General features: G+C 50.5%; 4 protein-coding genes across 5 annotated transcripts; all 4 read right to left on the minus strand.

Annotated features, from left to right (window-relative positions):
• Positions 1–3,612: 3,612 nt before the first annotated feature.
• Positions 3,613–4,353, minus strand: SFN (stratifin). Its single transcript, XM_050909904.1, has one exon. It carries the CDS (start codon positions 4,351–4,353, stop codon positions 3,613–3,615), a length of 741 nt encoding a protein of 246 aa, XP_050765861.1.
• A 7,435-nt stretch (positions 4,354–11,788) lies between these two features.
• On the minus strand, positions 11,789–22,127 carry ZDHHC18 (zinc finger DHHC-type palmitoyltransferase 18). Its single transcript, XM_050909896.1, has 8 exons — positions 21,871–22,127; positions 19,159–19,319; positions 17,094–17,243; positions 16,030–16,167; positions 15,487–15,535; positions 14,926–15,028; positions 13,317–13,426; positions 11,789–12,043 (listed from the first exon to the last, which is right to left on the minus strand). Exons 1-8 carry the CDS (start codon positions 22,125–22,127, stop codon positions 11,926–11,928), a joined length of 1,086 nt encoding a protein of 361 aa, XP_050765853.1. The 3' UTR covers positions 11,789–11,925.
• Positions 22,128–22,789: 662 nt separating this feature from the next.
• On the minus strand, positions 22,790–28,679 carry PIGV (phosphatidylinositol glycan anchor biosynthesis class V). Its single transcript, XM_050909891.1, has 4 exons — positions 28,571–28,679; positions 26,740–26,898; positions 24,149–25,306; positions 22,790–23,302 (listed from the first exon to the last, which is right to left on the minus strand). The coding sequence occupies exons 2-4, from the start codon at positions 26,824–26,826 to the stop codon at positions 22,994–22,996; spliced, it is 1,554 nt and encodes a 517-aa protein (XP_050765848.1). The 5' UTR covers positions 26,827–26,898; positions 28,571–28,679; the 3' UTR covers positions 22,790–22,993.
• A 4,618-nt stretch (positions 28,680–33,297) lies between these two features.
• On the minus strand, positions 33,298–94,660 carry ARID1A (AT-rich interaction domain 1A). 2 transcript variants are annotated; one of them, XM_050909884.1, is made up of 20 exons: positions 93,500–94,660; positions 70,709–70,921; positions 69,531–69,992; positions 68,416–68,529; positions 52,626–52,866; positions 52,164–52,253; positions 51,293–51,460; positions 50,355–50,670; positions 48,922–49,067; positions 48,725–48,834; positions 46,021–46,230; positions 45,254–45,461; positions 41,256–41,388; positions 40,712–40,884; positions 40,382–40,532; positions 40,092–40,223; positions 39,885–39,981; positions 37,523–37,763; positions 37,091–37,221; positions 33,298–36,245 (listed from the first exon to the last, which is right to left on the minus strand). In XM_050909884.1, exons 1-20 carry the CDS (start codon positions 94,658–94,660, stop codon positions 34,521–34,523), a joined length of 6,222 nt encoding a protein of 2,073 aa, XP_050765841.1. In that variant the 3' UTR covers positions 33,298–34,520. The 2 variants fall into 2 exon arrangements, with proteins under 2 accessions (XP_050765841.1, XP_050765840.1); XM_050909883.1 differs by having other exon boundaries at positions 37,523–38,396.
• Between the last annotated feature and the right edge of the window lie 7,695 nt (positions 94,661–102,355).

Raw genomic sequence — 102,355 nt, forward strand, 5'->3', positions numbered from 1 at the left:
GCGGCTGGGCCACCACACCGGAGCCCTGGTTGTACATCCCACCCGGCAAAGTGGCACCGCAGCTGCCTGCTGGGGAGGCAGCAGTGCCCCAGAGCCGGGTCCCCCCCTCCAGGGAGCTGTAAGATCCCTCTCCGTAGCCCAAAACACAGAGCCTGGATCAGGCCGAGTCAGCTAGCCAGCCTGGCGCAAGCGTGGGTCCCAGGATGAAACGCTGAGCGGTTTCGGCAGCCCCCAGCCATCGCAATGTGGGTCAGGGCTCGGCACCATGCTGGGATTGTCACCAGGGCTGCGGGACGGATGAAATGGTGGGCTGAAATCCAGAGGATGGGGCCAGCGTGACCCCAGGAGCATCTGCCCCAGGGAAGGTTGGGGGGCTGCCGGCTTCGTCACAGGGCTCCCGCTCGAAGGCTGCGAGTTTCCCCATCGAGTGGTGCTCTCTGAGGAGGGGATGAAAAAACCTCTCCAAAAACTAAAAAGCCCCCCAGACCAGGCACCCAGGGGAAGCCTGGCACACCCCGGTGCCTGCCTGGCGGGAGGCTGCCCATCACCGCCCCGGGGCTAGCGGTGACAGCCACCCAGCGCCATCTCCCTTGGGTGCCGCGACACCGGGGAGGTGCTGTTGGTGGCTCAGCCTCAGCCGGCCTCACCGAGCAGCCAGGAGCTGGCCAGCCCTGGCCCCGGGCACAAAGTCCCCGCGGGGAGGTTGTGAGAGCCGGGGACAAGGAACAAGCCTGGCTGTGGGTCCTGCAGCCCTCCAGCCCCACTCAGGACTAGCAGAGCCTTTTGCAGGCAGCATGGCGGGGGACAGCATCTCCTGCTTGCCCTCAGAGACCTCTTTCAGTAGCCTTAACCCTGTGGCTACTAGCCACGGTGGGGGCAGCCCCTGTGCACAGGGCTATGCCGGGACCCTGCTCCCAGCGCTTGGCTGGGAGGGTGGCTCTGGGGCGGGGGACACTCCCTGGCCCCAGGGTGCCCACGTCCCTTCGCTCTACTGATGTTAGAGACACTAAAACACCCATATTTGAGAGCTTTGCTGTGCTCTCCTTCCTGCACGGTGTCAGGGATGCTGAGAGCATCCTCCAGCGTGCCCCAGCCACGGGACAAGGACGGGAATCGGGGTCCCAATGTCTCCCTGGTCCCCTCCGTCTGGGTCCCACTACCCTACGTGAAACGGGGGGGGGCAGGAGGACCGTGGGGAACACCCCGTCCTCCCCAGCAGCACAAAACCCTCTCACAGGAGGTGTCGCAGGGGCCCGGGGCCTCCCTCCCAGCCCCAAAAAGCTGCCGGACCGGCTGGGAGGCCGGGGAGCATCGTCCTCCTACACGGCGCAGCCACACTGCAATTTCGGGTGCTGTCGAAATCGGTTAACTCCTGGGAGGCCGGCGGGAGCCCCGTTGTCCTCCCGCCACCCACGGGCCCCAAGAAGCATCAGGGGCGGACAGTCACCCCCGGTTAACCCCCTTCCCGGGCGTCAGCACCCCCAGCTCCCACTTTGCCACCCCCAGTTTAACCAGTCTGGGCTGCTCGTGTCCCCAGACCGCCGGGTCAAGGGCCAGCGAGAGCCCTCGGCTCGTTTTTCACGTCGGCCGGCCCCAGTTTGGCTAATTACAGGTCTGGGGCTGGTTCCCAGGCTGGGAGCGCTCGGGGCCGGGCGGAGGCCAAGCGTTGGGGCCCCTCGCTGGCCTCCCCCCCGGGAACCGGCTGGGCTCCCCAACACCGCCGGGGGCCCCCCCCAGCTCAGCCAGGACCTGCCGAGCAAATTACAACCTGCCGAGGCCGCTGACCCGGTCCTCGGCGGGGCCAAGGCGGCACCCACGTTGGCTTCTGCAAGAGGCCACGATGGGGATGGGGAGGGGACTAGGGGGTGAGCGAGGGGTTGGCGGGGGGGGGGGGGGGCTCGCAGGGGTTAATCCCCTCGGCTGGGCTCTGCTCCCAGCTCCCGGTGACGCGTCCCATCCAGGGCGAACAGGTTCTGGTTTGCGCAGCTCAGCCTCCCACAGCAGCCAGCGCTTTCCCACGGCAGAGCCCTGGCAAACCTCTTTACATCCCAGGCCGGTCCCTGCATCGGGAGCAGCAGCCCCGTGGGCTTTGCACTGGGTGCCCCGCAATCCCTGCACACAACGGGGCGGGGGGGGGGGGGGGGGGGGGGGGGGGGGGGGGGGGGTCGCTTCCCTGGCCGTGCCTCAGTTTCCCCAAAGCCCAGGAGCTCCTGGCACCCCAGGAGCTGGGTTTTGGCCATGCCGGGGCTCGAGGCTGGCATGTCCCCCACGTCCTCAGTTGGGGACCCCGCTGAACCGGGGTGGCATGTCCTGAGTCACGGCACGTTTCCTCCCGGCATCCTGGCGTTTCCCATCAAAGGCCGGCTCCTGCCCAGCCCTGCTGTGCTTGATCTGATGAGCTCATAGCCCAGGGTGCCATGACTATTTTATTGTAATTATTTTTCATGTTGAAACTCGTGCTGGCGGCGGAGCGGGGGGGGGCTGCACTCGGCGAGCTGCACCCTTCGCCGTGGCCGGGCGCCAGGGCCAGAAGTGCTGAGCTTTCGCCTGCTCCGGCACGTCCAGACCTCGATGGGGATGTCCCCACCCCGATGACACCCCAGGGCTGTCCCCGTGTCGCTGCTGATGCTCCTTTAAGGGGAACACCACCACCCCCCCACTTTGAACGTAGAGGAGAGCTGGTGGGGGGACCTCGGGACCTGCACAAGGGCTTCGGTGACAGGTTTTGGGGCACCGTAGGTTTGCACCAAGGGGGTGGGACACCCCACTGTGGACTCGGGGACCTCGGTGCACCCCGCGGAGCAGCCAGTGCTGGAAATCTGTGTGGGGCTGCCTGCCCGTGGAGGCAGAGCCCACCCTGTGAGCCCTTCCACCGGCTGTGGGTTAGCAGCCGCCGAGGAACAGAGCTCTCTGGGCACCCCGAGACCCCGTCTTGGGGCTGGGGGGATTGGGAGCAGCTGAACCGGTGCTGCAGATCCCAGGGGACCCAACCGCTCCCCTGTCCTGGCAGGGTGGGAGGCGAAGTGGGTGCCCGGCGGCGGTGGGAGCTGCCCAGACACGTGCGCGGGGGAGAGACGAGGCAGACCAGAGGCAGGCGTGCAGGAGACGGTTTATTGGAGACGCACAGAGGCTTTGGCAATATGCGACACCCCCCCGGGATGGGGGGGGGGCTGCCCGGACCCCCCCCCCCCCTCGCCCCATCCTGGCCCCTCACCTCCTCCCGTCGTGGCTCCAGCCCTCTGGGACAGGGGGTTTGGAGCCAGCACATGCTGGGCTGGGTGCCCCCCCCCCAAAAATGTCAAATAGTGGGGGGCTGGCAGCCTTCCGGGATGGAGGCACCCCCTCTCCCTCCTTTCCCCCTCCCCAGAGCAGAGGATGGGGGAGAGGGAAGGGGGGGGAGGGCATGCCAAAGCCACCCCACTCCCGGCATCCAGGCTGGGGTGGCTGGGGGGGAGCTGAGATGCCTTCCCCCCCCCCCAAAAAAAAAACCAAACCAAACCAAACCAAAAAAAAAAAAACCAAAAACAAAACAAAACAAAAACCCCGAAGAGGTGCCGAAGGGACTGGAGGGGGGGGCAGGTGGGGGCCGGTCCCCGGCTCCGCGGGGGCTGTTCAGTTCTTGGGCTCTTCGCCAGCCTCGCCGCCGTCTTCTCCGGCGCACTCGGCTGTCCATAGCGTGAGGTTGTCCCTGAGCAGCTGCATGATGAGGGTGCTGTCCTTGTAGGAGTCTTCGCTGAGCGTGTGCAGGTCCCCCATGGCCTCGTCGAAGGTGGTCTTGGCCAGGGAGATGGCCTGGTCGGGGGCGTTGGCGATCTCGTAGTGGAAGACGGAGAAGTTGAGCGCCAGCCCCAGGCGGATGGGGTTCGTGGGCTGCATCTCCTTTTTGCTGATGTCCATGGCCTCTTGGTAGGCTTCCTGGGCGTTGTCTATCGTCTTCTTGCGGTCGTCCCCGGTGGCCACCTCGGCCAGGTATCGGAAGTAGTCGCCCTTCATCTTCAGGTAGAAGACCTTGCTCTCAGCATCGCTCGCCTTCTTGATGAGATACTTGTCCAGCAAGGCCAGGACGTTCTTGCAGACGCAATTCAGCTCCCTTTCCACCTTCTCCCGATACTCGTTCACCAGCTGCGCTTTGTCGTCCCCCTCTTCGGTTTTGTGCTCGATGCTGGAGATGACCCTCCACGCCGAGCGCTGGCACCCCACCACGTTCTTGTAGGCGACGGAGAGGAGGTTGCGTTCCTCGTTGGACAACTCGTCCCCATGTTCCACCACCGCCTTCATGAAGTCCGCCATGTCCTCATAGCGCTCAGCCTGCTCGGCCAGCTTGGCCTTCTGCACTTGGTGGTTTCTTGCCATGGCTGGGACGCGGGCGCAGGGCAGACGCTTGGGCGAGGAGCGGGGCCGGGAGCCGTCGGAGCCTCTGCCGAGCCCCGCCGCCGGGATTCGTTTTTGGCTGAGCGTCGGAGCCTCGAGCGAGAGCGGGAGGAGCCAGCAAGGGCGAAGGAGTGTCCTCCTCCTCCTCCTCCTCTGCTTCCTCCCCGCCGAGCCCGGCCTTAAAAGGAAAATTGCCGTGAATCATCACCCGCGGGCGGCGGGTGCTGGGGAAGGGGTGAAGGGGGGGGGGCAACGCCCTGCCCTCCCTATGGGTCCCCGGAGAGGGCTCAGCAGTGGGTGCAGCACCCATGGGTGCCCTGGGGGTCTTCCCCCAGCCAACGCCCACCCCGGGACTGAGGGAACGCCCGTCCCGCTGCTAAAAGTGCTTGGAAGGGGGACAGCCGGTGGGTTATCCTTTTGGAGCGGGGGGGGTACGCAGAGCGTTCAGCTCTTCCCACCCCCCCCCCCCCGGAGAAATGGGCCACGGGGTGTGTCCGGTCGTAAAAATGGGTTCCTCCCCCCCCCCCCCCCCCCCCCGAAAATCATATCACTGTCGTTTTTATATGGTGATTAACTCGCTAGTAATTGCGAGGGCTTGACAGGCAGGTATTTATTCCCACAGGTGGGGAAACTGAGGCAGAGAGGCTCAGCAACTCGCCCCAGTGCCGCGGGAGGGACCGCCCCAAAGCAGGGTGCAATCGCCCCAAAGCAGGGTGCAATCACCCCAAAGCAGGGCGCAATCGCCCCGTGCCTTTGAGCCGCCGCGCAGCGGGACCGGCCTGACCCCCCCCCAAAAACCTTTTGTAGTGGGGCAGCTGCCGGCGGCGTGAGCCCCGGGAGACCCCCAGCCCCGCTGAACTCAGGGCTCCTCCACCGCTCACCTCCAGCCCAAGGGCTGCATTTCCCCATCCCAGCATCTCGCCGGGGCCTTTTCTCATCTCTCAAGCTGGAATTGAAGAGTTCTGGGTTTGGGGGTTTGGTTGTTTTTTGTTTTTTTTTTCCCAAAGTTTTAAATTTTTTTGGACACAAACTCGCTGTAGGTGCTGGGCCGCCGGTGGAAAACGCGCCGCCCCGATTAGGATCTCTGCTTCACGTTGCGCCGCAGTTTCACTCTCAGCCTGCTTCAGCTTGTTGCCACACGCCGGGCGCTGGCGGCTCCCGGCCGTGCTGGCGAAGCCCTGGCCTCGCAGCCTGTGCCAATCCTTATCTGCCATGCGGGAGCCGTGCGGGAAGGGCAGGGTGGGGCGGGCGCCCGGCGGCATCGGGCCAAGGCAAAAAGGGGTTTGGTGGTTGGTTTTGGTTTTTTGTTTTTTTTTTTTTTTTTGTTAATCAGCCGTGACTCGCTGCTTTACTCATCCCTGCACACAGCCCCCGGTGCCACCCTGGCCGGGAGCACCCTGTCCCCGTCATCCCCCACCACCACCACCTCGCTCAGCTCCCGCAGAGACGGGGCGATGGAGGATGCTGGGGACGGAGGACGCGAGAAAGATCCGTGGATGCTTTTCCCAACCATGTGCAGCCCAGGAAAACACCCCCAGCCTCCAGACCTCTCTCTCCCCACCCTGGCAAGGGGGATTCGGGGCTGCTTACCCCTTCCCGGCCAAGCCTCCGGGCACGTGGTGGGTCTGGGGTACCCCTGCCCATCGAGGGGCTCACATGTGGTAGCAGCATGAGGGTGTCCAGCTCCGCCAGCCTCCCCACAGCCCCTCCGTGTCCCCCCGCCCCGGAGCTGCACCACGTGCAGCACCTTGCCAGCAGTTAGAGCTCCTTCCCCGGATGAGCGTGATCCACCGTGGGAGCAGGTTACGCCCCGCTGAGTCAGGAAAAGGCACTTTCCGAAGGAACGGCCACGTAGGAGACCACTGCCCGTCTCCCACCCTCTGCCCGGCGGACGAGGCCTGGCAGGGGGGGAGGCAGACCCGTAGAGACCCTCTAAGAGCTTCAACCAAGCACAAAAGACCCCGTAGAGGGGCTGGGGGCCAAACGGGCAGCCCGATGTACCCAGCCCCTCTAAAACCCATCTCCTTCCCTTGCGAAAATGCAAGGCAGGAACCCCCGGGTGGGAGTTAGCCTGAGCTCGCGCCCCTTCGAGCAGCAAAGCTGTACGTGGTGGGGGTCCGCAGCCCCCAGCCCTAGCGAAGCACTCGCCGCCAGACCCAGCTTCAAAACCTCGGGCTGATCCTGCACCAGCCCGGCTGCATTTGGGCTCTTTGATCCCGTGTCGGCTCTGCTCCGAGAGGGCCCCGTGGGGAGACCCCCGGCCCCCGGCAGGACCCCCCCCCAGCAGGATGGGAAGCTCAGATGGGGTGTGCGATGGCTTGGCCTCGGCTCAGGCGCCTGCCGGCAGCCCCTGCCAAAGGGGCTGAGCTGCTGCCAAATTTTGGTTGCAATGGGCTGAGAGGAGGCTGCAAAAACATTCTGCTCTACCGGTTTCGTGAAAATCAGCGGGTGGGTGAAGGGAAGAGCCCCAGATCGCTGTGCAGAGGCTGCGGGTGAGCTCGGCTGCAGCATCACCCTGTGGAGCACCCGTGGGTGCCCCGAATACCGAAGAGCAGCACCAGAAGGTGCATCGCCCTGGAGAGAGGGATACCCAGTTAAGCCCCAGCCCTGGGGGACGCTGCCCAGGCCAGCGCGCGTCTCCAGTCCCATGAGCCGAGCTGGCGATGCTGCAGGCAGGCGTGGGCTGGGCGCTCGAGCAGCTCCGCGATGGCAGGCAGGAGGCAGAGGATGCTCATGGCCATTCCCATCGGCACTGGAAGGATGCTCACAGCCCGCCCAGCCACTCCGTCCTCAGCCGTCCAGCCCTGCGGCTCCCCAGGCTGTGGGGACGCTGCCGGCTCCGGACACTTCAGTGGGGGGATGAATTTTGCCAAGGGGTGCTCACCGCGCCCCGGGTCCCACAGGCGCTGCCCAGCGCTCCTTCCCCGCCCCAGCAGCAAGGCTTGCGCCCTCCCCGCTGTACAGGAGGGTGCAGAGCCACGGAAGGCTGAGACTTGCCTCAAGGCCACGGCTAGTGTCACAGCCGAGTTTAGGGAGCTCCTGGCTCCCGGCCCCGTGGCCGGCATGGCCGATGGCAGCGGGGTGCCAGCCCTTCGTGGCTCCGCTCGGCTCCCCCGCCCCGCGCAGCACCGGCATGCCCAGGCACGAGCTGCAGGGAGCAGTTCCCCTCCGCCGGCAGAGCAGCAGCCAGACGCTGGCGTACAGTAAATAGGAGAAACTTTTATTTTGTTACAAAAGTAAAAGGCATAAATAGATGGTGAATCCTACGGGGCTCTACGCCGGGCTGGGGGGCAGGCCTGGCTGCACAGCTCCGCGGCGCAGCTCCCAGCCCGGCCTGTGCTGCAGCCTCCGGCAATGCCGGCTGCAGAGGCGGCTGGTCAAGGTGCTGCGGGGCTTGAACCCCTTCCCCTAAAACTAGAGCCGCGTTAAGACAAAACAGGAAGGGGGGAGCTGGCCGGGGGGGTTTTGCAAGGGTAAACTCTGACCACGTACTAACTCCCGTCCGGAGAGGAGAGTCCTCCGGCACATGGACACGGCTCAGAGAGGGGCTGGTGGGGTTGGGTGTGTAATGCCACCGGCTCGGCTGTAAACGCTCTGGTGTGAAGCCTGCTCGTTTCGAAAGCCCGCTGGAATGCTAACCGCTATCTTCCAGCATCTACGGGAGGGGAGACACCTTCACTGTGGGTAAAGCTGGTGGTTACGGGGAGCAACCGGCGGCCTCGGGGTCGGTTGCGTGAGTCCATCCAGTGGCAGGAGACAGCAGGAACTCCAGTTATTGCACTCGGGTGGGACGGCTGTATGGCTTTGAGCTTTGAACCCGCGGGACGGCCATCCCGGCTCCCGGAGCGGGGTTGGAAAAGCTTTTCCTTGTGCACGGCCGCTTTCCCCCCTCTCTCGCGGTGGGAGGGAGGAAGGCGCAGCCGTGTAGCCCTGGCGAGCGGAGGCACTCGTGGTGGTCATGGCTGTAGTCTCGGGCGCTGCCCGCGGCGTCTTGGCTCCCCACGGGCGCTCCACGAGAGGCAGAGGGCTGCAGGCCGCCAGGGCTCTTGATACTGGATCGACCCGGTGTGAGGGAGAGGAGAGGGGAGGAAGAGAAAGAGAGGGTTAGTGCCAGAAATACACGAGCAAGGAGCAGCAGGGAGCAGAGCGGAGCACCCAGGCTCGGTGGCAGAAAGGAGAGAGAGCGCGGGATGGAGGAGAGCACTGGCAGCCACAGGCAGGGAGGAAAGGGCAGCCTCCCTCCATCGCTGCCGCCGAGGCTCGAGCAGGCCGGAGCTCGTGGGGGGCTGCAGGGACGGAGAGGGGCAGCTCCGCAGCCCACAAGTGAAGCAGGGCTTCGTCGCCACGTGCTTTGGAAGGAACTTACCGTGGCCACGGGCACGTCGGAGGAGGAACCTGGTGTTACAGAGAGGAAAACAGGCAGAGGGGGAGGGAGGGGAGGGATTGCCTGAACCACAGAGCGGGTCAGAGCTGGGATTAGAAATCTGTTCCAGGCTCCCACTCACAGCTCGCTCCAAACGCTAAATCTCTGCATCAGCTGGGGGCTTCTTCCAGTCCCATCACGGCAGCTCCACCGAGCACAAACCACCACGGCGTGCCATCCCGCAAGCCCTGGCCTTCATGAACCCTCTGCCCGGAGCCTGAGCCAACCCTCAGCCACGCGGTTTTCCAAGCACCACCACGCACGCACCACGCAGACCGGGCGGCTCCATCTCGTACCAAGCCCCAGCACAAAGCTGGGGGAAACCATCCCTCTCTTCTCGCCAAGGCTTTGGGTGACCCCTCCGCCACGCAGCCCCGCACCGAGACGGCACAGCCCAGGGCTCACCACCCCTCACGCCGGTGGGATGCCAGTGGGATACTGGTGGAATGGATGGGGCACACAGATGTCTACACAACTGGAGGGTGATGGGCTCCGTGGACAGAGCTGGTCATGCAGTGGAGATGAGATGGGTGGCTCGAGTGGACGACAGGGAGAAGAAAGCGCCTTCTTACCAGCTAACCCTCAGAAAGCAGGGCTAACGTCCAAGGAGGGGGCACATCCCGTCAGGCTGTGCAGGAAATGGCAAAGTCCTGGCAGGCATCCTCCTGGGGAAGACACCAGAGATTATGCACCTCGACGCCTGCCGGCAGGGCCGGAGAGGGCTGGGTTAGACAGAGGGACCACAGACCCTGGCACAGCCCTGGGCCGAGCGAGGTGGGGGGGGAGGATGCTGAGGTGACGGCTTCTGCAGGAAGGGGACCGGCGAGTGGATGAGACCCTGCCCAGCCTGGAGATGTGGGACGGAAAAATCCCTTTGCTCCAGCAAGAGCCACGGCAGCACCAGGCGCTGCTAAGCATCCCTCGTAGCCCCATCCTGCAGGAGGTTATAAGAGCTTCCAGGCAAGGCCTGGGCCTAATAAAAGAGTCCAACTGCTACCTGACGGATGTTAAACACTGAGACACCTGCCCTCTCCTGTCTTAAAGGAATAAAATAATAATCCAAGCAATTAACTCTTTAAAAATATAATTTTATTACGTTGAGTAACAAAGAAAACCGGTTTAAATAAAAACAGGAAGGAGTTTGGCCCCTGACAACACCCCCGACACTGCTCCTCGCTCCCCAGCACCAGACCCTCTCCGCACAGCTCGGCTCGCCCCGGCCCCACGCCTGCCCCTACAAGGTACGGTCAAGGCTGCTCGAAGGCAGGGACAAGCCCCGCCGGAGACATCCCTGCAGGAGAAGCAGGAAGGGAAGGGCAAGGTGGCCTCTCTGGATGCAACATGGCCAACGCACTAAAGCGCCTGGCCCGTGAGACGGCACGAAGCTGCGGCTGGCAGAGCAGCACCGGGAGCCTCCCCGGGTGGCGAGGGCCATCTGCCGGGATCCGGTAGAAATTCAGGAGCTGCCGCCGTGCTCTCACCTCGGCTCTTGGCAGAGGGGAAGGTAGAGCTGGCGGCCACAGCAAACAAGCACCGAGATGTCTGTGGAGCCAGCCAGAAACGTAAGGCCAAGGGAACGTCGTGCCTCTGCCGTCGCCCAGCGTGCCCCGAAGCTGCGCGTGGGCTGGCGGGGTCACTCACGGTGTGCAAAGCACGACGCTGGTGAATTCGGTGGGGACAGGCTGCCCCCCGAAACGTGCTGCCTCTGCCTGAGGTTGAAGTACATGCGTCTGACCCACGGAAACCTAACCGGGCAGCTTGACACAAAACGCCGCAAGCCTCTGCCCTGGTGCTAACAAGCACAACACTACCTGCACCGAATATAAAACGTTCTACATAGAAAAAAAAATAATCTACAAATTGTGCAAAAATATCCAGCAGCTTTTAATAACACGATTCAAGTATTGCTAACAAGGTTTGTGACTCTCCCAGTGTCAGTGACGCAGAGCTGGCTGCCCAGCGTGGCTCTCCCGTGCCTCTGCAGGCACAGAGCGATGCTCACGGATGAGCCCAGGCACATGGGAATCGCCCCTGAGGTGCTGGGGACAGCCCTGCTCTCATCTGCCAGCCAGAAACCCAAACCAAGAGCACAACATGAGGTTATCAGAGAGCAGCACCCACTCACTGCTTCCTCTGTGAGAATCCACCTGGGAAGGCTGCGACTCTCAGGAATTCACACACTTTTCTGTTGCTTTTTGGTCTCCTACAGCCAGGACACAACCAGGCTTTCCTGGCAAGCTAAGGTTCCCAAATCTTACAACTGTAGCCTTGCCAACCAGCATCTCATGATGAGAGCCACAGAACGCTGCGTGTTTCTTCTTCCCTGTTAAAAGGAGGATCATCCTAACTTGTGTCCTTGCTGGAAAACGTTGTCTTACTGACTGGCAGGGCCAAAACACAAAGAGTTCTTCAGCACCGCCTCAGTGACCAGCCAGAAAATAGGACCAACAACGGCTGGGACATCTAGTTAGCTTCCATGTCTGCTGGGAGCCAGAGTCCTCCCAGCTGAACAGCCCCAACTTACCAAGGCACAGCAGCTTCTGGAAAAGAAAAGCCGCTCCGGCAGGAGCCGAGGTGAGAACCTGGCCATTAAGAGACAGAACAGCCCTTCCACCTCAGCACAGGGGAGCAGGACGTGTTCATGGAGGTAAGAGGGATACCAGACCAGCCCAGAAGACGAGGCGTGACAGCCCAGCTCAGAGTGGGAACCCTTTGCTAGTCCCCACCTCCCACCCTTGGCCCACCTCATTACTCCCGGCAGGAAACACAGCGACCCCCTGGAGCAGACGCTCCGGGCTCAGAGGTCTGGTGGCCCCCCAGACCTATTTGCTTCCCAGGTGCAGCAGGGACCCCCCGCCTGCTTTCTGCACGACTCTGAGGGTCTTGCATGCTGTTGGGCTCTATCCGTCGAAAAGTCCAGACAGGCCACATCACAGTGAAACAAAGAAACAAAAAATAATAAATAAATTATAAAAAAAAAAAAAAAAAAGGCAACACATGGCTCAACTGAGTCTTCGGCAGCTCTGCATCACAGGGCTGTCCCGCCTGAGGCCGGGGAGATGGTAAGAGGGGAAGGTACTGGCTGGAGCGAGGTGCAGGCACAGCAGGCACTGGGCTACATCACAGCACTGCTAGGGAATGCCTCCTACCATGCTGGTGTCAGTTTTGGCTCCAAAGGAAGGGATTTCGCTCTTAGGACTGGACGGGGTCCCGACATCTGGCTGGATAAATCCTCTTCTGTCTATCAAACTGGAAAACAGAAAGGGAAAGGGTGCAAGGGGAGCGGAGTTAAGGAAACGAAGACGGGCGCTCACAAGCCACAGAGAGGGCTCTCCTCGTGGGAGCTGCTAACCAAAGCGTCGGCAGGAGCGCGCCGGATAACACAGCTTCCTGCCCATTAGACAAGCCACAAACTTATCACACAAGCCACCAAACAGCCTTTAGGCTTTGGGTCACCACAAACCCAAACGGGAACTGGCGAAAGGTCTTCACAACAGGAAAACAACATGAATAAGGAAAGAATTGGAGTAAAACACTATTCTCCCCAGAACCTCCCAGCAAACAGCTCGGCTCCCTGACCCTGCAGGCTTACCATCTCTGAATGGCAGCACTGGCATTTTGGCACCTCTGAATCCAACAAAAAGCTGGGGGCACTTCAGAGAGCAGGGCCAGATATAAGCGTAAACCACACTTTGACTCCAGCTGCGCAGCCTCAGACACCCTCCCCTGCTGTTGTGTTACACTGAGTTAGCACCTCCGAGACGCTCCACATAAATCCAAAGTGGATCCCCTGAATAAACGTGTCTCAAGGATCCCCACGTGCCCTAGGACAGGCTGAGAGCTCCAAGTCAGCGTCCAGGTCCTCGCCCAGCGCAAGGGGACGCCGGCCTGACTCTGCCCAATTGCACCCTCTTGTGACAAAGCAGCGATAATCCTGTGCTACACGCACCCGCGCTTCAGGCCCAAAGCTTCCTTACATCTGCAGCCAACCGCCCACCTTTGCCCTTGTTTTAACGTCGGTTCTGGATAACTCACAGGTAAGAGCATTTGGTAGGATGCTTTTCAGGTAATCTAAGTGTTGGGAAAACCCAGGGTCTCCACGCTGCCTGGTGCAGATCTCTGCTGGCTGCCTGCTCGACCCTCAGAGCACAGGGGGAATAACACGTGCTAAGAAGTACTGCCACTGCTGGTATTTACCGTCTGCTGCCGAGCCCTTTGGTGCCGTTCCTCTCCCCCTATTGAATCACAGGATGTGCCTTATCCGCAAGCTCCATGAAACCATTACAAGTGACCCAAACTCATCAAGCTCAAACACAGGAGACGCAACAGTTGTTATCTCCTACTTATACATGTCTCCAGCCTTTCCCTGCAAAGACTGGGAAACTGTTTCCTCGTCATCACTGAAGTAGATGTGTTTGTGCTGGCACAATCTCCCCTGAATTGTGATAAATCTGTCCTTTCCAAGGCCCCTCTCACAGAGCAGGATGCAATTCCCAAATCTGTGGGTGTCAAAGGCTCTTACCTGGGATGGAATGGTCCACACAGCACCGCACAGCAGTTTGTGAGGATACTTTTATGGCTGTAGGGATTGGCAAACTCTGAGCCCCTCTTACTTGACCAGGACCCTTTGATCTGAAAGGGAAAGGATACAGGCAGATTAAGATAGGAAGGAGAGCAGATAATTCCATGATAATGGACTCAAATCCTTACTCAAGAGGTGGAAGGCTTGTCTTACTGCAAACATCCTCCCTCTCTTCGCTTTAACAAGCGGGACAGCTGCAGAAAGGCAGCCAGAGGAGACAGCAATATGCTGCTCCCGCCTCTGCCAAGGTTCAGCCTTGCAGCTCCAAAGCTGTGCCCTCCCCGTGCTGCATGGCAACTCGTCAGTGTCACCGTCTTCAACGCCAGCCTCCTCCTCCTCCCCTCGTTCTCTCCTAGCCTGAAAGCTCATCAGAGCAGGGCTTTAGCTCATGGTCCCTTCTGGGCTCCTGAGGCTGAACAAACAGCAAGGGGATTCCCAGGCCATGCTGCAACGGGAGGAAACAATCTCATCTGTCCCCACCCTGAGCAGCTGTCACTGGGACTCTGATTTCGAAACCCCGGTCACATCAAATGTAGGCACACACGAGTGGGCAGATGCTATACCTGGCCTCAGGCCCCTGGCTGCAGCGAACCATTTACCACTACATTTCCTCCTTTTGTTTTTACTTCCTCTCCCCAGTTGCAGCATAAGGCTGGCAACGTGGGCAATGCAACCAGAGAGGCAACGGGCCACGTGCTTCGGACCTGGTGCGCTCAGTATTGGGGTGCGACCTCCATTAGCTTCACTGATGTGGCCTTGCACAGTCCTGCCAACACCTCTGAATGGAACAGAAAGGTGGAGAGGAAAGGGGAGGCAAAAAAGTAAAAAATAAAAGGGATGCAAACACGCCTTCTGCAGCGCTAGAAGCTTCCAGCAAGGATTACAGGTACTTCTGGCCAGAAGGGTGAATTTTGATTCCGAGGATCAGACAGATCCTGCTTTTCCGTACAATCTGCTCTGCTCAGGGTACTCATTTGGCCCTTGGAGTCTGCATGCACTGCAGACTTGGAGGTAAATCTCACCAGGAGGTGTCTGTACATTATTTGCCTATTAGACATGAGGAACTGATAGAGACAAAGGGACTTGCCCAGGGTCTCAGAGGAAACCTGTGGTTATGCGGGATGCTGAATTAAGATCACCCGTGTCCCAGGCTAACACCCAAATAAATCTCTGGGGCCAGCCTTCCTTTTTTAATCTCGGAACTCCTAATTTTAAGCAAGGGCACATACAGACTGGAAAAAACACACACGTGACCTTTCTAACATTTCAGCGCGTGACCCCCATAGCCTGCCACTGCCAAGCAACACGTGTTGCACAGTCCCCTGCTGCTGCGTGCTGCTTTCCTCCCACTCGGCTACCTGAAACTACAGCCTAAATGCCCTGGGCACGGGCCGTTTGCTTTGCAGTGGATTATCACAGGCAATGCAGGCAGCATGCCTTACCAAGATACTGCACGGAGGCAGGCAGCCAAGGATCCCCTGAAAACCTCACCTCTACTTCGGAAGGACCAGGGCCAGCCCTGCAGAAGGACAAGTGGCCGGGTACTTACATCTTCATTCGTCGTCAGGTTGGAGGCGACTAAGTAAGTGTGAAAACCTGAGAGGCCCAAAATAGACCAGACTGAGAAAAAACAAATCACCAGCTCCAGCACAGTGAAACAAAAGTCAAGGAAGTCTCAGGGAACAAAATCATCTTGCAAGGAGAGGCAGAGGACGGTTTTGGGAGGTGCGTGCCGTGACCACACACACTGGGCCGCGAAAACATCCCAGCAAGCTTCCCATCCCCTGTGCCATTCTGCAGGCATCCACCAAGGCAGAGCCTGCTCCAGCCGCTTCCCTTTCCATGTAAACTTGCAAACTGGGAAACAAGTTTGTCACCCACCCTTAGTCCCTGGTGGTGAACTAAAGGTCTTCCCAATTTGGTGACGTTATCAGTCTACAGATGAAGAGATGCCTGCCTGCCCCAACCAGGTAGCTAGGGGACTAAATGAAGTTGTGGAAAGTACACCAGGGCGACCCTACAAAGAGCTCATTGCACCTCTCTGTTACATGGTTAGCGTTGCTGCACCAGTGCTCGACAGCCTGAGCAGCCGATGGCATCAGAAGGATATCTTGCAGGTGTTGTCTTCAGAGTGGCGAGGAATCCATCCCTCTGAGAGCCTGCAAAGCAAAATGGGACAAGGAACGACATCCCATCAGGCAGCCTTGCATCTCCAGCCAACGCTTCACTCCCGAGCAGGCAGCCACCCCGCTGTGGGCCATATGGATCTGCCTGGCTGCCTGAGAAACATCTGCAGTCTGTAACTTTGCAGAAATGCCAGCGTGCAGACACAGCTCCAGGGGATTTGGGGCTGATAGGCAAGTCGCCTTCCCCACCAGGTTAAGAGCAGATGCACCCACCAGCTCATTTGCTCTGGAGGGGATAACCCAGTCACCAGCTCTCAAGGTCTCTCTGCAGTGAGGTGCAGGGTGGATCTGTGGCTCCCTGCAGGCTGAGACCCCGTTTATTCAGGCCACCGGCACTGAAAAGCCTGGTGTAAACCAACCAGACCCTTCCCACGCTCCGTCCAACAGGAACAGTGACCCAGCGCTGCCGCAAGTTGTTTGTGGCCAGGAGGACGGCAGACATCGCTGCTACTACCCGCAGTACTTACGCAGAGTGAGGTGGGTGACGACGCAAGCGAAGATGAAGGCTGTCAGGAAGGAGAGGGAGAGGATGAAGGCATAGAAGTAGCGGTAGTTGCGCTTCCCCACGCAGTTGCCCACCCAGGGGCAGTGGTGGTCGAACCTCTCTGAAACAAAGGGACACGGTGAGGACTCCTGCCACCTCGCACCCCGTAACAGAGCGAACTCTGCTGAGCCTCCGAAAACCAAAGGCTACAAATCGAGCTTCCACCCACCACCCTGAGACCAGAACCCCTCTGCAGCAGGACGTTAGCAAGAAGTTTCAACAGAGCTCTGCCGCCTGCTCACATGCCCTTTTTTATCATCAAAGGCCAAACCATTCCTCTCACCAAACCCTGCATAAATACCAGCCTTGTGACTGGTAACATCTACCATTACTAAAACTGAAAGAGAGCAGGGAAAGTGCGGCAGTTTTTCCAGTACCTAGCAGCACTGGGTGTGTGCACGCAGCATCGCTGCTCCCTTTCTGCGTGTCAGCTCCCCCCGCCTTCTTCAGGGCAGAAAATAATTTTCAAAGTTATAAAGATACGCCTCTAAAACCACAGAAACTGCCTGGGAACCCAGGGCAGGTGCAATATGTCTGGAAACACTCCCGACTGCCTTCTAATGAAAGGGCTACGTTTCAGACTAACAGGACTGCGGTAACCGTTCTGCAGGGGACACCAGTGCAAACAAAACCCCCTGCACACAAAGCAGGCGCATGCCCGCTCCCCCAGACGGCTCCTCTTCAAACACTGCCCCAGCCACGGCCGCTTTCCAGCGAGCTGTTCCAGCGTAAGGAGTCGTCACAGGCCTTAACTGCATTTCACAGTACCGTCCTCCCAGAACCAGGGAAAGCAGAGACACGGAGTCTTGGACCTGAGCCACTGCACTGGTGTTGCTTTCATTTGAAATGGGAAGAAGAAAGACCACTCAGGATCTCGCTTTATAATCCTTTACGAGAAGCAAAAGCAATCTGTCCAGGAACATAAAACACGCCCCCCCCCCCCCCCCCCCCATGAGATTTCAGCACCTTTCCACTTTCTGGGCTTACCGACACAGTTGTCACAGACACTGCAGTGCGAGGTGCGTGGAGGGCGGAACATTTTGCAGGTGTAGCAGTACTTGAGTTTCACCACGTACTTGTTGATGACCACTTCCATCGTGCGGGCCGGTGGGCGATAGGTAGAGGTACCCATGCTGTCTGCAAGGGCAAGGAGGGACGGTCAGACTGGTGCAGGTGAAACCCAAGCCCCCGTGCACCCCGAGCTGCTTCGTGGCAGGGTCAGGGATTAGCACATGCTCTCTCCTGATCTTAAGCAAAAGCTAAGAGGCAGCTCAGCCTACAGGATTTGTTGCAGGGTGGGCAGCCAGGAACTCCAGTCAGCTCCTCGCAGCATTATTTATGTCCTTTCCTTGTCTGTTCAATGGCAATGCTGCTAGGATGCCAAGAGGAAGTACTATCTGCCCAATGCTTTGAGAACATAAAGCAATTTATAAATAGCGAGCGTAAAAGCAGCAGTGTTAACACGCCCAGTAACACCACCACCAACTCATCTCTGCCCATCTAATGGATCGCAACACAAGGAGGCAACATAATCTGTCAACGCACGTGCCGTTCCTCCTCTGCTGTAAGCATCCAAGTTACAGAAATCGGGGGAACCTCAGCAGAAGCATCCCCCACCAGCACACAACTTGCCAACCCGCAGCTGGAGCCAGCGGCACCGCTGGGCTCAAGGGATTCCTTTCCATCACAGTGGGGAGGACAGCAAGTCTCAAGTGCTCCAGGCAGGTCTCATTGAGATTTGACACGTGTATGTTAGTAGCACGAGAAGATTCCTCCTCCTCGAGGTCGAAATTGAGGATTTTTAGGGGCACTGCAAGTTACATCTGTGTGTGCTGGCACTTCACTGTTCATTGGGGACCGGCTGTTTCTCCGCTCAGCAAAAGCATGAGCTGGAAAACCTCTGTATCACGTGTGCAATTTTGGGGGTTATTCCTTTATTTTAGCCACTCTTAAAAGAGCACCTTTCCGACTCTGAGGAAGTTTTTGAAAATAGAGATGTAACAGTGAGCGTGTTAAGAGGATAATAAGTGGATTATATTAACAGCAACAGCTGGCACATCAGGCAGCATCTGCAGCCAGATTACTGCTTTAGGGACTTATAAATAGAAACATTGATAACCACTCTGAGGATATTTTAAAACCATTTTTTTAGTCAGATGTAGAATTACTGCCTTGCAACTGTCTTCAGTGGGGCAGATTCAAGCTGTCTCACATTAGCTTTGCTAACGCATTTGTTACTACGGGTCACGTCAACAAGGTCCACAGATCCTGGATGCATACACCTTCTTGGCCACCACCAAAACAGCGTGACATAGCAGTTTTTAGAGGGGGACAAACATCAGCATTCTGTTAGAAACCATTACAATAAAGAAAACCTTGCAGCACAGCAGGCTCAATGGCAAATCACAGTCTTAAAAAGCATTCATGCCTAAATTAATTACCCCGTATTTTGCAGGAGAACGTACAGGGTCAGATTCCTCCGAGTTTGGACAACATTTAAAGTAACTAACGCACCGTTACAGAGCAGCACAGGCACTCTTGCTCTGTCTTCAAGAGCCTGGCAACACGATTCTGAAGGGGGACTTTGTGCTCCCCCGACCGCTGGTACACAGTCCCTAACGGTACTCATGTTTAGGACACCGATGCCGCAAGCTCTCCCTCCCCTGAGCTCTGCACAGGGCTGCTGCCCACTCATATGTCGTCCTGAGGGCAGGAATAGGTACAGCCACGACCCCACCGTACAGGGCTTTGCCTTGGGAAAGCGATGGGACTGAACAGAAACGAAAACCACCTCTGCTTCTCTGCAGATCCTCTCTCTGAAGGACTGCCTGCTGTGCTAGAAGAGCTTGTTGCACCTCTCTTACCGGGACTCGTAAGACACCGTCAAGCCTCACAATCTGATACTCTAACCTCTTCTCCTCCCTGGACAACTGGTAAGGAGTAAAGATCGAAAGGAGACTCGCTGAGCCTGAAACGCATGTGTGCACGCATGCATGCACGCACACAGAGGCGTGCACTGGACCAAACACAGGAGAGGGAATAGAAGTCTCACCGATCCGCTTTTCCAGGTCTGCAGCCTCACTTGGGGTGGCTCTGGGCAGGATACCTGGGTCTCTGAAGCTTGTCTGGAGCAGGCAGCTGATGACAAAGAAGAAGAGGACGGCTGCAATGATGGGGATGGCCAAGGTGAGGTGACTGGCAAGGAAGGGGCAGCTGTTAAAAGAAAAAAAAAAAAATGCATTGTTACCAACCATCGCTCCAGAACTGGCTATCAGCTGTGACGTTACATGCTATGAATTTATCACACGGCCGAAGCACATTTGCTTTGCAGAGATCTCTGGAACAGCAAGAGCCAGCCCACAAAACACTGGAGTGGCACTGGGAAGACAGGGTCTTCGGCACAAAGACGGCAGTACAAGCCCCTATACACAACCCCTTTGCCCTTCCGAAGTCCCAGAGTCGCGTTTCAAAAAATCTTGTCAGCTGCCCCAAAGCTCGGTCACCTTCTACAACAGCAGCATCACGAACACATGGAGAAACAGCCCAAGCTAGGCAGGGATCAAAATCAGCGTGAACGCGATCCCATTTGGTCCAACACATGAAGCCGAGAGGGAACTTGGCTTCGATTCAAGACAGCTTTGCTGTCTCTGGATGATTCGTGTGCCCTTCATGGTGTGCCAGATGTTTGGATGAGGACGCCTTCCAGCACTGACACTGCTGTGACAAGCCACCAGGCATCTAAGCAGACAATGCCCGCTCCTGGGCTTGTCGTACTATGACCCGGGGCTGTTTTTCCACAGATGGGGACCAGCACGATCGCAGTCCACATCAGGGCGGCTCCGTTACTCGCAGCACGACAGGTGAAGACGGCCGAGGAACACAGCTCTTTGCACGGCGCGGTGCCGGAGAGCCCTCCCGTCCCTCGCTCTGCAGAGGGATTTGCTATTATAAGCACTGATAAGTACCCAGAGCCGAGCGCAGACAGACAAGCTGCTTGAGCCCCGATGTCTGCGGGCAGCACTAAGTCTCAGTAACGCTGCGAGGCCATTTGAGAGGATTAAGCAACTTTTGTTTCAACTCCCAAGCTCAGCTGTCCAGAACAAAGAAGCCACCGAGCAACAAAACCCCTTCGGCCCGAGACCAACGCTGCTGTCGAGCCCCTCGGTCGTCTCCCTGACGGAGGGACAGAAAGGTCTCTGAAATGAGAGACGTGAGCTTGTTGCCACCCCTTTTCCAGGAGAATCTCTGGACCCCGCTTTCCCCTGTCAGGCAACAAGAAATGGCATTAAAAAAAGTGAACTGTAGACACAGGCAAGATGTATTTGCTCTATATCTAGCAAACCGTAACCCGTGCAACAGAAGCACACTGCTAAAATAACAACTTGGAAAGCCCCAGGGCATCTTCAACCAAGAAAGAGTGACTAGGCAAGAAGGGAGGGGAGAGCAGATGTCCTCTGCTTGGCCCCGCACAAAGCAGTTACTGTGCTAGTGCTGCCCATTAGTTTCAGATACAGCAGAGAAAGCTGTCAAAGAGGCACAGATATTAAGAAAGGAGTTTTCGCGTCGGGATGCCGTTACTGCCTCCCACAGCTGCCTGCCCCTTTCAGCTCATCTGACTTCTCAGAACCTCTAATCCGATCAAATACCTTCATCTCCCTGCCAGCAGGCTTGGGCAGCTTTACTCTGAGACTCGCAGAGATAACGCCGTGATCCCAAGGCAGGCATAACCCCCCCCGCTTCATACAGGAAAAACAAGCTCCCTTCCCTCCCGACACAGAAACGCAGAGGCAGGATAGCAGGAGCCCTCAGAGGCGTCAATAACCAACGGCGCTCCTTCCCCGGCTCCTCCGGGCAGCGCAGGACGTAACGGGGTGCTCTTGGCTCTCCCCTCCCTTGGGGTGCAGGAGTAGGGAGCTTCCCCGGGCCAACCTAGGGCCAGCTTTCCAAAAGGAAAGGGGACTGGGATAGATGGAGCTCCCTCGTCCCTGGACACCGCTGCACAATGGGGACAGAGCTCCAGCGCAGACCCTCAAGGTGGGACCCCAAAGGATTTCACCATTTATCAAGCACCTTTAACAGAAACACGATTCCTTGCCGCCTCTACGGACCAAGTCCGCCAGTCTCGAGGGTTTCCTGGCTGCGATTCTGGACCAGATCTCTCCTCTGTAGCAGGAGGGGAGATTGGGGGGGGGGGGGGGTATTCAGAGACCAGGGGGGCATCCTGGGAGGATGTTAAACCCCTTCCCGGGGCCAGACTGAGCAAACAAAGTCCAGGGCCGCCCCTGCCCACCCCTCCTGCCCCCCACATAAACACAGCTGGGGACAGGCAAGGGGGAAGCAGTGACTGCCCGCAAAGTGGGTCTGGGGGCTGTGCAGCAGGGGAATGGCTTTGGGGGGGGTGGGGCAGTGGGGAGAAGGGAGGGATATCGGGGCTCCCATGGGGTGGGGAGAGAGGTGCCCCCCCAGCCCACCTCCCTCCCACCACAAGGGCGTGGGTGGGATGCCAGCTAACCCACGGCTCCCCCCAAAAAGAAGGGGGCTTAAAGGACGGGGACAAGAGCTGCTCAGAGACCCCAGGGAGGAACGATCCGAGGGACAGACACACACACACACACACCCCCGGCTTTACCCCAGCAGGGAAGGGGGCCTGATCCCGAGTGGGGGGGTCCCAGACCCCCAGCAGAGGAGGGGGGGACACACACCCCAGAGCCCCGCAGACCCCAGGGCGGTGCCCGGAGCCCCCGGCCCGGCAGCGCGGACTCACTCGAAGGCGAAGAAGAGGCCGCTGGTGGCCAGGATGAGGCCGAGGGTGAGGGCGAAGACGCCGCTGTGCCGCGCCAGCATGAGGCGGCCGCCGCAGTAGAAACGGTTGCGGCCCGGGAACACCTCCCACTTCCGCCGAGGACGACGGGCCGTACCGGGCCGCTCCGAGCCGACGGGTGGTGGAAGTGGCGAATTGATTGTACCCGGTGCCGGTACCGCTACCCCGGGCGGGATCTGCCGGTACTCGCAGTCCTTCATGGCGCCGCAGCGCCCGGCCCGGCCCGGCCCCGCCGCTCGCCCGGCGGACGTGTCCGCCCCGCCCCGCCCCGCCCCGCCGCCTCAGCGCAGCGCCCCCTGCCGGCCGCGCCGGGCACCGCCCCCCGCCGAAGGGGAGCGGCTTCGTCCCGGGAACCCCGGCCCCCCGGGGGGAGCGGGGGTGAACCCCCCCCCCCCCCCCGTCCGGCAAAGTCTGGAGGTTTATTGGGGACGTGCGTGTGCTGAGACACCGACTGCCGCGCTCCCCCCACCGCCAAGCGCCGAGTCGCAGCACCGGGATCCCCGGAGGAGCAGCCCCAGCCGTCCCCTTCGTGTCCCCAGCCCTGCCCCACCGTCCCCCCCCCCGCTGCAGGCCTGCCCGAGACGTGGCTAAGCGGTTTGGAAGAGAAGGAAGCGGAGAGGTCCGAGCAGCTCATGCAAGGCAGCAGGATCCTCCCTGCAAGAGATGCCGGCTGTGCCGTCAAGGACACTTCCCGGAGGTTTTCCGATGGATGAGAATCTGACAAGACACGGATCCTTGCCATAAATAATTGCTCGGTGGCAGTACTTCCCCCAGAAGACATAGGAACCAAGATGCATTCCCTGTCCCAGGCAGCTTACAGGAATTTTGGCTGTCGGTAATGACAGCAGACAGAGGGGCAGGATGCTGTAGCAAAGAAGAGAACATGCCCGTTTCGGACACGGCCACACAGTGACAGCTCTGTACAGAAGTAGTAACTGAGGAGTAACGCCTTTGTAACCAAGACAACAGCATCATTACATACACATCAGGCTTTTTAGAAAAAGTGCGTTTCAATTCTGACCAGTGCTCCTGCCCCGCGACCCCTCTGCACCAATACACACCCTCGCTACGTCCACGGCAAGAAGTTGCAGTGCAGAATCAGTCCCAGCAGCCAGTAGGACAGGAAAAATCCAAGAACGCATTTGCTGAGGGGGGTAATTAATCTACAGTTCATCAGCAGCCTCACAACGGGGTTTTCAGAAGTCCCTTTCCCACAGGAACCAGGAGATTTACCTAGAAGAGACTTCTCGGAGCGAGGTGCCGCGGTTTGATTATCAGTCCCTTCGCTCCAGAGTAAAGGTTCGTATTCTCGAAGCAGGTGAGCGGAGAACCAGTACAGGATGGGAGAGGAGGAGCCAAGGAACCGGGTCAGCACCTGAAGACGACAGGCAGAGCAAAAATCACAGAAACTGCAGGTTTCTGACTGCGACCAACCCTGACCCCGAGGCACGGAAGGAGCCATCTATCTGCCTCAGGCTCCTGATAAAAGGGACTGAAATACGGCCCCAATTCACAGTCCCAGGACTTACTACCTTGAAATGAAACACCTCTCAGCTCAGCCTGCTTTATTTATTATGACATTTGTGTAAGCAGTCAAGTGGTCCCCAGGTTTTGGACAAGCACGGTAACTAACTGTCACCATCTTGCTGAAATCCTTGTCACTGTCCAGCTCAGGAACTGGGCAGGGGCAGCAGCTTCAGGGGAGATTTGAATCTCGCTCTTCAATTATTTTTTCACTGGAATCCCCAACCTTTAGCGCCACTAGCTGTGTCCTAAAAAGATCTTCAAACACCTTCTAGAGACTGGCGACAGGCTCTGGATCATTTCATTGCCATCCATTAAGCTCAGCCCAACATGATAATGACCTGGTATCCTTGTCCTCCAACAGCCGATTAGCAGGGCTCGCCAAGCCTGGCCTTAAGCACACGTCAAACGCCACCCAACACCAGCCAGACCCTTTGATCCCCGTCCCGGTGTCCTCATCACACTGAGCACCTGGCAAGCTCTCTTCGGGAACTCTCCAGCAGAGCAGAGGAACTAATTGGCTTTGGAAACTCTCTGTGGAAGTAGCTCCGAAAGAGGAAAGGCAAAGCTTTTGGTTTGCATTGCCCTGTGCTGCCGGGCAGCTGGGACAGCTTCAGGCCGTGACTGTCACTGCCTCAGCCACCACGCTGCATTCCCCTTAAGAAATCACTCCCGTGTGTTGCTACGAACGTCCTACCTGCACGTGCATGCAGAAGAATCCAAACGCCAGCAGGACCGTGGCATGGACCACATACACGAAGACAGCGGGGCAGCAAAATCCAGCTCTTGGTTTACCCTCTTCTTCACTCTTTCTTCTCTCTAGACCAAGAGTTAGGCAGTGCCGGGGGTTTGCAAGGATGTAGGTCCAGGCAGCCCACGAGCCCAGAAGGGTGACAGGCAAAGCAAGCAAGAAATTTGGTATCTGTCTGAGCTCAAAATACCTCAGAAAGCCCACATTCCAGTAAGTGTCTTGAATATAGGAATAGACCACAGGGAACCGCTGGGAGCACCAAGAGGGTTTAACCCCGTTGATGGCCGCCAGACGATAGCCCTTGTCCAGAGCCAGCTGCAGCAGCGGCTCGGGAACAGCCTGCTCCAGGCCGGTGCCAGGACCACAGAACCTCACGTAGGCATAATACTGAAATAAAGCGAAAGGCAGAAAAATCCCGGCACACATCAGAACCGCTGAAGACGCCACGCTAAGGAGTTGCTTCCACAATGGAGGGAGCTTCCTTACCGATCCTGAACCCACCTGGAGCTGGAGGGCCAAGCATTTACCGCGGGAGTAGAGAAAGAAGCCAGCATTAATAAGCCCGTTGGCACGCACCCCAGAAGCAAGGGAGAAGAGCAGTCCACTGAGCCAGCTCTGCCCCTTCTCCAGTTGCCACATGGCACTGAATGCCAGGAAGGCAAACATGCTCTCTGAGTAAGCAGCTGCCATAAATACGTTGGCAGGGCTGACAGAAAAGAGAACGGCGGCAAGAAAAGCCACCCTGTAACACCGCAGCACGACGCAGCCCAGCTTATAGAGGGCAGCGGCTGCCAGGACAGAAAAGAGAGAATTAAGAAGTACGGCTGATAGCAGGAGGCGGCTCCGCAAACGCAGCAGCCGCTGCAAGGGCCACAGAGCACCCTCGGCCACGGCACGCAGGCTCAGGGGGTACAGCGGGAAGAAGGCGCAGTTGTGCTCGTACAGGTAACCACGCTCGGCGATGAAGAGGAAGTGTTCGGCATCCCAGTGCGAGAGGCCTCCCAGCAGCCGCTCCACGAGCAGGTCCCACAGGCCAGGCTCGGACAGGCTCGGGGGAGAGAAGGCGTCTGCAGCGTGATCTGGGATCAGGAGGTTAAACAGAGCCTGGAAAAAGAAGAGAGGGTTGAAGTCCAGCAGGCATCCTCTTGTACCCTACCAAAAGCACCAAGCAGGAGGAAGACTCCTGGGTTTCAAAGGGGACAAGAGCAGCACGGAAGCCAGGCTGAGCGGCTTTGCAGTAAGGATACCGGCAAGACTGTGAAAAGGTGCAAACACAATCTTTTGGGGCATTTACATCTGAATAAAGCTCTGGAACATATCCAGCACGAAACCCCACGGAACTGGACAGGGAAAGCTGCTCAGCCCCACGCTCAGGCACATCTAACTGCACACGCTCGCTCCGGGTACCTCTGCAGCACTGGTAAGCCTCCTGTTCTACTGAATTTGGCATTATTGTCCCAGCTGACGTACAAGGGAGAGGAGACAAAACTAGAGAAAAAGATATTCCCAGAGCAAACTGATGCAGAAGACAGCAGCCGATTCCCAGGCCCCCTCTCTAGTCTCTAGATCTCCGTCGCCTCTGCAGCTCGGCATGCATTAAGGGGTTCGCTTTCCGGAGATGAGCAAGCAGAATGCACACACCTCTGCCTCCAGGAGCTTGCGGTGCTGACCACATTTTAAAAGATGAGAGAAAAACCCAGAGAGCTCATGAGATAGGAAGGATGCAACTTAACGCATTGTAATGTAATTCCAAATGAAAATATGTTTTAAAAAAACCTCAAACCCCAAAAACCTCAGATGGCAAGTTTTGTAGCTTAGCTACATGTAGATCGGGATGACTCCCCTGCAATGAATTCAACGTTGGCAGAGAAAAGAGAAAAGGCCACACCGAACAAATTGGGACTAAAAGCCATACAAAGCCGCTGTTTTACCATGAAGCACACATCTGGTCTAACCAGGCCTCTGGCATTTGTAACACGGAGTCTTTCATCTCAGCTGATGGTTCCACTCAGCCCTACCCGGTGGTGACTGGGGCTGCCACAACCTGCCAGCTGGCTGGTGGCCTGCTGCTGAACAGCTTTCCCAGCCTGACGGTGTTTCAGGAGGGCCACGGCAACAGCCAGACTCTTTGCCGGCTGTCTCGGTACGCACAGGTAGGATGGAGTGAGCAACCGAGCTCTCCCATGCTCAGAGGAGGAGGTCTCTGGAAATGAGACTTGGGAGGAACGTGCAGGAGGAGATTATTGTTCCTCTTCTGTGGATAAAGAGAGACTTCAGCCCCTCGTGCTGCCAAACCAGCCTCTTGCAACAGCGGCATGAAAACACGGTAAGTTACAAGGAAATGTATGTAATTTTACTTAACAGCAACCTGCCTCCCTGGATGCAGCTGGTCTGTTGGTTCTCCAAAGGAGAAGATGATTTCCCAATCAAGCAGAACCAGCTAGCTCACGGTGCGCAAGGCAGCGCCGAAGAGAGAAGCCTTGGAGCAGCGAAAAACAGATGTCGCAGCATCTTTGGTTCAGGACCAGGAGACTTGCCTGCAGCAGGAGTGTCAGGGCTCTGCAGCACACCGCAAACCACACGACCTCTCGGAGGTGGGGGTCTTGCCGGCTCACCAGCTCCATTCTGAGCTCGAAAGTTGCCTCAGTAGGTCGCTGATACCAGGGAAATCCTCCCTCTGGTTTTGGAAACCTGAACTGATAAACAGAGAGGACAGACACAGAAAGGTATTTCTGGCTTCGGCCATGTTTGTAAATTATGCGCCTTTATTTACTAGCAGGCACTTCAAAGGGCTCCAAATCTCTATGAACAAGAAAGTCACTTATGAAAGAGATCATGGATCTGGGAGATGACGCAAAAGACCTCTTTGATATTGTTCCTATTAAAAAAAAATTCCCTGACTTCTTAACCTTGGCCAGGATGCAGAGGGAGAGAGGTTATAACACGTACTCTCAGCCCATTTCTTACCGGGCCAGTGTAAATACCAGAAGCAGACAGGCTCGCTGGCCTCCTCAGCGGCTGCCTCAGCAGAAACACCGGCAGCTCAAGCCAGGACTCTGCCAAGCATCTACACACACATTCAAGCCCCAATGCGCTGAATGGGAATTAAACCTTTTTTTTTTTTTTTTTTTGGAATAGAGACAAAATTAAAATGTGGACTCTGAGCGTAACATCCGTGTAAGCAGTTTGCTGACCGGGGCTCGCAGCCGGCCAGGCGCTGCCAGGCACGCTCTCTCCTGCTCTCTACCCTGCGTTTGCCCCTGGGAAGCGGAGAACGGCTTTATTCAGCTGCCTCCACGGCACCGACCCCACAAGCTCCGTCAGAGCAAGGCTAAGGTGCCTTCTCAGATATGCAGGCTTCCCCGCACCCCTTCCAGCGATCAGAGACAGCACCTCCAGGACGTGGCACTCGCACCGCTCCACCCTCGCCCCCCTGCAATCTTCCGATATTTTGGCAGGGGTCCTGGTCTCCGGAGTGAGGGCATCTGCCCGTCAAGCAAACCGCATATGCTAAGATGGCTCTCGTCCACCTCTTCCCTGCAAACCTCACCTGCAAGATCTAAACCGCTTTGTGGAGTCTCACTGCTTTCTTTTCTGTATATTCTAGATTGATGTTGTGGGACCAGCTATGAAAACTACTGGCCCAGAGCCACGAAAGGCAGGCAGTATCTGTTATGCAGCTTTTCAAGATAACACATTTCTTCCGTTGGTTCCCCAGCCACCAACTGCTTTTCAGTTTGAGAAACAGAAGACCCACAGCTCTCGCTAGGTTCCAATGACACCACATCCTGCGCTATTTCCCACCTGCCATCTTTCTGATCCAGCGCCTTGCAATACACAAAGGTCCCCAAACCGATCGCTTAATGATCTAAAAACACGCTGAGGTTTTCCTATTCCCGTTTTACTGACGGAGAAAAAAAACCTGGCAGGTTAAAAACCGCATGAGAGAGCAGAAAGCAAGTCATCAGCAAAGCAAAAAAACAAGATCCAAATGCGCTCATTTATAGTTCCAGTCCCTAACCACAGGATTACGCTTCCTATTTAGCCACGTACAAAAGTTTTGGGTTTGCTCATATTCTCCTTTTGCTCCAGAGCATTCACAGCTACAGACAAAGCAACTAGTGGGAGGCACATTCTCCTGAATCACGAAGCTGCAATGTTATTTTAAGAGAGGGGATACTTCAGCCCAGCTGTAAATTCTATTAAAGCGCATTCACAGCTGCAAATCCTATTAAAGCACAGCGGCAAAAATTGTCCCAGCGCTTTAAATATTTTTTAAAAAGCAGAGAAAAAGCCTCGCGTGAATGTGCCAAGAAGGCTCAAAGCAAACAGCTTTAAAAAGCCTGTTCCTGTCACGATGCAGCACACCTTGTAACGGAAAGCAGCGAAGTCTACAAAAAGCTGCAGCCCACAACCACCCTTCTGGCAGAGAACACGGCGTCAGAGCTGGAATGTCTCCACCTTGAAAAGTGCTGCGTGAACGAGCACCTGCACGAACGGAAAAAGGACACGAAAAGGCAGAAGTGGGTTAAAAATATTTCAGTCGAAAAAGACGCAGAGTCTTAATTAAAGATGTCTTTCTCTCCACGTTCTGCGTTTCCCTTTGCTCTCAGATACGAACTGCGTTTTGTTCTGGAAACCGCGCTAAAAAAAAAAGGATGCGAATACGGACAAAACAGACGCTGGGTAAATTATCCTGTAAATGAAAATATGAATTCGGCCAGGTCTGTAAAGATGCAGTGGAGACCGATTACCACCCGGCGGCAGCAGGCACTCGCCACAAAGGCTTTTCCTCCCTCCGCACGCCCGGCAATCAGCTCCTGGCCGGGGTACAGGATTCCTATTGGGAAACCTACTCCAGTCTGCATCCCAGGAACACTTGGCGAGCAACGGTTTGGGCACCTCTTGGTACTTCTCCAACCTGCTGTTAGAGGCAAGAGATGCTTGAGACAAATTTAAAAACCTGTTCTAACCAGGATGCCAAAGAAATACGACCGAATTTTGGGAATCCCGTTCGCCTAGCGCTGTTTCTGTAGGCCTGGAGCTCCCGGCCTTGCGGCTGCTTTCACTCCTGCCCAGTTTGAGCTGCTGGTCGGGAGGCTGCAGCCCCAGCACCGCTTCACCTGCGTCTGAATGAAAAACGGGAACGTTTCTACCCCTTGCACCTTTTGTTCACAACTTTTGTGAACAAAAACCTGCGCTGGATCAAAACGCAACCTGACCGCGCAGCTGGAGACGACGGACCTGCTGAGCAAACGCTGGAGCTGCAGTGTTTAGAGCGGGTGCGAGCCAAGCGTGAGAACTGCGGTCGCTGCCCTGCGCGTTTTCATCTCTGCCTTCGCGATCGCAGGCAGCGACGTCGCCAATCCCGCTCTGTAAAGCACGTCCACACGCAGACCAACTTCTGCTGAGATGCTGGGGACGCCCGCTCCGTTTCTGCTGCTTCTTTCAGACGGCCAAAGCCGTCGCGGCCGGCACCCGGCGTTTAAATGGAGAGAAACGAAACGCAGGATTGCTTCCCCTCGCGTCGGAGATAAGACAGGCTGGCAGTTTGCCGAGACTCCGGCAGAGCTTAGATGACGGCTGAAGCGCTTAATAGGGATGTTTGCAAGATTAGGGACAGTTATCAGTTGCGTGTTTATTAAAGGATTGATATGCAAGGCTACACGGGACCGGCCTGCGTTAGAAGCACGGCAGGGCTCACCCCGGGCAGGCCGACGCGTCCTGGCCGCCGTCACCAGCCCCGGGGCCGGCCGGAGCGGAGGCCTCGGGCCCCGCCGGGTACCGGCCGAAGGAACCCGGTCTCTTTCTCTCTCTTATGACCAGCGAGGCCTTTCGAAAGGGCTGCCTGGGGAAATAAAACCAAACCCCAACCGGCCCGGCCCGGCTTTAGCCGCAGGACGCGCTGCCCCCCCCAGCCCCGCGCTACGGCTGTCACCCGTGATTTCTGCACGGGTGGGACCCCCCCCCCCCCGACCCCCGCTGCGAGGCCTCCCGCCGGTTCAGCCCCACCCCCACCCCCCCGGCTCTCACTGGGTGGCTCCCGCCGCCAAGGCCGCCCAGATCCGGGGCCCGAGCGGGCACCCACGGGCCCGTCCGGGCACCCACGGGCCTGTCCCCCGTCCCGTCCCCTCAGGGGTGCCCCAACCCGGGGGAGGGGGGTGTCTCAGAGGGGGCGGCGCCCCCGTGCAAAGGCGGGGGGGGTGGGGGGGGAGGGGCAGGACCCCGCCCCTCCCCCGCGGCGCGCGCGCGGCCCCGCCCCTCCCCCACCTGAGCGCCCGGCGCGCGGCTCCCGCGCCGGCTCCATCCCGCCGTCACCGCCCCCCCTCCCCCCGCCGCTTCCGGCCGCGCCTCTTCCGGGGCTGCGCGCGGCTCCGGGCTGCGCGCCGCGTCACGTGGCGGCTGGGGCGGGGAAGGGAAGGGCGGGGGGGGGGGGGGGGGAGGTCGGGCGGCGCCATCTTTGTTAAGGGCGGGCGGAGGCGGCGGCGCTGATGGCCTCCCCGGCCGCCCGCCCCGGGCAGGCCGGCCCCTTCCCCCATGCAGGCCCCCGGGCAGCCCCCAGCCCTTCCCCCGTCTTGTCACGAGGTCAGGGAGCGTCAAATGGACCTGAAAAAATGGGGTGCTCCCGTGCAGCACCCACGAGAGGGGAGACGGTCTCTTCAGTCGCAGGCCTGCTCGTATTACCTTCCTCCATGGAGGGACAGGCGGCGGAGGAGGTCGCAGCCGACAGCGCTGCTGCAGCTCCCACAGCAGCGCCTGGTGCCCGTCTCCCGGCCTGGGCTGACTCCAGTGCCCCACGTCCAGCTTCCAGCCGCGGCCTTCCTCCCCCGGCCTGCGGCCATCCCTCATCCTGGACCCTCGCCCTGGCCGGGGGCCCGTGCCTCGGGTCAGCCACCAGCCAGGCAGGGCCTGAGGGGACGAGTCGGGTCCAGGCGCAGCTCGGGGTGCAGAGCGGGCAGCGGAAAACTGCCCTCCTCTGCACAAGGCATCGCCAGCCAGCAGCCCTCGCCGAGAGCGAGGTGTTACTCCTGGAGATGCACCAACACAAACCTCAAACGAAGCCGCACGGCGGCTGCAGCGAAGGCACGGCTTAAACAAGTCTCTTGCCAAAACACATTAAGCAACATCACATAACAATAGCCTGGTAATAAGTGCATGTTATTATATTAATTACTTACTATTACAAGAGGGTGGGCAGGTTTCCCTCAAGATCTCGTCCACGTGATGACGGAGGCATCAGCTTTTGCTTTCACCCTAACCAAAGCTCATGCTACGCTTAACCACATCGCAAGCCCCTGGCAGCACGCCATCAGGTCTTGCTCCCCGTGCCGGCACGGCAGCGCCTGGCAAAAAGAGCAGCGAGTCTTTGTGCTTAAAACCCACGTGCTGTGGTATCGGCTTGACCGTATCTACTGCAGAAATGAAAGAGGGATCATCATTGCCAACTGAGTCTTTAAGGGAGGCTCCCCGAGTGCTTTTAAACAGGGCTCTGGCTTGGGAAGAACTCAAGTTTTCTCCTTTGCTGGCAAAAACGGGAAACGGCGGACTGGTCGGGGTCAGAGAGAGGTGTTTTAAGGAATGCCTGCAGAAATGGAAAGCTTTGGGTACGAATCAGGTCAAAGCATCAAGGGTTTGCGTTCTGGGCAGCCAAGTCAAGTTTGAGATCTGGTGTGGCTCTCAGAACAGTCCCTAATTACAAACTGTGAACACTGCTTGTTCTCATTTTACTAATTTCTCATCTATGCTATTTTCTTTTAACCATTTTAACAGTGCGAGAGGTGTACGCGTCTGCATGCATGCAAGCGCTGGGGGAGTGGAATTACTCCCCTCAGATCAGCTGGTTGTATAAATACTGGTAAAATGGGTAGTTAGTACCACTTGTGACTATTCTTTCCCTCCCAAATGCAGCATTCACGTATGATGAAATTCACCATAACATCAACACAGAGCCTGTACAAAAGCTGCTCACATTCCTTTCTTCAACCTTGCTGCTGAGGTCCTTTCTGTTCAAAAGAAAAAAATAAGATTTTTACATTAATCAGACTAAACAAAGCTCCTGGAGTACAGAAGTAAATTATCAGAGAAGTTGGTTTTAGATCAACAACATTGTCGCAGAACGGCAAAGTCCAGCATTCTTATCTCACAACTTGGTTTCCATTCAGTATTTTTTAAAGCCAAGGAAGCCCAGCACCTTTCCTGTCTCTTAAGAAATCCATTTTAAGGACTCTCCTTCTGCCAGGCAAAGAGGTCCTGCAATTCCTGCTGATAAACAGACTTTTTCAGAAAAGAGTCAGTTTGATTCTGGCACAATTACTCCCAGAAATCTGAAGTTTAAAGAATACAGTTAAGGGAGGGCTCTGGGAACCGAGCGCTTCCTCGCAGAGGACTAGGGGGATAAAACGAGGTGATTTCTTGAACAAAAATTACATTTGCCTTTAAAAAAAGCTTCTCCTTTTCCTTTAACTAGCTCTTTTGCTTAAATGAGCTCGGTGCAGTTCTAGCTAGCCTTCATTTGAGGATAAAGCTTCAGGCTAAATAAAATACCCATTTACTAAGCCATGAAAACGTGCAGATTTTCATATAAAGAGCCTGAACTTTGGCCGTTTGCTGAAGGGCATCAGAGCTCTGTCCGCTGGAAAACCCCGTCCTCTGAAGGAAGTCAGAGTCCACACCACGGTTCCAAGAAAATGCGAAAAATGCGAGGGGAATGAAAATTTTCCATTTTCCAGAGCTGACAGGGAACTGCCTCCCTTCCGAGCAACAGCCTTTTTCACCCTGTGAACTAAGTCTCTCGCTGCCATAGCTTCACCTCACGCTGCAAATCCACTCCCTACCCGAGCCTAAGCAGCACTAAGCCGAAACTCCGTCGCCGAGACGAGCCACACAGAGAAAACAAAGCCAGGCCACACGGCATTACGGTGCCCAGAGCAAGACAGGACTTTGTCATCCCCGGACACTGCTGGACCACGCAGGACCTTTGAGGTCTCCGTGCTGCGTGGTAAGAAGGAGCTGACCTACAACATCACGTCTGCAAGACCTGACAGCACTGAAGTTACCTCCCCGTTCTGCTAATAAAAAAAACCCTTACAAACATCTTACCAAGATTTAATGTACATTTATTCTTAACACGTGGAACATATAGTATAAAGATTTCATACTGAATAAATGATATTCATTAAGCCAAAAAAGGAAAAAAGGGAGGAATTTACATCAAGTTTTTAGCTACATCGTCTGAAATACAAATATGCAGAATTCACTGAAAAATCTCAATTGTGTTTCTTCATCAGGAACTTCAACTGAACCTAGAACTTTTTCACACCTCGATTAGAAAGAAAACAAAAACAGGAAAAATAAACTATAAGTTGATTGGCTGCTGAGACAGCAATGACTTTATACACAGAGACCTGTACAGCATCCTCCAGGGAGGGATGTCTGGCAAGAGATTAAATAATTGTGTCTCGCTTTTGCAGGTCATCAACTCGTTAACTCGTCATACTATAAAGGGGCAGGGAGAGGGGGACAAAACTGCAAGGAATCTTAGGGTATGTGCAATGTACAACGTCATATATATATACACACGTGGCAGCATTCAGGCTGCAGCTAAAGGTTAAAACCAGTTCTAAGAGGTGATCTCAGGGTTATTCATACAATCAAGGAGGAAGAGAGAAAGAGGTCAGGGTGTTGTAGGTTCACACATGATACTTTGGGGGAAAAGCCTTTTTTTCTCCTCAACATTAACTAAAAACATTTTTAAAAACTACAGCTTGCTGCTGATCCAGCGTTTTTTTTTTTTTCCATGTGAGACATTATTACAGTATGTTTACAGTTTAAGGTGTACAGTACATGAAGTTCTACACGCTACTGCACAGGCCTCCCTTGGACAAGGTCTGTTCACAACTGGTAACTTCTTGGTTCCTGCAAGATTGTGAATGTACAACGATAAACCACACAGAGTTCAGCAGTCACTTTTGTCCTTCAGAGTTTACCATTAAAAACAGTTATGAAAGTGGTGCCTGTCAATGTGATAACACGGCAAGTCGTTTTCCCCAAACTCACTGTAAACGACAGTAACTTTGGTTAAAATAAAAAAAGTCTTCTATGTAGACAGAACTTTGTCTCCTTTAATAAGGGATTCGGGACAAATTGGAAGGGCAGGGGAAGGGGAGAGGGAACGGGGACATCTTTCCCCAAGGGAGAAGCAGGACAGCGCAGGGCAGACAGTGGATTCTGAGGTGGTTTTGCATAAATAAAGGGCAACAGTCAGTTTCTAAGTTCTCCACTCACGCACACGCACACAGGGTCTCGGATCCCACAGCTGTCATGACTGGCCAATTAAAAACAGTACATCACAAATAACTTGTGAAACCAAAGAGTTCATCAAAGGCGACACGGAGATGTCCAACAGCCGCGACTCGTATAACGTGAACTCCGAGTGGTTCTCGTCCACCTTGGCCAGGGCGAGCAGCGCCCGAGCAGCTCGGCGCATCATGTCCACGCTCGTCGACTCAAAGGGTGGGTTCTGCATGTGCATCAAGCCGGCCTGGCTCTGCTGGAACTGCGTGGCGGCCAGGCTGTCCTCCAAGAAGCCCAGCAAGTTGCCAATGCTGCCCTTCTGCACAGCAATCGCTCTTGCTGCCAGGCTGTCCCCCTGTGCCAAGTTGGCCAGTAGTACCACAGCCATCTCTCGACACACTGGGTTCTTTCTGTCACTAAGGAACCGCACCATGGTGCTGTACAGCTTCTCCAAGCGACTGAAGGGGGGAGTTGCAAGAATCAAATCCACGTTGTTGTCCTGGATGCTGAGTTTGCTGAGTGTTTCCAAAACCAGTCTCTGAGGGGAGAGGACCGCATTGGGCCCCAGTGTTGGAAAGGGATCCTGGGCCTCTGCTGATGGACATACTGCCCAGTGGAGGAGTCCATCCAGGATAGGCAAACAGATGCTTTCCGGGTAAGGGGAGAGGTCCAGCTGGCCAGAAATGTTGGCCAACGTGACCAGTGTATTTTCACGCAGCATCTCCAAGCAGTCCCACCACCACTCCACCTTGTTGCAGCTCACCCCTTGGTCCTGCTCCTCCTCTTTCTCATAGGTCAGGGGTGCCTGTTTGCGTTCTGGATGCTTGTGGTGTAAGAGAATCAGTTTCCCTAGAATCAGCAGCAGCCCGGGATGTTTAGACATTTCAAAGTCATTGCCCGGCACAAACGATAAACTCCTGATGATGTTAGAGACGCAGATGCAGCGCTTCGCCAGAGAGTCCTGCCAGTCTAGGAGGGTGCAGAGGGGCGTCTCGTCTTTACTGTGAGGTTCGTCCTCCAGGATTTTTATATTTCTGTGGCTCTGAGCTGGACTAATGCCAAAGGGAAACTTGCTGCTTTCCTTCGCCGTTTCCAAAGCTTTGACCTCTTCCTCCTCCCCTGCCAGGGAGCCCGGACGTGCCGAAAGCATGTCGTCCATGGTGGCAGTTATCCTCTTCTCCGAGGAGCTGTCGGACGGAGGAGTCTCTCCTTCCCTAGTGCTCGGATTGCTCTCAGCTGCTGAACGTTTCCTCAAGACAGAGTTGCAGGAAGCTCGTTTATGAGTCAAAGGTAGCTCCGTCTTGCTCTCAAAGTGGGTCTGAATGTGCTCGGTGGTATCTCCGCCGCCAATCCGCCAGTGCAGCAGTCCGCTTTCGAACTCCTGCACTCGCCCCAACTTGTCTGAATAATCTACCACAAACGGGTCGTTTTTCTGCACGACCTTGACTGGAAGCTTGTCAAATTTACTAACTAGTTTTTCCTCGCTGCTCTCTAGAGGCACTTTGTCCTTGCTCGAAAACGCAGCCTCCTCCTCTTCCTCATCCTCTTCTTCCTCCTCACAGTTCAGGCTCCGTGGTTCATCCTCCTCCTCCCCTTCTTCATGAGGGGAAGCTGAAGATTTGCAGAACCTTTCGGGATCTAATAGTGTTCTTTGCCCTGGGTCTCCCACCTCGTATTCCTTCAGGATTCCAAAGATCTCGATCAGGCAGCGCCGGAAATACTCCACCAAGAGTTCCAGCAAGCCTGGCAGCTACAAGGGAGGAGGAAAACAGGAGGGGAAGGAAGGAAGGGAACAGTGATCAGAAAACAACTTAGGCCAACACGAGCAACTGGGAAAGCAGGGCACAAAGGGCTAAGAATTTAAGCAGTGCTGTTAATTAATGGGTGCTTCTCATGCTGGCAATAAACTGTTTGCAAAAGAGAGCTTTCCGTCCTCTGAGAAAAGGAACAAAGACAAAACCAGATACCGATGTCAGTATCCAAGCCGGCCCCCCCCACACACACACATACCTGTGCAAACACGCATGTGCTCTTGGTTGTATCTCCCCTCTAGTTAATTCACAGGGAGGTGAAGGGCAGTGCTAAGCAGAACAGCCTTTACAGTACTGCCGAGCAGTTTTCACAACAGCCGTGGAGGCACGTGGCAACTAACTGAGAAAGGCTGGCCCTCCGGATTGGCATCCCAGCCTCACTGCGCATTGTCCCGGGGAAAGACAGAGCCAGAGGTGAACGAACGCCAGCAACACCCGAAAATGCAAGCAGCCTCTAGCCTTTCACAGCGCTCTCACTGTAAAGTCCATTATGGCCTCCCCACCGTTACTCACTTCCTCTGTTCCAGAGGCAATATATCTCACCAGAGAGGAGAGAACACACGCTCGCACACCAACAAACGTATAAATTACATGGGCCAGTGCGTAACCAGCGCACAGCTACCCAGACCCCATGCTTTCTTCCGACCTGGCATGCTCCGCAGGTACAGGGACGTCCGGGAGTCTGGCCCTACAAGGGCACGAGCTGCTTGTTGCTATCTCGCTGACAGAAAACCCTACAAAATTAGCACTTCAAAGACCTGCATCAGAGAGCATCTGCACCCACCTGGCTGAGGTTGAAGGTCATTATGCTGTTGTCATCATAAAGCAGGATGTTTATGGTATCTAAGGCCCACGTACTTTCAGCCAGCAGCCCGGACTTCAGAGACATCATCACTCTCCAGGCTTCAGGAGTTCCTGTAACATAAACACATGATACTTCCAGCTCCTGGAGTTTAAAAATGAAAAGGAGATACTTGATACTGCTTTTTGGACCCATGAAGAGCAGAGGCTGGTTAAGATGATGTACAGGCTGTATGTACCAGCAATCTCTCCGCAGACAATGCCAAAATGATGTCGGAAAACACAACTAACCTGCAAAAACAGAATTCTTTCAAAGCCAGCAGAGCCCTTCCACTTGGCAGTACTGTACCAAAGGGTAACGGCAGCACCCGTCCCCTCGACAGGCACAAGCAGAAAAGCAGGAGTTTCCTCTTACCAATATCTTTTGCTGTCAGCCGTCTCCTCTGCTTCAACACAGGTTGCGTAGCTTCTACTGATCCCGGAGGGAAGGTGATGTCTCGTCGGATCATGGGAGGCTGTACAGCTGCTGGTGTTATATGCGAGGCAGGGACTGGCGGTCCTGCCTTCTGCATTTTCATCCCCGAGTGCAGGAACGGAGATTTACTAGGAGAAGTGCGATTCTCCAGAGGTCTGGGCAGAGGTGCTGGGCTGGATACCTGAGGAATGTGATTCTGCATGCTAGGGGGGGTCTGGTAGTTAGACTGGGGGGGCCTAGTCATTGGGGGCACGGGGGCAGAGGGACCATAAGGAGGTTGCCGGTTCCCGTGGGAAGGCCATGGTCCCTCATGGTTGACCCTCTGGTCTGAATGCAGAATTTCATCTGTTCGAGTCACTCCGTGATAAGCAGGCCCCTGGGGCGCAGAGCCAGTGCTCTGCCGATTCGGATAGCTGTACCCTATTTCGTTGCGCCCTTGCCACATGGCGCCTTGCTGCGGGCCCTCTGGAGTAGACTGTATGGGACCACCCATCATCTGAGGAGGCATGTTTTGCTGAGCATTGGAGCCTGGGGGAGCCGAGACCCTGTCTCTGCCAAATTGGAATGGGAACTGGTTCTGTGGCCCTCCGGCAGATCGGCGGTCAGCAGCAGGGTATGTACTCCCATACTGGTTATACAAGTCCTGCTGTGGAGACGGCTGTGCAGTTTGCTGCTGGCTCGGTTGCTGGGTCTGTGCTGGAGGCAGCTGCTGCTGCGTCTGCCCCTGCCCGGCGCTGTATGGGACGTTGTACATCTCCCCTTCGTGTCGCTTAGCAGGCGGGCCGTAGCTGCCATCCATCGGTCGCTTGTAATTCTACAGGGGAAATAAAGGCATCGACAATATGAGATTATCTACTTAGAAATAAGCAACCCAAACCTCAGTGGGTAGAGCTACTCAGAGCCAGAGGATATGCCCCACGGCATGGCCTGTAAGAGGGCAAGACTTGTCTCGTTGTTAGCCATATCCAATGCGAAGTTGGATCACTCTTTCAATTTCACAAGCCAAGACCAATTCCTTGCGGCTGGCTGGGTAGTTTCCTTGTGGATTCTACAAGGATGCCTTGGGGGCAGAAGTCTGCCCACAGAAAGGACTTTCCTGTAGAAAAGACTCAGCTCTACTATACATTCACCACAAACCAAACTGTGCGCCGGTACTTGTTTCCTTTCACATCCAGGAATTTTATCAGACCCTATTTCTCTTATATTTCCCAGAAAACAGAGGTTTCTGCTGAAGCATCAAACAAGATGCATTAAAAACTGTTGTACTTCCTGCTTCTTCCTTTCCTGTAGATTTCAAAACACATCACTGAAAGGAGCAAGAACTATTCTCCCCCCTACTTCTTTTAAGTGCAAATGGAGAAAACAGTCAATTGTCGAGACAAAATTAAAATCCAACATCTCTCTTGCCTCCAAGGGTCTATGCTCTAGCTGCTACACAGTCTACACAGAAGCTCCATGGTCATGACTGGCTTCAGATGGAGCTCTAGGGCTTCAAAGATGACAAGTACCAGAGTAACTCGAACTCTTGGCTCAGAGCCCCGTGGCTCTGGTTGCAGAGCCAAACTGCAAAGCAGTTGGAATTATTCTTAGCACAGCTCAGCGAGTGCCCTCTCTATCCTCTCCTAAACCAGAGGACTCAAAATTATCAGGAAAACATTATGGGTCCTGGCACTGATACAAAGAGCAAGTCATATATAAGGATTATGGAAAGAGATATACGTTCATTCAAACTCTGTCCTGAAAACAAACCTGATGTCTTTAAGAACAGCGAGTAGGAGGCAGTGGGGCAGTGGAGGAGTGGAGGCAGGTCTGAAGCCTTTGTCTGCAGGCTCAGTAAGAGACCAAAGACCAAAAAAATGCCCTGGGTTGTGCAGAACGATCCACCTGAAACAGCTCCCCAGAACAATCAAGGACTTACTCCAAACAAACTCATCTGATCACTTGGACCAAAAGTGTTACAGAAACATGATGGGATTCAGAAAGTTCCAGAGGGGCAGAGAAGCCCAATAAAGCTTCCTGAGCTCCTGCTGCCTGACCAGAGCGCACACGTCTGCAAACTACACAACCTCCATTCTCAGAACATTGTTTTGCTAACACAACACTGGAAACGCTAATTAAAACTTATTTAAACTATTTGGAAACTGGGGGGGGAAAAAAAGCCTCCTGTATAAGGTACTTAATTCTACACATTCATAAAGCAAACACACAGCCCAAAGAGTTTTCATCCTCCCCTTTTCACAAATTTCACAGCTAAAACTCTTGTCTCTCAGTCGAACAAATCAGAAACTTTCTGGTAATTTACCTGCTGTTGCTGTTGATACATGGTAGTTTGCTGGCTAGGGAAGGGGCTGCCCGAGGATGTGCCTTGAGTGGAGAATTGATTGCCATAGGAATCATGTCTGGAGAAGAAACAGATGCATTACTTGTCTGATCAGATGCATGCTTCACTTCCACAGTCTCAGAGCTCTCTAACTGGGAAGAGCTGTTTGTGGCAACACCCCGCACAGACCTTTGCTGCTGCTGCTGCTGCTGCGGGTAGCGGCTGGGAGAGTACATCCCCGATTCAGGGGTGGAAGGCATGATGTTAGGCTGTGGAGTTCCGGTTGCTAAGTTGCCTTCAGGTCCCATGCCGGGCTCCGTCCTACATGGAAACAAAGAGAAAAACCCCACACGTCCACTTAAATTCACCCTTGCTCCTCAAATGGAAAAGGATGATCAGCAAAGTCATGCTAGTGACGAGAAAGTAATCATTTCACAGGAGTCAAGCAAATCAGGATCTCACCAGGTTCAAGTACCCACCTCACTCTGTCGTAAGGACCTCCGTAGGAATAGTGTTGCCGCTGTCCCATGGCCATGTTACCCATCCCTGGACCTGCAGCACGATTGTAAGGGTCACCCATACCACTGTTGGGGCCCTGCCCTGAGGACATGAAGGGATCGCTTCCTGGAGCTGAAATATTGAAAGAAGGACCAATAAACGTGTCTACCTCTGCCTTGGAAAGATATGTCCCGTCTTCTGGGGAAGAAGGGCAAGCAGAAGGTCTGCTACAGCACATTCCAGCATATAGCCAGATACAGGAATTAGTACTCAAGAAGAAAAGGGAGAGGAGCACACAAGGAGTTCCTCACCTTTCCTCATACTGCTGTAAGGATCTTTATTTGGCTCGTAAGACATGCGACCCATCATGTCAGAGGTATTCATGCTGGGCTGGTACCCTGGATTTGGAGTCATGGAGTTCCGTTTCTGGAACGTAGGATCACTACCATCTGCAAAGGCATCCTGAAGGCCCACTGAGTTACTCCTGATTCAAAAAAACCCACAAACACAGGATTATAGAGGTCCACGATGCTTCTCAGGATATTTTTCCCCACGTATTCCCTCTCAGGTGTTGCCATCCCCTAAGAAGGCCCACAGTCATGCTCCTCCAACAGAGGCATGAAGAACTGCCCTTCTACAATACTGTCCTCAGACCCAATCCCCAAAGTAATGATTATTCACACACAGATGCAGAGTCAACAATGTTGCTGTGAGCCATTACCACAGGAGCAAAGCCATGGAGCCCCACCAAAACAGGTACTCAAGTCTCCAGCCATCTGTAGTAACAACCCAGAAGTGACCTCACGTTCACAGCTTGCGTCCAGCATAGTGGAAGAGGGTGCAGTGGTTTCATACCTGATGCCTGGCAAAGGGGGCATCTGACTGTGTGGCGTAGACGCTGGAGTTGGTGGCTTCAAGTCTCCTCCTTCTGCCATGGAGCTGCTGGTGGACTGAGGTGTCTGAGGACCCTGCATTGAGCCTGAACCCGCTGCAAGAACAGAAATGTGGTGTGAGCAGCTTTGCACCCTACAGATACAACCCAGAACCTCCCAGAACATCAGCCTCAAGAACAGAGTCAGCAAAGAGTCACTCAAGAAAGAGACAGATGAAATATGGCCAAAAAAGTAAAAGGAGCTCAACATTTCAAGGACATACTGGACCTGACTTCCCAGAAGAACTGTGTACAGTAATTTAGAGCTGAGAGGACTTGTTCATTTTCATCACATCCTCATTCTTAACCACATTCCCTTTTACACACTGTGCCACCACTGCAGCACTGTGTCATGTTGCCCAAGCTATCTGGCTTCAGAGGCTGATGCTCTACAGTGCACCACGCGGCAGGGAATACGGTGCTTCTTGCCAAGTGACAACCACCGACCCATCACTTTCGCTCTCTTTCTACCCAGAAAGAAGGTGGGTTTGAGCCCTCTCCTGGAAGTCTCACTATGGTTCTAGCGATGGAAACTCCAGGACGTCAGCTGAAGTCACCAAGTAACTCTGAACAAGGCTCCTCTGTCTGCTCTGCCCTTCGAGAGGGGTTAATTCATGCAGGTTAATTCAAGCACCACTCCCAAGCATTCCTGGAACAGGGAATGCCTGAGATGCCGGATCTTTCACTGAATGACAAAACCCGTCCAGCAAGTTCCCTGGCTCTGTACGGGTTGCTTTACACTACAGTAAGTTTTCATCAAAAATCCCAGGCTGTCATGTGTAATCCAGCTGTGCCGTGAGCTCTAGGAGCTCTCGTCTGTCCCTGGATCGCTGTGACAGTGTCAGCTCTCAGGTTCATATGCTCCTCGCAGCTGGCAAGAGCTGAACTCTTAATTAATGTTTCCATTAGTTACCATCCCCAGCACCCGATATCCCTCAGCTTCAGCCCTGCTGGTTGATGAGTCATTTCAGCTATTCATTAAAATCCTCCGAGGTCACGTCCAGGGCATGTTTGTTTACACCCCACCTTCCTGGCACCCTGTCCTCTTCTCCGCGACTCCCTCCCAGCCCGGGGAGGTCTCGAGAGAAGGAAGGGCAGAGGCAAGCTCAGCGGGGAGTTTCATTCATGGGCCCTCCCCGCCGTTCTCCTTCCCTCGTCAGTGGCAGTTCAGCTCTACTCGCTTCCCCCAGGAATTCGCCGCTCCTCTCCGTTTGTAATGCTGGCATCGGCAGGAAGAGGCCTCGAGACATTCCCTGCGTCGCTGCCATTTGGTGTTTGTCCCCACCCCCCGCCGTCCCCTCCCACTCACAAATTTACACACAGTTGGAGCGGGGCCAGTTCCATGCTCTGGGAATTAAAACCCAACGGCAGACTGATTACGCCTCCCCAGGGACACGCTGCAGTTTGCGAGCAGGAACCCAAGAAGGTTTGCAGGAAACCCGCGCCAAGTGCCCACGAGGCAATACCCAAGTCCACTCCAGCCAAGGCCTTTCTGTAAACACTTTTGGTTTTTGCGGGTTATGAATGCACACTGCACGGAAAACAGCTCCGGCACCAAGAGCTCTACCTAGATGACTGTCCTGCAAGGCCTTTAGATGCTCTGCAGCCTCAAAAAGTGGTTAATGGAGAATTGTGCAGTGTGATCCTCATCATTCACAAAGTTATGCAGTAGTTAATTTGACAGAACAGGCTGAAATGAAGTGTAAGCCAACACCAACAGGTTATAAAGTCTGCAAGGAGAGCAAAGCACGTGTGTCTGTGTGGGATGACAGAGCCCTTCATCCAAATGATGGAACTTCAAAATGCCCCGCTGTTGTCCACTCGGTTTTCAAACAGGGAAGCTATTCTCCATCAGGGTGATTCGCTGGGAGACAGGCCTCTGTGTGTGCAAGTCTGGAGGACGCTGCTTCAGCAGGGCCTCAGCAAGCCCCTGGAACAGTAGTGCCCACTGGGACTCAATGCTCCTCTAAGGCTCTTAAGCCTGGAGCTGGGGTTGAGAAAGCAATTTGTGTCATGCCCTACACCCTGAGTTCCTGCCGATCCAGGGGAGCAAGACAGAAGAAGAAAAAGAAAGTGAAAGAGGAGCATGAACATGCCGAGTGATACAGCTTAAAGGATCAGAGCAACCAACCATGCTTCAGTGCTGCCTCTGCATATTCCTAGTTGCAGGAGTCTGGAGTAAGACAAGTGGAGAGAACAGTTTAAATAGGAAATACAGCTCAGTCCTCTCATGGCAGGAATCAAACCTGTGGACTAAGTCAACAGAGCTGCACAAACGTGCAGAGTTTGGGATAGCAGCCCTGCAAATTCCTCCCGCTGATGTGCTGAAGCAAGAGATCACCTGTACCACAGCCCAAAAGGCAGACTCACGACCTTCACGTACCACCATATTAGCTAAAACAAAATAAAAATTGACACACCATCTAATCCATTCTGACAGGCACCTAGTGCTACAAGAAGTTTTAAATGGCTTCCTAAAAGTCTCAGCCCTCTCCAAATAAACTCCAAATGCTCCTAACATCTTTGTTCGACTGCCTAGTATCTCAGGGGGGCAAGAAAGAGGTTTTGGAAAGAAAGTGGGGATGGATTTGTGGTCTGGTTTAAGCGGAACTCAGACACCACTTTAGACAGAAGTTTAGTCTAACGACACAAGAGTTGCTTTATCTTGCAGAATACACCAAGGTTGAAGCTACACTGGGACAGGTTTCCTGACTAGTGAAAAGACATGATTTCGTTCTTTAAAAAAAACAACACTCTGTAACTGAGACGATAGATAAATGTAGTTGCCAACAGAATATTCGGACAAGCACACTGTCGATCAAGGGCTTAGCAGGGCTGAGACACAACTGCAGTACAATCAAAAAAGGGTTCATTATTCCACTCCTCAGGAGCCAGACAAAGATGATGCCAGGTTTCAGAACCAAAAAGGCATTTTTTGCAAACATTACAGGAACTTCAAAGCAGACAAAGTTTTTATTTCACCTACACGAACAGGCTCCTGACCAGAAAAAGCATCTGAAGGTTTTACTTATAAGACAAACTGGAAAACCGAAGCTTAAAGGGTTGGCAAGTTCAGCAGCAATTCAAGCAATGAACTCAAAGCACATGAGACAGAAACGATCAGACTTTCCAAAGACTAAACAGTACAGCATGCACTGCTAGCCTGGACATTTTCTCCCCCCCCTTTTTTTTCCCTTTTTTTTTTTTGGTTTAACAAATCTGAATTGAACGCTATGCTTAAATATTCAAAAACTGTTTGAATTTTGAAACAACAGCAGAAGTCCATTTTAAAGGGCTTGATTTCTAGAACATCCAACTTGTAATAGGCTTACAATGCTCTTTGTGCACAAAGCCTCAGCAAGTCCTCACTGTCTCCTGCTGAAGACAGAAAGAAGTAATTCATGAGGAAGATGAGTGCACGCCCACATCAAGCATTTACTCCCAGAAGGTAGCACTTGCATAGTCAAAACAAGCACAACTTTTCTAGCAAGTTCCCAAAGCTAAGCAGTAACAACAAGGGCTGCTGTTAGAATATGCAGAGATCATCTTGCAGGGATAACTCCAGACTTCTCTCTCCACCAGATTCTCATAAGGCAGATGTACTAGTAGTAAGCAGAGGTGCGTGTATATAGATATGTGTCTATTTTTTTATGTTTTCCTTTTTCTCAAACTTAGTACAGAGGTGGAACACACAAAAACTGAACTATCCCAAGAGGCTTGACTTATTCCCAGTATCATTCACTCCCACATTACAAAAGTATTTAATCTACACAACCAGAGAACATCTAATTAGAAACAGACATGGGGGGTTGTGGAAGTTTGGAGCCACTCTGGCCCACAGCACGTGGAGTCGGGCATACAGTGCCAGAGATCCTCTGGTTCAAACATTCATTGCACACCTTAAACCAGTGTCTAAACTCACCTGGAGATGGAGGCTGTATCTTAGTCTGAGACTTCTTTGAATCGGCAGCTGCAAAGATATCTGGAGGGGGGTCTTCACCTCGCTCAATCTTGCACTCAAAGGCATAGAGACACTGGATGTACTGCTTCTTCAAAGAACTAGCTGCACTGCTGGACGTGCCCACGTTGAGATTTGTGGCTAACTCGCGCCATTTCTTGTTTTTGTTGACCTGCACAACCAAACAAGAGGCTCTAAACTCATAATCCCAGCTACTTCTCCTCCAGGAAATTTTCTGGGGAGAAATCAACACTTCCCAGCTAAAACAAAGGATGCAATAAGGGCTAAGCAGAGCAGATACAGTTGTGTTCAAAACCCAAAACTAGTAAACTCTCTTCCTCACCTACAGAAAACTTTTCAAACAGCGACAGATTGCCAGTCAAATTACTCATGAGGTCAGTTGACAGCCAGATGCAAAGACAAAGACAGTGTCACCAATCTTTGCACTGGACAAAGCATGGAAAAAAAGCACTTGAACCGAATCTCACCACAGACTGTTCTCAACCAGACAACGGGAGAGCAGACATTTGTCTCACTTAAAGGATGTTGGGTTTTATAAACATTATTTAAAAACATAAAAAGAAAATAAACACAGCTAAATGGGAAGTCATGGCTTACATCTAGCTACAAAGCTAACTTTGAATTGTGTTGCCCATTGGCTTGTGACTGCCAGACAGCGGGCAGCTCTGAATACGCATACCCAGTCACCACACCGGCTGCTGGACACTCACCTGAGTCAATCCTCCAATCTCCTTCACGGAGATGTAGAGCCGGTAAAGGTCCAAGGGTTTCCTGCCTACCGCTGGGAGATTTGTCATGCCCATGGCCTTCTCTTCAGTAAAGGCCAGGTAACGATCTACCCAGATCTTCCTCTCAGGCTCACCACCCAGCTCATAGAGTTTGGTGATCTTCTCATTGGTTGTAGTAGAGGAACTGGACTTCTAGGAGAAGGAAAGAGATTATCAGGACTGAGCAGCATAAAAGCAGCTAGCTCACATCCGAGACGGTTTCAAAAAAGCAGTCAGATAAGAGTTCAAAGTGCTGCTGTTATATTGAGAACAGCTTTATATTAGACCTACACTTGTCTCAGATCAACGTCAGGCAAGTATTACTCGACAAAGGTATCACAAAACCAGCTGCTACTCAGGGAATTCACAGAATATGTATTTTTAAAAAGTGAAAGGTTTCAGGAATGCTACAGAAACCAAACAAACCTCAAGGAGACTCTGCAGAGCGCCATCTCTTTGAGACATCCTTTGTGGGCCCGTTTGCTAAATACATGAGAAAACATCTAATTCAACTGCAAATGAGATTCCCCATGGCTACTGCACTCTGCCAGGGTGAATACTGCCCTCTGGTTAGTCTCTTCTCTTACCCAAGTGGTAGATGTCAGGTTAAACTGACACTAAACACTGCAAAGGAATGAAAATAAACATGCCTCAAAGAAAAATAAAGATTAGAGGCACCTGTTTGACAAATGTGTGCGAGGGGTCCCCCACAAAGACCTTTTCTCTTCCCTTGCCTATTCACTGACAGAAGCGCAGAAATCTCCTGCTACCCAGCTATGACGTAAGCTCCCATACTGGTTTGCTATCGCTGGCATATCAGGATCCAGGAAGACTGATATGGAAGGGTATCGCAGGAATTTGGAATACAAGTTTACAGTTATGAAGTATGAGTATCACACACTAGTTCCTACACATCCGATTCACTGAATTGTCCGAGTGTCTATTTAGAGGTAAAACCTGCGGTCCTGCATCTTGCCTTGCTTCCCTCAAGTCTTTTGATGTAGTGCACGAGCATGTTATTTTGTCTTTCACCACCTGGATCACATACACTTGGAGTAAAGGCAGAAATGGTTTCGGCATTCCAAATGCTTACTTAAAAATGAACTTCCACAGTAGAAGTGAACTTCAAATCTGATGATGTTCTAGATGAACCCCTACACCCAAGACTGAGTGTATTCATTAGCACATGAGATAATCCTTGAACAGTGCAGACCAGGAGGACAGAACAACCCTTATTTGTAGCTTCTGGCATCTCCTAGCCCAAGAGCATTCAAGTCCTTGTTTGTCATAAATAGAAAGGCCGATGCCAGAACACATGAGCAGAAGCAAGAGATCTTCTGAATCTTCTTGCAGACTGCTGGTGGTACAGCTATTGAATTTGCAGAGCATTTATTTCCCTTTGAGTAGCAAAAGAGGAGACTACAGGCTCAGAAACTGCTTTTTTTGGTGGTTCTTTTGAAACTGGTAGCAGTAATGCAAAGAAAAACACTCCCTGAAGAACTTGTTTGCCTCCCTCTTCTGGCTTTAATACAGGATTAGTAAGAGGTTTGTTTGTGAAACAACTGTAACACTTTAGTGTACCACCTCCCAGCTGAGAGGTGATAACTGACTAGCTCCAAGCCTACACCAGAAACAAACTCAGGTTTGTTTACACTTCTTTTGGCAGTTTCACTGTGGCAGGTGATAATTCCTAATACTAAATTGTTTTGCAAGTGAAATCGATTGTTCCTAAAGGACTGGGAAATGCTCCCCATCATTTTTGAACAGTTTATGAATCCCAGAAGTAAAACCCTCAGTTGTTTGAATTTTCCTGATAAATCCTGAAGAACCTCTTGGAACCACTGGCACAGTTCAAGCACAGCCAGGGCTGGACACATCAAGCGTAATTCATGTTGAATCTCCTTACACTGAGCACTTCAACTACATGGCCTTTATCTTTACACTTCTGATTCAAGCAACAGCCTAATTAGCTATTCATAGGATCTGGGGACTTGGATAAAGCTGACCCAAAAGGCACATCTGTTCAGGTACCTTCTCCCCAGTTAATAAAGGCAAGACTAGCCCAGAATTGAAATGAGAACATGTAAATAAGGTGTGCCAGGCATCTGGTAGAAATTCTAGATAGAGGCTTGCACTCGTGAGTCATAAACAGGGGAAGACATGAGAATTCTGATAGAAACGTCCCTTTCCTGGCCTTACTGAGGGCTAGTGGGTCTCTGTAGGGGATGGCAGAGTTCAGGCTCCTCAAGAATACTGTTACTAACATATGTGGGTATGTAGGGGTTTATTGCATATATATAGCCGGAGCCTACTCTAAACCACACATCCACACGTTTCGAGACACTTATTTCTTTAATTACGTTCCAAAACATAACACATCCCAAAAGAGGATATCCCACTCGCTCGCCACACTCTTGAGTTAGAACCACGGTCGCAAGTAGCAGTCAGATCACATACTACAAGGACAACCATGCTAATGAGAAGTCTGTTCAGGGTAAGGAGGACGAATCAAATTAGGTTTCTCTCAGGAACCACGCTCACTACTAGATAGATGCACTGTTCAATCCAAGCTAACATGCGATGGTTTTATTTCCCTGGGTGCTGCAGAGGATGGGAGTCATTAAAAACAAAACCCCAAACATTTTACCTTTGACTTGGATTCTGCTTTTGGCGTCCCATCTGCCTTATTGTTCATTTTAGTTGCAGGTGTTAATTTCACATCCCCAAGACCCATCATTTCAGGGCTTGCTGCCATCCCTAGGAAGGTAAAAGAATCTTTAACACTGATTTTCAAATCCAGTACAATGAAATCAATGAAACGCCTAACAGTCAGCACTGGCTTACCTGCAGAGTTGTTAGCCATATTCCCACCCATCGGATAGGGTGGGCCCTGGGGGTTTATCATGCCAGCCATACTGTTAATTCCCTGTCCATAAGGAGGTCCAGTGCCCATCATTCCCCCTTGATTCATGTTGGGATAACCAGGAGGCCTAGAGAAGGCAAGGAAGAAACAGACGCTTACTCCAAATACTAAGCATTAAGATCTTGTCTCCTGAGGAAGCACGTTTGCTAAAAGAAACCTTCTGCAAAAGAAGTGGAGAAGTGACTTTCTCCAGCTCACTTCTCCAGCCAAAGACCAAAGATCAGGCGCTCTCTTAAAGCTTAGCTACCCTAGAGCCTAAGTCTCATTCTCAAAAGAAAAGGGGATGCAAACCATTTTGAAAGAGGGACTTCAGTTCTGAACGTTTTCACCCTTAATCTTGTTCTACTACATCCCCAAACAACTTCATTTCAGTTAAGTTGCCTTTACAGGGAAGAACAGATCTGCAAATACTGCAGCCCTGTGCATTTAAGTGACAACACATTATTTGTATAGATGAACAGTGTAGTGCTCCAGCCACATCTAATGATTTTTCTTCATTTCTTTCCTTTTTGTTACCCATACAAGCTACATTATTTTACGTCTCAGAAAACCTCATACGCAACTGTTGCTCAAACTTGTTACTCAAAGGGACAGGCTTTGATGCCTTTATTGGGATCTGGGAGCTTGACCTCTTGGCAGTCATAGGTAACATCAGACAGTAGATTGCAGAAGCGGCCCTTAAGTCAGGATGAAGAGCACACCGCCCAGTCAGACAACAAATATATCTAACAGCTTTACTGGGGGAACCCAATTTATAAGCAAGTTCATGGCTCTCATGGCATTCTGGTAGGCCACATACACCTACTCTGAAATGTGCAATAAAAAAAAAAAAACCCAAAACAAAAACAACCACCACAGAAAATAGTTGCAAAGTTCAGTGCTGAATTCCAGCTCCCTTTCCCACAGCTGCTCATCAAGGCCCTAAAAGGAAGAAGTTCATTACACTGGACAAGTAATGCCTTGGTTCAGACAAATGCAGCTGGATGGCTGTCTGCTAGATTTATGGGCTTTACCACACACGCAGCGTCTTTTAAGTCACTCACGTAACAAAGAAGACCAGAAAGCGAAAACAACTGAAGGGATCTCAGAGTTAAATAGATTTCACCTATGAATATTAAAAATTCCCTAAGCATGTCATTAATGACGTATTCCAACACACTGCCTGTCCAAGCTTTATGCTCTTCCTTTTTTAACACTTAAGACTGATGAAAAAGTCTCCAAGAAGGGCAAACCTTCAAGGAAGCGTACGCTCAGTATTACCCCAAATTTGCGTTATTCCATCCACAGCTTTGAAACCTAGATCCGACAGAGGGAAGGGACTTTAACAGAGAGCAGGGGAAATCTCATTCCTTACCTGTTCTGGATGGAGTTGGCAGCAGCATGCATGGCGGCAGCAGCCGCTTCTTGTGCTTTGCGATTCATGCCACCCGGTGGGGGGCACATCCCTGTCCCCACCTGAGGCGGCATATTCGCCATGTTAGGTCCATAAGGTCTGTTCCCCATGGTTGCATGGCTCATCCTCCCTGGAGGAAGCCCACTGTACGGTGGCACACCAGTCTGCCCATGCATCTGGCTCCCTGCTCCCATAGGGTTCATGCTTCCTCCCATTCCTGGACTGGGGTAGTTGGCATTGGACATAGCATTGTAGTTTGGCTGCCTGGGATAACCTCCTAAGGAGATAAAAAGAGGGGAAGACAACATCATTCAACTAGTTAGTTTATGAATCACCATAAAAATCTTCTATCAGCAAATATTTAAAGATCACTAACAGAGATGAGGGGGAGTGTTAACACCTCAACAAAAAGTCAAAGTACTTGGATATAAGCCACATAAAATGTGTTTTGACATAGCCAAGTAACAACATCGATTCAAAAGCTGCCTGAAACTCTCCCAAACCTCAACCGAGCAGAGTGAGCTAAATGGTCCAGGACAGGATGTAAAAAACTCACTTAACCCTTTCCAAAACATACAACACTCACTTTTCTTCCTCTCCGAAGAGAGCTGGCCCTTCTTCTCTATTACACTGGATACATGACCTAGATGTTTTTCAACGAGGAGGAAGGATCCTACATTTAGAAGTACAACTACCCTGAAAGCAACATAGCTCATCAATCTCAACATGAACAAAGCACAGTTCCTTCCAGCTCATAAGGAGCACACTGTTTTGTATTACCCACACATTAAGAGAGGACAAATAAAAATAGTTTATCAAAGACAAGCTGTTACAATAGAGAGAGGCCTTTTGTATTTGCTGAGCTCAGTTCCCACCTTGAGGAGCTGACCGTGCCTCACCTTGAGGTCCATACTGCCCACCCTGGGGTCCGTAGCTTCCCATGGAGTTCTGCTGGTACGGCCCCATTCCAGCGTGCATCTGTCCTCCAGAAGACTGACGGGGAGATAAGGCTGAGCCGGGCTGCGGTGAGCTGTACTGGGGCATCTGAGGATTCCTCTGCATGTAACCTGGTCACCCAGTGAGCGGAGCAGACAATTATTAGTGCAAAGTATCCAGAGGTGCCACTGGACACACATGTTCTTAGGTAACAGCAACCCCCGGGACCCACTAACAAAACCCTTTCAGCAACAGCCTAGACAGATTTTACAGTGGTTGCTATTAAGGAGCCAGTGTTATCTGCTAAGATAACAGACCCAATTTCCTGTTTTAACCAGAAGAAAAAAAACTTAGTGTCACAGGAGTAGACAGTATGACTCTGCAAATCCTAGGGGCTTCTTGTCGTTGTCGTTTTTTGTTTGTTTTCTCAGGGTGACAACTATATACCATCAGCCATGAGAGCTGAAATTTTACATGCATTTTCCCCCACACTAACCTTATTCTCTTAGGGGGAAAAGGCACACAATATTGTTGCAAGCACCCCTCATTTTGAAGCTTACGGTCATGGACCTTGGACAAGCAACATTCACAGAAAAGCATGTCAAAAGCCAGAGAAAACATCTTACAAGCCAAAATGCTAGCTTGGATGGAACATTAAGAGGCCAAACGACCAGCAACAGTTGAATTTACTGCAACGTGCCCAAACACTTGCAGCTTATAAACCTGGGGCAGCTTTTAAATGCTATCTCACCATAGAATCCACGTCATCAGGCCAGGTAATTTTTAGTTACACACCTAGCTTTACAATTCAATCTTTTAGTTCATGTCACACACCTCGATCTTGCGCTATGCTTGACTGGTTCATGGAAGGATGCATGATACTGTCTGACTGGCCACTGGGTGGTCGGGGTGGCATCTGATTGCCTACACCGCAAAAAGGAGAGTGGTTAATCACAAAAATTGCACACCACAAAACCGAGGATGCAAGAGTATTAAATACCAGAACTACACACAACTTCAGGAGAAGGGTATGTTAGCCACAGTGAAGAAAAACAAGAGCAAGATCAGTCACATTAACCCAGCAAAATGACACTGCTGGTTTACCAGCCATCCCACCCATCTTACTGCATCCTTTAAAAGTTACAGACATTTTAAAGTAAACAAATGAGATCACAGGACCTCAATAACCACATAGTACTGACACTGGCCAATTCCTCCCCACTGGCCACTTTAATTCACTCTCCAGCTGCATGAGGCAGCCCCACCAAGAGATCAACACGTGCCAAGTTGCGTTACCTGGTACTGCAGCAGGTGAAAGCGGACCAGAGCGGGACTGAGCAACACTAGCGGGAGATCCAACTGGGGATGGGGAGGGTCCTCTGATGCCTGGCAGGTGAGGAGAGGTATGTGGAGAGAAAGGAGACTGAGCTGGGTTACTCTGCTCTCCTTGACTGCTGGAAATCCCTGATGTGCTTACTCCAGGACTCAGGGCTCCTTCTGTACCCATGGGTAGATCATCTATTGAACCAGACAGGTCCTGCAATACACAGAGAAACAGATCAGGCAAAAATAAAAAGACATGGGACTGTTCTCTCACATACCACTAAGAAAGAGTGCATTTCTCTCTTCGGCATACTACAAATAGATATCAATGAACTCTGTTCGTGTTATTGTCAGTAACGAAGGCTGCTGCAGACTGAGGTAACTGCCAAATGTGTCTTATCCTGCTGCCTGTCTCTGAACCCAAAAGTTCCCTAGCCGGTTTGCTGGGTGCTTGCTGATGGTCCAAACAACTGGCTAATTCTCCTACTTGCTTCTTTTAATTCAGTTTAGAGGCGAGAAATTAAAGAATGCATCAACAATACACATAAAACTGCAAATAGAGGAGACAGTCCATGTGATCTTGGCTTGGAAGAGAAACGTGGCTCAGCCTCTGAAAGACAGAAAACTCCTGCCTCACCATAATTAATTCATAAACCTCATATGAGCTGGGAAACTACTCACTTGAGATGGATAAAAACAAACTAAACAGAGATTTAAAAGAAAACCATAAAATACTCTTCAGGGTTCCCGCTCCCCTTTCTCCAAAGATAGCAAAAATTAGCAGTTACAATATCAGCCTGTAAAGTTCAGCTTTTCTTGAAGGCAAGGCTAGAAAATACCCTTCCTACCGCACGTATCCACCCTGAAGAAGAAAAGCATGAAAAGCCTAAGAAAGTTGAAACCTCCAATTGCCACAGTAGCCACTGCAAAGCGACAGCACCAAAAATCAGCTGGCAAGTCTGAAAAATGGGGATACTTCCAAGATGATGACGTGCAGATCCAACATGCACAATTGTACTAGCTGTTTGATAATAAGGTGCATCAGCTATTCAGGGTTGGCCCGGAGTAAATGAGTGAGTAACAGTCCAAGACAGAGTAAGCGGTGGTGCATTTGAACAAAAAGCTGGGAAGTTATAACTGTTCCAGTGATTAGATAAAACCTCTGCCAGAGATTCAAAAGATCACAGCAGGTGAAGAAGTGGCAGACCAAAGCTTACCAGGACTTCACCTATCCTTTTTAAGTCTTTCAGAGCAATCAACCCTGGATCAGAAGTGTTCTGGACTGAGCCCTGAAGGCATTTCAGATCAACTCCCTCTGCACAGAATTCAGCTGACCAGCATGAACAGAGCCAATCTCATTTAAAACACCATGCAGAAAGGCCGAGCCAACTGATAATTAACTTGGACACCCTGGTCTCATTTACACTGACTGGATGATGCCTTGTTTAGCAGCAGTTCGGATAACATTTTCCCAGCTCTGTGCAGTGCGGAAGGACCTCAGACACAAGATACTGCAAACTTATCAGCCTTCAGAAGCAAGCAGGAGCCCTATCACTCTGTAACACCTGTCTGCCAGGTGATGTGTGAAAAAGCTCCGACAGCATGTCCCCATCATCTAAGCTGGAGAACAGTACGTCACCACATCCTAGGAAGCGGAAAACTGGAGTTACGGAAGACTGAAAAACAACCCGGGAGATATCAAACCACCTCGTCACACTTGTTGGATAGACAGTGACATTCAGAAGGACAAAAGGGAGAGCTGGGCATCAGCTGCACCACATTCAGTTGTCTGCTGCAGTAGGGCAATCTTGTCCATTTTAACAGTGGAATTTGATCAAAACGCTTCTAACAAATGCTTGCAAATGCTACATTTGAGCTGAAAATGCCAGTCACTTGGTGGGATGACTTGGTGCATAGCATGTCCTTCCTCTCCTTCCATTGCTGCTTCTGTTTGAGAGATCATTTCCTGCATGACAGTCTCAGAGGTATATTTGCTTACTGCTGAAGTATTATCTTCCCGAGAAAAAAAAAAAAAACAACCTTTGTTTTATTTCAATGAAAGCTAAAAAACTGCAGAAAAAGTGTAAAAATAAGTGTCTAAGACCTCTTGCAATTTTCACTACCTTCCTATTGTAACATCAAAAGCATTGCTCCTTTATGCCGTTACTTGGGTTTTTCCCCCGGACAACTTTGACAAACCCCACATTCCTACTGTGGAAACCATCTGAAGTGGGAGTAAAGAGACAGTATTTCCAACATTTTGCATTAAAAAGCATCAACCAACACAAGCAATCAAGAGCAAAACACTCCTCTCCCTGAGACTCACTGCATCTAACTTCAGCCACCGGTGTAAGATACACATCTAGATTCCCCTCCCTCTAAGTCAATGAAGGGATCAGAATGTCCAGAAGCCAATTCAGTCCAACCTAAAATTGGATGGAAGTACTGGTATTTCCCTTACATACATTAAGGTACTTTTAGGCTGAATCACCAAGTGCATCCAAACACTGTTTTCATCATCACTGAAATGAAGCTGGAGGCCAAAACCCTTTGCAGCTTTAAAATCCCCACCACCATGAGCTTATGCGGGTACAGCACTTCAGAGCAGTTAAACCTTCAGACCAGAGGGGCAGAGCCTATAGCTACTTAGATGAGACATTTTTAGGCTCAAAGGAAAAAACACATTATAAATGTACACCTGAGACAAAATACTGGCATGAAAGGACAGATACAGAGCAAGTGCGCAAGGTGAAATGCGAAAGTTTCCTTCTGTTATCAGGAGTGTAAGTGACATGATTCTCCAAGAGGCAAAAGAGAAGGTTTGCCTCCAGGATCTGAGGAGGTCACTGTCTGCTACATGGTATGAGCAATATTCATACACGAACTGGGTAGACTAAGAGGATATGACTTGGTAATGCCAGGCACGAAAATATCTGCAAGACATAAAATGAAGCAATGTTAAAAACTGTTTGAAAATTAACTCCTAAGTAACTAGATAACAATCTTTAAAGCTGATGTCTTCGACCTTGCCTATGCATCAAAGCTTAACCTAAGTACTGCAAGTCATTTAAAAACATTCAGTTTTAATTAAGCAGGTTAATACAGGGTTGCTTTAGACACGCGAGCGAGGGCCCCTCTGCATTGCTAGCATACCATCACGGACCTCACATATAGGAAAAGCAGGCCTTCTAGCTATACGGCTGTGGATCAGACTCTCAGATCATCAGTTTAAATAAGTTAAAAGTGAATTACTTGTCAACCTTTCTTGGATGTTAGGACATGAACTGAAACAGGACCATAAAAATCAAGTAACTCATAAAGTGACTTTCACCTCTAAAGATCTGTAAGGTTTATGAATTCCAACAATAAAGTCATTTCCCAGCAAAGAAACGTTCTGCCAGCACAGCAGCATTTTCGAGTGTGTTATTCAGCAGGACTAAGTTTCTCAGAAGTGAGACTCCTGCAAGGGGAAGGAGAGGAGCAGGCACTGGTATGCCTAAGTGCAAGCAGCTAATCAGTAAGGAGCTGCTTTCCACCGATCAAGTTATTTTCTCAGGATGCCAACCATCAAGGCACAGAGTGGGTTTGGTTGTGGGTTTGGTTTTTTTTTTTTTTTAACTAAACCTAAAGGACACCCTCCAGCACTGATATCCCATTTACTCAAGTGCACCACAAACCAGGGGAAAAAGAAATCTCTCAATCTCTCTACAGACCGTTTTAAGGACAGCCGTAGCAGAGAAGCCTTTAAAAAAAGAAAACCTCATTGAAATAATGGAGACCTGCTGCCGTCAGTGGGTTCTGGATCAAGCCCAAGAGGAGAGGGCCAGTGAGGTTTTATTTGCCTCCCACAGAGCATCAGGAGGAGACCTGGAAAGACACAGCAGCACCAGGAGAAGGGCTCTCCTCTTCCCTCCTCCCGCAAGCACAGCCAATCGAGCCGAGACAGGAGGTGAGGCTCGACAGCAGTAACTCTGCCAACTTGAAGGAAACGTCAGGGTCTGGAGAATTTCCTCACGTGTTTCCAATGTGTTTTTTATGCATTTTATTGCTCATCTGCCATGCAGATCAAAAACGCTGGAGGGATTCCAACTATTTCACACAGAATCTCACACTCCAGGCTGGCTGCAGCCCCAAAGCCTGAGTTTCTTCACTTGAAATACTGCCCAGTGTTATTTTGGGATGTGACCTGATAGCGGAAGCCCATAGGGACCCTGAAACGATAACTGTTCCAGCTGCGATTCGTTGCCCAACCCTCGCCGATGCCAGCATGGGTTTGTCAGTACTGCTGACAAACAAGGACTCAGCAGCTAACACCTTCTCTTCACACCACAACAAAACCATGCCTGAAATCACACAATCTAGTACCCAAAGGAGGGGGCAGGGGAGTTCACCTATATCAGGGAAAGGGTTGCAAGTCCTGGCATGACCAACACAAGGCAGCCAGTTAGTTTATGCTGGAAACAGCAAGGTTTCTTTTATATAAAAAGAGGAACCACCATTTCACTATCTGATACAAGCTCATTTGTTAAACAAACATAAAGATGAAACAACAAGAAATACTTAACATCAAGGTAACAAAACCCCAGAGGAGAAGAGATTCAAGGCTCCACTCTGGCCCATCCCACCGATCTGGAAGAGCAGGAAGACTGACCAGAAAGCAAATTGATCTCCTCACTGGGGACTGCAGCCTTCCTCTACTACTCCCCTGCCCATCCCCAACCTAAGTGCATATGAAAAGTGTGGGGGAAGAGGGAAGGAGCGCAGTCAGACTGTAATGATTGTAGGCACTATCAGATCACTAGATAGCACTCAAGGAAATTATGATCTGGAGACAAGCATGCCGTGGAGCTTATAAATTCTGTAAGGCCAGTTGTTTCCATAAAGATGCTTACAAGCAAGACCAGCGAACAATGGCTAAATTTATTCCCCAATCCTTTCTGAAAGGGAAAAAGCCTCTTCATTGCTTCTGACTAATTGAAATACCTACTTTCTATTACAATTTCATTTTCTCTGCAGTTTCTTTTCCACTCAGTCAAGAACTATCAACACTTAAAAAATCACAAGCTTGTCCTTTCTTTTCCCTTTATTTCCACACCCAAAATACCTCAATCCTCTCTATCACAAAAATTACACAGCTGACTGGCAAGCTAGGATCTCCCTGCTATTTTGGGGAAATGGATAGACCCACTGCTCCTTCTACAGTACAGACAACCGAATCTTGCATCTTATGCTTCACAAAGCACTCTATCTCGTAACACAAAGCAGCCTGGAGACCTCACCGTGCTCCATTTACACCAGACTTACAGATCCCCATCACATCCAAGAAGACACCTTGCAAAGCTGACTTGAGATTTCCACAGATGTGATGGAAGGGTCTGGAGAGGGCTCCGCAGCCTGCCACCGCCTTCCTACTTACTGTATGCCTCTTCTAGACGGCTTCCCCAGGAGAAATCAGAAGTTGGAGCTGGGGAACACAAGTTAAGCTACAGTAGAAATCCAGTAGATACTCTTCATCTAGAGAGAGTTATAATCTACTGCCTCCAAAGTTTTTCCTTGCTGACAAATTAAAGAGTCAAAATGGAGTTTTTCAGTCTCTGAGCTGGTCCAGCTTACCGGAGGCGCACTGGAAAGGGCCCACACTCCTGCAAACCCTGCATCACCACCAGCTCAATTTCGACTGCCATGCTTTAAAATTCTGACAAAACCCGTCAGCGCGTACCACCACAAACACAAAACCCACTGAGCACTGGCTCTCAGCGTTTGGTAGGCAGCTGCAGGCTCGCTGAACACCCTGGGTAGGAATGTAAAGACCTACCATCGCCATGAGAAGAAAGTGAACTATTCCAAAGCCAAGACAGATTTCCAAGTCCTGTCCTATCCCAAAAATATACAAGTTGTCCCAGGGAAGACCACCATTCGCCTCACTCCGCTCTTCTACCATTGGTTATTGTGCAGAAGATAACGAGTCCATCTTTACAGCACCAAAAGCACCTTCTAGACGATCATCATTCTTGGTGTGCGTATGGGCTGGATAAGAGACAAAGGGGAGGAGGAAGGACGCGTGCAGGATGTCTCTCCAATAAAACCTGTTGCCACATCTAGAACATTTCTGGAATTTAAGTGAAGTGAAAGAAGCTGTTAACCCTCTGTTCCCGTGTGCTCTGTATCCTGTCATACTTTGGGAGGAGTGGGGTAGAAACCAAAAATACGTCTTTTTAAGTTGCCAGTTTACCTGTTACTGATTTTGTGTTCATACATGTGTGGGAAGCATGTTCATCCACATTCCCAAGCTACCTAAGATGACTAAAGACTAATCAAATATAACCAAAGCCTAGCAACACAAGCTGGTGTCCCCTTGACCATACACAGCTTTCCTCCACTGCCACATACTCTTACCTCTTACTCTCCGAGGCGCTGAAAAGTTTGTTTTTAGTTTAACAGGGAAAGATGACTTTCTCCTGGCATAAGAAACAGGGAATGCCCAGAAGGAAGATCACTGCCACACTAGCACGAGCCGCACAGTACACTTCTGTGTTTTATGACAGCTTTTTAAATTCATGGCCTTGCCTCTTCTCTTATATTCCCCTTCAAAATGGGACAAGATCAGCAATCAGAAAGAACAAAGGGATTTAGTTATGCAATGAAATGACTGGTTTTGGCCCCTCGGATATGTCCCTGGAAGCTCAACCTCCGATCTGAGCAAGGACTACATGTGAGCAACTAGACAGTTCTCAGGTTCTGCAGCAAGCTCTTTTGGAGAAAAACCCAAGATCCTGGTTACAAAACTAAGCATGCATAAAAACCTTCGAGTCCTATTACGTGCCACTTACTCATCCAAGCAGTCCTTAGGTAAAAGGAAATAAGTGCTAGACTTTTACCACTTCAAGGGAAAAATATCTGCCCACTAAAACAAATATCAGGAAGGTAACACTATCAAGGCTTCAGCCTCTGCTAGATGGAGTCCATATTCCCTTCTCTTATGAGGAGTTTAAGCTCCTCTCAGGCATCAGCGCTGACAATTACAAACCTAAGATGGGGACTAGAACACGCAAGAGAGATTCGTGCAGTTTCCTTGCTCAAAAAAGAAGCTGAAAAGCTCATTCTTCCAGGCTGGCTTTAGACAAACTGGTAGAAGCTGCTGGCTCTAGCTGCACTGCAGGAAAAAGCGTTTGGAAAGGAGGCTGTCAGGAGGAGGGGCTCAGTGTCACACAAGAAATTTTACTCTGATTGCAAAAATAAGCTGCTGTTCTAATCCACCTCAGTAAATTTAGGTGAGTCTGGTCGTTTGGCAGAAAGCAGGTACAAAATAAAAAGGGAGGACGATAGATGGAAGTGCTGCTGGCTTTACTACATTCCTGCAACGGGAGATCTTGCAAAACAGCCAGCACTGCTACCGCAGCAGCCATTGATTTTTCAGAGGTCGATACTCCACTCCCACAGATCTACTCGGCAGGAGCTTTAATCACATCTACTGCTCCTACCCTGTGCCACCCCTCCTTCTCTTCCCCCTCCAAATAAAATTTAAAAAAAAAAAAAAAAAAAAAAAGGGAGGGGGCAAGAGGGCTTTCCTCCCCCTCCAAACACTGAGCAGACTAACAAATTTCACATTCTCGGTCTTTGGAGAGGAGAGATTCAAATGCTGTAGTTGCAGCACAAAGTATAGAAGGAGTAACATGATTCATCCACAGAACAAGATGTCGCTCAAGGGAAAATCCACTGTGTGGAAGGCCAGCATTCCCACTCGGGTAGTGCTGGGTGCTGAGCTATTCTGCAGGACCCTGGGAATGCAGCAGCAAAACTCTCCAGACGAGAGTTTCTATTTAACCCTTGGAAAGCCACTCAGCTTCTAGAAAGTACTCCCAGGTTTATCTAAACATCAATACAACAAAGTATTCCAAGCAGCAGTGGTAAATGCCGAAGTTTTGCTTGACAGAGTAGCGTCACTTTGGCTAACACAGAAGTTGGCCTGGCCACCCAGCAGCAGCGTTGCCACATGAAAGGATAAAACCTCCAGCTTCAACAGTAACACTGACCAAAAACAAGTTGCAGGGAAGAAGCATGGAGGACCCGAGGCACAGTGAGCAGCAACATCGCAGCAGCATCTGAGGATGTTCTCAGCAACAGTGATTTTTTGGAGGGTGTTGGGGATGCAGGGGGAGCGAGACCTACGAGTCGATCACATCAATTAGAAAGGCTGGTCTGACACCAGGCCTTGGGAAGGCAAGTGCAAGCGAGAAACTAGTACGGGTCTCAGATGACAGACCACAACCCATTTATTTAAAGAGCTTTTGTTTTCCTTCCAGAGGTTTTTAAGTATTCTACTTCAGTCTGAAGATAAACCCCAGATCATAAAAAACGCTAAATCACGTAAGAGGCAGGAAGCTACCCTCTTATTGCCAGCTGTAAGGATATTCCAATTCCCCAGCAGTGCTTCCTCTGGAAGGTGCTTTGCAGTCTCCGATGTGTTCAATTTAGACTCCAAAGCATTTAGTCATCTCAGCATGTGATTATGCCACCATGCCAACCACATGAGTTAGGGTGGGCAAAGAAACGCAGCAAAGGCAGGAGTCTGAAATAATTAAAAAATTAAAAAGGCCACTGTTCAGGCCAATACTTTGGATTTTAAGACAACTCAGCTTTTAGTATTGTTATCAGCCTCTTTGAAACAATTAAGAGTGACACAATCAATTTCTAAAAAAGCAGACGGAAGGAAGGAAGGAAGATTTTAGGAGAGAACAAGATTTCTAAGGTATTAGGTATTTGCAAGCCTGATGAATCTGGCAGGTCTTTCACTGGAAAAAAGCTGCTGAAGAGACAGCTGAAAGCTGGCAGCTCCTCCCCAAGGTCCGTCGTACCTGTGGGGAGGCAGCGATGGAGCGACACGAGGGGCTACGGCTGAGCCCCCTGACACTGCCAGCTGGGGCATCTCTAGAGAAACCACTTCCAGTCAAGAACCTGTCTGCAATACCGCACCCATGCCCAGGTACCACTGGTCTGGATGGGACAGAGAAACTGAAGACACATTTGGAAAGAATCAGGGAAATTCTCCTCTCGCCCTGGCTCAGAGCAGCGAGCATGCACGGGAAGAGGTAACATAACCATGGAAACCTGGCCCATGCGAGACGCTGACGTATGCCCAGTGCCACCCTCGGGGTCAGGGTGCCAGAACAGTCAATTCCTAGAGATGTCACTTCTTGTCATTTCAGGAAATTCAACTTTTTTTTTTTTTTTAAATAAAGGTTTCTATTTTCCTGGGTAAGACCTGATTCAAAATTATAGTAAAAACCAATTACACAACTCCTCCTCCAATTACCAGGACTTGTTTGAAATCACAGCACGAACCTTGCACCCACAAGGGTGCGGGCACAAGCCCACCCGAGCAGCGTGGCCGCTGCAGGAAGGGAGCGGAGCAGACCGAGCCTTGGGCCCCTGCCATGCTCCACATTTGAGCGCCATGCGGAAACAGTTCTCTCCACGGCATTTACGATCGTGCACGTCTCCAAGACAAGTCAATCCAGCATGCCAAAAGGACATTAACAGGAAAATGATTCCTGTAAACTGAAAGCTCAGGTGTGGCAGCATTTAAAACGCGTGCAGTGCTGTCAGCCAAAGTTAAACACCTTCATTTATCCCTACAACCGCTCCACTCAGCAGATGAAGGTCACGCCATCATGGACCCTCCCTCCCCTGCACGGCGTGAGACCTCTGGCAGGGTTAAGTTTTGATGGAAAGGGAAGAGGACGAGGCTAGTATGTCCGACATCAGACTGATAAGAGGCTTCTGCACATTTTAAAGGGTCTCCAATGACACCAAGTCAGCAGCAAAAAGGAAGTGAAAAACTGATTTCCCTGCCCTACCACAACCAGCTTCTCGAAAGCGCATTTAAAAGCGAAGGGTCGCCTCACAAGGCGCACGCTTCAGCCGTTATGGCGCAAGGAGCAGCTCTGTGTTTTCAGGCTGCGGCAGCGCAGGGGATGCGTGTGACAGAGCACAGACTATTGTTCGGGATCCAAGACCAGAACTGGTCATCCTACAGCAATTTCCTGATTAAACACTGACCCGCCTAGTCACTCCGGCCGGGCCTAAAAGAACAAGAGCCCGTTCTCTCCCGAGCGAGCTGCCAGCCGTCCCTGCTGCCCACCTCCACGCGGAGGTCGCCGTCTCCTCTTTCCGTCGGGTCCGTAACCGAAATCGCTCCTAAGAAAACGAAAGGCTGGGGGTTAGGGGAATCTGTGCGAGGCGTGCAGGCAGGAAGCAGAGCTGAGCCGCTCGCGACCAGAATAGAAACAGGAAACGAGCCCGGCATCGAGCATAGCACAACCCGCTGCCAGCGCAGGCTCCCGCGAAGCTGCATCAGCGGCTCCGCGCGGCATCGTCTCGGAAGGGGACGTTTATTGGCGACGAAGGCGGAGGGCTCCGCGCAACCCAGAGCGGGCCCGGGCGATGCAGCGTGGGGTGGGGAGTTTCCTCCCGAGCACCGGGTCGGATTAGCTCAGTTCAAACCCGGAGGAAGGGGTGGGAGGAGAGAAAATTGCCACATGGACAAATAGCTGAGCAACCCTGAGAAGCAGGTCACAGGCGTGAAACATGTCACTGGAGTGGCTGGAAGATTAGGGTAGCTTTGCAAGCACCACTCCACGCTCTCCACTATTAGCAAAATAAAACAAAATTTTTTTTAAAAGGCACAGCCTTCTCAAGAAACCACACAGAAACGACGGCCACAATCACACACTGAGAAAAGCTTAGGCAGAGGAGCCTTGGTCAGGAAAAAAAACCATTTTCAACTCCTTGTATCACCGTAAGTTGGGATAGAAACCTTCGTATCAGCATAAACTGGAATGCACCAATCTCTCTAATACCAGTGTTTCAGGTATTGTGCTCCTCGGGGCAAGCCTCCGGGTGCTAGTGTGTTTACCTGCATATCCACTGTGATGCCCAGGCACCACAGCATGCAACTACCCTGCTTTGAAATGCATACAGCACTAATCCCTCTCTTAAGGCAAGCAATAAGACAAGCTCAAAAGGCCAAATACAAACCAAACAGAAGCAGGAAGTCCCATATGGAAAACGAAAAAAGAAAAAAAGAAAAGAGCTTGAAGTGACCAGCAGATTCAACTATAAAAGGTTCTCCCCCCCCCCCCAAATTGTCAAAATTATTAATTTTAAGCTCAAAGAATTTGTAAGAAAATGTTCATTTCCTGGGCTGCACCTCCCTCCCCATCCACCGCAGCTCTGAGACAGTTTTTTGCTGCATTTCAGCCTGTTGCATTGATTATTTCCAGGTCAGGGGACGCAGCTGACAGAGCTCAACTTTATTCCACTTCAAGAACCTACAGAGTACAAGCTGAAATGACCACTTTGTAAGAATGGAAAATCCAAACGGTGCTTCCGTGACAACCTCCAGTGTCCAAATTCAGAAACTACTTGACGGAAGAAAGGAAGATGTAATCAAACAAAAAATACCCCACAACTGCTGGGGATATTCACAGAAGGGTTCTTTCTGCACAAGCTAAAATTCTGCAGCCTCATTCCCCTCCCCACAAAACCTAATTTTGCTAAATCCATACTGCAAAGGCCCAAGACCAGAATGCACGTTCAAAAGTCAAACATGGATCAGGAATTTGTTTTCAGTTGGTTATATTCCTTTCTGCCACTTTTCAGATCTAAAGTCAGAGATGAACCGAAGTGAAACGCAGCTGAATAAGCAAAACAGTTTTCCAATAGTGCAAAATACTGAGATTAAAATGATTCCCACTCCACATCAAGATGAAAATAAGTTGCTCAGAACAGGGATGGGATTTCTCCCTCAGGCTATGCAATACATTGACCAAAACAAACTAAGGACATTCTGGGGTAAGAATTCTGAAACATCTGTCCGAGCTGCCCCAGCTTGCTTCATTACATATTCACTGCAACAAAAACTCAAACGCAACCTTGCTATTTCAGGACCCCCAAAACCTTGCCACTATCTGTCCTCCTGGTTCAGCCACAAGTCCCACCCCATGCAGAACCTTTCCTATCAAAGCGTTGCTGAAAACAATACCTCTCACAAAAGTTTTGGTTTCCACAGATCGGAAAGCTTCACTGAAGAAATCCCAGAAGGTCCAGTGAAAAGCAAATACAAGCCAGTATATATTGGTATCAAATCAGTTTTGCTTTATAAATGGCTTTTGGGGCCAACCTGGAAATCCTAACACCACAGATACCAACTTCTGTGGTTGGGAAGGTATAAACAGCCTGGCGCGGCAACCACTGTCTCGATGCTCAACTCCTCATCCCTCTCAAAGACATCAGGAACTTGCACTCAACTCCTTCAAGGCAGCCCATGAGAGAGAGACTGGGGCAAGATAACAATCTGTTGCATGTTCCATAATGAGATACAAAATTCCTTCCAACAAACCTAAAACTCCAGAGAACTTTGCAGCAGAACTGATTTGCAATCCAAACCCAAATGGATGTCCTAGCACCCCATTTGCTTCCCCTATACTTGCTACCAGCACCTTCCACGTCTAAGCAGAAAGTAATTAATAGCTGGAAATATTTGACTCCTACAGACTCAGAATCCAAGCCTCAAAAGGTAAAGACATCGAATAAACTGGATACGACTTGCCAGGAAGAATTCTTTGCTAAGGAGAAGAGCCTAGGGAATCTCCTGGGAGAAAAAGATTTATACGAAGGATTACTATTCCCCTATTACACCCAGACACAAAAGACTACACTTCACTTCTCCCATACACAATAGCAATCCAAGTTTAGTTTAGCTGCAATCCTGACAGAGACTCCCTAGGGAAGCAGCAAATTCTTCACCTAGCCTGCTACAGGAAAAGAGTACCAGCCAGGACACTCACATGGATGCGTTACTCTTTAAAAGGCATCAGTGAGTTCAAGTTAGCAGCAGCATTCTCCCCCAAAATACAGCAAGTATCATCTTCAGAAAGGGAACAACAAACCAGGAAATACTTAAGCTAGAACAGCCTATAACACAAGCAGAAATGGAAGACCAGACATTTTGCTACTTACAGACGAGCAGACAAAGCATTAGAGAAATCAGTAATTTGACTGTTCTGCTGTTAAAAGTCTGAATACGGGAACGTCGTCAGGAAGAAGTTTAGTTAGTGACACAAAAGTCAGTATCAGGAAGATATCTGGAAGACCCCCACCCAGAACGATCAACATGACATTTCTGAGGCAGATCCTAATAAAGCCAGCAAAAGCTCACAGGAGTTGAGCAACTTGACAATGTCACCATCTAGGAGATCACCACCTCCTGAAATGGTGAGAGGATCAGCCGAAGAAATATTCCCCCCTTTATTGCTCAGAATTCCAACATTAATGTTGATGTACAATATTAATGTGTGAAGGCCAAAGACTCGTAAAGGCACTGGGTACATAAATTTAACGCTTCATAAGAACCTAAAAAGCAGCAACCTCCTCTTCCTGCTGGAGCTGATCTATGTTTAATTAAAGATGATGCATGGCACGATTTGCCCCGATTCCAAGATACCCAGTGAGCTATTCCACAGTGCCCACTGAGGCTTGGAAAAGGGCTCAGAACTCCACAAAAAATTAAAAGCCCACAAACTAACTATGCTTCTGTAAGTCATACATAATGGCAAAACAGGGATCTAGGAATCCTCCCGAGCAGGATAAAACTTTCTGAAACAGACAGACTGAGCAATATAAGGAAGATAAAAAGAAATTGATAGCACCCTTCCACGTAGCTCTTTTGTTTCTAAGCATCCCCAGGCCAAACTCCATGCAAGAGATTGATCACTGAAACAGAGTTGGCTTCCATACACCTCAGAAGTCCTCCCTTTAAACCATTCCACAGCATCACTGTCTGATGCGTTTCTCAATTTACAGACAGGGGTGCTGGTCTTGTCCTACAAGATCCTAACAAGAAGACAAGGAATTATGAAACACCTACAAGAATAAGGGAGAGTTTCTGCAGGGGGTCTCCCTTTTTTTTTTAGTTGTTGCCTACCAAGGAAGAGAAAGCCCAAAAATACACAGGGGCTGGGTAAGCTAAAGACTGCTTGATTTCTTAAATGCAGATTATTTGGTGATAAAGGCAGGAAAACAAGATGACTATAAAGTCTGTTTAAAATGGAAGCGAGCTTTATAGCTAGCCAATTCTAAAAGCTGGACTCATTTTTTGCACCCTGGATTTCTCTTCAGCAAACATCTAAAAGTACCTGATCAGAAATTGGTGGACATTTAAAACTTTTAAACTGGATCAAATCCCCTCGATTCTAAGTTCCTTCACTCTTACAGCAGAGATGGATCTCTTTTCTTAAACTGCTTGGGAAAATGGAAAACTTGAAAGGGGCCAAATACATTTAACCACAAGGTATAAAACAAACTCCCACTTGGTGCTGAGAAGGAGCCACTTCTGCTAAGCAGAGCAACTAATTCCTATAATCTGAGTCAGAGGGCGCTGATTGGTAGGATTCATGAAGGCTCTATCAACAATGCTACTGAACAGGACTTCCCACCGTTCGGAGCTAGAGCAATTTCTTCAATTACTTCAGTGGCTTCACTTTTCCTACATTCTTCGCCAGAAGATGGGTCACATGGAAGAACTTGTGGAGAGGCAGAGTGGAAAGAAACATGCTATTTAAAAGGATTTTTTCCCCAGGCCTCAGAACAAATTAAATCTTTGTAATCAGGGTCCAAAAGGCAGGGGAAAAAAAAAAGGAAAAGAAAGAAAAAAGAAACAACCCACAACTACTCCCATTAGGTGGTCAGAACTAGAATCACTTTGTATTTTGGGTGACAATTTGTACCCACAATCCAAAGGAATTATTTCAAGGGGCTCACAACAAAGCCGTTCTCATTGCTGAGAGCAAAAATAACTTTGCTATATACACAGCTCACTCTCCTCTGACCAATCCAACTGCAGCTGAGAAAACTGACTTAGCCAGTGGCTAAATAAAAAAATAAAAGCTCACTCACTTCCTACTGGTTACAATGACAGTAACCAGCAAAATCAGAACTCAGCAGCTCAAAACTGTTCCTCCAAGTCAGAGGCACAGACCAACTTGTGCAAACTCATCTAAACTTTTAACCCTTCTCCATTTTCTTGATGAAATTTTAACCCAAAGTTAAACTATTCTGGTCCAAAAACTGCTGGAACACTAGGCACTAATCTCACACCCAGCTGTTCACTGTACATACAGCAAGCAGACTTAGAATGCAAAAGACAATATAATTCTCCATCTGTCAAGGAAGGAGCTATCTGTGACTGATCTTCCTCACTCCAGGTACCAATAAACTTGTCTTTTTCACCAACTGTTCAGTCAGATTGGACCAAAGAAGCTTAAATCAGCAGTATAAGGATCCAATGACACAGAAAGGGAACCGCGCTGCCAGTCTGCTAACCACCAGTGCAACAGTGGGCTGAAGGAACAAGAAAATAAAACAAAAATGAGACACTTTCCCCTGAAGGTCAGGGTCTACTCAAACAGCAGTCAGGTACTTCAGACACTGCAAACAGAAAGCTCAAAAAAAAAAAAAAAAAAAAAAATCTTTTTGCTAGAACATGCAGACCAGAGTACTTAGGGTTAAACTTTACTCTCAAATCCATTACTTTTGTAAATTACATTTAATCTCCAGTGGGAAGCCAGAAGCTAATGACTTAGTAAAAAGCACAGGCAGCCTCCATCATTCCCATTTCCATGTGGAATACTACCAGTGCTAATTTATCCTGCTGTGCTTCTGATTGCCCTCGCCCCATTCACTTCTAGATCAGCGCACCACTCACCGGCAGGCTAGAAGGTCTGGACTGAAGATTCAAGTTCATGTCTTCTTGCCCTTTACTGGAAGCCATTGAGGGAGCAGATGATGCCTGGGACCCAAACGAGTCTTGAGATAACTCCTGAAACATCAAGAAACACCAAAAAACCCACAAATGGGAATAAAATAAAGGCTCTGCTGGAATCACTCTGGTATATTCTCACATTGTGGAAGAATTATGTACCCTCGGTGACATTTGCCAAAAACAGGAAATAAGACAGCAAAGAGTTCAAGCCAGCAGGCCTGCTGTTCTGCAGGAGGACAAACGCCGCCGGACTACTACAGAGAGTGTTGGGAGTAGAAGTCTAAAACATGACAAAACAGTAATTCTCCGGCTTTCCCTTATTACAGATCCTGAAGAACAGAGACTGTCCTGGGAGACTGCCCACTTAGCTTCTTGATCTCCTAACATCTTACGATAGCTCTAAGTACTTCATTACACAAACAAGGCAAGCCAATTAAAATCTTCAACTTTTCAAAAGCTACCTTGGATGCATTGCAATGTTTGCTAAAAGGTCCCAGCTAGCTTTTCACACAACTATTAAAATATTAAGCCTTGCTGAAAATAAATACAATTTATTAAAAATAAAAAAAAAATTTGCTTCATGATTTTATCTTCAATTCCATGCACTTGCTGCTTTATTTCTCCTCCCTAAAGCCAAGTTTTACATTTAAGAGCAAACTCTTCCGTCACCATCTATGTGTCACTCTGCAAACTGTGTTCTGCTATTGTGCTAAACCAAGTAGCTCTGGAGACCACCCGGATAACTTCTGCAGACCACAGCATGAAAACCATTCCGTTACAAAATCCTTTAGACTGGTATTGCCAATCAGCAGCATTTACTCAACACTAGTCTTCAAAACTGCAGTATTAGCGTGGCTTAGCCTGCTACCACCTTAACATCTCTCTGTAACAGATACAGATCTAGACACAACAGAGAAGGCAGCACATCTATTACCGTAATCATTCCAGCCAGCTTGCTGACGTGTAGTTCAACCGACTTTAATGCACAAAGAAAAGGATTTGCCCAAGTTTCTTTAAAAAATCACTTGCAGAAGGAAACAAAGCAGGAGACAGCCTACCTGAGGAGGGGGGAAGCGTTGCTGGGAGTATGCAGACTGCTGCTGCTGCGGCTGTGACTGAGGGTATGAAGATGACTGCTGAGAAAGAGCCGAGGAAGCTGTCTGCTGAGTTTGTTGCTGCTGCTGGTAGGGCGACTGTGACTGCTGCTGTGAGTAGGGAGGCTGACTCTGTTGATGTTGCTGGGCTGTGGACTGCTGTTGAGGATATGGAGTTGGGGACTGCTGATGGGGCGGCTGGGACTGCTGCTGAGAATACGCAGGCTGCGATGTCTGAAGTTGCGGAGGTTGAGACTGAGGCTGTTGCTGCTGCTGATAAGAAGGCTGAGAGTGAGGGGTCTGGGATGGAGGCTGCTGAGAATATGGAGGCTGCTGCTGTTGGGGATGAGGGCTTTGCTGGTTGTAATATGGAGTCTGGCTTTGCTGCCCATATGCACTGGGACCCTGCTGTCCGTAAGGAGGAATCTACAGAAGAGGAGGACAGAATTATACCAGTTATGAAAGTATTTTTACATACACACACAAAGTAAGATTATGCCCAAGAAGAAAAAATTCAGAGACCTGTGCAGAGCAGTTAACTGGGAACGTACTGGAAATGCCACTACCTAGATACTTCCCAGACAACAGCAAAAGTCACTTGTGTATGACATTATTCTTGGCAGTAACAAAATTTTAATAGGCACCGTAACTAAGTTTTTAGGGATCCCTATCTGACCACCTTTCAACGACAGTAACATTGAAAGGAAAGACTGCTTGCTTAAAAAAAAAAAAAAAAAAAAAAAAAAGGCAGCCTTTTGAATCCTGCAAACAGTCCAGCAGGAGCCACTTGGATCATGTAATGACCAAAACTGACCTGAAGTAATTTCTTCTGTAAAGAACAGCTGTGTCTTTAACAGAACACAGCGGAAAGAATATCTTACTCCCCTCGCTATTTATTTTTCCCTTGTTTGATTCACTGCTCTGCTGCTGCCTCTCTTAGAAGCAAGGATTCCACAGGTCCTTGTACATCGATCACACCTGGATCCAGGTGTGGTGCAACACATCGCCTAAAGAAATGCCATTTTACCTAAGCAACTGATTCCAACCTGATTGCAGGTCGTTCCTTCAGAAGACACAGTATTTTGTTGCTCTTCTGCCTGCCCCTGCTGTAAACAGAGACTACAGAAGCTTGGGTGCTCTACCTGCTGTGCATATGAGATGCTGCCCATTGTACTTTGCGTCCTGCTTTGCATTCCCATGGGATATCTCTGGGGAGTCTGTGGCCCATAGGGCTGTCCTGGATAGCCATGTCCTTGCTGTGGCCCCGCCTGAGGTCCCTGTTGTTGTGTGTACGGGTTGTTTCCTCCATACGGCTGAGGTCTCATCTTCCCCATCTGATCCATTGGGCTTGAAGGCTGCAAAGCAAGTTGCAACACACGATGTACATCCAGCTACATATAGGAATCGTTCACAACTTCCCAAAAACCCCAGAAGAAAACTTCAACAGGTTGGCACAGAGAAGCAGAAGCTCATCTGTCTCTTCTCAGGTGCTAAACCCCACAGTTACATTCTGAATTACAGCAGGATTCCTGCTGCCCTTTCAAACCTACAGCCGTTTCACAAAGAACAAACGCAATGAGAAGAAGTCATTTTATGCTGACATATCTCCCGTGGCCAGAGGACAGGAAAGAAGGGTGGAAGGATCATTAAGAAAGATGAATTATCAGTGTAAGTGGCTTTTCCCCATAGTAGGTAGTAGTTTAATGTCCAGATATTCCACAACAAGGTAAATTTAGGCTGAAAATTTAAATATTCACAAGAAACACTGCTTCTTTCACATATAACAAGGTCTCCCAAAACACTACAGGCTGTTAATTTACACTTACGCATTTCAATTAATCCATATTGATGTAGTAATACTGGGCAGTGCTACTGACATTCACAGCGTTCAAGACTACAGTTAAAAAAAAAAAAGCAAAAATGGAACATGTGCTTTGTGTCTGCTGCCTTTTGTAGAATAAAGGTTTCTAAATCAAATTTATTGGGATGCATGAAAAAAAAATTTGGCAGCCTTGAAAGTCAGGTCCCTGAGTTTTAGAGCAGACATGACGAGACGAGTGAATAAATGCAACTTTCCTAGGACTTCCTAATCTGTACTACCCCTGCCTGGAGCGAAGACATAAGAACAGTCAATCAAATTTCCTGCAAATACTATAAACCTCAAAACACAGTCTTTCTACCTAGGCAGTACTATTCCCACACTAAAGCAAGGACTGTTTTGGCGTAGTGACCTCTAAATGAATCCCAGGCGCAGTCTTTAACCTCCATCACTCGGACTGAATAAGAATTGTTCACTGATCTCCTGATGACCTAACTAATACCAATTAGATGTTTTCCACCAGATCACCATGACAATGGACTCTCTATTACACCATTCCTTCCTGCAACTAGCCCTAGGGTGGTATTTGTATAGATCCACCCTCTCTTGCTGAGATCAGGTGCTTGAGGAGTGGCACTACAGGCCTGCACAAGCAAATATCGCACAAAGCCAGCTCCTGCTGGAAAATTGAAAGAATCCCAGTGACCAGAACAGTATTTCAGTTATGTTTGCAGAATCCACCCTCCTAGGAAAAAAAGTTCGTGCAGTATGCTACACTTCAGAAAATCCTACCCCAACAGCCAGCACAGCTTGAAGTCCCAACACACAGACCCTGAAAACATTTGTTTGACCAGCTGTCTGCTACGTCTTGCCTGCCAGGCAAGCCACACAGCACCGAGCCCACGCCAAACAGAAGTAAGTAGGGGCGCAACGGGGAGTTAATGGTACTCTTGCGGGGCAACAGGATGGGCCATGGGAGGGAACGTAATGGAGATGGCAGGAAAAGCACCCCATTTTTGGTAAGGGGGGGCTACCCACTCAACTGAAATGGGGCTCCCTTAGACAAATTTGCATCAATATGGCATAAATCAATTAAGAACCAGGTCCAAGTCCCCTCCTCCACTCCAGTTCAGCCCTGGACACCCCTGCAAATACGGTGCTTGCCATCCTATGAAAGCTGTTCACAAACGACCATGTGCATGGCACCAGTACGATTCTCTCTATCGAGGCAGATTTTAGATGCCCTGCCACGCTCAGTTGTATTGGAAGTTTCCGTTTTCGTCCATACTGATACTAAAACAGTTCTGAAAAAGTTACGTTTCATGTTTTATGTTCAAGTTATCACAGATGTGTCTGCTGAGGAGTAACATGGACAGAGGCTGCAGGACCTCAGAGGAGGAAGCCCAGAGAAGCCCTAGATCCCTGCACTCCCAAATGGCTGTACCCTGCAGACCATGCCATGCACCCACACTGGGTTTTGTACCATGCTCTGAAAAGGAGCTTCCATTCTGGGGGGTCAGGAAAAAAAAAGGTATTTGATGTGTGTAGTCTGAATCCTCAGAGCTACAGTGACTTACCTCCTGAATGGCAGCACCCATGTGGAGCTTTCATACACCCTAACCCATGCAAATTGAGTTTACATCTTTCAAGCAATTGTCCCTAACGCTTCCTGAGTCTCGCCTTGTGGGTATCACCTTAGATTACCGACATCTTTTCCCTCCCCACATTATCTTCTTTGGTATGTAAAAACAGTGCCACCAGGAGTGCTTCCCAGCGCCTAGCTTTTGACAAGTCAAACCTCTCTTTCACCACCCCCCAAATACACACCTCCTTTCTTCTACCTGATCAAATGCAACTTTGGGGTTACTGACTAAACATTTCAGCATCTTTTCCATTTGTTACTTGCTTCCTCCTGGTTGTTACCTCACCTTCATAGCCTGCTAGCAAGGGCAGCTTCTCAAATACACTCCTGTTCGGGGATTTTTTAATTTTTTTTTTTTTTTAAATACACACACACCACATGCTGCCTCCTCTGCACAGATTTTCTTGTCTGTGGTCACCCACAAAGCTAACCATATCTTCAGGAAGGATAGAAACAAGGTGAAGATCCACTTTTCCATGACTCCTACAGGAAGCATGACGACTTAAAAAACTCCAAGAAACATTTGGAACTGTTTATGCAGCCATAAAAAAAAAAAAAAACCAAACACAGAGAAAAGAAAAAACCCAAAACACAAAACCCAAACATATTTCCAGGATGTGACCAAGTCGTCACCTTGATTGCTCAGCGTAGGAGTACACAACGTGCTTCCAAACTGCGCTGCTTTGAACTGCCACTCTTCCACAAGGCCCTAGCGCACACAGGATGCTAAAAACAAATATGAAGAGCATCACTCTGAATTACAGCCTTATAGATAAAATTCTATAAACAGAAGAAATGTAAACGCCAATTAATCTCTAATGAAGGAACTATTTCATACACACACTCCTGACTCGTTGCAAACCAACAGGCTAATTCGTGCTCCCTGGGGCTGCCGTGTACATCTCAAATGCTGCAACGCATTGTTTCTTCCTTCAAAATCTCCCATTAAAGACACACATCTCTTTCGCTGACAGGGCTTTAACTGCTCTCGTCTTAGCAGTGTTGCTCTGGCTTAAAGAGCCTACCACCAGGAAGTCTACTTGAATCTGCTATCTCAATCCTTTTAGGTAATTTAACTGCACGTGCCTCAAGAAAAGAACAGTCAAAGTTGAAACGCAGTGAAGTGCAGATCGATCCAAGAGCTCGTGCGAAGACTTTAGGGGGAGCGGAGGTGCTGCACAGCTCCTTTGTACACCCATGTTACATGAAATGGGTAAGCCAAGAGGAAGCAACGCCTGTTCGCTTGCAAGAACACTTCAGGATAAATAAGGAAATACCAAACTCAGACTGCAAAAGGCTGGAGATTCTTCTCTGGACTGATACATGGGAAATCCTTTCAATAGGAAACCACAGGAGTAGATTACTGTGATTACACTTCAAAAGCAAAGGCCTTGCCACAGAGAGACATAATTGAGAGAAAGTGTTGCTCCTTGATCACTGAAGTCCAGACCCCCTGCTTACACCTCCTTGCATCCATAGAAATCGCTTCTATTCTCCCCTCAATCTCAGTACTTCTGCTGTTTCATAACACTGTTAAGTACCAAAACTTGGCAAAACATAGTCCTGTCCCCAGTCAAGCTTTCAAAAGCAAAGTTGTTTGGTGCGGTGTGTAATGAAAGCGACCGTAAGCCAGTGCTCCAGAGAAACTGCTGAGCTTTCGAGAAAATTTAAGATATTTCTAGACTGAGAGCTTGTAACAGCAAGCCCAAAGCGAGCTCAAATTGCCGAGTTCAAAAGCTCTCCAAATCAGTACGTGTAACATAAAGGATGTCAGACCCCTAAAATGAAACGGCACTGTGAAAACCAGCTATTCTTCAAAAACAACGCTGGAGTTTTCCTAAAAAAAGCTTCTAAGCAGATGAGAGGATTCCACAAACAATTCTTCTCAGATTTTGTCCGGTAGAAGAGAAATTTGGCCTCCTGAAAGAACAGTTTGGTTAAATTGGAGGGGACTTGCTTAATGGTCCCAGCAGGAAAACGAGTAAAGGGAAGAGGCAAATCCCACTTTGGAAGCAAGAGCCAAACCCTCCACAGCTGTATAGAAAAATGTAATTCTGACTTTCACGATTACCTTATTACGTATTTGTATTTTATTATGCCAGAAGAAGAAAAGGAAGGAGAGTCATTTACTGAACTCTCCAGTTTCAAATCAGCATCGTTCAATTATTGGCAAACGTGGGTATTGGCAAACGTGGGTATTGGCCACAACTGGCTTCCTCAGCTGCCCAAAAAAAATAGAAAGGCCAAAAAAATAATAAAAAAGCCCCACGCTCTCACCTTGGATTTGAAATCTTTTCCTGACCAGATCTGTTGTCCATTTTTTGTGATAAAAAATAATAAAAAGCATTACTGGCTGTTTAACCGAGAGAAGCCCTAATTGATTCCCACAGTAATTAACCTGCATTTTACCTCGGAGAGTGGTAGTTAAGGAAGTCGGCACTGCTATTTATAACTCATCTCAAATTGAGGGCAGACTGCCTAAAATCTAACACATCCCAGCTGTACTCCTGTTTGAACTGGGGCCAAGGGAATTTTTTAAAGCAATCTTGGCACTGAATGAATGACACCAACAGTATGAGCGCGCGTGTGGTTGTGTTGTGGTGACGTAGCAGTGGAGGTGGAAGGGGAAGGGGGGGCAGCACGCCGTAATCCCTCTCCCAAGCCCGCTCGCTGCGTACAGGCTCGGCCCCGGCCGGTACAACACGCCGGAGCCGCCCACCGAGAACCAAACACAGGAAACGTCTTTTCCTGTGGAACGCCTTGAAGTGAGAAGCACATGGCTAATCTGCATAAAAGCAAAGCCACACCACTCCTGCCAGGAAGGTTAGTGCTCGTAATCTCTGGCCATGGAGCTGGCTGCCTGCAAGGACTTGGACCCGCGCCTGATAACCCAGAAAGAGCCGAGAACAGATGGGCAAGGACCCCGGCAGAAACAGCACCGCGCACGTGACTCGCCACATGGCCCCGCGAGCACAAACTATTGTTTGGCCGCTGAGCGCCAGTACAAAGACAAGCCCGACCGGGCCCTGCGAATTCAGCGAGAGGAGGCAGCTGCTCCCCTACCATCGTCAGGCTGGCCGGAGGACGGGGACCACCGAACCCCAGAGGCCTGGAAGTCGCCAAGCTGAGAAGATGCTGACCAGCGCCAACGCTGGTTAACACCGTCCCGCAGGCTCAGAGAACGAACTGCTCACCTCCCCGAGGCTGAATCCGGATGGGAACTTACTGAAGTGAAGAAACTAGGTCTTGGTAGAAGAGCATGCTCTTTCCTCGTGTCTCCAAACCCTCGTTACCCAAAGGCAAGGGCAAGTAGTCTCTGCAGCCAGTGAAGTTACAAAGCAGATTGCCGTGTTGGCTATAAAAATTATATTAGTGATGGACAATGCCGGGAAAGGGGAGTCATTTTCCCTAAGAATTAGTCAACTGGGATCATGGTCATATTGGATTTAATCATTGAAACCAGGCAAGAGAATACAACCACCCATGCTCCCCCAACCTTTCTGTGCCATTTCTATCAAAACCAACAAGCTGTATGAAGCAGAGAATCAGTGACACCAGCATCAGCTTAACAGGCTGGTAACACCTACAGTGGCTCATGAAAAAGACCTGGGTTCAAAATCAGCAGCTTTCCCTGCCCGTTTTCCAGTGCCTTCCACCCCATTGAGAAACACCAACCATGCCAAGGCAGGCAGGGGAACCTCCATGTGAGAGTCATGGCAAATGGAGAATCACTCAGGAAAAATGTTTTGTCTTGATCGCAAGGCTGCCAAGACGCTTTATCAACTGAGCATGAATGTTTCAAAAAAGCAACCCTAATCAAAGTGGAGAGGCTGCACTGACCTTTGCCTTTTCTAGTACGTTCCACATCCTCTGGAGCTACCAAGAGCTCAGGCTGCCATGAGACACCAATGCTGGGTCAGGTCCTGGAGGTCCCAACATCCAACACCATCAACACGCAGCATCCACGCTGCCTCCAGGAACGAGGGCTTTGACCTCCCGCCTCTAAGCCCTCCCCCTAAACTAAACCTCTGCCATAATTTCAAGTTTAAAGGGCACTATGAGAGTTACGCGGCCCGCAGTATCAAGGCACCAGTGCCTTGATCAAGACAAACCAAATTTTCCGCATACTCACCAGTGTTAAGCTCTATTAGGTGTGATGGTACCTGCACAGAAAGCTCAGGTACTTGCGAACAAGCGTGAAACACATGGGAGGGATTACCCCAAGCTGGCACGAAGCCTCGCAGACCCACCAAAACCAGGCAGGCTGTGACGATTCACACTAACTGAAAGACTGACACAAGCAGTTACTCCCTTGCGACATCATGCAACCATGGCAACGCCATGACGTCACTGAGAAAACAGAACTAACAGGGAGGGGGCGACATGACGACATCCAACGGGCAACACAAGATGCTTCAGCCAACCCTACTTTCAGCCGGTCACTCTCATGCCTCAAGTCTGCACTTCAGACACTTTCATGCCTGTCCATATCTCCTGAAACTCCATGCACAAGTGACTCCAATTCCTCCGTAACCAGTCTAGAGAGTTCAAGCTGAGAAACGAGCACAAACTAACAACCGTCCTCATTCACGAGCAAACACAGTTCATCTTCCAGTGAGGAACACTTTCATCTGATCTATTTAAGGTGCAACTGGCTGTGCTAAGGTCAATATCCCAGCCTGAACTCGCTGCCTTTTATAGCCTTCTGAAGGGCCAGTGCACTGGGTCATACTTCATTGCCTCTCTTCCTATGGTGGTCTGCTTTTAAAGAGAGATGGAAGAGGCTGAGGGGAAATTAAAGTTAAAATAAAAAGAAAAATCCTCCTGTAGTAGATGAAGATGCCCCCAAAAGACAAAATACCTAGAAAACCCCACAGTACACACTACACTGATGTGTATCAAGTGTCTCACCAGGACAGTTTAAACGACAAGCGTGTTTTAGTGAGAATGTCATCACAGAAATATGCACTTCCTTTTTTTCTTTTCCCCTCCCTTTTTTAAACTTGAGAAATCCACCAACTTCCTTCAGTCCCTCAGCATAAGCAGGACAACACACCAAGCCTGCGCTAGTACTGCTCAGCACCCATCAGTTACTTTCCTTGCCTACCCTCCGGGGCAGTACCCATCACTTTGGGAAACAGGCACTCCAGCAATGAAGCAGGCTGGGTTGCTCTACCTCACACCCATAAGCTTGGGGTACCAAAACCTGACTTTTGGAATACAGTACAGGATTGCTTTCAGGGTTACAAACACTCACCCTTTGGAAACTTGCAGGATAAATCTATTTTTATGTAAGCTACGGAAAAATAGTCCCCCCTCCCCCCCCCGCAAATCCTAGAATCTAACTTAGATTTGAATACATAACCAAGAGGTGATGTATCATTATCATCTCACTATCAATGGCCAATCTAGATTAAATTATGGGTTGCCAAAGTGTTCAGATAACTGTCCTCTGCTCAACAGTTTCAGTTCTGCAACTAGAGGGAGCCTGGTTTTTCTTCTGACTTTTTCCAGTAGGTCAGAGTTTGACCGAAGACACTTTCTATTCCTCTAATCTTCTGCTAACACACAGACCTCAGAATAAGCTAATGATATCAATGCTACACACAAAAGGAAAACAAGACATTTTCTAAATTACTTCAGTCACCTGCTTCTAACTATTTGGAGCTCCTGTAAACTTAAAATCAGCCCTGTTAAATGTTGCTCCTTTCCTTGATCACACATTTATTATGCCAGTTCCTTTGGGGAGATTTTCTGTAAATCCAGGATACTAAGTTTTACCAGTGGAAAAAAGATGAATAAGTTTTCTCCAAGCAGCTATACTGTGAACTATATCTCCCTGGCTAAACACAATTCAGTAATTACCCTATTAACATTTCTCAGCAAGAGGCCAGTCCACACATCTCAGAGGACTTTCCTAAGTACCACTCTTCCTAATACTCTTCAAATTGATTAAAACTGACCAGAGTTTTGCTTACAGGATGTATCATTATGGATCATTTTATTCCTGAAAGAAGTCAATCAGAAGAAGGTGATCTGGTGGGGAAGTGAAATGAGAGCCCCACCTCAAACCCTCACTGGAAATAACCCGACAGGGGTACAGCATTTGTGCCCAAGTACACACAGGGTTCTGGGTTTTTTCTATTTTTTTCAAGAGGTGGAGGGCGGGAAGGTGCCAAGCCTGCCTGTGTTTTAAACAAAGTGCATTTGTTGATCTCATCTTTCCTTCCCAGCCTGACTTTAAGCCCTCCTTAACAAATTCCCCAAATCCAGCTTATTGAGGCTCTGGATTTCAGTTCCTTCAGTCAGTTGTTCTCTCTGACACATGGCCACGCTGCTTATCACACCACATTATTTAGGTATCTCTCAGGACCCTCGATACAATATTTCAACCACTATCATATCTAAAGATGACACACAACTGGTTTTCTGCCATCTTCAGGATCTGCTCAAAGGCAGATGCTTGCTCACATTAACAGGCCATTTTTCTGGACTTGTGAAAAGCTGTAGTACAAAAAGACCTGAAGCAAGGTTTACGCAGTAAACACTGAGGTGGGCTGACCTGGGAGAGGGGGAAACTCTGCTTTGTTTTTATGCGAAGTTAGCACCAGGCCGAACCTTGCCCACAGCCGGGCTCACACAGTACCCTCGTCCTCCCAAGATGCACAAGCAACACGACAGCAGGTTCCTCGTGGACACCTCTCCCATCTGCAGGGTCAGTGCACATCCTTGTGGAAACAGCACAAGGTATTCCCTACCACCTGAAAATTAGGCAACAGCCAGAGGATTCATTTCCTTCTCCCTCCTTCTCTCTTTTGGCAGCACAACACCGATGATGTGACTAAACATCCACGTCGTTTCAAAATACCATAATGCTTTTGCATGGGCTCTGAACGGCAGGGAAGAGAACAGCCCAAGCCTAGGCTGAGTCTGCCCGTGGCACGGCTCACTCTCGCTCTCGGCAGCAGGCTGGACGACACACGTTGTCCCTATCTGACAACCCAGCCCAGACCGGGTGACTTGGCTGGGCAATCGGTTCCTTCTTTATCAAACAGACACTGATGTGGAAGTAGGAGCTGACAACTACTTACGTGGTTGTTTTAACATGGCAGGAGATTCTGACAGACACTATTTACTGAATTGAATGCAGTCAAAATTAACAAAGGATTACGATTCTTTTGCAATAGCTGGAGACCAGTGAAATTTTCAGACATTTCACAGGTAGTCGGACTCAGATTATGCAGTTTGCTGTTTCGACGGGCAGTGGGATCTCTGATATCTCCAGTAATTTCAACTTAGATTTAAGGACGAAAATATAATTTCCTTCTATCCAAATAATTAGGTAACTAGCTATCCCCTCACTCTCAGACTTCAACTCACTTTAGAAGCACCAACCATTCAACCAACTCGTCCCAAGATTTCCAAAGTGCCACTGTTGACTCCTCCCAAAATCTAAGCAACACCAAGATATAAAGAAAACTGCGTCTCAGCTCCATGGGAGATGATCCCAAGGAACATGTGATAGTTGTAATGAGGTGGTGTTCCTTTTAAGATGGAAAGGAACTTCCTTCCTGAATATTAAATCAGGCTTTAAGTTTAGCCAACCTCCTACGTCTGCTCTAATGAACTGGAGGCAAGTCAACAAAAAGACAGTTAAGTGTCTCATTACAGCATTTTTGTTCCAGGCCTACTTACACACTAGAAGGAGCAAGCAAGCTCATGTTGTACCACAGAAATGGGACTGGGCCAAGAGCAAGCCATAAAAAAGGCAAGAGGAGGAAGGGCTAGGATGGAAGAGCAAAATTATACTGTCACCACTACTTAAGTGATCCAATTTCGATCAGTAAGAGAGCAGCTGTTCCAGATCGCTAGCAAAATGCAAAATATGTGCACTAAGCACCATTGAAAACCTGAAAGGGCTCCAGAAGCCCCGTAAATACATTCAGACAACTGCGACCTGTGGCAAACTTCAGTCATCCAGCTAATTCTCCGTAACCCCTGTTTCCTCTAAAACAAGCAATACTGATCTCACGGACAGATGTCTTTTGCTACTGAACACAGTGGACGTTTTCCAAAACTTTAGGCCTGAAGGAAGACCCAATACAAGAAGCTCACTAGTTTACTTTCCAGAACAAAGTTAGTTTTATCAATTCATTAAAAGCCCTTTCTGCACAGAAATCCGATGGGTCCTGGTGCACACTCAAGAGTTGATAAGGCACCTCCAGCATAGCCTCCTAGCCTTCTAAAAACAATTTCTTGCTAGCTCTTCATCCATAAAATGCAGCATTGCAGGTTTCTACCCACTTGTGTCTGTCTGAAAGCTCACTCTGTATTTGAATATCTCATCACTTTGCAAATTTGTCTCATTTTACACCAGAATAAATGGTGGCTGAACAGACTCAACTGCATAGGCAAATTCCCATGACCTCTTACCATGCCAGGTTGGTAAGGGCACACCCGAGAGACATCTCCGGATCAGGTCAGGGCTCTAAAACACGACAGGTCTCCAGCGGTCCCAACTCTCCTACTGCAAACAACACTAAGATGGAGGAGGACGCAGCCACGCTCATTGTAAGGAGCGGTACAGCTGTCGGACGCTACCTCATCTCAGCATGCAGAGCTCCATCTTGTCCAGAGCAGCTGCCTGCTTTAATAAGAGCTGCATGTCGGGGCCTGTAGTTTCTACAAGCCACGTTTCAGAATTACACAGGCCTTCCCTTGCTTCTGCAGAGTAACTGATTTTATTTAAAAGCATGTATAATGCAACATAAAGGAAGATCAAAAAAATCCAAGAAATCTGAGTTTTGGAATGAATCTGTGGAAGAGACAGGCAATCTCAGTTTAAGTTAGCACAAAACTCCATGCTCCATCACCCTCGCCTCCCAGACTTTGAATTCAAACTCACAGTTCAGTGGTGGACATCACCTCTGCCTTGCGATGGGGTAAGGTGGATCAGCCAGCTGTAATTGCCCAAAGGCACACCCTTATCCCAGCCAGGAGCGCTGGGGTAATGATCTGCTAATTACTTCAAGAGTATCTCAAACATACCTCAGTTACAGGGTAGCAGCTGACTTTCACAGCACATTTTGTATTGCACTGGCATTAGCCCTAGTGTCACCTCATTAGGAGCAACTTTGTACACCTTAAACCCTGTCTACCCCTCCTGACCCGCAGCAGTATTGTACAGGCGGGATCCAACACGATACAAGGTAACAAAGCTTTGTTTTGCTAATAGGAAGAAGAAAAGTTTTTCCCTTCTCATTACAGCGGCTGACAAATTCAGATGCTATTTTTGTGGATTTTATTGAGGCTTCTCTTATTTTAGCCTTAAAATTTAGTCTTCAAGACTCCACTTCAGTTCCATGGAACCAAAAATATTTAAAATTGCAGTAATGACAAGTTACCATCTGCATTTACCAAGGATGCACTCGGTAACTTTGTAGCAAGCAACAACCAATCTCCAGTATTTATACCCAAATGATCTATTTGCATCCAGAAAGCAGAGCTGCTGTCATCCCTGCGTTGGTAAGAGGAGAGGAGGTTGGGGGAGATGAAAAGACTACGTAGGCAAGAAACTCAGAGCTGCAGCCAAGCCAGCTCCCAGACAGCAGCGAAGACACACTACTAGAGCCTTCATCAAGCCAACGCTGTTGTGATTCAAGTTCGTTACACTTGGCAAGCCCAATGCAAATCCCAGCCCCACAGTGACACAAGGTCATTGTTATTTAAAAATAACAATTTGTAAAAAAAGCCCACCAGCCCTTGGTTATAGTGATTTTTGAAGCCTGAGTCCACTGCCCCATGCTCGCTTCTGTCCTTCGGCTTTTATTTCATCTACATCCAGAAAAATCCAGCTTTCTTTTAAAGCAAAATGAACAACGTGGGGAGTTGCTTAGCAAGTTAAAAGGAGTGCGTGCTGGCAGCTGGTGAGAAGGTACAAAAATTCATAACTCTGCCAATGCCATGGGGGGAGGAGGAACAGCCAACGCTGCAAAGTCTTCACTGGTTTCAGGAACAGGTATAACAAGAAACTGTAAGACAACTCATATGAGAAAAGGAAGATGAGACATGACTGTACCTTGACAGAATGACAACTCTGAACAGTTTATTGCCATTTACAGAGTGATCAGATTTAAAGCTAACCTTAATACATGTTCACCATTCAGTACAAGTATCACTGTTGCCTTGACACAGTGCACTTTCAACACACTCTGCATTCATCATTAAGGCCAGTAAATCTACACTCTGAAGCTCAGCAGCAAATTATACCATGATCTCCTGATACAATACGCCTAAGGAGCTATTCGCCTGAGCGTGTGGACAACAGATTTAGCACCTTGCTCCAGAGAAGGAGAAGGGAGGCAAGGGTTAAGGGCCAAAACACAGTTGAAAGCTGAGGAGCACTCAATTGCTTTGGGATATTTCATAGAACACTAATCACTTCATCTGATTTTAATTCCTGACACCAAATCAGCATATAGCTTTTCAAAGGAAATCTTGTCCTAGATTGCAGGGTAATCAATCACAATTAATGTGGAAACAAGCTTTTGCAACGCTGTCATGCCTTGTGAACCAAATGGGAAGGCCAGAGAAAGCACTTTAGAAATATCTTTAAAGTACAGGCAGGTAGGATAATTTGGGATAGGTCTGTCGGTCTCTTCTGCACATCGAAGAGTAGATAGTAGACAGCCAGGCATTTTGCTTCTCCTCCAGAGCATGAGCTGAATAAGAGTGCTTTTTATGCCATTTCTATTATGAACCCTCATCCAGGATTAGCACACTCATCACCTGAAAGTCCCTTCCCCACTAACGTGCCCTATTCCAGGGGAGCCACGTTCTGCCCACAGGCAGCTAGAAACGACATTTCCAGCAAGATGATTTTTCATAAAACCAAAGAAAACTGTTCCAGGTGTAACCCCATGTCCAGAGAGAAAGTATGATCTAGTAGTTATAGCATTAACCTTGATTTTGAGAGATACAGCTTTGAGCACCTACTCTGAAGATTTCCCATGCACCCAGTTGCAGGGTGCGGAGGCAAGGAAAGGCTTCTGAGACATGGAGAACTGCTCATACTAGCCTTGCTGGTATATCACGATAAACTGAAAGACTAGGAGATACTCTGATACTTAAATGCTTCCTATTACAATACTGTCCAATTATCCACACACAATTTAAAAAAAACAAATGTTCAAATCTGTTACACGCAGCAGCTGCCCTGAATCCTTTCCAGGGGATCCAAAGCACTACAATTACCATGAGTTCCCCACGCAACAGTAAGCAAATGAGTTTGGGTGTTGCTTTTTTTTTAATTAAAAAATAAACCCCCCACCCACACAGCTACCCCAGCCCAAAGGGCAGGACTCCAGTACTCCTTAGACCACCGACACAACACGTGCAGCCACAGCACAACAAAAAAGCAGTTTCTGGGAACACGTGATCACGCTCAGTAAACTGGCCTTGAATGGGAAGCCTCTCCTTGATTAGCCATGCCAGCTCCAAAGTCAGAGATATTTAATTTAAAGAAAAAAAAAAAATCAAGTTTTAACTAACTCCAGCACTTCCACCGTTTCAATGTATCTTCTGCACAGAGTTAAGACCTTTTCTTCAAACCATTTCACAAGGAGTATGTCTGAGGAAAGACCACCTCTAGTCTGGCACTGGTTTAATTATTTACATACAGTTAATGAATACCAGATTCTCCTCCTAAACTTGTACAGGGTGCATAGTCCTAGTCATTTGGACTTTAAATCCATCATCAGACTGTTATGAAGTACGAAACTCCAAACAAGCCTACAGGAAGAATCCCATGCAGAGAAGTACAGAGTGAGCCCGGTCAGCTCCGGGACCCTGGAAGAAGTTCAGGTGGCAAAGCAGGACAGTCCAATCCCTTCAACGCAATCCCCAGCGAGCACAGTAATCTGGAAGTAAAGGGAGACATTTTGCAATTTAACTAGCAAGTTTATCTCAAGGAAATAGGGGACAGGCAGAAAGCCACGCATTTAAAAACAGGATACCATACACTTTTGCCTCTGTTCTCCATACCTAGAGAGACTAGGACAACAATAGATACTCAATTAAGATGATTTGAGTTGGAATATTTTTCCTAATGCCCAATGCTAAGGGTAGCAAAGCACTGAAACAGACAGCTCCATCGCATTCATCGCTGTCTGCCCTGTTCTCAGGTATAGCTGATCCTGCCCTGAAGCAGGACAGCAGGCTAGATGACCTTTCGAATTCAGATCCAGACCTCTGTTCAACAAGAAAAACAGTCACCTACAAAGACAATGCAGACAACAAACCAATAGCAAGATTTTGCAGGCAGCACAGACTACACTGCGCATTCTCCTCACCAAAAAGATCAAATTCAGTGCTGCAAACCCAAAACAGAATGGCCATTTTCAGAGCAGGTACCCTCCCTCTTCTCTGCCTCATGCTTCTCAGACCGTATTCACACCGCTGAAACTACTGCTCTGGACACTAATAGTGTTAAGAAAGTACAAACCCACTGTCGACAATTTGAGCTGGCCGTGTTATGCATTGGTCTGAGCGTATCCCAAATCTCAGCCCTGGCTGGGGCAGAGCAGGTCTCCCACCACGGCGTCTGGAGGTGTAGCTGCAGCTGTAACTGTGGCCTGAGCACAGGTTTTAAAACATTCCTGTTCAGTTATTCACAGGCAGGGTGCCAGAAAGGTGCTGACATCAGAAGGGAAATGGTAATTTTCAGGGTTTCTCTTAGTCAAACCTGAATGAAATTTCACAAGTGAGTGGAGGGGGGGGAAAGTACTTGTTTAACCCAGTAATTCTCCCCGGGGGGAAATTCCAGAGTTCTCCGAACTTCAAGAATTTCTCTTTGAGAAGAGTCACAGAATCTCTCAGGATGGAAAGTCACGGCTACCTTAGGCCACCATCTGACATCAGTGACCACCGAAACGCTCTCTCCTCCCAGCCACATCCAGGATGTCACCATCACATCCCACCAAAAACATAAAAGTGTTCTTCGGTCCCCTCCGGCTCGCCACATGGCCAAACGCACCCACAGAACACAGGGCAGGCCCACAGCAGGAGCAAGCAGCGGGGGTCTGCTCCAGGCAGAGGGGATACTGGCTGCGTCAGGGTCCCCCATAGCTTCTCTAAAAACTACTCCCCATGTCTAAACTTGCAGCTTCTTGGGACAGTTCAGGCATATTAATTATCCAGGAGAAAGAGGAAATTGCTTAAGTTTAAAAAAAAGAAAAAAAGGGGGAAAAAAAGAAAAGAAAAAGTTAGTAGCAATTGAATTTGTCCTTGAAAGGCTTTCAATTACTACAGCTAACTTAAGGAAATAATGACATGCTGGTTATCGCATGAAATGCCAATAACTGTAATGAAGCAGTAGCTTTTTCAGAGTTATTTACACAAACTGATTTTTCACGGGAATTTCATAGGAATTAACACATACACTCTCTATCTCCACTCTCTCACCCTCCCATAAAGAAATTTCTTTACCGTGAGTATTTACAGAATGAACCAATCCCCTTTTTTATTTGCTCCTACCCACTTCTGTCCCTTTTTTCTCCCAAAAAACAAAAAAAGAACGTGATTAGAAATTAGATTCTAGCTACAGTTATCATTTTACTCTGAACATATAAAGCAAAAAAATTATTTGCTGAGAAATTCTGAAGTAGCTTTTATTAAGTTTACCTTTCATTATGTAGCATCCTTTACATTTCACTACAGAAAGCTCATGGCCACATTGTGTAAATACTTACTGAGCTGTCACTTAAACTCAGAAATACTCCAGAAAGAACACCATGGCAAACCTGGAAATGCTCTTCTCAATGTAGTCCAAAAAACCTCAAAAACGCGCAAGTTGCAGAACTGAACTGCTGAGTTATAACACTGGGAGTACAGGTGCACAGAAGAAGAGGAAGAAATGGGAACCCCTCCCTCATCCATATGTTAATACATATTATCATCTGATTAAGACACTACAGGAACTGGTAAAATATGTACATGAGCTCAGTCCTGAGAGAAGCAGCTCCTCCTGTTCCAGCCCTGCTTCTTTCATTCTACGAGCCTCCGAGGGCAGGCTTGGGTGCCGCTTTTTAAGCGCAGAACTCCATTAAAAGGGTCTTAACAATATATTCAGCTAAAATCATATACTAGGGAGGAAAGATGGTCTCACACTTACAGCACAGGATGAGACTCAGAAGACCTATAATTCCACTCTCCACCCTGTCCCAGCCCTGGTGCCTCACCTTGGCAAGTTCCCACATCAGCATCTCAGCTGCTTCCGCTGAAAAACAGTCATTGTAAGAACTTAAGACCTCGCATTCCTCCTCCACGTACCAGGGCAAAACAAAAGACTGCCTGAAACCTAGTTTCTACAGAATTTCAGCCTTAAGAATGACAAGCATACACTCAATATAGCAGAGATGACACTAAATTTATGACCAGAATTTTACTGGAATCGATTTATAAACACAGCGTGGTCTTCCTGAGCCCACAGAAAGTACACACGGTCTCTCTTCAGGTGACCAACTTCTCTGCTTTTCCAGCCACTAAAACGAAAAACAAAAAGGCATCAACTCCTCTCCTGTCATCCAGGAATAGGCGGACAGCAGGGACCCAGACAGAACGCGTCTCAGTTTTGGTCCAGCGTGCCAAAGAAAACTGCTTTTTTTCCTCCAATCCCACCTGTCATTCACTTCTAGCTGCAGATTTATGGTCCTGGCTAACAGACATCGAGTATAGTTTTACCACTGCACATGCATAACCTCCGGACAAATTAAAGGTTGAACTTCTTGAAATCAGTACAACAGAAAAACTTTTGCAGGACTTCTCCTCAATAACTTTTTTTCCCAGGAAAAATGTTTCCTTTCTTTTTTCCACCAGAACAAAAGGGGAGAGATTATTTTGCATCCTTGCTGATGGTTTAAGAACCCTTCCAGAAGAAAAAGCAAATAGCCGTAACAGTAATGCTAAATATTGACAAGCTTATCTTTTTCATTCTCTCCCCCCCCCCCCAATTACGCCTGCCTGCCTTCAGTTTCTGCTTTGCTACTGCTGCTACTTGAGAGTTTCCAACATTCTTGGCAGGAATTGGGCAATGGCATGCTGATGAGCTTTTCCCCAGAGCAATCCATCACACAGGAGTTGCAATTCAAAAAAGAAATCAAACTGACTAGACAAAGAATTTCAAATACGCAGAGTAAAAACTGGAAAGGGCATCTTTCTCCTCTAATATTTTAATTACCGAGATCACAGATTCAGATTCAGAGGGTAAAAACTGGATTTCCAAGTTGGTGGTGTTCCTTTGAAAAGAGTAGGAAAAAAATGGTGGAAAAGTCACCTATGAGGTAACAGATAAAATGAACAGCTGCACTATTTAGCCTAATTTTAGACTCCGAAGGAAAGCTGCCGGGTTTTCTAATATGGTCTTCATGTGAGACCCTTAATAGGGTCTCGTGTAATACTTCTGTAACGTAGTATTCATTGACCACTGTTCTCAAATAAGACTACAGAAAAAAACAAAGTATTATGAACATATCAAGCTTACGAAAACAGTAAGACACAGATATATAACAGAACGCTTGATTCTCATGCTTCCCCCAACCCCAGTTTCTAGAATTATTTAAGAACAGGGAAGAGGTTCTGCCTATCTGTTGAGCAGTCGCTTCAGGAAACAGAAGTTGTAGCAGGTAAAAGGAATTAAACTGAACAGACAGTTTTAGGAAACCAGTAACTATTCTAGCCAAAAAAAAAAAAAGGCCCGAAAGTCAAACATACAACCTTCCAGAAATCACATTTCTGTCTTGCAACCAACAACTTGATTACAAGAGACACCAGATGTAGAAACCCTCCCCTAGCCCAGATAATAAATAAGGATTGACAGACCATTTCATTTATACTTCATAAAAGGCAGGTAGGCAAGCCTTGCTAACCCCATTTCACCAGGGAAAAAAATACTACAGAACAATCGTGTCGTTTGTCCCAGGTTTCCCAGTAAACTGGTGGTGATAAGGGCAGGGGAAAAAAGCTCCAGCTTAGAGTCAGAACTGAGGTTTACTGTCCCGTATCCTACGCATATCCTGCCTGGAAACATTGGTCACCTCAAAACCGAGCATCAAGGAGATGGTATTTCAGAAAACAAAGAGATTTTAAGAGAATCAGGGAACCCCTAGTTTACTTCAGACTAGCGCAGGCTATTTGAAAAGGCAAGCCAGCAAAACCTTCAGCATCCACACCAGAACTAACTAGAACTTAACAACAAAACTAAACTAGCACAATTTTCCTACTTTTTCTAAAACAGACAAGGCCTAAAATCACTCAGAGGCAAACCCTACCCCAGAAAAAGAAGATGTACCACTCTCCTTTTTCTTGGAAAGATCTAGTGCGTACTACACCTCGCGAGCAATTCAAGGGCTCCTAACATTACAACAATGCTAAGCAAGGAAAAGCCCCGTGACACAAGGCAACAGGAGCCAGGTCTCAATTTCTGATTCCAAGATATCGCAGCTCATTGGCAGCACAGAGCCATTTGGTGCCAATTTAGTTTAAAAAACATATTTCCAACAACATTTTTCATGCCTCACTTGCTACTAAAGTTGAGATCTAAGTCAACAAAAAATAGCTATTGTATGGCAACAGGCCCGACAGCATTTTTTTAATTAACATACAATTTTTAAACTGCCTTCACTGAACTTATAATAGAGGCCTAGAGATGTCAGTGCACCTATGGGGAGGTTATCCAAGACGTCAATGTTTAATGCGATCCAAAGACATCTCCCGTTACAGGAGACATTGTTTGTTGTAGCAAAAGCGTGCACCACAAGAAATGCCCATCTATTAAAGGGAGGGAAGTCCTTTCTCTTAAGTAGTTTTCTTTAAGTCCCAAGACACTGGGAAAGTCAGTGTATTATTAAGAACTGCTACACGCTCTGAGGGAAGGGGGGTGGAAACAAATACATGGTAGAGCTGGAAAAATTGAAAACTAAGATCCCTGGCCTGGTTTCTTAGAAGACATTCCCACAGAAAACCACAGATTTCTCATCCCACACACTGTAAAACAGCCATTCTGATCTCTTGATCCTACTCCACATTTCCCAGCTATAAAGGTCATCAGAAGAAAATGCAAAGTCCTCTATCGCAGTCCCGACAAACGCAGAGCACGCCTGCCTTCACAGGGGCACCCACTCGGCACCACCTTCCTGGGACCGGCCAGCAAGCAAAGGTGTCCGTGAGGGCTACAGACTGGAGTCCACCTCTACGCAAGTGACTACACTCTCATTTTATTACAGGAAATATTCCACCCAAACAACTTTCACGCCAGGAATCACTTCGCCTTTCTTGATGAGCAATATGATGAAACTCTCCTTATGGCATCATTCACAAATTCTAAAAAGTATCAAGAAGTAAAGGCACTTCTCTTTTCTGCATCATCCTGCTTCACGTTCCCAAAACCTCAGGTTTACTATCCCAAGGATACCCGAGGGGAGGAACCCCACACTCTTCCCACATCGTCTTCTCCAAGCCTGCACCAAGAGATGCTTCTCTTTCTAGTGTTTGGTCAGATGAATTACATTCTCCTCTCGCTCTCCCAGAGTTTCTCAGAAGTTAGGTGGTAAGTACCCACTCTGTTCATCACTGTACAAGACAAAGAAAAGACACAAAGCTTTAAATTCTCCCAATCTAGGGAATTTAACAGAATACACAGCGAAACGAGGCTGTAATTTAGGACTGGAGTATTATTAATCAACCATTTCTTGTGGGCAGCACAGATGACATGTGGAAGCTTTCTTCATCATGCTAGATAAGTCTGTTCTTTTCTTCTTCCAGCAGAAAAAAAAAAAAGGAATTGTCAGTTTGAGTCCAATAATCCTTGGCACAAAAAGGATTTGGCGGGGGTTGTTTGGTTTTCGGGATGGGGGGGGTGTTGGTTTACTTTTTATATACACTATTTGTACTACCTAAAGTTCAACTAATTCTCAGAACAACTATTCATTAATAATTCCAGTTGATGGGACTAGTTACTCGGATATTATTAATACACGATATATCAGCAGCTTGTGGAATCAAGTTAAACTCATTTTCCAAGACAAAATAAGCTTCTTTTACAAATTCATATCAGAATACTGACAGAAGTACACTTTTGTCAGATATGTGCTGTAGTAAAATACCTGCTTGGAAAGTTCAATCTGACACCGCATTTTAGCACACATTTTATCTAAATTGAAATTTTTCAGGATACAAAAAGTACCTTCAAGTAAACACCCTCGCGTCCATGACATTTGTCCGAACGTATTGCAGGTATACATGAACGTATTCCTGCGGAGCTGAAATCTTCACTGAGGATAATCGAATGCTCGCTACCAGTTACCATTGGACAGTTTGATGACCACAGCAGAGGTAAGATCCACTCTCTTAGAGAGCACTATTTCAATCTGACAGAAAAGACAATTAAGTAATTCAAGACGCTGAAGGAGACATTGCCTTCGGTAATCAAGGAACAAAAATTAAGCAGTTTTCAGATCGACACAAGAGAAGTACTGAGCAAGAAGGGAAACTCTGGAGGCTGCATGTCACACTGCGTGCCATCAAATGTCTCCGACCCAGGGCCTGAAGTTAGAGCAAAGTACACAGAATGAAAAGGGAAGTCTGTCCGTCCTGCACGAGGCCACGACAGGCCTTGGAGATGCATGTCTAAACACAGAAAGTAACCTGGTTTTAATCAAGGTTTCCAGATATTAGATACCAGCACCTCTTTTCTCTGTATCTAAAATGTCTGATGCGTACACTGTACTGCTTTCTCCTCTGCACGTTTTCTGGCCATCCATAGTTCCAGCAAACAGGTAATTGTTCTACACACACAACAATAAACATAATTCTCAGGCTCGTTTTTCCTATTTTCACTCCTCCAAAAAGCAAGGAGTTCTGACACTGTTGAGCCTGACCACTACAGACATTCAGATGCTGATTGTAAGTCCCTTTATTTATGGGGGGAAGGAGACACATCAGCGGTTACTCAAAGTAACTCAAAATGTGCCCTAAGACACACAGCCAGAGGCTCAGGCCTGTCCTATATTAAAGCTCTATTGAACGTAAATTGATAATTCACCATTTTTGGTGCTTCAGACACAAGTTTGGTCTTGATTGTTTTGTTGTTTGGGTTTTTTTCTTGTTAAGGCTGTAACATACCCCAGAAACCCCCACATTCTCCATCTAATAAAGAATCCAAACAGCCCCAGTTTTGAAAAGGGCCAAAATTAGCCAGGAACAAACGCATCCTCAGATCCGTCAAAGAAATCATTTGTACCAAAGGGAAAGTCACATAACCAAAATAAACAGCAAGCCCATTGTGCAGAGCAGCCCTGCCACTGTTCCAACAACACAGACTCTATTCCAGGCTGCATAAAACATCACAAGCAAAATAAACCCAAGGTACAAACAAAATGCCATCGCCTCCTCTTTTGTTTCAGGCACAATGCAACAAGGGCAGGCTGTCTGGGGCTCCGCTCCTGCCGATGCGGGGCTGCCACCCAACCGCCTCAAGGTCACGGCCGGTTCCGGCGAGGGGGGACGAGGAGGCAGGGAGCGAAGCGGCAGGGCTGCCGTGGGTCCGGGGCTGGCAGAAAAGCCGAGTGTAAAAGTTTATGAGCTCATCAGGATTGTTGTACCATTACATCAGAGGCAATTATAAATGGCCAAGAGCAGGAGATGGGGAGCCAATCAGATCACAGATAGGATGTCAACCTAAGACCAACTGTCTCCTGGCTTTGACAGAAGGATTTTACCTCCATAATTCAAATCCCAAACCAAAGAGATCTGCACTTACTGCTCCCATCGCCGAGCTGTTTACCAGCGCTCCCTGCCACAGGCCCCGGCCGACGGCCCCACGGGCCGCCCGACGGGGAAGATGGCCCCGACCGGCCCGGCCGAACCGCGGCGGCCCGGGCGGACCTCGCCGGTCCCCGCCGAGGGGTGCGGACCCCCCGGGGCGGGAGCCGGCGGGGCCGCCGAGGGGAGCCGGGCGGCGGGGCAGGGGCGGCGGCGCGGATGGCGGCGGCGCTGCCGGGGCCACGCGTTGGCCCGGGCGGGCCCGCCCGCAGCCCTGGCCCCCCGCGCCCGGCCTCGCCTGCCCCTCGCCGCCCTCCGCCGGGGGCGGCCGACCTGCTTCCCCCGCCGGAGCCCCCGGAGCGGGCCGGGGCCGCGGGGAGGACGGCGGCCGCTCGCCGGGAGCCTCGCACAAAGGCTGGGGAGGGAGGAAGAGAAGGCGGCGAGGCAGCCATTTTAGAGCGAGCGAGCAGGCACAGACAATGGCAGCTCCCCGGCAGCGCCGGCCCGGCGGGGGGAACCCGCGGGAGAGGCGCCGTCCCCCCGCCCCGGGCCCCTCGCCCCCCGCCGCCCCCGGCCCGGCCCGGTCCCGTCCCGGTCCGGTCCCGTCCCCCGTCCCCCCCCCGGCGCGCCGCCCGCCCCACGCGGCCCCGCCGTTACCTGCTGGCTCCTGCCGAGGGACTGTCCCCCGCCGCCGCCGCCGCTGCTCCCGGGGCTCATGGGCGCGTGGTGGCTCCTCGGCGGGGCCCCGCCGGACGCCGCGGCCCAGCCCTGGCTGTTGCCCCCGCCGTACTGCGAGACCATCTCCGCTGCGGCCGGGCCCTTGGCGGCGGCTCCCCCGTCCTGCGGCCCGCCGCTATAGTCGCCCCCGGGGTACCCCTGGTAGCCGCGGGCGGAGCTGGGGGAGGTGAGGAGCTGGTTGAGGGTGGGGGTGGCCGTGGGCTGCGGGGTGGCGCCCCCTCCTCCTGCGCCGCCGGCGGCCGAGGGCCCCATGACCCCGAAGCGCTGCTGCTGGAAGGCGGCGGCGGCGGCGGCGGGGGACTTGGCGCCGGCGGCCGCCGGAGCGGAGCTCTGCGCGCTGCCCCGGGGGGAGCTCAGGGCGTAGGCCTGGGGGGGAGGCGGGTAGGAGCCGGCGCTGCGCCCGGCCCCGGCCGCATAGTAGGAGTTGTACTGGTGGTTGGGGAAGCCGTGCTCGGCGCCGCCGTGCGAGTTCTGGGGAGGGGGCGGCCCCGCGGGGGCTCCCGCCGGCCCCGGGTAGGACTGCTCCAGGCCCCCGCTCTGCAGCGCTGCCATGCCAGGGCTTTGTTGTCCGCCATGTTGGTGGAAGGCAGCGGCGGCGGCCGCAGCGGCGGCGGCGGCGGCAGCAGCCTGGGCGCCCCGGCCGTAGGGCTGCCCGAAGCCGTAGGCTGGCGGGGGCAAGGCGGCCGGGTGGGAAGGGGGAGGCTGCTGCGGCGGCTGCTGCTGCTGCGGCGCCCCCACCCCGTCGCTGCTGCCGCCGCCACCGGGCGGCTCCGGGAGGTTATTGTTCAGGGTGGCGGCGGCAGCGGCGGGCCTGGGGCCCGGGTTCCCGTTCGAGCTCTTCAGGTCGGACTCGGCCCCTGCGCCCCCTCCGTTGCTCTCGGCCCCGTCCTGCAGCTCCTTCCCCGTGGGGCCCTCGCTCTCCGCCTGCTTCTCGCCGCCGCCGCCGCCGCGCTCCGCCGCCGCCTCACCCCCCGCCTCCTCCGGGGGACAATCCCGCTGCTGCGCCTCCGCTTTCTTCAGCTCGGATGGAGCCGGGGCGCCCAGGCTGCTGGCGGCGGCGGGGGCGACCTGAGCAGCCATGATCCCCCCCCTCCCCACCCAGCCACCCCCCCCCGGACCGGTCCCCCCCGAGCTGCTCCCTGCCTGGCCGGCCGGCGTGAGGCCTCGCTGCTCTGCTGCTCCCCGCTCAGGCGGCGGCGGGCTCTTCAGGGCAGCGGGGGCTCATTCCCCCCCGGCCTGGTTGGCGAGGCGGGGAGGGCTCCGCTGGGCTGGGCTTCCCGGGGCCTGGCCCCGCTGTACCTCCTCGGTTGCAGCCGGCGGAGAAAGGGGAGGAGGAGGGAGTGGGGGGGAAGGAGGAGGAGGGGGGGGGGGGGGGGGACCCGGGACGGGGCTCCCGGTGCGGGAGAGGCGGGAGGGAGGGAGGGGGGACACGGCGGGCGGGCGGGCGCCGTCCCCGGAGCCGGGCCGAGCGGCGGCGGGGCCGGGCTGGGCGAGCCGCGCGGCAGCTCCCGACTCTGGTCCGCCGAGTGGGGCTCACTCCGACACGAGGCTCAGCACTGCCATTTTACCCAGCGCCGCGGCCGCCTGCCAAACCCGGAGCGGAACGGAGCGCGGCCCGGACGGGAGCCTCCCCCCCGTCACAAAGGAGGAGCGGGCCGGCCCCGGCCGCTGGCGGCTCGGCGCGGCGGAGGCTGCCGCACGCAAAACCCGCAGCGGATCCGCGGAGCTGAGCCCGGCCGCCGAGCCCCGCGCCGCGCCGGGCCGGGCCGGGCCGGGAGGGCGGACGGGCAGGGCGGGGAGGGGGGGCAGCGGCCCGGGGCTGGGAACCCGAGCGAACGGCGGGGGAGCTGGCGGCGCTGGGGCAGGGGGGCGGCAGCGGCCCGACCCCTTACCTTGCCGGGGCACTTCCGAGGGCAGCGAAGCGACGTCCTCCAGCGGGAGTTCCCCGGGGAGAGCGGCGAGGGCGCAGGGCCGCGTTGCCGGCCGCCGGCTCTGGGGTTTCGGCGGGGAGATGGCCCGTGGGTTAACGAAGCGCCTCTTCTTTGTCCCTAGAAATTCCATTTAGAATTAGCCTTTTGCAAACTGTTAGCGGTTGTCATTTCCTCTCCGCTGGTTGTGTCCCTCTGGAAAAGGCGTTGGCGGCACGCCAGAACCATAACTGCACACACGGACATCCAAGAAAGTCCGGTTCCCGCTCCTGCCAAAGCGAGGGCAGTGGGCACTGAACCAGGAACTCCCTCGGGGCGGCTGGATGGGGAGAACCAAAATCACCTGAACGTGTCTAGACACAACACGTTGAGCAACGGGACAGGATGCTCTGGCAATTGCAAAGGGTAACGCGGTGCTGAAGCTCCCCAACTGTCAAGGGGTGAACTGAGAATTAGGCCGTGCTCTTCTGCAACTGTTTCAGACCCAGATTCCCACCTCCTCCATCCCTGCGGCCTTTCCCAGAGCAGGAAGAGGGAGGAGAGAAACGTACCTGGAACTCCGTCCCGGACACGGCCTGGCCTATGCCAGCAGGTTCTGTAGATGCGTATTTTGCTTCAAAGGGTATGGGTCTGCAGGAGAGCATGCAAGATAGAAAAAGATGAGTTATTCGGATCATAAACACCAAGCTCTCAGAAATTAGGGGACAGTTGCCTAGTAAAAATGGCGGTCATGGTACGGTTTAGATCTGGGTCCCATGTACTGAATCTGGGCAGCTGTCTCCTCTGGAATATGGAAATATCTGGAAAAGTGAAGTTTGAGTCAATACAACTTTAAGGAGAGAGAAAAGAGCAGAAAACAATGGGTGAGAGTCCAAAGACACTTCTGAGGTCTGAGGCTGCCATTTTAGAACATCACCTCAAACAAAAAACGGGCAGAAGTAACTCCGATTACCAGCTGTACAGTGAAAAAAGCACAGGGCTCAGCCTGAGTCTAACAACCAACAGGAACCACCACGAGAAATCCCATTTTAACAACGCTGATGACAGTGGGGAAACTTGAGTCCAGAGCAAGAGGCAAGGCAATGCGTAGAAGGACTGAATCACTGCCAGCGCTGTATGCCTGTTACGGATGAATTGAAGATTTCAGTGTCTCCTGCTGTCAACTCAACCCTCACACTCATTATAAAACTTATAATATAAAATATTTATCATCTAGAATGCAGGTGGTGGAACAAAGGGGTTTATTCCAAAGCTGGAAAGTGGGAGGGGAGGCGGGACAGGGCAATAAATAGCAAAATTCTAAATGTATTCTAGAGCAATAAACTGCCCTGCAGGCTCCCGAACAAAGACAGCTTGGCTATTTTACAGTCTTTACAGTTGACTGTGCAACGCGGAGCAGATTCCATCTCAGCAAATTGGTCAGTCGGTCTTTCTCCACAGCTGTAAATAAACTACTAGAAAGAAAAGGGTAATAAATGATGACATCGGTATTGTGATAGTACTCAAAGGCCTTCATGAAGGTTGGAGCCCCAGTGCGGTGCTAGAATCTCACACGGGAGGCTCTGTGGCTTTACTGGTATCTGTGTGGACCACAGAGCAGCAAAACCACCAAGATACTCTTCTTCAGAAGAGTTTGAAAACTGTGGAACACGCTAGAACAAAAAGTTGATCTACATGTTCTCTTCAGAGGAGCCTCTGTTATGTGATCAAACCCCAGGTTCTAGAAAGACAAAGAAGCAGAGGGAGAAACTCCTTCAACACATCAGGCTAGATTTTCACAAGTGAGGCCCAGTGGCTTTATTAATGTCTATGGTGGGCTATAGTGCACCACAGCACCAAAACACTCTTCTTCAGATCTTTCATTTATGCTAAACTTAAAAAAAAAAACCCAAACTCGAGAGAATTCTGCCATTTAATCCCAGAACTGTCTCAAGCAACCATCTCCCCAACTCCAAAGCTACAGTCTACTTCAGGAAGCAAAGCCCCGCCATCTAACTGAGCACCACCAAAAGTTTAACGAGTACAGTTCAGGAGCTTAGGTTGCAGCTCAGGTGCATCCAGATAAAGACCCCATGCTTGCAACCTCTCTACATGTGTCAGTCTTTTGAAATCTTCTTCAACGAGCGCTATGGCAGACTATGAAACCTGGTGTTGATTGTAATGTGAAAAGCAGACTGGATTCCCCAGCCACCCACACAATGAGCAGACACTCACTTTACCAAATGTTTGTGAAAGCTGAAGCAGATTTTGTAATATGCCTCATCAATGAGGCCCTGGCACTTCACTAAATACTAAGGCATTCGATGAAATTCCAACTATGGGGTTTGGGAAGCAGATGACAGTACGGTTCTTAACAACATTTCCACCTAATAGCTGAAAATTCTCCCGCCAGTCATGCCATCCCGTGTTGTAACTACCATCTTTCCAGCCCCGGAGAACTGGACGAGACTTTTCATTGCAACGCATCGACACTCTTCTCTCAGCCTGAGCGATCCCTGCTAAGTAGCATGCAGCAGTCCTCTCTTCCCCATCTCCCTAAGTGCTGAGCACGCTTTCCTCCACAACAGGCTCAGCCCCTGGCTGCTCAGATAGGCTGGGGAACCAGCTCGGCGCTCTCACATGGCACTGCAGGCCACCACCACTGGGCTGGCTCCTCCTGAGTGGAAGTCTCCTTCATGAAGGTGGCCATGCCATTTAACCCGACACTAAGGCAGTTTAGGAAACCTGGTCTAGATTAGAGTACTAGAAACAGGAGTAGTGTCTCCCCCCCTGGAAAAAAAAAAGGGAGAAAAAAAAAAAGGGCTCTGCCAACTGTGTGATGGCAAATATGGACTGAATCGTTGACATGGAAACCGGACTAAAGTCAGCGGCGCTCCCTCACGCTCACACACACACAAGTTATCATTATCCCCAGCCTTTCAACTTGCTACAAACGTGGACTGGATTATTACTTCAGGAATTGGGTAGAGTTTCTATAATAAAGTATTAACTAGCGCAACTAAGCTAGAATGAAACGAGCTGAGAAGCGATGAATATAGCTGGGTGAAGAAGGATGCTCTTCCATTTTACTGAAAGGCACAGTATGCTGAGATATGCAGACTGGACCCAAGAACAAGAGACCCATCTATTATAATTCATGGAGCACGCTGCAAAATACGGAACGGAGTAAGGAAAGGTTATCGACTGTGCCTCAGCTTATCTGAGAGTAGTTTTGCTAACGAAAATTACATTTCCTGTAAATATGTTTATATTTGCCCTATCCATGCCTTCCAGTATTTTAGCCACTGTCATATCTAGGTTAAGTGCTCTCGTTGCAGCTTCACAACCACTAAGATTAATATTATTCGAATTATTTGTTTGCTGCGAGTGACTAATGTGCTGGGCATTGTGCGAGACAATGCTTATTTATCCTCTTAAAAAAATGTCAAGATACTGTATAATCTCCCTCTCCAGCGCTGACACAATGGCACAGGGGCAGGCGCCGAGAGAGAGCTCTACGCTGCCAACCGAAGTGGAGTTTCCAGCAGAAGGGGAACTCTTGTCAGTTTGCTGAAGGCAGCAGCACAGCTCAAAGGCAGGAGCGGATTGCCCGCGGGATTTTGCCGCTGCCCACCGAGCGAGCACCAAAGGTTACAAAGGGAAGGGACCGAGCCCCTGCCTCAGCCGCCCTGCTAGAGCCCGCTGTTAACATTTGACAGGGAGCCGCAAAACTTTGCCTGCGGATGAAGAGGGGCGAGCGGACTCGGCCCGACCCAAGGAAATGCACGATTGTGGCGAGGAGGAGTAAAAAGCGAAGCGGAGTTTGCGGAGAGGAAGGGGCGCGGAGCGCAGCCCGCCGCGCATCCTGCGCGACGCCCCGCGGAGAAGGCAGCGGAGGGGCTGGGGGCAGCCGGGGCTGGTGTCACGCGAGTTCGCTGCCCCACGGCCGCTTCCCCACGTCCTCCGCCATCTCCCACCTAAACCAGCCCCGGCGTGGTAAAAGCGGAACAGGAGCGAGTTTTGGGGCACGTGTGTGCGGATTCGGGGCTAACCGAGGAGAGGAGCTCTCAGCCGTCAATGAAAAAAAGGGCTGGAGCTGGAGTTTAATAATTCCAGAGAGAATTGAGAGATGTTCGGAAAGGGGACAACTCGGGGAGGAAAACAATAATAAAGTGCAGGGAAAGAGCAAACCGCATTTATTTTATACACGCGTGTGTGCACACCGGGCTGCACAGCCACCCTCAGACACCAGCTCTCTGGTGCGGAGCGCTCGGAGAAGGAAGAGTAAATCTACTTAAAAAAAAAAAAAAAGGGGGCACACAAAAAAAAAAACCACCCACCCAAACCCAAAACGCGGACCGGAGTTTCTAAAAACCCCTGCACTGGATCAGGAGCCAACCGTCTAATTTCCGACTGAATCCCACCAGATTTGGGACCTGTCGGGTGGGCTCGCAGAGCAACCGCGTTACACTGCAAACCCCACTCGGAAGAGTTAAAAAAAAAAAAAAAGGCTGTTAAAGCTGCGAAAAGAGAAAGACCTCAACTCTGGGCCTGGATTTTCCCACTGAAGCAAAACTATTATTCTGTTTCAAGTACTTGGGAACCGGCAATGCCGTGCAGGGAGGTGAAATCAGCAGCGGCTTCGCCCGCATACAGAAAGCTACCGGCTCCCAGCGAGCTGTCCCTCTATGTTTCTCCCACCCTCAGCTGCTCTTTTCAGTGGAGTGTAAGCAAAAACATTCACTCTCGTGAAATTCTGCCCTCCTAAAGTGTATTTTTTGAGAAGTTTGAGTTCAGGCGGCACGGCTGGGGCAGGGGGGGGTTGCTGCGGGAGAGGCAGGCGCTGCGAAAGAAGGTTTTTTCCCCCCTTTTCATAAAGCTCTTGCACTGCCATTTTACCGAGGCAGGGAGGGAGCGAGCGAGGGAGGGAGAGCAGAGCAGAGCAGAGCAGAGCAGAGCGACAGACAGCGCTTGCAAGGAAGTTTCTCACGGCAACTGCGGGCTGGATCTGGAACGGAGCCTTTTGTTCCCGGCAAGTTCAGCAGGAGAGAGAGAGTTGGAGTCTGCTGAAGAGAAAAACCAGCGGAGAAATAAAATGGAGGGAAGTAGGAAGAGAGGAGAGACAGATCGTGCTGAGCTGAGATTAACTGCCAAAGCAGCGAGCTCGGGTTTTCTCTTGCAGCACGGCATTTATTTAGAAAGTTGGTGTGGTAGCCTCAGGCAGAAATCCCTTGTTAAGTGCATGGGAATGAGTGGGAGACCCAAGGACGAGCATTGCTGTGCAGGAAGTGGAATTTTCCGAGGGGTTCACATCCTTCGGTGCTCTTTTTGCCAAGATTTTATCTCCTTGCTCGCTGAAGGGTGCCTCCTAGAGACATCAGGGAAAAGGCCTTAAAGATGAGGCGTGCTCTCGGTCTGTTTAAACTAAATAATTAAAGGTAGGGGACACCTTCCCTTAGAAATTACAGCGAGGTCTGAAGACCAGATGCAACTTTGGGTACTCCCCTGCCTCCCCTCCGTTTCCCTTTCTCCCCAGTGAGTGTTGAAACACCGTGCATTATAACCATGATCTCTGAATGGGGTGAAAAGTCAACTAAAAAAAAGCCCCCCACCCTTCGCGATTTAATGCTTACGCACATATCCAATACATCCTATATTCACATAAATGATTGTTTTTGCCTCCTGGTACACACTGCTAATTCTTCACTCCAAAACCACACATGCTCCTTGTATGTATACAGACGCAGAATGCCAAACGCTATAAACTTGGCTGAATTAACCCTCAAGTCGCTGATAAACGTCGATCACTTAAACAGTCACCCACGGAAGGTGGACTAGAACTTTAATCCCCTCACGATTTGTACACTTGGTGGTGGATTCAAAAAGCCAGAGCCTCCTGATGACGAGAGCTAGCTTTTCGCACAAGTTTGTTTTTTAGCGTGGTGTCCTGAAAATACCGCTTGATTAAAAATGTTAATCACCTTCTGCGTTCCCAGCAGAGGCAGGAGAGAAGCGCCTTCGCCCTCTGCAAGGGAGTGCGCGGCGTGGCTGTGACAGCAGCTCAACGAGACACCACGTGGGAAATCCGAGTTCAGGATTTAAACGTGCTTTTCCACTCCAGCCATGAGGTACTGAGAGCCTTGGGGGGGGGAATTTAAAAAAAAAACCCCTTTTCGTGCTGCTCAGAAGCGACCTCTGTGGCTGCTCGGGGAGTGAAGTTCAACAGCCCTGAGCTGCGAGCGCAGGGCAGATGCGGCACGGCACCGCCGGCTTCGGGGTCGGGGAAATCAAACGGGGGGGGGGGGGGGAAAGGGAAGGGGGGGGACACACGACACCCACCAGGGAAGGGCAACTGGCTGAAAAGCGTTATTCTGCGCTTTGTAATGAGGAGTCACACCCCAGCCATCGGAACTCGCTCTGAAGCGGCTGTTTTAACGTGTGGCTAAACACAATGATACTCCGCAGGGTGCACAATTACAGAGTCATGTGCGCGATCTCCAGGTGCTGGAGACATCTAGCGCCAGATTTTCAAAGGCGCCCGGTGCCCGACACGCTGAGCTCTCCAAAAATCCCAGGACCGGCGGGGGGCTGCCAGGAGGAACCCCCGGGGAGCGGCTCCCGGCCCGACCCGGCCCGGGGTGCGAGCCCTGAACCACCGGGCTTCACCGACCTGATCGGCGGCTTCGGTCTGCCCCGGTCCGATACGGGATCGTGAAATAGGGGCGGGATGGCTCGGGGAGGGGGGGAGAGCATCAGCAGTCACGGCTGAGTCGCCACGATTTCATCTTCATGACTTTCTGCTGGAGTATTTCATAAAATCGCCTCGCCATCGGGGACCTCTAAAAGGCCTGTAAAAGTTTAATAGGGA

Source organism: Gymnogyps californianus, chromosome 22 (genome assembly GCF_018139145.2).
Source record: "Gymnogyps californianus isolate 813 chromosome 22, ASM1813914v2, whole genome shotgun sequence".
Lineage (NCBI taxonomy): Eukaryota > Metazoa > Chordata > Aves > Accipitriformes > Cathartidae > Gymnogyps > Gymnogyps californianus.

What these genes read in the sequence shown, in the direction of transcription:
- SFN (XM_050909904.1), bottom strand. Translation starts at nt 4,353, where the DNA reads ATGGCAAGAAACCACCAAGTGCAGAAGGCCAAGCTGGCCGAGCAGGCT.
- ZDHHC18 (XM_050909896.1), bottom strand. Translation starts at nt 22,127, where the DNA reads ATGAAGGACTGCGAGTACCGGCAGATCCCGCCCGGGGTAGCGGTACCG. An exon ending in GGCCTCTTCTTCGCCTTCGA is followed by an intron (nt 19,320 to 21,870) that starts GTGAGTCCGCGC and finishes TTCTTTTAACAG; the next exon opens with CTGCCCCTTCCTTGCCAGTC. An exon ending in TGTCTGTGACAACTGTGTCG is followed by an intron (nt 16,168 to 17,093) that starts GTAAGCCCAGAA and finishes CCTTTGTTTCAG; the next exon opens with AGAGGTTCGACCACCACTGC.
- PIGV (XM_050909891.1), bottom strand. Translation starts at nt 26,826, where the DNA reads ATGGAGCTGGTGAGCCGGCAAGACCCCCACCTCCGAGAGGTCGTGTGG. An exon ending in CCCTGACACTCCTGCTGCAG is followed by an intron (nt 25,307 to 26,739) that starts GCAAGTCTCCTG and finishes TTCTTTTTCCAG; the next exon opens with GCTCTGTTTAACCTCCTGAT. An exon ending in TCTTCTGCATGCACGTGCAG is followed by an intron (nt 23,303 to 24,148) that starts GTAGGACGTTCG and finishes TGTCGTCTTCAG; the next exon opens with GTGCTGACCCGGTTCCTTGG.
- ARID1A (XM_050909883.1), bottom strand. Translation starts at nt 94,660, where the DNA reads ATGGCTGCTCAGGTCGCCCCCGCCGCCGCCAGCAGCCTGGGCGCCCCG. An exon ending in CCCCCTTTGCCAGGCATCAG is followed by an intron (nt 40,885 to 41,255) that starts GTATGAAACCAC and finishes TTTTTGAATCAG; the next exon opens with GAGTAACTCAGTGGGCCTTC. An exon ending in TGACCTTCAACCTCAGCCAG is followed by an intron (nt 36,246 to 37,090) that starts GTGGGTGCAGAT and finishes CCTCCCTTGTAG; the next exon opens with CTGCCAGGCTTGCTGGAACT.